Source organism: Theropithecus gelada, chromosome 2 (genome assembly GCF_003255815.1).
Source record: "Theropithecus gelada isolate Dixy chromosome 2, Tgel_1.0, whole genome shotgun sequence".
Classification (NCBI taxonomy): domain Eukaryota; kingdom Metazoa; phylum Chordata; class Mammalia; order Primates; family Cercopithecidae; genus Theropithecus; species Theropithecus gelada.
Window position 1 is genome coordinate 81,465,752 of NC_037669.1, and position 129,850 is coordinate 81,595,601.

General features: G+C 48.7%; 2 protein-coding genes across 7 annotated transcripts; both read left to right on the top strand.

Moving 5' to 3' along the window:
* The first annotated feature begins 4,365 nt into the window (after window positions 1-4,365).
* FAM3D (family with sequence similarity 3 member D) lies at window positions 4,366-38,896 on the top strand. Its single transcript, XM_025375968.1, has 10 exons — window positions 4,366-4,638; window positions 15,668-15,718; window positions 17,480-17,587; window positions 21,517-21,540; window positions 25,222-25,339; window positions 27,445-27,503; window positions 31,316-31,366; window positions 35,366-35,450; window positions 36,435-36,561; window positions 38,470-38,896. Exons 2-10 carry the CDS (start codon window positions 15,706-15,708, stop codon window positions 38,557-38,559), a joined length of 675 nt encoding a protein of 224 aa, XP_025231753.1. The 5' UTR covers window positions 4,366-4,638; window positions 15,668-15,705; the 3' UTR covers window positions 38,560-38,896.
* Window positions 38,897-45,147: 6,251 nt separating this feature from the next.
* FAM107A (family with sequence similarity 107 member A) lies at window positions 45,148-111,482 on the top strand. 6 transcript variants are annotated; one of them, XM_025376793.1, is made up of 5 exons: window positions 45,148-45,882; window positions 84,029-84,092; window positions 103,386-103,560; window positions 105,571-105,727; window positions 106,246-108,848. In XM_025376793.1, the coding sequence occupies exons 1-5, from the start codon at window positions 45,859-45,861 to the stop codon at window positions 106,351-106,353; spliced, it is 528 nt and encodes a 175-aa protein (XP_025232578.1). In that variant the 5' UTR covers window positions 45,148-45,858; the 3' UTR covers window positions 106,354-108,848. The 6 variants fall into 6 exon arrangements, 5 of the variants coding, with proteins under 5 accessions (XP_025232578.1, XP_025232579.1, XP_025232583.1 ...); XM_025376798.1 differs by lacking the exons at window positions 45,148-45,882; window positions 84,029-84,092 and adding exons at window positions 95,581-96,037; window positions 102,810-102,920; XR_003118158.1 differs by lacking the exons at window positions 45,148-45,882; window positions 84,029-84,092 and adding exons at window positions 95,587-96,037; window positions 111,446-111,482 and having other exon boundaries at window positions 106,246-106,567.
* The last annotated feature ends 18,368 nt before the right edge of the window (window positions 111,483-129,850 follow it).

Here is a 129,850-nt window from a genome sequence, read left to right on the forward strand (position 1 = left end):
TATGCCTGTACAGATTCATTGTAGTGTATTTTAATACACACACACCCAGAAACTAAGCGCCCCGGAGTTGAGGAGGGGAGGTGAAGACGGTGCTTTGTGACATGTGATCATCTGCAGTCATTAAGAAATCACACTGACAAGTTTTTAACGACCCAGGGAGATGCCCCAGCTGTAACAACAATTGAAGAGAGGAGGATACCAAGCTGGATGCATGGGAAGAGCCACACAACACAACCGGGAAAGGAAATAGCCCAAGACGCTAACAGCCAACCCCAAGGGAGACTGTACTTGCCTGATTTGTTTCTTTCACCCTTTCGTTTCCTTCCAAAGTTTTCATGATGGGACTGTATTATTTTTATAACTAAATAAGAGAAATAAGCTTTCTGTGGAGTCCTAATTAGGGAAAGGCAGTCAGGCTGGTGGGACCAGGGGAAAGCAAAAGGAGAAAGCAGATGAGCCACAAGTCTGCCTTTCTTCATGGTCCATTACACAGCCCTCCTGCACAAATAGGTCACCATCTTCCTGCGCCCAGCTATCACCAGACACCTGCAGACGAGCTCACTGCAAGCTTGGCGTCGTGGTGCTGCACACAGCCCTCTTTAGCACACAGCATCAGCACCGTCCTATAAGATCTCCAGCCAGCCTTTGTTTCTTTGCAGTCGGCTTCTCTCATGCAGGCTGCCCTCTGCCTCCTTGCAACAAACCTACCTTTCTTTACCTACAACTGTCTTGGTAAATTCTTTTACCCCCGTGCCACTGGGCCAGAGAGTTGTCAGTTCCCAGGAACACTTTTGTGTTACAATAACTTCCCTAAGTATATATACAGCGTGGCTGGCAGCAGAGGCAGTGTCCAAGTTCATTGGCAATGAAAGGGCTGTTGGCACTTCCCACCTCCTCCCTGCCGCCACAGCAACCTTTGGCACCAACACCCCAGGGAAAGGATGAATCACCAATTATTGTACTTTCAAGACCTCCTGCCAAGCCCTGTATCTAGACTTGACACTGAAACCCACTCTGTCAATGTTGCCCTCTGAGACAGAAGAGAAGGCATTCTGGTCTCTTTCACCAGGAAATTCTGATTCACAGGTGATATTACACCAATAAGAAGTAATGATGATGACAGGCGGCATTTACTCAGCATCTCCCATGGGCCAGGCCCTTCCAATGTACTCTCTTCCTTTATTCTCTTGACCACCCTGTAACACAGAGATTATCCTTCTTAATAGAAGAGAAAGTGAAGCTTGGGAAGGGGAAATTACTCACCAAGGTAACCCCACCGGTGGCAAACAGAGTTAGGACATACCAGCAGGCCTGTCTGACCCAGGACCCAAGTTCTCCACCTGTGTCATGGGTTGGGCGGTGGTGGGAGGTGGTAGGGCAGGGGGCGGTGGGGCAGGGGGTGGCATGCCCAGGAACCAGCACCAATGCCAGACCCCACTGACTGCTCCCGAGTGTACGCTGGGGAGAGTGTTCCTTGGATACCTGCTTAGGCTGCTGCTTCAGCAGGACCTTTGCCATTGGGAGGAAACAAGTGATGACTTCATGACAGCAATTAACTCCTTCAAGATCTGAAGACCTCAGGGTGGCTGCCCTGTGCCTTTCCTTCCTCCCAGGGCTGGGGTGAGAATGCCTGAGACTCAGAGAGGGGAAAGGAAGGCTCCAGGTCACACAACTTCACAGGGTGCAGTGGGGGTCACAGCTCCCGGCTCTCAGACCAGTGCCGTCTGTGTTAACTCTGATACAGAAATGAGCTCAAGCTCAATCACCCGATCCATTCATTCAGTAAGTCTTTGTTCTAACGAGCAGCACCTGCAAGGTCCCTGCCCTCTTGGGTTTTGCTTTCCAGTAGAGCAAGACAGGTGACAAGTAAACAATAGTCAGGAAATATCATTTCAGGCTGTTAAGTTTGATAAAGAAAATGAAACACAATTGCACCTGTGATTAGCAGACTCTTGGCTCCCTAATGGGATTAGGTCTACATCCTGATCCCCGGAGCATTCGAATATATAACATAACCGAGCAAAGGGGAATTAAGGTCTCAAATGGAATTAGAGTTGCCCATCAGCTGACCTTAGGATAGGGAGAGTAACCTGGATTATCCAAGTGGACCCGGTGTTGTCACCAAGTCCTTAAAAGTGGAAGATGAAAGCAGAAAAGAGTTAGAGGGAGATGTAAGGTAGGAAGAATTGTCATGGAGACCCAACATTGCTGGCTTTGAAGATGGAGGAAGGGGCCATGAGCCAAGGAATGCAGGTGGCCTCTAGACACTAGAAAAGACAAAAAACGTTTCCTCTGGAGTCTCCAGAAAGGAATGCAAGCCTGCCAGCACCCTGATTCCAACCCAATGAGACCGATATCAAGCTCCTGCCCTCCAGAGCTGTTAGATACACAGCTGTGTTGTTAAGTCACTGGTCTGTGTTCGTTTGTTACCACAGCACCTCAAAGCACCCCTCCTCAGAGAGGCCTTCCCTGACGACCCACTGAGAAAAGTTCTGGAATCACTTTCATGGGTTCTTTCACAGAATGTCTCAATTTTAAATGATTTGCTTGTGAAGGAGTTTTGAAATGACACCCCAAAATATGCCACTTTGAGACTTTGAACTGAGGTCACTTGGGGAACAGCAACTGCAGGGAGGGGCTTTCCGAGTTTTCCTTTTCTGTCTAAAGACAGATTCTCCAGAGATAACACAGTGGCCATGAATCTCCACTCAGGAAATCTTATCTGCCAGAAAGACTGGCTCGTTTCACAGGAGTCTGAAGGTCCACACCACATCCAGATAGCCTTTGTCACAGGCTGTCGTCACCAGTCCTGCTGAGGGCCACTCGTCTTCCCCAGAAACCATTTACTCTCCCCTACGGTGCTGACACCCCACCCCTCTCTCCCCTGTGAAGAGGGTATATAAGCTTCTAAATCTCACTGAGTGTAGGAATTCCTTTTCTTTCCTGGGATGCCCCCACGCATGTGATAAATGTCTGTACCTTTTCTCCTGTTATTCTCCCTGCTGTCAGTTTAATTCCTGACCAGCCAAGGAAGCTAGAAGGGTAGAGAAAGCCATTTTTACTCCCCTACACTTGTGTGCTTATTTACATTGGAAGTGAGGGTCAGGAGAGCCCCCCTGAGGAGGTGACACTGCAGGTCAGGTCTGAACGAGACCCAGGCACTAGTCATGGGCAGAGCTGTCCTAGCAAAAGAAGGGAGAACAAGAGGCGAGGAGGTGGGACAGAGGACAGGGCCAGTCCTAAAGCCAGTCAGGGTGCAGGAAAGCACTGCCTGGCCCTGGGGTACACCCTGAGTGGGGCCCACGTGCCTACCTGGGGATGGGAAGCTGGAACAGCAGAACTGGGGCCACTCCAGGCACCTCATCACACAGGGTCCGCTCCCTGGTCTTCCCTTGCACCAGCTCCCTGGGCACGCATCTTTATTTCCTGACCAGCTGCTGGACCTCATGCCCCTGAATATTCCTTCCAAGTGGACTACATAGCCTACGGAAGCATTCAGGGTCAGCAAACAAGGGAGGAAGTCGCCAGGAGCCTGTGTGCCAAGGACCGAGGCGAGAACTCCTCCTAAGAGGAAAGCATTTGGGAAAGAGACCATGATTTGTGACAAAGCCTGGGGGTGCTGGATCAGGGGAGGGGGAAGCTGAGCCCCTCTCATTGCACTTTGGGTCCTAAGCAGAGAGAAGGGAGACAAAGGCTGCATTTACCATTTCACTAAGTCTACCACTGACCAGCCCTTCTTTTCTTTCTCCCTCTTTCCCTTTATCCACACCCCACACTCTCCAGCTTTAACCTCTAATTCAGTGTGTCCCAACCCAAATCCAGAACCTTTCCCGAAACCACTTCCTCTCCCCCATCTTCCTCATTCTTGACCAAGGAGCCTCCCTTTTCCATCATCCAAGCTTAATATCTTGCAGTCGCCTTTGACCTCCTCCATCTTTCCTGTCCCAAGTTTCTTGCCTGGGTTCCCCTCTTCCCAGCCAACCCCTCCAGCACCCCCCGACTCCAGTCCAGAACCTCAGAGCAGGTGATCATCAGCTGCAGCTACTCGCTTTACCAGCCCTACACCCCCGAGACCCTGGGGAGGTTGTTAGCACAGGCTCGGGTTCTCTGTAAGGTTTTTTGGCTGTTTTCGAAGGCAGATTGTGGTATCTCGTTCCTGATTAAGTTGCTTGAATTCCCACCCAAACCTTCCTTGCCAAGGCCAGGATAGCTCTAGAGGAAGGGAACATGGCCCTTCTCCTCAGGCCCCAGGCAGGCTCTAAGCCACTCCTCAGCTGGGCAAGACTTTAGACTCATTTCCTCCCCCATGAGCACTTAGATTAAACTTCCTCCTTCCTTATGAGATTGTTTAACAGGGCAGGGAGAGTTGATAGCAAACTTCCTCGAAGGAGGGGCAGAGCCTGCGCAGGGCAGGAGCAGCCGGCCCACTGGCTGCCCACAGCACTCCGTCTCACCCTCTGTGCCCGCTGCATCTAGAGGAGGGCCGCCTGTGAGGCCACTACCCCTCCAGCAACTGGGAGGCGGGACTCTCAGAAGCTGGCCCAGGGTGGCGGTCAGCTGGGTCAGGGACCCACGGCACCTGCTGGACCACCTCGCCTTCTCCATCGAAGCAGGGAAGTGGGAGCCTCGAGCCCTCGGGTACGTCCTCCCCAGAATGGAAAGGGCTATGCCTCCAGGTACACAAGATTGAGAGAGGGGAAAATGGAGGTGGGGAGGGTGGGAAATAGGAGTGAAAGAGCCTGAGATGGAATGATGAAAGGAAAAAAAGAAGGAAACCACATAATCGAAGAGATTCCTGAGATCAGACTCAGGAAGGCAAACAGATTTCATCTGAGGCACCATGCCTGATCAATGAAATTAGACTGTGATAAGAAGGATTCTGGGGCTGGGTTCGGGCTTAGGCAAAAGCATGCTATGACTGATTAGCTATGTCTGCCCTGGGCACAAGAGGGAACTGTAGGGCATGCCAGCCGGGGATTTGGTAACCCACACTGCAGGGTTTTTTCCTTAACTACAGGGGCCCCCAACATTTATTCTTTCATTCACTCATCTATTCATTCAAAAAAACACATTCCGATGATCAACAGTGAGCCACACAAATATTTGAAAAATGAATAAAAATGAAAGGAATGTTGTTCTTTGGCCCCAAATCTCATTTTTCTCATAAGGTAATGATCTGAAAAGTCATGAGGTGCATGGACTTGAGAGATTTTCTAGCTATGTAATGTTGAGCTAGTCCCTTTCACTAAGACTCAGTTTCCTCATCTGTAAAATGGGAGAGAGAGTCTGAATATCCCCTATCAATCCCTGAAGTTCTCATTGTCTACACAACTATGATAATCATCGCTAAAGTACATAAAATAACATGTATGATGTGCTAAGTGCTCTCCATATAATAACACATTTAATCTTCCTATCACCTCTACAAGGAAAGCACCATGATTATTCCCACACTGCAGATGGGGAGCCAAGGTACTGAGAGATTTAATAACTTGCCCAGGCAATCTGGCTGCAAAGCTTGCACTCCTGCCCACTATGCCACACTGACTCTACGCTGCAGTGGATTCTAAGTCCATGGCTGGAAGTGGGCTGCCTGGGTACAAGAGTGTCCTTCTAGATGATTCATCCAGTGAGCACTAATTGGGCAGTTCCTGCATGTCAGGTAAACAAGACACAATGATTAACAGGATGAGGTATCATACATGGTTCTAATCAGAAAGGGAAAACTTGCACAGATAGTCATTTTCAAAACAGTTTTGACACATGCCATGGAGATAGCCTGGGAGTCAGGGCAGACTTCTCCCAGGAGAATGCCAGGTCCTTCAGGAGTGAAGGGTAGGAGAGGAAAAGATTGGGTCAGTGGAGAATCTCTGAGAAGGGGGAATAGGAGGAAAGAAAGAGGAGGGCAGAGTGGCTCAGGCAGGAGAGGGGTAGTAGCTGATGGTGGGAGGTGAAGTCAGTGAGGTGGTCGCGCCCAGGTCTGCACGGGCTAGGGAGGAGTTTACCATTGCTCAGCATCTGCCCAAATCTGCACATTTACCTGTCTGTCCTCGGGTTTAGGGTTGAGGGTTTAGGGGCTTCTGTATTATGGTCATCATGTGCATACCTCTTCCTGAGCTCAACTCCATCTTCACACACAGACCCTGCTGCTTCCCATAGGAATGTTGAAGCCTCCAGAACCCAGGGGCCTAACTTCCTCATTGGCATTTCCCTGGGGTGGGGGATGTTCAAAGTCATCATTTGCCAACATTTCCTGGTGCTGGGGCAGTTGCTCCTCCTTGGAGGACACCTACCTGTCTACTACTGGCAGGCCTGGTAAGACTTCAGGTGGGCAGCCCACAAGCCTGCCTGGGGAACTGGCAGCCCCCACCCAGCCTGCAGTCCCAGAGGGCAGGTACCCTGGAGAGGGGCAGACGTTTCCTACAGTTGGTGCCAATCCCTTGCTTCTGGAGGCTCAGAGGTTTGCTTCCCCAAGGAGGGGCCTGGGGAGACAAAGACATTTGTCTTTGAGGTTGTGGGGAGAGCAACCCTGCCTTTGGCATTCGAATCCCAGTTCTGCCCTTTTCCCAGCCAGGTGACCTTAGGCAAGCTGCCTATCTTATGGGCTTGTCTGAGCCTCCCTTATCTCAAAAGAATGAGGACTGTAGAAAATTCTTTGGGATTTGACAATGTGCATTTTGAAAAAGACAATGTGTGCAAAGCATCTACCATGATGCTTGCCACGTAGTAGGTGCACAATATAGGACAGTGCTGTTGTCCAAGCTGTGCACCTCCTATGCACCAGGCAGTCTGCATGGAATTGGACATTCAGAAATGATCAGGCACTATCTCAGAAAGTTCACAGCCTATCAGATAAATTAGTCACATCCATGATTGAGAGTAAAGGGAGTCAGGGACTGCACTGTACAAAAGATGTGAACAAGTTCTATGTGATCAGTACAAACAGCAGTCCCCATAATGGGCAATGCATATGGAAGGTTGATTGTGTCTATAGAATGGTGCCGAGTACTGTACATGGATTAGCTGGTTTAAATACAGTGTCTTTGCATGGGAGGTCTTATCATCCCCATTTTGCAGATGAACTACTGAGGCCTAAGGAGGTGAGGTAACCTGCCCAAGGCGGCAAGGCTATGAACGGTAGAGAGAAGCTTTATGGCCAGGCAGTCCAGCTCCAGGATCCAGGCTGTTGGCCACCACACTCTTCTCTCCTTCCCACACACACACACACATCACAGAGACAGTGATCCAGGCCTGCACAGGCCGCAGAAGGGGGACCTCACAAAGGAGGTCACATTCCACAAAGTATGGGATTCCTCTGGTGAGGAGAGGTGAGGGCAGCCCTGGTGGAGAAAGCCCCATGAGCAGAGGCATGGAGCTGGGAGCTGGGAATCACCCAGCAGGGCCAGGGAGAGGCTGGGAGCCAGGCACAAAGCCAAGACCTTGGACCTTTCTGCAGGTACAATTGGTTCTGTGTTGGAGGAATATTCTGGTGAAAATGTCAGGAGCAGTGTGGCTTCTGGTATGGAAGCCATCAGGAAGGAGGCTGTTGCTGAAGACACAGAGAAAAAGCCAAGAGTTGGCCTGATTCTTTAGGTCCCATGAGGACTGAAGTGTTCAAACCTCAGGAGGGAAGGAGTAGGGTGGGAATGTAATCCGAGTCTTTCTTGCAGATGTAACTGTAGTTTGAAATGGGAAAATCATGCATCGGGTAGGAATCTTCTAGGTGCAAGTGACAGAAACCAACTCAAACCAGCCCAACAAATGAAGGACATGTATTGACATACACAACAGGGAAGTCCAGAGATAATTCTGACTTCAAGAAGGCAGACCTGGGGGCTAAAATGACACGCCCAGCACTCTGTGTCTATGTCTGGGAGCCTTTTCTCCATGTTGTTCTATGCTCAGACAGCCTGTACTCATGTGGTGGCAAAGACATATATAACATCTCCAGTTTGGAGTCATCCCAACTTAGCCTCTCCAGCAGAAAGGCAGCTCCACTCTCCTGGAAAGTCCTTCAAAAGTGCTAGGAGGAGACGAGGCATGGTGGCCCACGCCTGTAATCCCAGCACTTCAGGAGGCTGAGGCAGGTGGATTACTTGAGGTCAAGAGTTTGAGACCAGCCTGGTCAACATGGTGAAACCTTGTCTCTACTAAAAATACAATAATTAGCTGGGCATGGGGGCAGATGCCTGTAGTCCCAGCTACTGCAGAGGCTGAGGCAGGAGAATCGCTTGAACCTGGGAGGCAGAGGTTGCAGTGAGCTGAGATTGCCACTGCACTCCAGCCTGGGAAACAGAGTGAGATTCCATTTCGAAAACAAATGAACAAAAAGTTCTAGGAAGGCTCTGGTCTTCTTGGCTTGGGCCACCTGCCCATGTCTGACCTCATCTCTGAAACCCAGAGATAGATCACACTCATCTGCTAGGCCAGGACCACAGAATCACTCCTGGAGTCAGAGAAGGGAGTAACTGCCTGAGAGGGAGGAGTTGATTCCCAAAGGAAAATTAGGGTGGTCAGCAGAAGAAGGGGAAACAGATGTCCACCCCGACTCCAACTGCCCCTACTTTATTAAACTACTGTTAGCCAAGTCACAGATGGCAGTAACACATAAGTCATTCTACCTATGTGACTCTGGACCAGCCACTTACTCTTTTTAAAGCTCTTTCCTCACTGGTAAATGCAGTTAAGAAAAAGAATCTGCCAGTAAGATTGTTGGGAGATTTAAATGAAAAGACACAGGACTTAATATTGGCAGAATACTAATAATTCTTATTAGAATTATTATTGTGATTGTTATTAAGATTATTGCTTCTTCAGTGAGATCTCCTGATCCCGTGCCTTCCCAGGCAAGACTTATCTCCTAATGGCTTCCCAAGCCACTGTTGACTTCGTTGTGGAGGCAGCCATGTTGGCTAATTAAAGAGGTCAAGACCCAGCTGTCTCAGACGGAAATGAATGAATTACCCACTGGGCGGGAGGTGAATCTCTTCATGCTTCATGCTTGACCTGCTGAAGTGATTCCGATAGGCCAGCAGCAGGCCTGCAGGGCCAGAGGGTGAACCCAGATACTCCACACAGCCCCACCTTGATCCAGTTAGTTCTCTCTGGAGATGCACACCCAGCTTTCAGCAAAGAGAAATTCTGGGGCACAAACTGGCCTCTGGGGTTAATGGACCTGAAGATGTCCAGTATCCTGAGATTTCACCCATCCCCTCAGACACTGGAGGGAAGGGAAAGGGCTGTGTGTCTGTCCAGATGGCTTCCTCTCTCTCTAGCTGCTCTGCTGGGATCTGGAGGAACCCATTTTCCATGTGGAGCACACCCTCTTCTTCAGCCTATTTCTGTCTCCTTGAGAAGGGGGATGGAGGGTTCGAGGAGCATCTCCAAGGGAGAGGGCAAGAAGGCCTGCTTGACTAACAACTGTTACTTGCAGAGCACTTCCTCTGTGCCAGGGGCTGGGTTTTGGGTGCATTCTTGCCTTTAATCTTCACTAAATTAGAGATCACGATGGCCATGTGAAAGGAAGCTGAGGCCAGGAGAGGACTGTGTCCACCCTCCCATGGCAGGACCTAGATGGGCACCAAAGCCCCCACTCTTAGCCACCATGTTATACAGACTCCCAATTCCCAGGCCACACAAGGCCTCTGCAAAGTGGAAGGGTGCAAATATGACTGGAGATGCCACTTACTGAGGGTGACCTGGGGACCAGGTACTGAGCGTGGCACCTTCAGAGGATGATCTGTCCGGTGAATGGGAGGAAAGTCTCCCTAAAACCTATCTGAGGAGAGGGGAGAGGGGAGAGGTGGCTGACCCCTGCCAAGTGAGCAGAGCTCATGGAGCCACCCCACTGAGGAGGGTACTGGCTGGTGAAAGACATGGGGGTGCAAGAACAGAATCTTAGAAACTCACTCTTATCCCATGGGAGCCTCCTTTCTCCCTCACCTTGGCTGAGCCAAAGCCAGGCAAGCCGAAGCTCAGCAAAAGGAACACCTGAAGCCCAGTCCACCTGGAGCTAAAAGAGGCCACACCTAGGGCAGAGGTGGGCAAACAACAGCCCACAGGTCAAATGCAGCCAGCCACATGTTTTTATAAATAAAGTTTTATTGGAACACAGTTACATTTATTCATTTATATATTGTCTGTGGCTACTTTCCTCCTACAAAGGCAGAACTGAGTAGTTGTAAAAGAACATATGGCCTGCCAAGCCCAAAATATTTGCTATCTGGTCCTTTACAACTTGTGCTTGAGTTGGGCAAAGTGGTTAAGAATGTGGTCTCCTGACACACATCACCTGGGTTTATTTCTGGGATCTTTTCTATCTTTAACTCTCACCAGCTATATGACTTGACCCCTGTGCCTCAGTTTCCCTTACTTCTTCATTGAGCTGTTGTAAGATTAAATTAGTTAAAATAAGTCAGAGTCTCAGGATAGTATCTGGCATGTGGCATTTGTTGTCTTATTCTGGGAAGCACCCCCCAGGAACTTGAGGAGTAAAAACCCTCAGAATCCTGCACCTTTTCGTATCTTCTTGCATTTCCTGCCATTAAGCTCTGACTGGCCCAATAATTCTACCATTGGCCACAGCTGGAGAAAACCATTAACACCAATAAATAAAATTAAAACAGGGAATAATGGGCTTATTTCCTTCCAAAATAAATGTCACTGGAACAAATTGTTCAAACCACCAGTCGTATTGTTTATGGATTTATTCGCTGTTTATCTCCCCCTCTGTATTGGTGACATGATCAATAAATGTCCATAAATATTGGGTGTTTATAAGAAGGACCATTTAGAGCATGAATGGGGGCCTCTGGTTACCTTGATTACTTCACACAGGCCTGGGCCACAATTGCGGGTGTTCAGGATGGCTTTTGGGGATGATGGGAGACTCACAGCAAGGGACAACTGGGGCTGGGCAGGGTTGCACACCCCCTGGTTCAGGGCAGGACGCATGGCAGTGCTCTGACTCACGTGCATGCATGCCTACATGTGCGCCTGTGTGTCTGTTGATATGCCAGTCACTTCCAGTCTCTGAGTGTCTCTGTTTCTTTTTCCTTCCGCTTGTCTCTCTACCTCAGTCTTGTCTCTTTCTTCTGGAGTCTGTCTCCCTCAGGCCTGTCACTATCTCTGTAGAGTTTCTATCTTCCACACTCATGCACACAGAATTCACCCCCTGCAATGAATCCTTGCTCAAGCAGCATTGCTGGTAGAGGCAAGCGGAGCAGAAAGAAGCCTGAAGAGGAAGAACTGATAGAACCTCTCTGCCGCTAGTGACCACACTCTGTCTGCAGAATTTCCCAGGATAATGAGAAAAATAGCTGGACTTGAATTTCCAGAAGAGACTAGTCAGGTTCTAGAGTCTCAGCATGTCTTCTGGGCAGACTTCTACTTCGGAGAAAAATGTTAGGAATGAGGTGAAAAAAAAAAAAGAAGTAATTTAGACGGAGGGAGCAGCTCCTAGCTTTTTACCTCCCAGTTTCCTTTCCCAAATGGTAACCCACTTCCTTCCTTCCAACAACATTTACTGCATACCTACTGTGTGCCTTGGTGCTAGCATCTGGCCGCGGATGAAGAAGGCCTTTGAGAGCCACTCCCTGGAGGGGAAGCTGGCCTGAAAATCAGGGCTGACTGTGAAGGCTGACAAGGTGCCTTCATGGAGATTCACAGAATGCCAGGGAAGGGCCAGGAGCCAGGATTTAAACAGGGAAAATAGCCACTTATTTCTCCACCAGGGTGCACTGCTCCACGCTCTCATCCTGGAGAGACGGCATCTCTTTCTCTATTCGTCATGGCTCTGGGACAGGTCATGGTTGAGATGAAAGGCCCTGTGTACAGAAGGCCACAGGCAGCAGGAAGGCTGACATCCCAGCTCCTGTAGGGCCTTTAAGAAATGTCACAGACCAGCAGGCAGAAAGATGCTGTGATGGCATTTTGGGTCTGCAGAAAGAACAAACATCCGTATAGGAATCGTGCCCTGGAGGTGCACTGGCGAGAGGCAGCAGAGTGAATGGGGCCTATCAACAGGGAAGAGACAAGTGGACCCTGCCAGGCTGGCGAACCCCTTCCAGACAGGTGGCCTCACTGCCCAACACCCCTTCCAGGACAGGTAGACAGCGTCACCTTCTTTCCACAAAGGAAAGAAATCAAAGCCTGGAGAGATGTGGGGAAAAACACAACAACTAGTAAGTGGCAAACCCAGGTCTGTCTGATCCAAAAATTCGTCCTCTTTTCCCAATATCACAGACTTTCACTGCCTGGTTCTTTTAAGACTGAGATCACATGTACTGCCCCAGCTGCTCTGCCCCTGTATGTGCATCTGCTGGCAGGACACGTCTACCACAGGAGGGATGCACCATAGAGGTTGAGGATGGGACCTCAGCAGCCCCAGACTTATTGCATCTAGCTTAGCATCTCCAGGGAGAAGACAGCCTCTCCCTCCCCAGTTTCCCATATATCAATCGCAGGGCAAAGTCTGGTTGGCCTTGCTTGGATCACATACTCACTCCTGAACCAATCACAGGGAAATTGCGAAGCTCTGATTGGCCAGACGCTTATGACAGGGCAGGCTGCCATAATGGATGTGCTCCCATCCAAGACCACAGGTAGGTGTTGAACCTTGACTCAGAGGGTCAGGGAAGGCTTCCCTGAAGTGATTTCTCCACTGAGACCTAAAAGATGAGTAGGAGTATTCCAGACAAAGAAATAGGAGAACGGTGTTCAGACAGAGGGACTCGGAAGTGCAAAGGCCTGGGGCTGCTCCAGAACTTGTCTTGCTCACAGCCATATTTCCCCATCTTCCCCGGGATGCTCAGAGAATGCTTTAGAAATGAGCCCTACAACTGACTGTGTGGCCTTAAACAAGTGACTTGCCCTTTCTGAACTTCAGCTTCCTTCTCTACCTGGTGGTTTAATCATTCTAACCTTCCAGGACGATGCAAGAATTCAATTCATTCAGTTTCCAAATATTCATCCAGCACTTCCTCAACGCCCCGCAGCCTAGGCCTGCCATTGAAAAGAGAAGCTTGGGGCTTACACGCACGGCTGACCTGCAGCCAGAAATGAGAAGGGAGCCATGGCGAAGTGCAGGACAGAGGGAGATGTCCAAGGACAGTGAGGATGGACAACGGCAGGAATGGGGTGGCTCTCAGTGATTCATGCCTTCATCAACCCCACCTTGTCCCCAGCCCTGCCCCCTCGCCTTCCACTGCCACTTGCACACATACCACCCGGAAGCCGACTTAGCCATGCTAGGCTGGCTAGGTAAGCATCCAGGCCACTAGAACTTTTCTCCTCGTTCCTTTGCTGGGCAACTTTGTAACCTGAATAACAGGTTGGGACAATCTCCAACAGGAAGAAGGAGAAAACACACTCTTTTGGGTTTGGGTGGCTACAGAGGGATTCTTGCTCCACCCCGCGTACCTGTTCCTGTACCTACGTACCTGCTCTTTCTTTCTCCCTCCCCACCCCAGCAGGCCAGTCCTGGGCCCCAGCTCCAGAGCTCTCACGGGCTGCCAGGGTGAGCAGGCTAGAAACTCAGGACACCAGGTAGCCCTGCAGGTGCTGGGTGGGCAACTCAGCCCAGAGGAAGAGCAGGCTCGGGAGCTCTCACAGCCCAACAGGGACTGGCCCCTGGCCCTCTCCACCCCACTGCCCTGAAGCCAGATTTCCTGCTCAGCATGGACAAGAAAGCAAGAGGCTAGCCCTCTGCCCAGGTGTGTGTCCCCTACCCTCTGTCTCTGTCCCTCTCTCTCTTGTCAGTCTCTGAGTGTTTCTCTCTGAATCTGTGTGCGCATATTAAAAGTACTTGTTCTGTCTCCCTCTTCTCATTCTCTCTCTCTCTCTCTCTCTCTTCCCCACTCCCCCTACTCTCCCTCTCCCCCTTCACCCCTGTCCCAGACTGGAATGTCTCTGCACACCCTCTGTGAATATTCATGTCTGTCTGTCCGTCCAACCCCATCTGTCCGACCCTGTCCCTGTCCTTCCATCCTGTCCAGCCACCGACTCTCCTGGCTTATCTAACATGGGGTTCCTCCCAAATGTCTTTTGAGTCTCATCCAGGAACCTAGGTTCTTGGACTGTAGGTCACATCCGAAGCACAGTCATGATCATAATATATTTTTTATCTGGAAAAAAAAAAGCTGGTGATCTGAATTTCAGGAAGTTAAAGTTCCACAATTTGTCTGTGGGTAGAGCCAAGTGACAGCCCGGTTTTCTAACCTGGAAGGCCCTAGAGGGGTAGGATCAGGGCGGTGGGAGGACTTTTCAATTCACAAGAGGAGGTGTCGTTTTGTAGTTGCTGTTGTTGTTATTGTTGCTTAAACATTAACAACTGGTCCAGACAGAGCACCTCTCAGTGTACATACAGGAGGGCCAAGGAGGCAAATAGACTTGCCCAAGGTTGAAGAGGGTGTTGGGGGCTGTGCCGGGCATGAGCCCAGTCTCCTGTCTCATGTCTCAGCCTTTGGCAGTTGAACTTTGGAGACCATGTCTGTTGAGATGGGTTTTTAGGATAAAGATTCTGGGGTGGGAGGGGCAGGAAGAGCTGTGGGAGAGGTCATCACAGTCAGAGAAGGTTACCTGCTGCCTTGGAGCTGGTGTGGGAAGTCTGGGACCAAAGACCTAATGTCCTCTAAGTCTCCACAGACCTCCTGGGGGTTTCAAAGCTGCAAATCACTGGTAACTGCTCAGCACCTGGAGGGTGACACAGGGGGAGGTGGAGAGAAGGATGACCCTGCTCTGCTCAGAACTGAATAAGGGAGGAAACATTGGTTTCAACCCTCCTCTGAGCTAAAAATTCTTGGCAGTGAGACCCCAGTAGGGCGGAGGAAGGGGGTGTGAGGGAGTGTTCAGCAGCTGGAAACCTGCATCCACATTCTGGCTGCCACCCTTGCAAGCTGAATAACCCTGGGCTTAGCCACGGTGAGTCTTGCTTACTCATTCCTAACATGGGGGCTGTGAGGATTAAAGAGATAATGCATAGATGGCACCTGGCACAAAGTCACCTGTAATATGTGAGTTGTGATTACTGTTTATTTTGGTACGATAAACAAAGATCGCTTGGGCTTCTGCTCCCTGATGGTTTCACTGCAGCTAGCTAGCTCAACCTCGCTGGCTGGCTGGTAGGAAGGAAGGAGGGGAAGGAGGGCCAAACAGATGGATAAAAGGATAGATGAACAGGTAGATAGAGGATAGATAGATGGATGGAAAAATGAATGGATAGAGGATGGGTAGATGGATGAATGGATGGATGAATGGATGGATGGATGGATGGATGGATGGATGGATGGATGGATGGATGGATTGATAAATCAACTGATGGATTGTCGGATGGATGGGTGAACAGATGGATGAACAAATCGATAGATGGATAAGTGAATAAATCAAATATTCCAAAAGACAGTGGCTTACCAGACTACACCTTCCTCTATTTTCTGCACTTCAAAAAAACATGGCGAATTGAATATAAAATTCCAGGGACAAGAGTGAAGGAGAGGTGGAGGCAGACAGAAAAAGAGGAAAGTTGCCCTCTTGTTCATATGGCAGGTGGTGAGGAACCCAGCTGAAAGAATTATGATCTCCCCAGGTAGAAGTCCCTGTCCCTCATCTTCAGGCCTGCTCACTTGCAGACCTGATGCCAGTTTCCAACTGGATTTTCTTCTCTCCATAGGTGGAAGCTGAACCCAAGCCACCCTTCACCTGGACAGGATGAGAGTGTCAGGTAGGCTCTGAAATTGGTTTTGGAGGCATTTTTCTGTCAGCTGTGTCCACCCATTCTGGGCTCACAGTGATTTGGCTGTATCTGTTCTCAAATAGTCAGGCCCAAACCCCAGGAGGAAAGCAATCCAGGGGAGCCTGGAGGAGTAGAAGAGATGACTTCCTGTCTCTAGGCTGAAGGGCAGGAGGAACTTCTGCACAGAGGCCCCACCTGGCTGGGATCATTAAGAGTGCCCATGTTGGAAACCCCTGGCCTGGTTGGAAATTAGAGACAAAAATATTTACCTCGAGGAGGGCTATTCTAGAATTTTTACACCATAGGGCTGGGCACAAGGGAGGCAAAGGCCTTCTAGTCCACACCTTCATACTGTAACCCCTTCTGTACAGAGAGGGAAACTGAGGCAGCAAACAGGAAATGCACCTGCCTCGTTTACATTCCAGAACAGCTGTAAGGAGTCAGGAGCACGGGGTTTTGAAGTCAGCTTACTTCTCTGGGTTTAAACCCCACTTTTGACACTTACCAGCCAAGTGACAGTGGGGAAGTGACCGCCTCTCAGTTTCCTCATAAGTAAAATGGGAATAATCAATAGTATCCAGCACACAGGGTTACTCAGAGAATGAACTGAGATAATGTATTCAAAAGTTGCTCACATGGTGCCTGGCACAAAAGTGAGTTCTGTGTGAACATGAGCTGATACCCAAGAGGAATTCTGCGTGCCTAGAGCCATGCTGTGCCATTGAAGACCACGTCCCAACAGACCTGCATCCCGCCCCACAGGACCCAGCGGGCCTCCTCCCCAGCCTGAGTAGTCAGAGACTAGTTCAAGGCTCTAGAGCTGAATTCAGGGCTGAGGAGCAGGTGAGATGCCGACAGGGAGGTCAGAGGGAGGGGTGCCACAGCTGGGCCTGCGCCTCGAGGGTCACAGCAGAATGGGTGGGTCTGATTCAGAAGGTAGCAGGGATGTGAAATGGAGCCTGCTTTCTGGTCCCTGTAAAGAAAGGGAACTGCAGGTGGCTCATCCCCATGTGTGGCGTTGTTCCCCAATCACATAGGGGAATCAGAAAGCAATCTGGCCATGAGGCAGGGATCAGGGAGCTGTGGCTTGTCTGGAGGCTGCACAGCAAGTCCAGTGTGCAGTTATTTGTGGAGGCCTTGAGGGAGAATTGATGGAAACTGTGGGGGGCAGCCCCAACCCCAAGCCACCTGGAGGCTGCCTATTTTTGACAACTACAATATCCCTGCCAACAAGCTCAGGGGCAAGGGTGTTACCATGTCTGCTCTGTGCCTGAGGGACTCCAGCTCAGAGAGGCTGAGCTCCTGCTCAGAGTCACACAGCACTGCTGGCTGCCCTGAGCACTGGCCACAGCCTTCTTTACTCCTGTTCCAGAGCTCTCCTCCCAGAGTCCTGCCCTCCCACCGCAGTTTTCAGGCCTCCCCTTAAGGGGCTATAGAAAGGTCCAGAATGCTGGCCTCATTGCTAGAGATTCTCTCTCTCTGGAGGGCTAAGTGGAGCCCAGGCAGGTACATTTTTAACTTTCTCTCCCAGGGAACCCACTTGGGTAAATGTTGCCACATGACCTGGCAGCACAATCTCACCATCTGGCCACCGGACAAATTCACACATGGTCCCATGGTCTGGTCCCCAGCGTGGATGTGGTCTGAGCCTATAGCATGGGGTCTGTGCAGTTCGGGAAGAACTCACACGTGGTCTTGCGATGTGGTCTTGGCTCTGTGGTCTCCTGGCAGCATCCCCTTGCTCGGCAGGTGTGCTTCGCCTCCTGGCCCTCATCTTTGCCATAATCACGACATGGATCTTTGTTCGAAGTTACATGAGCTTCAGCATGAAAACCATCCGTCTGCCACGCTGGCTGGGTGAGTGGGGCTCAATGCTGGGGGCAGCAACTGCAGACCATGCCTGGAGGATGAAGACATATTCTTCCCTCCATCCCTAGGTGACCCTGGAGACATGACAAGCTGTGCCACCTTTGGGACCCCAGCCATTGCAGGGAGAGGGGGCACCCCCAGGCTGCCAGGAAGGGTGGAGTCCATGGGGAACAGAGGTGCATTGCAAGGCCCTGGGCAACACATGTGCCCACATCAAGGACCACTTAGAAAAGGTGACCCCAAGAAGGAAGGAAAGAAAGGAAGAAGAACAGAGGGAGGAAGAACAGAAGGAAGGGAGGTGGGAGGAAGGGAAGAAAGAAAATCATGTATTGAGTGTCTTCACCTGCACCTACTGCTCCCTCTTCCTGTATCTCTTCATGCAGATCCCCCCACCCGCCACCCACCCTTCCACCTGGCTCCTTCTCTGCTTTCCAGTCTCAGCTAAGGTTGCACCCCTTCCTCCTAGTTTAGCTTCTCTCATGTCAGGCTTTTTCCATCAGAACACCACCATTATCTGTCATTATGGTTTTTATGTTTCGTTGTTTGTTGCCTGTCTCCACACCCTAGAATGTGAGCTTCCTGAAGACAAGGATTTTATGTTGTGTGCATTCACCTCTCTAAGTGCCTGGCACAGAGCAGATGCCTACTAAACATTTGATGAGCGAAAAAAAAAAAAAAAACAGGTGGATGGGTGGATGGATGGATAGATAAATGGATGGGTGGATGGATGGGTAGATGGCAGAATGAGTAGATGGATGGATGGGTAGATGGAGAGATGGATGGATGGATGGATGGATGGATGGATGGATGGATGGATGGATAAATGGATGGATAAGTGAAGAATGGCTGAGTGGGTGGGTGGATAGATAAATAGATGGTTGGATGGGTAGATGGAGGGATGAGTAGATGGACAGTTGAATGGGCAAATGGGGAGATGGGTGAATGAATGGGTGGGTGGAGAATGGATGAGTGGGTGGGTGCATGTGTGAATGGCTGGATGGATAGATGGAAAGATAAGCAGATGGATGGGTTGGGGGAGAAGGGATGAGTGGGTAGATGGATGGGTGGATGGGTAGATGGGTAGATGGAGGGAAGGGTGGATGGATGGACGAGTGGCTGGAGAAGGGATGAGTGAGTAGATGGATGGGTGGATGACAACATAGGTAGATGGTGGGTGGGTGGGTTGGTGGATGATGGGTGGGTGGACAGGTGAATGAATGAATGGATGGACAAGTGGAAGGATGCTGGATGCTAGCTGCTTTACATGCATAGTCTCATTTAACCTGCACAAATGTCCCACAGAGTGATCTATGGCATGGTTGTGGAATGGACTCAAGCACAATCCTTGATGTGGTTTCACGTGTGTTCTGAGAAAACAGAAGCTTGAGGAGATTTAAAAACTCACCCAAGTTCCTCTTGGAGATATTAGAACAAGAATAGGAACCCAGGTGTTCCAGATTCAAATCCTTTCTGATCAAAGGAAGAAGTGAAGGGAAGGGATTTGTATCTCTGGATTCGTCCCATTTGAAGACCAAGAACCACCTACACTGACATCTTCACAAACATCAGTGACCCAGGCCTCTCCCAGCTTCCTAAGGCAGCAAGTAAACCAGTCTTGAACATGACCCCACAGTGGAGTGTCTGTGATCCCTTACCTTGTTTGCTTCTAGTCAAGCATGTTCCACAGCCCATGCTGAGATGATTTATAAGTTTATATAGATGCTTGGTGGCCACCATGTCCCCACCACCTCCCCAGGATCGCTGTTTTTACAAACTAGACAGTGATGTGGCTGCATTAATGGCCTCAAAGGTGAGGGGCCCAGGTCAGTGTAGGAGGCTCAGGGGTGTCCTCTAGAGGAGAGAGTCCCAGCCCGAGGTGGGAAAGGGGTAGTAATTGAAAAGAGACCCAGTAATTATTTGTCTCTCAGTATCCAACTACTTGAGGTTTGACAAGTCAACACCTCCAACCAACCATCATCAAGTGACTGCTGGGTTTTGAACTCTGTGTTTGGCCCCAGAGACCCTGAATGAGGAACACATAGCCCTGCTCATGGTCTGAGTCAGAGAAACAGACTTGATTACAGCATGTAGAAAAGTGAAAGTGCATTAACATGATGCAGAGTCTCGAGAAATGTTTACAGTAGCAGGAAATGTAACCAGTGGGAAAGATGGCCAGTAAGAACCACTTGTGTTTCAGCACTGAAGGGAGTAATTTTCATTTACTTCAGAGGTTCCTAACCTGGGTGCACATACCCTCATTTTATTATTTAATGCACTGATATAGAAGCACATATATTACTATAGCACAAATTTGGTTTTTGTTTTTGCAAAATATATTACATTGATATATAATTGGTTTCCAATTTATTTTACTTTATGCATTTAATAACACAGTCTGTTGGAGTATAAAGTGATAAGTGTCTCAAGGGAAGTGAGAATAACTTTATTCTGAGGGGAGTTCACGGCTTTTCCAAACTGCCAAAGAGAATCATGGCACAGAAACCAGAATAAGAACCCCTGTGCCTGGAAAGTTAGACAGGGTTATTTCAGATGAGAGTGACCAACTCAGCTCTAACTGGTTTCAACAAAACATGTCTTGATGGTCCATTACGGGTATCTTGTGACTTCAGATGTGGCTGAATCTGGGAGTCTCCCATGAAGGTCCCAAAGCCGGTCTCTCTTCTTTCTACATCCCTGGGCTCTGCTTGTTGCTACTTGACCTCAACAGGTTAGGGCCTCATTCCATGGGCAGCTTTCTCTCTAAGGCAGGCATGATGGTTTCTCTCCTGATGCTCATCTTCTCACCTGGCTGAAAAAGCACTTTCTCTCTCTCTCTCTCTCTCTCTCTCTCTTTTCTCTCTCTCCCCCACACAGCTATATATCAACATAGGGAAGTAGGGAAGGGCTCTGTCTCCAGAGGAATGTGATACTATGATTGACCCAGCTTGGGTCTCATGCCACTCCTGGGGCCTTGGAGGCAAGGGGTAGGGACATTTCCAGATGGACAGCCCCTGAGAACCAAATGGAAAGTGTGTAAGTGTTGGGGGGTTCCCCCATAAAAGGAGAGCTTCTTCCCCTAGCATTTCTGCTTCCTCTGGAGGTCCTGTCCTCCAGACGTCACTGCTGGCATGGTGGGAGATACGATGTAGAACCAGCAAAACAACTAGGATGTGGTATAAGATGTCAGGAAGTGGCCAAGGGCCCTAGAGCGAGTGCAGACAGTATGCAGTGTGGACAGTCAGGAAAGAGACACCCCAATATGGGCCAAACACCCACAGCAGCACAACTGTACCCTTCACTGGGGCCCAGGGGCCAGGCACTGGGCTCGGCCCTCACAGAGTGATCTCACTGGGCCCCCTCCACAGCCCCTTGAGGGTGGCTGTCATCACATGTGCCATCTTCATGTGCCATCAAGGAAACTGAGGCCCAGGGAGGTTAAATGTCTCGTGCAGTCATATACTAGGAACTAGGGCACAAATTCCAGTGGGTCTCAAACAGTCCAGCTTCTTTTGAACCAAGGGAGAGTCGTGTGTGTGTCTTGTACATGTGTATATGCACACACATGCGTATGTATGTCTGCATGTGTGTGTACACATGTCTGTATGTGCACACGTGTGTCTGTATATGTGTGCATGTCTGTGTCTGTATGCATACATGAGTGTCACATATATCTGCATGCATGTGTGTGCATGTGTATGTGTGTGTGCATATGTGTACACATGTGTATCTGTGTATATGTGTGCTGTGTGTGTATGTATTTGTGTGAAGGGGTGACAGTGGCAAGGGATTTTTAGTTCATTTCAATAGTGCCAATTTAAAGCCGCTTCTTCCCACTCCCCAGCCCCTAGCCCCCAACCTCCCTCCTGCAGGAGGGTCCGAAGTGCTTTTCCTCTAACCAGATTCTGTCTTCTCTCCAGTACCACCATCCACCAAGGAGATCCGTGAGTATCTGTGCAGCTCCACACCTCCCCCAAACTCATCCACTCACCCCCTGCTCCCATTTGCCCTAGGGCAAGAAGGCCCAGGGCCCCTGCTACTAACCCTACAGGTTCCCAAGAAACCTGGGCTTCCAGATTCTTCCTGGTCCTCTCCTTCCATGACCCAATGGTGCCTTCTAAAGTCCCTAAGCCCTGTGGTAGGGGTGGCCTCCTCTCAGCCATTCAGACTGTAGGGACACAGTTCAACTCTGCCCCTTCTTCAGTTCCCCTGCTGCAGTCTGGACCACACCCTGCCACTGCCCATCTCCTGCCCCCGACAACCCCACACAGCTGGGAGCCCAAGGGCCAGGGATGAGCTCCTTAACCCTATTGCAGTGACCCCAGGCTTGGCTCAGGACTCCTGCTGCAAAGTGCCAGAGACCATGTCAGGCACTACAGGGGCCCCAGAGACAAACAGAAGGGGCGCTGATTGTCTGTTGGGGTGGAAATGTTAGACCTGCCAAGAGAAGTGGAGAAAGTGCTCTGGGTTCCAGGAGGGGCACCCCCTTCCAATGGGAGGATCAGGGAAGGCTTCTGGGAGGAGGTGTCCTCTCTGCAAAGGCCTAGAGGCAAGAACGCTCCAGTGGAGGCCTTGGCTAGAGAGTCAGGACAAGGAAGGGAGGGAGAGCTGTGATTATGGCAGTAGTAACATTGATTGAGTGCCTATTATGTGCCAGACACTGGATTCAGAACTTCACAGGCATCTCATGCAATCCTACATACAACCTTATGATGGTGCTATAATTAGCCCCTTTTGTAGATAAGGAAACTAAGACACTGAGAAGTGAAATCTCTTGGCCAAGGTCACATAGGTATAAGTGGTGAGGCAGGAGTCAAACCCCCTCCACCATCTAGTCCCAAGCCCACCCCCTCAACCCCTCTTTGCAAGAGGCAATACCTCCAGGCCCTCTCCATTTCCTTCTCAACATGTTGGTGACTCTGAAGAGGGCTGTGGCTCCTAAAATAGGATTTTACCTGACTAAGAAGGACATGGGTGCCCCAGTACACTGCAAGGTTACAGAAGACAAAGACAATATGAAGCAACACAAATCATTCACCCTACACCCTTAACCCTAGCTCCCTGAAGCCTCCTCAGTCATATTCTGAAGTGAACACAGAGTGTCACAGCATCTTGTTGCTATCAAATGCTTAGACATCACCTGCTGGGGGGATGGCAAATTCAAGCACACATGCTGCTTTCCACCCTGCCTGTTCCCATAGCAGACATCTCCAATCGATCCCAGCATTCTTTCCCTCCAAGCCCATAGGCAGACTTGAGAACTTTATCATTAAGCCTTTAACAGGAGGTCCACATTGACATTTAAGAGGAAACCTGTTTGACAACCCTGATCTAAACCAACTCCCTGATTTCACAGTTGGCAAAGATAAAGGGAGCAATTTCTGGCAAGGCACAAAGCAGATTAATGAAAGAGCAGCCTATTTCCTGAATGCACCCCTGCCCTAGTGCTCTTGGTAGCACACCAGCTCCATGCCCTGAGCAACAGCACAAGGGTTCCCAGGGGTCTCAGGGATTGAGGCAGCTGATGGGAGCGGCCTTCTATGCCAGAACCCAGACAGCAAATCTCCTGCCTCCCAGAGGTTGAGCCCCCCTTGGCCTCATCTCCCTTCATCCAGCAGCATGACCGTGAAGGCTGGATGGTCAGAAAATCAATGCTGGAAAAGCCTGCTTAAGCCAGCCTGTTGACATCAGGTTTATCAGACTTAGCTGCAATTGATTAGGATCTGGGCAAACTCCAGAAGTGGTCCCCAGGGCTGGGAATGATCTCCCTGCATAGGTGAGACTCTCTGGGTGAGGGGTGAACGTGGCTGGAGGTGGGACCCCAAGGCTGTAGGAGACCAGGAGCCATGCCCTGGCTTCCCTCCCCAGCATCGCTCCTCAGCCAATCCCAAAGGTGGAGGCTGGGCACCTTTCATAGGGATCCTGTGAAGAAGGAGGAGAAGGGGAGTTGGTCCACCCCCAGTCCGACCCTCTCGCCCCTAAGCCACAGGCTTGGATACCCACTCTCTCCTGAACAGCCCTTCACAGATGCCTCTGCCCCCTACCCACTCTCTAGGTGACAATGTCATGGTTTGAGTTCAGTCCCACCCATCAGGTGTGTGTGCTGAAACCAGGAGAGGGGAAACCCCAAACAAGCATTTCCTCTCAGATTCTCAGGGTTGCCTGCTCAGTGAAGGGAAACTAAGCCAGCAGGGTTCCCTGGTGTGGGCTGCATTTGCTCCTAGAAGGGGCACCTTTACCTACAAGCCTGGCACAAGTGGGTTGTGCCCCCTCCAGAGGGGTGCATTTTCCTGATTCACATAAAAGCTCCTTATAGACCAGGGAAAGCCCTGGAAACCACATGGTCCCTTCCAGCCTCAGGTGCAGCCTGGCCCAAATGTTGTATGTGTTATGCAATGAAGACTATCCAGTGCCTACTATGTGCCAGGCACAGGAGTTTTCAGGATGAGTCAATAAGATAATAAACATAAAGTCCTAGCCCCAGTGCCTTGCATGTAGCAAGGTCTTGGCGTCTGCAAGCTTCCTTAAGGAGCCTGCAGCTTTGCTCCAAAGCACACGCTGGCAGACCTTGGCCAGACGCCTGGCACAGGGGCTGGGGAGGGAAAGGCTGCCCAACCCCCGCTTTCCCTTAGCAGGTCAGCATTCTCCAAATCCATGTTTACCCAATCCTCCCTAATGCTGCCTTCCAAACTGTCAGCGGTGCTAAAAAGCACACATTAGGATGAATTAGAACATGCCAGGCTGCAAGGGCAGATGTCATCCCAGCTCTCAAAGAGCACATTGAGGGCTCAGCCGCTCAGCCACATCTCTAGGTACCACCAGCATCTCTCCTTAGGCATGGACCTCCCCAATTTACCCTGTGAAGGCTGCATGGAGAAGATGTAGGTCTTAGGAACAGCCAACATCACCAGAGGTGCCACTTAGTGAGTACCCAGTGGGCTCCCAACATCGTGTTGAGCTCCCAGTGGGAGAATTGGAACCCTCTGCCTGTTCTCTGTTGTATCCCAGTGTCAGGCACTTAGTAGATGCTCAGGAAATGAGTGATAAATGAATGAATGATGAGAAGAAGAATAGCCAGTGTATACTGAGCATTAAACCACACTCATGTATTCCTCACAACAACCCAGTGGGGAGGCACAACAGATATTCCATTTTGCAGATAAAGTGGGGTGCAAGGAGGTTGAGAACTTGCCCAAGGGAACCTGGCTAGAGAGAGGTGCTCCCACCCACCCCACCAGAGTCCCTGGGAGTTCTCAACAGGGGCCTCTGGGGACTCAGAAGGCTGCCGTGGCCCAAATGAGAGGTTCTCAGGAGAGTCCCTTCATCATGGTGACTCAGGTTTACTCTAGTTACGTTTACTGAGGGTGTCCTGCTAGGGCTGGAGCTGTGATGGAAAGCCCAAAAATTAATTCTGGGCTGGTCCTGTGTGCTCTGGTGGGGGCCGCGTTGGAGGCACCATGGAGCACAGAAGGGCGTATCTCCCAGACTTTGCTGTCAGCGAAGGCTCCCCCAGAAAGAGGCTCTGAGCTTCGTCCCAAGCTGCACCCTGGCCCTAGCCCCAGCCCTCCCCTCCCCAAGCACCTCCCGAGCTGCTGCCCACCAAAACTGGTCTCTTTCCTTCCCAGAGGTTGTAAAGTACAAGTGTGGCCTCACCAAGCCCTGCCCAGCCAACCACTTTGCGTTTAAAATCTGCAGCGGGGCAGCCAATGTCGTGGGCCCTTCTATGTGCTTTGAAGGCCACACGTAAGTACCTAAGGGGCAACTAGGTTTCTTTTATTTTATTTCATTCATTCATTAAAAACTGCAGAGGCTACAGGGACTGGCCTGTGAGACCAGCCCACAGCTTCCCTTTCACTCTGGGTGTGTGAGGCACAAATACAATAATTGAAATAGTTCCCACATCCGCCAGCACCTTGCCTGGTGCTTCAGAGCATCTCTCATTCATTCCCCTGACATCCTGGGAGGTGGAGCTATTACTCCTGTTGTAAAGATGAGGACAGTGAGGTGCAGACAGGGTCACCTGCTGAGTGGCAGGGCCAGGATTTGACCTCAAGTCTAACAGCCAAGTTGCTGGGCTTCCCATGAAAGGAGATGCCTGCAGAGAAGGTTCAAGATCCTGACTCAGGCATCAAAGCCCAGATATAGCAGGCACCAGGGCTTCTGCCCAAGTACAGGAGAAAGTCTGTTTACCCATCATCCAACTAAGACAGTAAAGGCCCTGGGACGGCAAGTGCATCCTGCGAAAGAACTCAGGGACGGGTGTTTAAACTAGTATTCTGAACCTAACCACAGTCTGTTTAGGCAAAACAAGGAACTGATGGGTTCAAATACCTAAAAGACCAGGGGTGGTAGGCAAGCTTCAGGACCAGCTGGATCCAGGGATTCAAACAATGTCATCAGGGCTGTCTCTCATCCCATCTTCAGCTCTACCCTCCTCTGTCTAATAGCTTTGCTTTTTTTTTTCTACTTGCAAGGGATTCCTCCATGTGGTTAAAAAGAGAGACTGCCAGCTGGTTTGACATATTAGCCCAGCTTAGCACCCTAATGGGAAAAGAGCCTTCCTGTCTAAATTATCCCTGCAAAAGTCCCAAGCCTGTGTTTCATTGACTGGCCTGGGTCACATGACCAAGCCTAGCCCAGTGCATTCGTCCGTTTTCAGGCTGCTGATAAAGGTATACCCGAGACTCAGTAATTTATACAGGAAAAAGAGTTTAATGGACTCACAGTTCAATGTGGCAGGAGAAGCCCTACAATCACGGTGGAAGGCAAAGGAGGAGCAATGACATCTTACAAGGATGGCAGCAGGCAAGAGAAAGAGCTTGTGCAGGGGAACTCCTCTCTATAAAACCATCAGATCTCGTGAGACTTACTCACTATCACAAGAACAGCATGGGAAAGACCTGCCCCCATGATTCAGTCACCTCCCACTGGGTCCCTCCCACAACACGTGGGAATTCAAGATGAGATTTGGGTGGGGACACAGCGAAACCATATCAGCCAGTAACTGTAGCTGGGGATGTAGGATGCTCTGCTTGTCCAAGCCTGGGAGAGAGAGGTCAATCCCCGGAACCACCTGGCCTGTGCGTGGAGAAAGACAGTTCTCCCACCACACATCCAGAGACAAGGGTGCGGATGCTGGGCCAGCAGGAACACATCTGGGCCACATGGGGACTCAGACACCCCAGGATGGTGGCAGCCTTCTGGGTTCTGCCTCCTCCCAGCAGCCAGGCCTCACAGCGTCCAGTCCGGGTGGGCTGGCCCCGCCTCCAACACCTCAGAGGCCCAGGCAGGGACCTCTCCTCTTCTCTGAGCAGGTTGTTCTGGTCCAACATGCCTTGAGAAACTCTTTTTTTTTTTTTTTTTTTTTTTTTTGAGACGGAGTCTGGCTCTGTCGCCTGGGCTGGAGTGCAGTGGCCGGATCTCAGCTCACTGCAAGCTCCGCCTCCCGGGTTTACGCCATTCTCCTGCCTCAGCCTCCCGAGTAGCTGGGACTACAGGCGCCCGCCACCTCGCCCGGCTAGTTTTTTTTTTGTATTTTTTAGTAGAGACGGGGTTTCACCGTGTTAGCCAGGATGGTCTCGATCTTCTGACCTCGTGATCCGCCCGTCTCGGCCTCCCAAAGTGCTAGGATTACAGGCTTGAGCCACCGCGCCCGGCCGAGAAACTCTTTAGAGAATCCAGCCTACCACTAGTTTTCAGGAGAAAACAGATGGTCCCAGTTATTCCACGTGTTTCCCAACACTTCTGCATTGCTTATGTGGGCCCTTGCGGAGTTCCCCAGCTGGGAGAGCAGAGTGTTCATTCCACGCTCAGGACCAACTGTCATATTTCTTCTTCATTGTCTTCAGGATCATGAGTCCTGTGAAAAACAACGTGGGCAGAGGCCTAAACATCGCCCTGGTGAATGGTGAGTTGCAGATCCATCCCCTAGACAGTTCCTAGCCAGCACCAGGGAGGGTAGGGGGTAGCGGCATATTCATTCAACCAACATTGGCTCAGCTCCTACCTCATAGCAGGAACGCCCGTAGAGCTCAGGAGGGGAAGTGTGGCTGGCCTTGGGGAACAGAAGTTCTCAAAGACCCACAGAGCTGTAGAACCACAGAGCTAGCCAGGCCCCTGCCACATGCTCCTATCTCAGGAGGACACACTTCTCCTATGGAACATAGGTGAAACATGACCCCATCCTCAAAGCCACTCTGCTTAAACCAACACAAATGAGGATGTGGGGACAACCAATGACAGTGCAAGATCACATGCTGAGTATACACCTTCATTCATTCATTCATTCATTCAACAAATACAGGCAGCAGCTACTGTGGGCCAGGCCCTGTACAGGACACTGGGGGTCAGCCAAGAACTAGAAAGGCCCTGGCTTCACAGCCTCCGTAGGTATCCGTGAAGCTCACAAACAATCTCAATGTCGTGAGCCTCTCTGGAGGGGCAGGAAGCACAGCTATGGGAGCTAGGATGCAGAGCAGGGGACAGACCCAGGGTGGTTCAGGGAAGGCTTCCAGCTGGAGGTGATAGCCAGCTGAGGTCTGAAGGATTGTGGGCACTGGCCAGGAGAAAATTGGGGAAGGCTCCTTCCAGGCAGGGGCAACACAGTGCAGGGAGGAGGAGGGAAAGTGAAGGAGAGAGGTTTGCCGGGCAACACGGAGAGGCAAGGCTGGGGAGAGAAGCAAGGCCAGAGGATGAGGAGCTAGCAAGCCTGCTAAGAAGTGTGATTGGAAGCCGAGAGCAGTAGGGAGCCACGGAAAGGCTTTGAGCAGGGCGGGAGGGGCCGGGCCTGCATTCCGGAAACCTCCCTCCAGCTTGGAGTTGGGGGGCTGGAGGCAGGGAGACCACAAGGGAATCCATGGCCTTGATAACCCTGCATCTCCTGCAGGACACACACTTAAACAGGAGGCCAGAGGGCCACCAAGCCTGAAGTAGGGACACGTTTCAGGAGGGAGTGGACTTACAGGGTCAGGTAAGGACCAGGTGGTCTGGCCCCAGCCAAGACCTCCTCTCTGCCTCTGTTGTTAGAAAACGAGGGCCATTCCCTGGCTGTAAGGGCCACTTCTGGGACAAAGGTCAGGGCAGGATGGGGAAAAGGTGTAAGGGATGCTCAGGGAGGAACTTGTTGAGCTTGTGGGTGGCAGGACCACATGAGCACACTTAGGAAGGAACAGGGTAAGATGGGAGCCCCGGCCTTGCCAGCTTCAAGCCCCTGCAATTTACTCCAGAGAAAGCTTTTTCTCACTCTGCCAAGAAACCCTGCTGCGTCAGGGGAGAAGTCGGGGCCTGGAGCAGTGATGGGGCTGTTCCTGGACAGACGGGAGTCAGAGGACAGCCCTGGCCAACTTCCTAGGAGCCCAGGAAGGGCCAGGGCAGGGAGAGGCAGGAGGCTGCGTGGAGCCGTTCCTCTGCAGGTTTGAGGAGGGCCCAGGCCTGTTCCACTCCAGCCTCAGTGAAGTGGCTGCAGGGATGGTGGCTCCCTCCTGTAGGAAGGGTGTGCCCAGGCTGGTCTCAGAGCACTCTTTCGTGCACGCCAGACCCCAGAAGGCTGTAGGAGCCTCAGCTTACATCAACACTCCCATCCATCTGCCCACAGTGGGGGCGGGCAGGAAATGGCGCAGGCTGCAGCTGACCTGGCTGAAACCTGCTGACTTTCTCCTAAATGGGTCCCACCTGAGAAAAGCCTTTTGCATATTCTCCAATGAGATGGCCCCAGACTAGGCCTCTTTCCCTGCCTCTCACAAAGCCGAAAGGATGAAAATAACCATCGATGGCAATAAGAACTAGCATTTACTGGGCACTCACTGTGCTTTTTCATTTAACCCCATCACTGTGCTAGGCTGGAGCTATGCTCAATATCCCCATTTCCCAGGTGAGAAACCGGGGCTCAAAGAGGTTAAGTAGGCTGGGTGCAGTGGCTCATGCCTGTAATCCCAGCACTTTGAGAGGCTGAGGTGGGTGGATCACTTGAGCTCAGAAGTTCAAGACCAGTCTGAGTAACAGTGAACCGCCCCCACCAATCCGCCCCGCCTCTACAAAAAGTTAAAAAATTAGCTGGGTGTGGTGGCACACACCTGTAGTCCCAGCTACTCAGGAGGCTGAGGTGGGAGGATTGCTTGAGCCTGGGAGGTGGAGGCTGCAGTCAGCCAAGCTCACACCACCGCACTCCAGCCCGGGCAACAGAGAGAGACCCTGTCAAAAAAAAAAAAAAAAAAAAAAAGAGGTTAAGCAACTTGTCCAAGGCCACACAGCCTATAAAACCACCTACATTTGGGCCGGGCGCGGTGGCTCAAGCCTGTAATCCCAGCACTTTGGGAGGCCGAGGCGGGCGGATCACGAGGTCAGGAGATCGAGACCATCCTGGCTAACATGGTGAAACCCCGTCTCTACTAAAAATACAAAAAAACTAGCCGGGCGTGGTGGCGGGCGCCTGTAGTCCCAGCTACTCAGAGGCTGAGGCAGGAGAATGGCCTGAACCTGGGAGGCGGAGCTTGCAGTGAGCCGAGATCGCGCCACTGCACTCCAGCCTGGGTGACACAGCACGAGACTCCATCTCAAAAAAAAAAAAAAAAAAAAACCACCTACATTTGAACCTGGATCGAGTTAACTCCAGGTCTTACTTATTCACCTGAACGACCTCCCTAGACTAGAAATGTCTCAACCATGTACACAGCACTTACTGTATACGTGCATGCTGTGTATGCCACATGTGGGGAAGCCCAACAAATCATCCTCATCTATATGACCAAGAACAACACAAGGATTGCTAAAGACCGAGTAATCTTTAACCTTCAGTGGCGCAGAGATTCCTCAGGATCTTCAAGCTATGCTGGCCTCGGCCTCCACCCCCACCACTCTCCCATTGCAGAAACATTCACGAGCGCACGCGATCACAAAAGCAGCTCCATAGGTTCATAGACTCCTTCTAAGGGCCCCAGGTAAATCATTCCATGGACGCTCCGTGGCTCCTAGAGAATCCTGGAGGGGCTGCTAAGCGAGCCTGCTCGCGCCGCCTGGACTGCGCCTCTCCCTAGACCCGGTCCCCACCCTCCTCCGTAAGCCTTGGAGCTGCCATCCCCTCTGCAACACCTCCATCTAGTGGCACAGATTGCGAACTGTAACGTTCCTCCCGAAGACCCGGTTCCCTGGAGGGTTTGGCCTTCGGACGCCTCCTCCCACAAAATCCACAAACGCAATCCGGGTTACTGGACCCTGGGAAACTGAGTACCGCTTAGCCCAACACAAATCCCTTTGCCTTCGAGAGGTGGAGGACTCCAGTTGTAGGTTTTCTATATAGGTGGAAATAATGATGACGACTATCATTTTGATTTTGATTTTGCAGCTAAAATTCATCTTGTATGACTACTATTAATATTTTAAATGTATCTCCTTTAGTTCCCACAACCCACTGTACAGATGCAAGAATTGAGGTCAAAATGCTAAGTCCTGAGTTAGACAGTGGTAGGACAGAACACAGACTCAGACTGAGTAGACTCAGTTTGATTCCAGAGACGCCCTTAGCCATTACATTCTTGAACCTCTCAGATGAGCCCAGCCATCCCTGGACACCTGCTTTAGTCCTGCATGCTCTTTATAGGACCTGATTTCATTATATTCTTGTTCTGTTTTTAGATCTTAGACTACAGATTAGCCATTTTCAGCAGAACGACAGGCAGAACGACACGCGTTACAGGGGATAATCGTTCTCCTCTTAACCTCTAGGAACCACAGGAGCTGTGCTGGGACAGAGGGCATTTGACATGTACTCTGGAGGTAGGTGCCTCTGCTGACACTGAAGTCACAGTGGGGGGTGTGGTGCAGATGGCTGAGCCTCTTCGTGTGGCAAGGGACCTGGTGGCTCGAGGTACCTGGTGCTTCTTTCCACAGGAGGCACCCAGGAAGAGGTGCGGTGGCAGGTTGAGGGTGTCCTGCTGCTTTTGAAACTCCTTCTGGCCACCTCAGTTGGGATGTCCCAGACTCAGATCCTGAGACAGGGATTCAATTGCAATGCTTTATTTAAGAAGTGAGCTCAGGAAACGTCAGTAGGGGAGTAGGGAGCAGACAGCGACAGGAAGGAAGCCTGTGAAGAATGTGTCACTGAGCCTTTAACCAAAGTTGGAACCCTGGAGCCAGTGTGGAATACATGCCCCAGAGATCTCCCAGAGAATCGAGGGGACTGAGGTACCCATGCCTCTAATTCCTTGGCATGCAATTCTGGCCTGCCCTGGGGGCAAAGTGAACTCTGGAGGCCAGAGAAGACCTTAAGGCAAAGCAATGTCAATGTTGATGTCACTGAAGTGCTATGGATGAGGCCGCGTGACCCATCGGCCACATCCACTAAAGCTCTGCTAGGTAAAGGTATTTTATTTCAAGGTTACAGGGATCTCTTGGGGACCCAAGGACAGGACAAGGCTCCTTTCTGGACCTGAGGCTCCGAGCTCTACACATCTTTCAGCAGATGCTTGTCTTCTCTCTGCACCCACGTGCTTTGCAGATTTTTCTGTGTACCTGGCTGCCCCTTATAGGAAGTCACTGCCCTCCTTGCTCTTAGCATGGCCGGGCGAGACAGGGTACTGACCTAGCTGTGCTGAAATCCCGGGCATCTAAGTCCCCACCAGCAGCCTCCTCGCCAACCAGCCACCTATGGGCAGGGGTGGAACCCTGACCCCACATTCTCAAAAGCTTTCAAAATGCAGCAGAATCAAATACCTGCACCTTGCAGGGACTGGTTTTCATCAGAGTGGGTGTCAGAGCCCAGGTGAATGCAATTTCCCTTCTGTATCCCTGAGACCCCAGGGCATCTCTGTGCTCGGCCATCCTGGGATGTACAGCACGTGTGACCATGGACCCAGGAAAGCCTGTCACAGAGCAGAAGGGGCCAAGCTGCTGCTAAACAGCTGGGATTCCCCTCTCCTGAATTCCCCTGTCTTTGTCTCAACCTCTAGAGAAAGCCCACTTTGTCTACACCCACCTACACACATGAGCCCAGGAGGGGAGAAAGTTACCACGCAGCAGAAGACAGGAAAGAGGCTGAAATTTGGGAGGTGGGGAATGCTGGGGATGTGATGTGCAGAACAACTCTTAGAGATGGGCAGCTGGGACCCTGTCCTGGGCCCAGGGCTTCGTAAGACCCCTCCCGGCCGTCCTCCATCTCCATCCCAACTCATGGGTGAGGAGTCTGCAGAGCTAGGGGTGTGCTGACCTGGAGTCCGCATCAGGGCCCACACAGGCCTCCTGGAGTCTGCATCAGGGCCCACGCAGGTCTCTTGCCAGGTGTGCCCCACCCACAGGCTTCAGACACTCCCCCAGGATGGAGGGGTGACCAGGAGCTGGCTGTTGCTTGACAGGAGGGTAGTGTGGATGGAGCTTGGATGGGCACACTAAAGTGCCCACATGCAGTGTGCAAGGTCCCTCCCGGTACAGGATAGAGCTGAGGACAGGGGCAACAGCAGATGGGGACAGGCCAGGGGCTGAGGACCAGACATCCTGCCTGGAGTCCTACTGATGTTCAGCATGGCCTGGGGCCAGGTTTATGGAAAAGGTCCAGTCTCCGGAGTCAGAGACTTCCAGAGGCATGACAGTCAGAGACTTCCAGAGGCATGACCTGAAGCAAGTGGCGCCTCTTGAGCCCCAGTTTCTTCATCTGTAACAGAGAGGCAGCTATAGTTTCCACTCCATAAAACTGATGTGAGGATTAGATGATAACCTGAAATAACTGGTGGAAGGGTGTCCAGCCTGACTGGTGGAGGGGTCCAGGCAAGCTGGTTTAGTCTTCTCCCTTCCCTCCTCTTCCCCTTCCCTCCCCTCTTCCCTCATTCCATCCAGATGACTCAGAAGCAAGGAGATCATCTGTCAGAATGAAAAGGAAAAAAAGTTTGAAGACAAAACTAAGCTTTAAAATGCCTTATTATAAACTTGAATGTAGCCATGACTGATGGGGACCCAGAAACAGAGGCATTGTGAGCAAGTAGCCCTTCCCTTCAGGAAACAAAAGGGGATGAAGGCTTTTTAAAGTGCGGTGATCATTAGCAGAAGGCATGCTTTATGTTTTCCAAATACCCACCGTCCATCCCGACAAGCACCAGACCATACATCTGCAACAACACAAATTAATGGTGCTTTAAGAGCTCCCTCCTTTTGTCATAAAAGTTCAAGGGCCATTTCTTTAGAAGAGCGACTGTGGTGGTTGACAAGAAACCTGTCACTGAGCTGGCTGGCAGCTGGCCTTAGTTGGGAGAATGGCTTCTTCCCCAAGGTCCTAGGGGTCTGCACTGGAATACTAATAATCAAGACCAGCTTTGTGGGCCTGTGACCTGGGGACAGGGCAGTCACACGAGGCCCATGCTTGGAAGAATCTCACACTTGGCTTGATGCCTGCCATCGTGGTCTTGAAATACTGAATAATTTTTTATTAAAAGGCCCTGCATTTTCATTCTGCACTGGATCCTGCAAATTATGCAGCCAATCCTGCTAATAATTTTTGGTTCCATTAGAGTATGCTTACTGTATGCCCAAAGTTATTGTCACATTTGCACTTTATAAAGATGCTATGAGCAGGGCTATTACTCATTCTCATTTGACAGATATAGTCTCTGCTTTAACCACTAGGTTGCTTGTTGCCAAACTTGAGCCCCCTCAAGTTGCACCATATCTAGAATAACATCTGCATTACTAGTATTTTCCTTTAAATTGGATCACTTTTTTTTTTAACCTAAGTAAATATATATTAAAAGGAAACTATATTACTGCCTTAAGTAGAAAGCTATTATTACTTGTTATGCAGGAAAGGTGACCATAAAAATAATCATAATGGAGGGCCCTGGGACAGTGGCTCACGCCTGTAATCCCAGCACTTTGGGAGGCTGAGACGGGCGGATCACCTGAGGTTGGGAGTTCGAGACAAGCCTGACCAACATGGAGAAACTCTAATTCTACTAAAAACACATAATTAGCCGGGCATGGTGGCGCATACCTGTAATTCCAGCTACTCGGCAGCCTGAGGCAGGAGAATCACTTGAACCCGGGAGGCAGAGGTTGTGGTGAGCAGAGAGCATGCCTTTGCACTTCAGCCTGGGCAACAAGAGCGAAACTCTGTGTCCAAATAATAATAATAATGGTAATAATCACCATGGAAACAAATCAGACTCTTCACAGTGAGCTGGATGCTGATGCCTCCCGCAGGTGCTAAGCCTAGAGCTGCTCTCTGTTAGAGAGCTTGGCAAGTTAGGAAGGCATTAAAGACACACGCAGAGACTTGCTCCCTGACACAGCGGGAAAGTTGTATTAACAGTAGACTCAAGTTGTCTCCCAGGGATCTCAGCTGTCTGAGGCCACGTGCTATACCATCTAAAGTCAGCACAGATAATCTGGGCATTGTCCGGTGTAGAATGGGGTCTGGGGTATGCAAAGGGCCCGGAGCACCTGAGAGATGATGACACTTGGTCCCCTGAGGGGTAGGCACATAAGGGCCCTTCTCCAGTGGTGCTCATCCTCAGCTGCAAATCAGAGTCACATGGGGAATTTCTAAACTCCGGTGTCCAGAAGCCACCCCACATCACCTGGATGAGTCCCCCTCACTCTGCTCACTCTGCCCTCCCCTAGGACAACGGCTACAGGGAGCTCCACCTGGGATGCTCCTCCTCCTGGCTTCTGAGCTCAGCCCAGTGTCCACTGGGCCTAGCTGGCTCCTGCATCATAGGGCAGTAGACAAGCATGAGAATGACCAGGGCTCATTTCCCCTAAATCACCTGCACCTTTTCCTTCCTCCCCCAGATGTTAATCACCTAGTGAAATTCCTTAAAGAAATTCCAGGGGGTGCACTTGTGCTGGTGGCCTCCTACGACGACCCGGGAACCAAGTAAGTAGAAAACTCTACCTGCCAGGCCACCCAGTAATGCAAGCCGAATACCTTCAAACGCTGCACACCCTTTTCTGCTGTTTTGCCAGCTCCATTTTCTGGCAACTTATCTTGAGGAAATTATCAGACAAGTATGCAAAGCGATGTTCTAGGAGGTTGATCACAGCCTTCATTACCACAGTGGAAAACTGGAAACCCTCTCCCTGTCCAATAGAACAGCTGACCGGCCACAGAAACTATGACATATGGTGACATAGGATATGATATACGCACAAATGAAGACAGACTGCATCAAAAATGATGCTGCAGAAAGTATTTAAGGCCGAGACGGGCGGATCACAAGGTCAGGAGATCGAGACCATCCTGGCTAACATGGTGAAACCCCGTCTCTACTAAAAATACAAAAAACTAGCTGGGCGAGGTGGCGGGCGCCTGTAGTCCCAGCTACTTGGGAGGCTGAGGCAGGAGAATGGCGTAAACCCGGGAGGCGGAGCTTGCAGTGAGCTGAGATCCGGCCACTGCACTCCAGCCTGGGCGACAGAGCGAGACTCCGTCTCAAAAAAAAAAAAAAAAAAGAAAGTATTTAAGGACATGGAAAATTGCCCACCCTCTAGTGTTACGTGAGCGGCAAAAAACACTCTATGGAAATATATACACTGATCACGCCAAGGGGAGGAGGGGTGAGACCATATTTCTTAGTTACTTCTTTGTGATCTTCCATATTTTCCAAATGAATGTGTATTGTGTTTGTAAACAGAGCAGTACTGTTTTAACACATCTCCAGCCCCACCTGAGGCCCTTCTAGAGAGGAAGTCTTGAAGCCCTTTGCCCTGTCCTTCCTGAGTGCAGCCGTGTTCTCTAGGCACCCCCAGGGCAGACGCTGAATGGAGAGAAGGGTGGGAACCTCGCCCCATGGGAATCCCACCATCTGATGCCCCTTTGACCCACCCCCGCATCCTGACCATCCTCTCTGGTCCTCTGCAGAATGAATGATGAAAGCAGGAAACTCTTCTCTGACTTGGGGAGTTCCTACGCAAAACAACTGGGCTTCCGGGACAGCTGGGTCTTCATAGGAACCAAAGACCTCAGGGGTAAAAGCCCCTTTGAGCAGGTGGGTTCTGGGCCACAACCCGACCCTGTGAAGGATGGACGAGGAGCTGGGCGGTGGTAGGAAGAACAGTCACCCAGTCACCTCCCGAGGGCCTTAAAATTGGGAGGATTGTGTGGGGAGAGGCCCTTGGTTGTCATTCACTCCAAAGGACAGGGTGGTCTGATTGGCCAGGAAGCCGCCTTGGCCATTTCGCAAAAGCTGGGTCATATGTAAACACGCAAGTATACAGGTAAGTACCAGAAAAGGAATAGGGAAAAGGAGAAAAGAAGGATGATGGGGAAGTGAGGCATAAAGGAAGAAAAAAGAAATGGAAATATGAAGCTGTGTGACAGGGAAGGGGAACCTGGGGAAAGGAGCAGGATGCCTGTCCCCATCCCTTCAGCCTCCCTGGCTGGGCATGGAGAATACGGGGAGGGAAGTGAGAAGGCAGGGAGGAGGCCAATGCCATCATCACACAAGAGGCGCCAGAGCGGGCAAGTGCAGGGAACCATGTGCTGAGCTCTAGGAAGGGCACCACGATTGTGATTTCTTTCTTAAGCTAGAAAATGTGGTCTTGGTCTGTATGCATGTATTTCTAAGAGGATGTATTCACGTAACTAGAAATTGCCTGTGAAGAACTCAGGAGGCCGGTGGGCAGGGGCGGGGGGTGGCGTGGTTCCCGAATGTCCTGTGGGGGTGCTGCAGCAGGGCCCTGGCAAGAGGCCTGAGGCTGCATGGGCAGGTGGTGCTGTTCTGCCCCGAAGCATGGGCTCCAGACCCAGAGGAACCGGCAAGACAGAGGAAGCATGGGAGTACAGGAAGCCCAGCACCAGCTTCACCCACCTGCAACCAGCTGGCTGGGACCTGACGCCCAAAAATGAACCAAGCACCCTGATGGGACTAAGCCAGTCTGTTCTTTGTCCCCACACTTGGGAAACTGGATTTTAGACAGGTAGCATCTAGAATCTCTTTTTTAATTCCTAAGAGTCAGCCACAATGATTCCAACAGCAGATTTTGCCATTTACATTTTTGTCTTTCATAAACTAAACCTGAGCACTTTAGACACAATCCTAAGTGATTCTATTCTTCTTACATACTTATTACAAGTATATGTATATTTTTTGAGACAGGGTCTCGCTCTGTCACTCAGGCTGTAGTGCACTGGCACAATCTCGGCTCACTGCAGCCTCGACCTCCCGGGCTCAAGCGATCCTCCCACCTCTGCCTCCTGAGTAACTGGGACCACAGGCATGTGCCACCACACCCAGCTAATTTTTTTATGTTTTCTGGAGATAGGGTTTCCCATGTTGCCCAGGCTGGTCTTGAACTCCTAGCCTCAAGTGACCCTCCTCCCTTACCCTCCCAAAGTACTGGGATGATAGGTGTGAGCCACTGCGCCCCACCCCTTATTATTAGTATTAATTAATATTATGTGGTGGTTCTGCCACTTACCAGCCAGTGACTATGGGCAGTGACCCTCTGCGCCTCAGCTTTCCCATCTGTAGAATGGGATGTAAACAGTGCACACTCCCTAGGGCCACCGTGCAGATTAAATACATAAGGCACTGCAGAACAGCACCTGGCATACAGCAAGAGCTCAAGACGAGCTAGGAGTCTTCTTTTTATTGTTGCTATCATTATTGTCATTTGAGGTATCCTAGAGGGACACAGAGAATTTGAGGGGAGGGGCTAGATCTCTCCAACAACTGGTTACCCTTCAGGGCGTGAGAGCAGTAACTGGGCTCTGATCCCATCTCTGAGACCTTGAGCAAGTTGCATCCCCTCTCTGAGCCTCAGTTTCCCCATCCGTGAAGTGGGTTAATAACATCCCACACCCCCATTTAGGTTTAGAGCACAGTGCCCATGCGGGCATGAGTTCTAAACGGCCTCACTCAATGCCTATATTTCTCTGTCTTCTCTCTCTCTAGTTCTTAAAGAACAGCCCAGACACAAACAAATATGAGGGATGGCCAGAGCTGCTGGAGATGGAGGGCTGCTTGCCCCCGAAGTCATTTTAGGGTGGCTGTGGCTCTTCCTGAGCCAGGGGCCTGAAAAAGCTCCTGCCTGACTTAGGAGTCAGAGCCCGGCAGGGACTGAGGAGGAGGAGCAGGGGGTGCCACGTGGAAGTCACTGCCGGTCCTTGCATGCTGTGTCACGCCTCCCCTCCTTGGAAACAGAACCCTCCCACAGCGCATCCTACCCGGGAGACCAGCCTCAGGGGATCCTTCTGGAACCAGCTGTCTGTGGAGAGAACAGGGTGCTTTCGTCAGGGACTGCTGGCGGCCAGTCCTGAGGAAGGAACGACTGCCCTGACTTGAGCCCAATTAAATTTTATTTTTGCTGGTTTTGAATGAACTTTCTGACCACTCCAGTGGCCACGTTTCTCCCTGGGATTGAACTGCTCCAGACTCAGCATGGGCCACGGGTCAGACAGGTCGGTGACAGCTTCAGGCTCCCCCTTAGGCAACTGTGAGGGAGCTGTGTTTCTGGGATTTCCCATGGGCCTGAGAGAATCCTTGATTCCTGCATAACGTGTGGGATGGACGGGAACAGAGGGAGCCGGGGACAGGACGCAAGGAATACTGTCATCACCCGCTGTCTGAAGGAGAGCTGGAGCAAGTCCAGAGCAGGAGAGGGTGAGGAGGGGTAGATCTGAACCCGGCTGGAAGGAGCAGCCAGGCTGTGCTGCTGGCTTCAGGGAAGGCAGCCGGGCTGTCTCTGCCCCAGGAGCAGACCCTGCAACAAGGATGCAAGGGCAGGCAGTATATTTGGGAGGTGATTGTGGGAAACACCAGTAGAGAAGTAGGGAAGTGAGATGGCGAGGGGAAGGAGGGGAAGGCAGTCAGTAAAGGGTGTGGTTTCAACCCATCTACCCCTGTGGGGACTGGAGCTAACTCCCACCCAAAGCTCTAGGAATCAGGGTAAAACACGCACCTTGGAGATACTCCACCCGGGAGTGAGGGAGCTGGGGTATTTACACACCGACTCCCATCAGTGGTTTGTTGAGGGCTTCTGGTGTTGGGGATGATATGAATTCCTAGGTGCTTCTTGTCTGCCCTGCCTAGGGAAGAATGGCCCTCTGTGGCTTCACAGCAAGCCCCCAGCCAAGAGAGGGCAATGCCAGCTGCTGGCAGGCCACAGGAGAACATTGAAATGGGAAGGCCCAAGGGATATGGTGCCAAGACCTGCCTGAGGTTTCTGAGAAGGGCCCAGTTCCCAGGCTCTAGACTAAGTCTTGAAAGGGGGTTGTGGGGGCAGAAAGCATTGCTACTCAGCCTCCCGGAGTATGTGCTGGGGACACCACCCTTCAATGAAGAAGAAGCCCTCTGCCCAAGCACAGATGCCCACCAGTGGCCTGGGACTCACAGCTCCCAAGACCTGGGGCCTGGGAGCACATCAGATGTGCCAAGATAGCCTGGGGTAGAGACAATAGTGTGTGTGAACCTTCCACCATGGGCCACAGCAGGTGGGACATGGGCTACAGTTGCAGTGATATCAAAATCAAGGTCCAGGCCAGGTGCAGTGGCTCATGCCTATAATCCCAGCACTTTGGGAGACCAAGATGGGCAGATCACCTGAGGCCAGGAGTTTAAGACCAGCCTGGCCAACATATAAAAGTTAGCCAGGCATGGTGGCACTCGCCTGTAATCCCAGCTACTTGGGAGGCTGAGGCAGGAGAATCATTTGAACCTGGGAGGTGGGGGTTGCAGTGAGCTGAGATTGCACCACTGCACTCCAGCCTGGGTGACAGAGTGAGACTCCATCTCAAAAAAAAAAAAAAAAAAAATTCAAAGAGCCCTGGGGAGAGCCATGCTCAGGGTTGGCTGAGGAAGCCAGAAGGTGCCCATCCGGACATCCTGTCAATTCCATCACTCCCTGCCCAACCCACCTCAGCTCACCCTCAGGGATGAAAGGGGGAGCATGCTGGCAGGCCTGAATAACCACTTCCAACCACACCAGTAGACTACCTGGAAAACATCTTCCCAGAAACCTGCTCTGGGAATGAAGCTGACAGGAAATTTTCATCATGACCATAAACACCTTTGAGAGCTTGGAAATTTCGCTTTACAACAAGCTAGAGTACCTTATAAAATTTTTAAAGAACGTATAAAGGCCTCTAAAGTGAGCTTATGAGCAGGGACAGGGCTAGGCAGAGGGCTCTTGGCAGTGGCCACCATTTTAAGACATGGGGTAGCTGCCTGGTTGAAGAGAAGACACATGGACTTTTCCAGAAAGTGCACCGTGCAACACTTCAAAGAAGACAGAGACTATGTCAACTGGCTCAATCAGAGAATGCAGGGAAGAGTCCCAGTTCCCCTTTCCCAGATTTTATTGCTAATGGTCAGTCTGAACTCTTCTTTGAAGAACTGCCTTTGGCTACTCATACCTTCTTTGAGCACAAGTGCAAAGAAGACAGACCAGGAAGTTCCTTAGCTAATGACAGGCAGGTGTGGGAATGTGAAAGGCCAGCTCCTAATCCTGGGGCATGATGACCACGAGGTGCGATTTACACTCCAGGATTCCCAGAGGGATCAGGCGGGAACTGGGACTTTGCCTGCAAGTGTCCCTTTGCTTACCTCCTTCCCCTTTCCCATCCTGCTCCTCCACTCCCTTACCAGTGTCCCCAGGGGCCAGTCCTTAACAAATCAATCACCTACATGATGATCCCTATCCCAAGTGGGATCCTGGGGGACCCATCCTAAGAGAGGCGGTGGGCATGGCCAGCTGGATGGGACTGAGCCCCAGCCTGGCCTGGGAGATAAGACCTCCAGGTCTGCAGGAATTATTGTCATAAAAGGGGTCAGTTCTCAAGGAGAAAGAGCTCAGAGTGGGGGAGCTGCACTTGCCACTGCCATGTGGAGCTCATGGAAGAGGCAACGTGCTGTTCCACACCAGGAAACACGAGGGAGAGATTAGGGATCATGCCCTCCTCCAGCCTCCCACTCCTTGACAAGGTGTAGGCCTCAGGGGACACATCCTCAGATGCCCAGAATAAGCCAGAAGATAAGCCCAAGTGGCCATCGTTGTACCCCCATAACCCACCAAGGAGACTGCATTCTCGAGCCAGTCACACTAGGCCCCCCTGGGCTGGGTGTCACAAAAGTGGCAAACACCCGTTAGACTCTCAACGTCATTTTCAGGACATTGTGGCCACTACAGGGACCCCCAGGTCAGCTCGAGCTGTAGAGAGTTGGATCTTTATCGCCAGAAAGAGTCACTCTCATCACTCAGCAAGCAGTTAAGACTCACCTGCTATGCATCAAGAGTCCGGTAGGCTTGCGGCTGCTGCAGTGAAGAAAACCCAGCAGTCGGTGAAGAAAATCCCACTCAGTCTAGCGCGTGATACAAATCCAGAGACGACATGGCTTGGTAAGGGGGAAGACTACAGGACCCCTGCCCCAGCCTTGGGGGATCCAGGAAGGCATCCTGGAGGAAGCAGCACCCACGCTGAGCCCTCAGGAGTGTGTAGGAGCTCGCCAGGCAAAGAAGGGAGGGAAGAGCATATCAGGCCAGGGAACAGCACAAACAAGGCCTGGAAGGGGCAGAGGGTGGGTGACAGGGCTGAGTGGGAGGTAGGAGCCCAAGGGGACTTGTGAGCTGGGCAGAGGGTTTGGACTTTGTCCCAGGGCAGGAACACACTGGGAGATTTAAGCTGGGGGCAAGGTGACCGGATCTGCATATTTTGAAAATTCCTTGCTGCTGTGAGAAGGGTAGAGGAAGGGAGGCCAGTGAGGATGTCGTGTCATCCGGGAAGAGAGGGTGGTGGCCTGGACCAGGGGCCTGTCCCGGGGATCATCAGAAAGTGAAATGGATAAGACTTGGGACGCATTTTCTCACTGGGGTCGGCAAGCCTTAAGGAATCTCTGCAAGCTAATCGTGACCTCAGAACTGGGGGCTTGGATTTGCCTCCCCGCTCCCTGCCAATGTGCCTCCCACCCACCCCAGGAGTGAGGATGGAGCTGTGAGGGGTGGGGTCATGGGGAGAGCTTTCCAGAAGCTGTAATTCTGGTCCTCACCAGTAGGTGGCAGCACAAGCTAGAAAGGGAAGGTTGGCAAGGTCTCCCCACACACCCAACGCTTGGGAAAGGCTGTTGTGCCTAATGAACTCGTTATCTGGGACTTCCCAAGGGGCAGTGAACTTATCTTCAGCCTTGCTGATAGTGTAACAACTGCAGCTCCTCACTTCTACAGAGAATTGCAGTTTTCCAGATGTTCTGCTCAGAGCTTTGCATGAATTACCTCATTTCATCCTCATAGCCCCCTCGTCCACAGGGTGGGAACCATTGTTATCCTGTTTTACACAGGAGGAAGATGAGGCTCAGAGAGGTCAAGTGATTTGTCCAAAGTCACATAGATAAGGAGTCTCAGAATAAGGGCTGGAATTCCAGTCTGTCTCCAACATTACATGAAACAGATATGTTTGCCCTAAACATACTGTTTACTCTCAGGTAAACAGTGTTTCTCCCATCCTCGTTCTCCTCCTCTCTTCCTCCCTTCCCCTTTTTCTCCTCCCCCTCTTCCCCTGCTCCTGAATGCCTCTGAAGACTTTTGAAGATTGCACAGAACCTCGGAGTTAGAATTCTCGACCTCTGCCTTCACTGTTTTGGAAGAGATGGAGAGGAAGTGGGTTCAAGGGATTTAGAGCTCCTCTTTTTAAAGCCCAAAGCCCCCCTCACACTTTGTAAGCCTTACTTCCTTCTATAAGGTTGTGGGTCCAGAAGGAGCAGATGTTTACTCTCATTTTTTAGACGGAGAAACAGAGTCTAAGGGATGTGCCCAGCACATGCATTGAGATAGGGCAAAGATGGATCTAGAACACCTGCTCGTTGGTCCTCCACCACCAGCTGTCACTTCATAAATTATCTGTTCACGTATTCCAAGTACATCCTCTGTGCCTGGGCTCTGGGGCCTCCACCCCCATTCCTCCTGCCCATGCCATGTGGCCTGAATGTTGCATTTTGGGTCATTATCCTGCCAGGGGCTGGACTTCAGAGCACAATCACAGGCTCCGTCAACCAGGATTTCACTGCAGCACTAAGCCACATTTCAGAAGGGCTCCAAGCAGATGGAAAAAATTAATAAATGCGTAAAATTCATTTTCTCTCTTCCCACCCCACCAAGAGTCAAACTGGTGGATAATTATGGGATGGCTGCCAGAGGAATTGGATCTTCAGCGCTGACTTACAGCATTTTTACTGCTCCATCTGACAGCCAATTTAGTCATTTCCCTTTACAATTTTGTGGAGTCTCTCCTTTCTGCAGGAAACCCGAAATTGTAATCAGGCCATGACTGGAACAGGGAGAAAAGGAGTGGGGAGCAGCCGAGGAAGGCAGGGGCTGAACCCCAAGGGAAGGGGCAGAAGGAAGAAGCCACATGTTTGCTTGGCTGGAGGGGTCACGGATATTGGAGGAAATACAGTAATAACAACAACAACAGTATTAAGCAGTGCCATGCAGTGAGCACTTTCGATGAGCCAGGACTGCGTTAAGCACTCGACCTACTTAGACTATTTCATTTAATCCTCCATCATGGATTCTTCTACTAATATTGCTCTAGACTTGGGGTAAACTGAGGAGCAGGACAGACCAGGCCCTGGCCTTTGTGGAACTGCCATTCCAGGCAGAGGAGACAGACAATAAACACAGAAGTCATATCATTTCAGTTGCTGATGAGTGCTACGACAAAGTAATAAACAGAGAGCCTGGGACCTGCTTTGCAGAAGGCATCGGAGAAAGCTTCTCTGAGGAGCCTGAAGGACAAAAAGGATGGAATCATGCAACGCTCAACATATGGGGAATGGAGGGAAAGTGGGGGAGGGAACATCCCACGCAGAAAGAATAGCAAGTGCAAAGGCCCTGAGACGGGGGGAGAGGTGCTGTGACCCAGAAACTGCCAGGGAGAGGGAGGAGAGGGAAACGGGGTCCTAGCAAGACCGTTGATCAGACCTTGTGGACCATGGGGGATCTCGCTCTGTTGGCAAGGCTGGATCTAGAATGCCTAATTCTTGCCATTCTGCCATTCTGTGAGTCATCTGTGTATGTGCTGCAGGCACCTACTGTGTGCCAGGCACGGTGCTAGAGGAAAGGAAAGGGTGGCAAGTTCTCCCCAACCCACCCGCCTCTTGGGAATGGGTGTTGTGCTTAGTGAACTGGTTATTCGGGACTTTCCAGTGGGCAGTGGACTTATCATTTGTGTTCTTAGAAGCGTGATAGCAGCAGTGCCTAACTTCTCTGAGGAACTGTTGTTTGCCAGATGCTCTGTGCATCCCCACAGCCCCATGCAGTGGGGGCAACTGTTACCCCACCTTTGGTGAAGTGACAGATAAGACGGAGCGACATGCTCTGATTTATGCTTTCACAAAACGATGGCTTGAGCTGTACACACACACCTTACCCCATATAGCTCTGTGCAGTGTGCTTCACACACACACCCACACACACACACACATGCACAACATCGTGCCTCCAAGGCCACACAACTCGGGGACAGAGCTACAGTTCAAGCCCAAGGTCTCTTCAGCCTTAACCTCGGCCACAAGCTGGCATCACGGAGAAGGAAGAGGCTGGCAAATGAGGAGGAGGGTGACTGCCGGGGGCACTTTGAGAACTTGGCCCCAGGCCTGAAATCCGGCCTCCAGATATTTTCTTGGCCTGAGCCCAGACCAGCCACCCTCCAGCCCTCCCAGGCAGCCTGCTGCCCAGTTGAATGAAGGAGTCCGCTCTCAGAGTTTCTGCCGTGGGAGAGCCCCGGACCTCAAGCGTCTTCAAAGGTCTATTATTAATGGGGCCGTCCAGCTGAAGCTGACATCCCCACGCAGCCCTCCCAGAGCTCTGCACCTCAGCCAGCCCATGGCCTCCACTCTCTGGCCCTGTCTGCTGAGCGGTGCCCAGCAAGACGAGAAGGCCAAGTCCTGCCCGCTGGGCCAGCCAGAGGTCACCTGCCGCGCCTGAGCTACTGGTGTGCGGTGAGAGGACTGCCCTGCGTCTTCCCTCGGCTCCCAGCTGCCTCAGTTTCCCTTCCTGAGAAAGGCGGGGTTCTGGGAGGTGAGGAGCTGCAGGGACCCACGAAGGGCATGGAAGCCGCCTGGGGACACTGGCCCGTCTGTCAGAATCAATCGCCCTAAGCCTGTCTGAGGCGCTCCAGGCTTAGGAGCAGCTGTGAAAGCCGCCTTTGTGCCTGGGAGAATGAGCCGCAAGAGGACAGGGGGCCCTGGCCCCGGGAGCCCCTTGGGTCCTGGCTCCTGAGATCAACACCATCAGGGAAGACCCCAGCCTGGCCCCTGCAGCCCACCCAGGCCTGGTGCCCACTTCGTGCCATGGGAGCAGCCCAGGGGAAGAAGGTAGGAACCCCCAAGTGTCCTGTTGGGGCCCTGGACGTGGGAAGGGAGACTAGACCTAGCAAGTGGGAGCCTCAACCCACCTACCCTGAAGCTTCATTTGGCACTGCCCACCAGCCCTCCTCCTGGAACTCACAGCCAAGACTTGCATCTAGAAAGCAGGCTGGGGCTCAGGGAAAAACCAGTGCCCTATCTCTCCATCTCTAGGACAGACTTGGGGACAGCCAAATCTCTCTGGCTCCCTGGTCTTAACCACACACATCTCTACTTCCCTGAGTAAAAGCTCCCTGGGTACCCCTTCCCCATACCTCAGGAGACTGTCAGACACAGGTGGATACAGGGGAAAGATCTTAAAATTGTTATTGTTATTATTATTATTATTATAAAGTTGACTAACCAGCTGTTACCAGTTGTAGGGCAATGGGCAAGTTATTTAAGCTTTCTGTACCTTATTTCCTCACCTGTAAAATAGGGCCACTAATAATCACTACCTTGGAAAATCATTGTGAAAATTAAGTGAGTGAAAGTGTTTAGAACACTGCCTGGCACTGTGTAGAGGCTTTGCTCCGTTATTATTAGAATTCTGTTCATGTTATTATCCCTCGCCTTCTAAGCCTGAGCTCTCAGCTAGAGGTTTGTAGACAGCACTGCCTGAGCGGTGTTTCTGGAAATGTGCACTGTGGACCCCTGCATCAGCGTTGTGGTGTGGTGAATAGGAGGGAGCTTGTGAAACAGTCACTTTCTCAGGGCCAGTCAGACCTCCTGGGTCAGCCTCTTAGGGGCAAAGAGGGGAGGGGCCTGCACTTACTCACTAGCTCTCAGGATTGTCCTACATGCTCACTGCTCTCCGCCCACAGCGACCCAGCACTGCCATCCCGGTGGCATAGCCAGGCTGCCGGGTCCCAGCTCCACCACCCACCTACTGTGGCGATGACCTGAACCCCTCTGGACCTCAGCTTCTTGTTTGTAAAAGGGGGCTGGTACCTGCTTCGTGGGAGGTTCAACAAGATGATGCCTTTGAAGTGCTTTGTGTGCTACCCCACCTCCAGAGGCTCCCCAATAAACAGGGGACTCTGATCCTCAGGCAACCAGTGATGACCTGTTCCATCAAGGTTGAGAAACTCAAGGAAGAAGTAATTTCTTAGCCAGGGTCATGCAGCTAGTGGGGGAAAGAGCAGGGTGCTGTTGTTGTTGCTGTTGTTAATTTGGAAAGAGGAGCTTTATTCCTCATAAAGAGTTGCAGCCTGCAGGGTGGCCATTCTGACAGGCTGGGAAGCATGGCCTCTGGCCAGAATCCAGAAACTGACACTTTGAGGAAGAGGCAAAGGGAATAGAAATTTATGCTGAGCAGCATGGCCAAATATACATATTCAATAAGCTGTGGGAGGAGTCATGCATATTTATGAAAGGAGAAACATCTGCATGCACAGTTGAGCTCCGTGCCTCTTATGGGCCCCAGATACAAAAAAATGTTGGCCTTAGTGTGATCAGAGGGTGGAGTTTTCAGCCCTCTGATGTCAAAGGTGAAGCAGGGGGCACAAAAACCCTCACTGTGCATCCTCTGCAGACTGGTTAGAACCGCTCCGTGATCCGTGGTCTCTTATCAAGAAAAAATGCTGGTTGGTTTTTGTGTTAAAACCACAAAAGGGAGGCGCAGTTGGTTGAAATCAGTATGGAGTCTTTTGAAAAGGCCGGTTTCTGTTTAGCTCTTAGGGAAGAAAGTCTAATGGAGGTTATCAAGGGATGGGGCACTACGGGCCGCGTGCAACCTCCCATCCCGTCATGGCCAGAAACTTGGTTTTCAAGATTTCTCTGGGGTCTCCTTGGCCAAGAGGGGGTCCGTTCAGTCACTTGCCGGGTAGGGGGGTGTTTAAAGTTTTATTTTTATTTCTTATTTTTATTGGGTAGGATTTTGACCCCGTTCTGCTTGACTCCAAACAACCCAGCCCATCCCACCCTTCCTGGTCCATAGCTCTGTCCACGGCATCTTCCTCAGCCCCACCCCAACCTCCCACAGAAGGCTGTTGGTCAGGCACCTGCTGCCCTGTGCCAGGGCCTGTGTGGAGCTGGAGCCAAGGGTGAGGAGACACAGCCCCTGCCCTTGAGGCCATCCCTGTCCATTGTGGAGACTGATAGGCAGGTAAAAAATAGTTGGGAGTGTGTGTGACAGTTGAAGCAGAGGTGACTGGGCACATGACCCCTGGGCCAGGAGTCAAACCACAACATCGTTGCTTCTATTCCTCTTAGGCAAGGTCTGGACTTCACTTTTAGGTGAAGTCACCTTTGTCCCTTGGGGAATGTCAGGGGCATAGGCTTCGCCTAGAATCCTAAACCCACACTGGCAGGGGATGGAAGGGATCACGTGGTTGGTTAAGGTCAACCAGAGCCCACCCTTGGAGTCGGCGATCTGTCTCCCAATGGCATGACTGCTACTCAATGGAAGGGAGGGTGGGTGCTGGACATTTCATTGTAATGGACCTCCAGGAGGAGAGACAGTGTTCTCTCCAGCTGCAGGGTGGGCAGAGAGAGCAGAAGAATGCTGAAAGGGTCGAGGGTGTGACAGATAGACCATGGGGCCAGGAGTCAAAACACAGACATTGTTGCTTCTGTTCTTCTTAGGCAGGGCCTGAACTTCCCTTGGACTTGGCATTTTTTAAAATCTGCCCCTATCAAGGGCACCAAGGTTCCCTGTCCTCTATCAGGGTTTTTGCAAGAAGGTATTTTAACGCACAGAAGCAATCCCTCTAACACTGTTTGGAACATTCCAGAAGTTTCAACATTTGACCCGTTGGGCATGCATTGATACTAGAGAGGTGAGTGCAACCCAGATGTCTGGACAGGAGCCACATTTTAAGCCCTTGCATTGCACAGCAAGGCCACAGGTCCTGGGGCAGCAATGGGTTCAAAAAAAGCACCCTCCATGGGCCTCAGACACCAGCCAGTTCACAGACACCAACAGAATGTGGGCATGCCGTCCTCCACCCCAATCAGCAGCGGTCAGTGCCCTCGCCCAGGATAAAGGACACAACCAAAAGCTTCCAGAGGCTGCCCCTGCACAAGTCCAGTGCCCCAGGCTGCGACCGTAATGACACCCTTAAAAGGGCTACTAAAAGGAAAATGTTCCTGAGCACAGCTCCCATGCACTGCCACTTCTGCACCAATTCGCTCATTCAATCTTCAAACAGTTCTTGGACGTGGAGAGTTTTATCCCCCAGAAATCCAGAGACATGGAGAGGTTAAGCAAGAGGCTCAGGGTCACCCAGCTGGTAAGGGTGGAGTTAACATTTGACCCAGGCCACCCTAAGAGCCTGGCCTCTCAAACAGCAAACCCCACTGCCAGCGCTTCTGAAGGTAGAAACACAACAGTGCTCACATCCCACCCGGAGCCCCTCTCGGGGTATCTCATTTAACCCCTCTGAGCCTCAGTTTCCTCAGCTGTCAAGCAGCATGATGATTTACCTTCCACAGTAGGCTTGGGTGAGGTGCCCGGCACTCAGTGGGTGCTCAGGGAATGGCACATGGTCCTGTTGCTGCTGCTCTAGAGGCGGCAGGTGGAGCTTCCGCAGGGCGGGAGGCAGCAGCAGAGGCCCCTGGAGGTTCATACATTTGGCTTTCGTTCTCTAAAACATTTCTCCAAACCCAACACCACCCAGGTTTTTTGTGGCCCTGAAAGAGTCCTGTCCTCTGACCCTGTTATTTACCAAGCCACTCATTGCTTTGCATTCGTCTTCATTACGAGAAAGTTGCCTTGACTGAAACAAAAGGGGAAAAAAATAGAAGCACTATGGCTAAATTTGATGAATGGCCTGAAAGGGCGTGTTCATTCTCATGGAGCCCAGACGGCATACATCTGGCTGGGCCCTGCTGGCTCCCTGAACAATTTTCCCCACCGATGATGGATGGGCCTGCCTGGTGCTCAGGGCTGCCCAGCCCAGCAGAGGATGCCAGCTCGTTGCACCCAGCTCAGTGACGCGTGAGGACCTCATCAGGAGGCCCTCACAGCCCATGCCATCCTATCACCCCGACTCTGCCCACTGCCTCAGACGGCTTCTCTGAGGGGAATGGGGCCTCGCACCTCACTCCTGGGTGCTATGGAGACTCCACAGCTGGGTTCCCATAGGACTTCTGGGCCCACAATGGGAGGCTCGAGGACAAGAGGAGAAATGTGTCAGGAGCTCATGGGGGTGAGGAAAAAGTATCCCCCCAGCAAAGGCAGAGCCCCCGTGCTGCCCAGCAGCCTCCTCACTGGGCCCTCGTCTCCGGGATCATTCCAGCCTCTCCACCTTTGCTCATTCCATTTGCCTGCCTGGAACTCCCTCCTGATTTCTATCCACAGCCAACACTTCTGTGCATTCCAGCCCCAGGGCTTGCCCCACCTGCTCTTCTAAGTCTCTGACTGCATGTGAATTGAATTCCAATTGCACTGACAGATGTTCCATCCCAAGGTGTGAGGGAAGATGTCAGAAAGGAAGAAGAGGAATGTCAATTGTCAAGCTCCAACCCCACCAGCAGCCACTATGCTAAATGTTTTTTTTGGGGGGGGGTTGGGGGAGGTACAGAGTCTCACCCTGTCACCCAGGTTGGAGTGCAGTGGCACAATCTCAGCTCACTGCAACCTCCACCTCCCGGATTCAAGCGATTCTCCTGCCTCAGTCTCCTGAGTAACTGAGATTACAGGTGTACATCACCATGCCCAGCTAATTTTTTTATTTTTAGGAGAGATGGGGTTTTGTCATGTTGGCCAGGCTGGTCTCGAACTCCTGACCTCAAGTGATCCACCCACCTTGGCCTCCCAAAGTGCTGGGATTACAGGCGTGAGCCCAGCCCTAAATGCTTTTTCATGCTATCTGGCCAACACGTCCACAGCCCAGCAAAGTAGAGGCTGCTATACCCACTTCATGGATGGGCACCACTCAAAGCTGCTCTGCCCTTCATGCCAATTCCAGTCATTACTTGCCTGGGCCTCAGTGCAATTCCCAAGACCTCTGCCCCACCTGACACTGAGCTAGGCATTTAATCCTCACAAATGCCCCAGGAAAGGGCTAACATTCTCACGCCCATTTCGCAGGTTAAGACACTGAGGCTCAGAGGTCACCAGTAAGAAGTGGCAGGGCTAGTGTCGCACTGAGCTGTGCCTAGCCAGGCAGCACTCTCCTGGGCAGGCCAGGCACATTGCATCCTGAGCTCAAGTTCTCCCCACCACCCTGCAACCCCCGTTATGCAGATGTTTGGAAAGCATGCAGACTCAGGGAGAAGAAAGAGGTCTGGGGTCAAGTGAAGCCTCTGGCACTCACTCTCTGGGTGATGTTTAAGCTTTGCTTTTCCTCATCTGTAAAATGGGGATTAAAATAGTACCCACTTTAGTATTATTAGTGTGAGAACTAAATGAGAAAGCTCTCGAAGTGCCTGGATGCATTCTGGCCCTTGGGTCTCAGTGTCCCCATCTGGGAATGGAGATGTTTGCATTCAATTATTCCCAGTGCCCTCCCCAACCATGGTAAAAATGAGCTTGTCACTTTGTCCATAGCAAGTCTCAGTGCAAAATGAAAATGTGGGATCCCTTGCTCAAAAATCATTAAGAATCTCAAGACAGCAATAGCAGAGCATTAAACCAAGCACAGGGCCCTTCTGAGCTCAGAGCCCTGTGCAGCTGCACAGGTCACACCCCCCGGAAAGCTGGCCCTAGTCTTTAGTGCCAGCCAAGGGGACGTCTGTGCATGGAAGGCCACATTCCTGAGAGTCAGGCGCAAGCACGCGTGCTGGGGTTGTGAGCATGGTTTCCCAAGCACTGAACTTCGTCATTTAGTTTCAGGCTCCCCTTTTACTCCATCTGTTTACCCACTAGATTTGAAAGTCGCTGAATGATTTCCTCCCCAGCCTGAGCAAACTGGTAAATACACTGTCCTCCCCTTCCCTGGGAACCATGCCGCCACCTCCTTCACTCCCACCTTCAGAATGGCCTGGGCTGAAACTCCTGAAAAACTTAGAGTTGACATTTCTCCCCTGGGGAAGCCCAGGGGCAGAAGGTGGGTATAGAGGAGCGGGGACTGGACTGGCTGCAGTCAAAAGGGGCATTTGAAGACAGGCAGGGTGACCTTTGGAGGCAGGAAAGGGCGGTTTTCCTGCTCCCCAAGACCTCCCAATGGGGCTTTTATTTCCTTCTGTCCTTGGTCTTCCCCAAACTGGGTTCGAGGTTCAAATGCCCAGGGCTGCTTCAAACAGGTGTACAGGTTGGGCACTGCACAAAGACAACCAAACCAGAGAACGGGTTAGTGGGACATCCAGCCCACCCTCTGCCAGTGGAGCCATGTGCCCAGGTGCTGGCTGGGTCTGCCCAGGAGGAGTATGCTGCTTCGTCATTCCACAGCGTCATCCCTCACAGCCCTGTAACCGCCTCTTCCGAGACTAAAACCTTCCCCATCCAGTCTTATGGCTGGAAGCCCAGCTTGGGAGGGAGGAGGAATCAAAAGAGAAAGAAAGGAAAAAAGATGTCGGCTCAGCCGAGATTTTTCCAGGAAGCTTTCCCTGAGTGGATCTCGAATATCTATACAGGGTGAGGGGCTTAGATGAGTGTGCGAGAGCGGGGCAAGCTTGTCTCAGAACCGCATGTGCATAACCAGGCCTACAGGTTTTGCTAAGCCTGTAGGATTATCGGGGGTGGCTGGGAAGGCCAGAGAGATTAGAAGGGGGTCAAGTTCCTCAGGGACCCCGTGACACCATCACTCTCCCCACTTCCCCGGACTAGGCAAACCCCATCACACTCACAGAGCTCTCTGGTCTCTCCTCCACGCTGACCGCTCTGTGATTTCATGTTTAGTTCTGTGATTTACCCATGAGGGAAGGGAGGCCGTTTGATTTTTGGCTTACCATTGTGACACAGAAGGTGCTCCATAAATTAATTAAGGTAGGGAGGGCAGGAGAGAGGGACGCTGACTTCCCAGAAGTAACTCAGCCTCCCTGGGTTGAAGGCCAATCTCATGGAAGGATCCATGCAGAACCTCAGGCTGGGGGGAGGGACATGGACTGGGTCCCTCAGTTTCCCCCACATGTCCCTCCTTCCCCTCCAATGGCTCTAAGGCTCTGATCCAAATTCCCACATTCCTCACTCTGCCTCCACCTCCCCACCACACACACATACACACATTTACACACACTTTCCACCTGCACAACTTCCTGGCCAAATGCAAAATCCCTCATGGCTTGTTCATCATTTATTCAACAAATGTTGACTGGGCACCTAGTGGGTACCAGGGACCCAGGCACTGGAGATAGATGAGTGAATGGGACTCAGGCTCACCCTTGGGGTGCACAGCCCCATGGGAGAGAAATAAGCCACCCCCAGTGCAGAGCAAGTGCTGGGTGCTGTGATGAGGGAAGCAGATAGGACCTGGGGCACTGAAGGGGGATCCACAAGGCCGAGAGGTGAAGGATGAAGAAGGGTTTATCAGGTCAGGAGGCAGGGAGAGGTTTCCAGCAGGGAATAGCATCTGCCAAGTCCTGGAGGTATGAGAGGCTGTGGCATGTCCCAGGAACTGAAAGAACTTGCTTTTTCAGCTCCTCTTCAGAAGCCTCGTAGGGGCCCCCAAATTCCAGGTTCTGGGGTTAGGGACTGCCAGAGGTGTGGTTCAGTGGCACCTTAACTTCTCCCAACTACCCTGCACTTACCCTGCCATGCCATCCTCTCCTCTCAAAAAAACAACTATGTAAAGTCTGGGTACAGTGGCTCATGCCTGTAATCCCAACAATTTGGGAGGCCAAGGTGGGAGGATCACTTGAGCCCAGGAATTCAAGACCAGCCTGGGCAACATAGTGAGAACCATCTCTACAAAAAAAGAAAAACTACTTGGGCATGGTGGTTCACCTGTAGTCCCAGCTACTCAGGAGGCTGAAGCAGGAGGACTGCTTGAGTCCAGGAGGTCGAGGCTGCAGTGAGTCGTGATAGCACCACTGCACTCCATCCTGGGTGACAGAATAAGATCTTGTCTCAAAGAAAAAAAAAAATCACAACTATGTTTCTGCCTCAGACTCTTGATCAAGGAGAGCATTTTTTTTCTGTCTTCTTTCTTTTGCTCATTATTCAAAATGAGCTCAGAGAGAAAGAAAGAGAGACATAGAGACAAAGACACAAGAGGTAAATCACAAAGAGAAAGTCTCCCAGAAACAGAATTGAAGAAACCCCAAACCTGCCCCCACTGACTTTGCCCCCTGCCCCAACGTCACCCTCCAGGTGCCCACCGGGGCCCTTCCTCACTCCCAGATGTTCTAAGACCTGAAAAGAGGAAGAGGTCACAGGGGGCCAAGATGGCCGCCTTCCCCAATCCTCAGGCCTTGGGGCCAAATCTCATTTCCAAGACAGCAGAGAGAAGGAAATTATTTTAATTCTTTTTAAATCCACTTTTATCTTAGTCCACCTCCTCCTAATCCAATCTTCCTCATTTACGAATAAGAAATAAAATACTCGCTTCAGAGGCCCTGAATGAGGGGCCCTGGGCAAGATGGCCTCTGTCTCTGGGCTCCCACTCTGGGCTCCATGTCAAAGCAGAGAAGGTAGCTGTGCTGCCCACCGGTTTAGGGGTAAAGTGAGGCGGGGGAGAAGAGAGGGCAGCAGCAGTCATTCTTCGGAGGGCCAATTCTACCCCAGGTGCAGAGCAAGGGCCTCATGTAAGCAGAATCACCAGCTTCTCTGAGCAGCCTGGCATGGGTAGTTTTCCCCATTTCACAGCCGCAAAGGGCTCAGATAAGGTTACACTGTGCAAAAGCAGGCTGGTGTTCAGATTCCCCCACATGCACCAAAAGCCAAGGCCTTGAAGAAACCTTGCACAACACAGCCAACCTGGGCCTACACCCCTGAGCCTCACTCAGTCCTTCTCATCTGCAAAATGGCACTTCCTGAAGATAAATAAGAATGCCTTCTAATAATTGAACCACCATGGAATCCTCACCACAAACCCAGCCACAAAGGTATCGAGGTCCCCATTTCACCAAAGCAGACACCTGACTCAAAGAGGTTGAGTTCACGTCTCAAGATCACAGAGCCAACAAGTGCCAGTGCTGGGACTTGAACTTGGATACTTCTGGCTCCACAGCCCACGTTCTCATCAACTTGTTTTTCATGCATCAGGATTGAAGCTGTTCATCTCAAGCCAGAATAAATCTTCACCTTGTACAAGACAGAGTTAATAGTAGGTAGTGGCTCCACTCCCCTGGGAGTAGCACTGAAGAGGGGCCTAAAGTTCAGGAGAATTTAATTTCTATCTTGAAAGGGTTTGGAGGTGGGGCAGGAGGGGCCAAATCAAAAGCCAGCTTTCTTGCAGGCAGAAACCCAAAAACGCAGCTCCCTCCCTGGGCCCCAGGGATCAGCTTTCAGAACATTGTGTCTCCCAAACTAGCTTGAACAAGGGGCTTTGTGTAAGTGAGAGATCAGATCTCAGGGCCTGGGGCAGAGAGAAAGGGGAGGAGCTGGAACTTTCTTTTTCATCTAAAATCTAAGATGACAAAGCCTGCCCCGGGGAAGCTGGAAGAGCCTGGCTTGTTCTAGGTGACAACCCACTCCTCAGGAAGCTCAGGACGGGGCCTGAGGTGTCCCATAGGGATGTCACACCCAGAACCTGCAGGAACTCAGCCAGAAACGGGGTGGTGTCTGTCCTTTTGAGGGACCATCGGGGATTTTTCTCTACCCACCTGAGCTCTGGGAATAGGTAGGGGTCATTCTGGAGTGTATGATGTGGTGCCTGCTCAGGAAGAGGCCTGCCAGTGAGACCCGCGGGCCCTGAAACGGCCATCACCTGTGAAGGTCCCATGCCGACTCTGCCATCACAAGCAGGCACTGTGAAGTGACACGGGAGTTTCCTGGGACGGCCATAACAAATGATCAGAAACTGGGTAGCCGAGGCCAGGTGCGGTGGTTCACGCCTGTAATCCCAGCACTTTGGGAGGCCAAGGCAGGCAGATGACAAGGTCAAGAGATCGAGACCATCCTGGCCAACATGGTGAAACCCTGTCTCTACTAAAAATACAAAAAATTAGCCAGGTGTGGTGGCAGGCGCCTATAGTCCCAGCTGTTTGGGAGGCTGAGGCAGAAGAATCACTTGAATCCAAGAGGTGGGGGTTGCAGTGAGCCGAGATCACGCCACTGCACTCCAGCCTGGAGACAGCAAAACTCCATCTCAGAAAAAAAGAAAGAAAGAAAGAAAGAAAGAGAGAAAGAGAGAAAGAAAAGAAAAGAAAAGAAACTGGGTAGCTGAAAACAACAGTTTATTCTCGCACAGTTCTGGAGGCTAGAAGCTGAAATCAGGGTGTTGGCGGGGCGAGCTCCTCAGAAGGCTCTCAGAGGATCTGTTCCATGCCCTTCTCTTAGCTTTTGGTGTTGCCTGCAATCCGTGGTGTTCTGCCCTTGTCATCACAGTAGTGGTGCGGGGTGTGTGTGTGTGTGTGTGTGTATGTGTGTGTGTGTGTTCTCCTCTTATAAGGACACCAGTCAGATTCGATTAGGGCCTACCCTAATGCCCTCATCTTAACTTGACTACGTCTGCTTTCCAACTCTACATTTGCAAATAAAGTCACATTCACAGGTAGGAGCTAGGACTTCAACATTCCTTTGGGGAGATACAATTCAACCCTTAACAGTCATGCCTGGACCCCCGGACCTCGGCACTTGGTGGACACTCTTCTCGGGCACCTGAAGCTCTACATTCCTCTGGCTGAGACCCATCCATCCTCTGCCAGCTGCTCTCCTGGGGCCTCAAGTCCAATGTAGCTCCTGTCCAGCTGCAGTGGGTTCACATATGACAGAGCCAGAATGAGCACGTTAATTTTGAATCTGATCCTCTCTTCTCTCCGGTAAAACTCTTCAAGAGCAGTTACAAGGAACTCCACAGGCCCTGGCTGATCGTGCTCTGGGCTCCCTACTCCATACACACTGGGCTCCACAGGTATCTCTGACAGGTCAATCTCTTCCCCACCTCAGAGCTTTTGTCTCCACTGTTCCCTCCACCTGTGCACCTTTCCCTAGGTCTCCTCATGATTGACTCCTTCTGGTTTCAGCTCTGAGACAAGTCTTTTTTTTTTTTTTTTTTTTAAACAGGGTCTGGCTCTGTCACCCAGGCTGGAGTACAGTGGTGAAACCTTGGCTCATTGCAACCTCTGCCTTCAGGGCTCAAGTGATCCTCCTACCTCAGCCTCCTGAGTAGCTGGGATTACAGGCACACACTACCATGCCCAGCTAATTTTTGTAATTTTTGTAGAGACAGTGCCTCACCATGTTGCCCAGGCTGGTCTCCAACTTCTGGGCTCAAGGAATCCACACACCTCAGCCTCCCAAAGTTCTGGTATTACAGGCGTAAGCCACTGCACCGGCCTTCTCCATCTTCCCTCCAGCTAAATTCCCCCCATCTTGGTCCCAAGTCCTGCAGTTACTTCACAGAGCTTACCATCATCTGAAATTTCCTTCTTTGATTATTTCTTTAACTGTTTCAAATCTAACTTTCCCCATCAGCATGTTGTCTCTGTAAGGGCACAAGAAAATCTTTAGATTCAAATGACAATGAAAATACTATATATTAACACTTGGAGGAAGCAGCTAAAATGGTCCTTAAGAAGAAGGTTATAGTTTTAAATGCACGTTGAAAAGAAGACTGAGACTTACTGAGCTAAATGTCAAAGTTACGAAGTTGGTAAAAGAACAACAGAAACAATCTAAAGAATGTAAAAGTCATGAAAAAACTAAAATAAGAACCAAAATTAAAGAAAAAAAAAAAAACATGATATTGAAGATGGCCAAAAGTTTGTTTCTTTAAAAAGGTACTACAGAATGATGTAGTTGGCTTTAAGAAACATCTAGAAAATATTGTTGAACAAAATTGGCTTGGGCCAGAGATGGTGGCTCACGCCTGTAACCCCAGCACTTTGGGAGGGTGAGGTGGGCAGATCACTTGAGGTCAAGAGCTCAAAACCAGCCTGGCCAACATAGTGACATACCATCTCTACTGAAAATACAAAAATTAGCCAGATGTGGTAGTGTGCGCCTGTAATCCCAGCTACTCAGGAGGCTGAGGTGGTAGAATCGCTTGAACCCGGGTGGTGGAAGTTGCAGTGAGCTGAGATCATGCCACTGCATTCCACCAGCCTGTGTAACAGAGTGAGTTAATAACAGTTAAAGAAATTGAATCATCCATGTATGGTGGCTCACGCCTGTAATCCCAGCACTTTGGGAGGCCAAGGTGGGTGGATCACTTGAGGTCAGGAGTTCAAGACCAGCCTGGCCAACAAGGCAAAACTCCATCTCTACTAAAAATACAAAAATTAGCCGGGCATGGTGGCAGGCCCCTGTAATCCCAGATACCTGGGAGGCTGAGGCAAGAGAATCGCTTGAACCCAGGAGGCAGAGGTTGCAGTGAGCCGATATCACACCACTACACTCCAGCCTGAGCGACAAGAGAAAAACTGCGTCTCAAAAAAAAAAAAAAGAAAAGAAAAGAAATTGAATCATGAGTTACTATCAGAACAGCAGTTTTATAGGTGAGTTCTATTAAACTTTAGAGGAATTCATCAGTTTGGTTTCAGGCAGAGTCTTCTAGATAATAGAAAATGAGCAATTCTCACTTCATTTTATAATAAAATAACTTATTTTGAAATTAAACAAGGACAATGAAAGAAAAGTAAATTACAGGCCAATTCACTCATGACATAGATGCAAAAAAAAAAAAAAGCCCTAAGCAGGACTCCAAAATCCCACAGCCAGGACCTGGTGGCACAGAAATTCTTTTTAGTCACATCCCACTGACACCTCCTGTCTGTGAGTCTGGCCTGGGACAGCACAGCTAATGGGCTCCACCCTGAAATGGCCACGGGCTCTCTTTCCTCTGGAGCCAGAGCCAGGCCAGAGTCAGTGGAAAGTTTCAGTGGCAGTTTTTCCAGGGATCTCCCATCCAGGCTCAGCCAGGTGAACACTGGAGAGAGACTGACTTCCCCTAGTGACTGATGCTGGTCCAGTCCAGCCCACTGGCACTTCCCAGGAACAGCAGGCTGCAGGCAGTTGTGGCACCTGCAGGAGCCAGAGCCAGAAGTCTGTCTGAGGCAGATGTAACGTATAGACCTTGGACAGGCCATAAGGGTTGGACTTCCACCTTCTGCCTCCTGCCTGTCAGTCTCCACCATCCCAGGGCAAGGACTTGGCAGCTGTGGGAAGCTGAGCACTTGGGAGGGTTGAGCCTCCCCAAGACTCACCTCTCCCAGGGAGATATGGCCCTAGGGTACACAATCCTAGAGAGGGGAATATGAGGGAAGGCTTCCTGGAGGAGATGCCATCTAAGCAGAGTCCTGAAGGAAGCAGCCCGGCAAAGAGGAGGGCAACAGTGTTCTCGGTAGAAAGATCTGCTTGTACAAAGGCCAGAGGAGAGAAGCCTTGCTGGCACTCAGGGCACTGAGAACAACTTGGTCAGGCCAGAACAGCAGGCAGGGGCTAGGCAGGGCAGGAAGAGGGGTGAGTGCTGTAAGAGAGGACACAGGGGCCAGAGGTTGGTGGAGTCTGGGAAACCAGACCAAGGACCTTGGCATGGGAGGGCTGAGGTCAGCTCGCTGGAGTCAGCTCTAGCACAGCATGAGAAGCCTGGGCAGTGAAGTCAGACAACCCGCAGTTTGACTCCTGCTCCCCATCTCACTAGCTCTGTAACCTTGGCCACCTCCTCGATCTCTCAGCCTCAGTTTCCTCACCTATAAAATAGATCAGTAATAGAATCTACTGAGCACAGTCCTTGACACATAGTGTGAGCTCAACAAATGGCTGCTATTTTTGTCGGTGTTATCTGACAAAACAGGCAGTTGGCTCCCTTGGGCTGGATTTCAGGGCAGAGTCACAGCTGGCAATATGGAGCTGCCGACCATCAGCAGTACAGGTCCTGCCAGAGAGGAGGTAACTGAAGCCCCAGTGGAGGAGGTAATGGGGAGGACAGTGGTAGAAACTGTTCCCTGAGCGCCGTCAATTCCTGCAGCGTAGGAGTGGAGAGTCAACTAGAGTTGCTTCCCAGGAGGGAAGAGACCCACATGGCTGCTGGTACAATAAAAATAAACGTGACTCCAACCTGTGCATAAAGATAACTGATAACAGGCAGGTGGGGGATGATAGGTGATTGGATTTTTTTCCTGTTTATTTTCTGATACTTCCCACAATACTTTATTTTTACTATTTTAAGAGGTGAACTTAGCTCTGCCATTTTTCAAACTTTTCTCTTTTCTTTATTTCTCAAATAATACATAATTATTGTAGAAAAATCAGCAAGTATACCACTGTGACACTGTGGCGTGAGTCTGTGCAAATTTTCACCCCTCCACCTGGTTACATGGGTCCTTTTTTTTTTTTACAGGGTCTCTCTCTGTCTCTCTGTCACCCAGGCTGGAGTGCAGTGGTGTGACCACAGCTCACTTCAGCCTCGACCTCCCTGGCTCAAGTGAGCCTCCCATCTCAGCCTCCCAAGTAGCTGGCACTATAGGTATGTGCCACAAGGCTCAGCTAATTTTTGTATTTTTTGTAGAGATGAGTTATCACAATGTTGCCTAGGCTCATCTCTAACTCCTGGGCTCAAGTGATCTGCCCGCCTCAACCTCCCAAAGTGCCAGGATTAGAGGTGTGAGCCACTGCACCCAGCCCAAGACATTTTTCATGGGTGCATAGCATTCCACTGATACCAACATGCCACAGTTTTTTAGACCAATCCCTGATTTTTGGATATTTAGGTTGTTTTCATTCCTTCACATCTTAGTAGATATATGTTGGTGCACATCCTTTATTCTTTCTTTGGCATAGATTTTGCATTTAGGTTCATGGGTGAGTTTCTATGAAGTTGGATGCAAAATGCTATGTGTATGCGAGGACATGTAGACTTTCCAAAGAGACAGAGAACATGGCCTTGTCAGATCCTTAAGGAAGTTGGTTTCCCAGAGTTAAGAACCTGCTGCTACGAAGGAAGAAAAAAAAAAAAACACGCAATCTGCAGTCTGTGACTCATCTCCTCCCTGTCTTCATTCTCACAGAGCAGTTTGGCAACAAACAATTTCATTTCAAAAAATAATTTACCATTTAGTTAGTAATTACTATGTGCAGAGCTCTATCCAAATACTTTACGTGCACCATCCTACAATAACCCCATGAAGTCGGTACTATTGTTTTCCCCATTTTACGGAGGAGAAACAGCTCAGAGAAGTCAGGTGCCTTGTGAAGGCTACACAGTAGGTCAATGGGGAACTCAGGAATCAGATCCAAGCAGCTGTCTCAGAGCTCTCTGAGCCTCCCACTTTCGCAGGCATCACTGCCCAGCGCAGTGGGTGGGGTTCCCAGAACCCAGGAAGCAATCCCTGAAGCAGCATTTCCCCAGCTGCTCTCAACCAAGTTGTCAAGGCTCTCTGGGCTGAGTTTCCATCAGGGACCTGCCCATAAACAGATGCTGCAGAACATCAACTGTACCTGCCTGATTGGAGGAGCCATCCAGGTTGGGCAAACATCACACTGGCTGGGCTCATCCTGCTGAAGCCACACCTGTGACACCCCCACCTGCTCATAATGACACCCTCTCTGGGAATACAGGGCCAGTTGTCAAGATTCTGCTGATCTTAGACTGGGAGTAGGGAGTGAAGGGGATGGAGCTGATGTTGGGGGCCCCTGGGCAGGGCCTCCTTGCACATTGGGGCTTGTATTAGTTCATTCTCATGCTGCTATGAAGAAATACCCAAGACTGGGAAATTTATAAAGAAAAGAGGTTTAATTGACTCACGGTTCCATATGGCTGGGGAGGCCTCAGAAAACTTACAGTCATGGCAGAAGGCGAAGGGAAGGAAAGGCACTTTCTTCACAGGGTGACAGGAAGAAGTGCTGAGCAAAGGGAGAAAAGTCCCTAATAAAACCCTCAGATCTCGTGAGAACTCACTCACTATCATGAGAACAGCATGGGGTAACCGCCCGCATGATCCAATCACCTCCCACCAGGTCCCTTCCCACGTGGATTACGGGAACTACAATTCAAGATGAGATTCGGTCGGGGACACAGCCAAATCACATCAGGGCTTATGTCTGCAGCAGCCCAGCCCAGAGGCAGCATTATCTGGCATGAAGCAGCCAACTCCAAATGCCGGAAGAGCGGCCAGAGTTTCCTTGAGGTTAACCAGCCGCTGCTTCGCCCATCCACTCAGGTGGAAAAGGGTGGCCCCTGGAAATTTGAGAATTCCTCTGGGAATATCAGTGATAAGGCTTTTAACAGATGGATTTATTGAGCACTTACTATACACCACCTATGCAAGCAGCTTCAGTTATCTCATTTACCTTCTCATCAACACTTTTGTTATCCCCATTTCTCGGATGCAAAACTTAGGCATGGGGAAGTTAAGGGGGTGAAAGAGCTAGGAAGTGTCAGGGTAGAGATCTATGCCAAGGCAGAGTCCACAGCCTTCTGTCTCTATCCCTCAGCAAATTCAGGGTACTAAGGATAAAGTTCCAAATTTGGACTCTACCACTGACAGCGAGCTTCCCAGGGGCAGGGACTTCGTCATCCCACAGGCTGAGCCTCATGGATGGGCGTAAGTGGTCCTGCATGAGACAAATCTGGGATGCCACTTGCCAGCTATGTGACCTTGGGAGAGTTACTTACCATCTCTGAGCTTCAGTTTCCTCATCTATGAAAGGCAGCTAGTAACTCCTATTTAGTCTGGTGGTTGTACGCAGGTAATGAGATGACTCAGCGTGATGCCTGGCCTGTGGTGCCATATCTGGTAGACAGAAGTGGTTGTCATTGGTGCTGTTGTCATTTCTATCCTGCACGTGATTCAGCTGCTGTCTCCTCAGGTCCATTAAAAATCAGCCTCTAGAAGGGAATGGCCTCACACGGCCTATCTGCAACTAGTAATGATCACGATGTGCTGGCCATCTTGTCAGTAATGTGCACTTCCTGCACACTGTATGCCAAGTGCCATTCTAAGCACTTTACATATTAACCAGCCAAGAAATAACCCCAGGAGAGAACAGCTGCCTCCTGCCCCAACCCTCTAGGGAGGAGACGGGTCAAGAAGCCATTCCTAGGCCAACCCATGTGTACAAGACCTGCTGTAGGAAGAGGTCACAGATGGTCTCACTGGGGGCTTCTGGGCCCCAACTTTGGTCCCATATCCATGTCGGGAACCCAAAAAATGACTTTCCCTCTTCCACAACCCCCTAGGTGGCTCTAAGGGCTCAGTGAAGTCATTGCCAGAGGGCTTGAAAAACAGAAAGAGGCTGTGGGAGATGTTGGGGGAAACCTTCCTCCATGCCACCCCAGGGCCTAGGGCAGTGCTCACAGTGTTTACTGACTGACTAATATTTGTTGACTGTAAGTGATGGTTCTGTTTTTAGAGCACAGCAGCTCAAGCACTAAGCTGTACCAGCCATTTTTTCATATATGTATAAGAAGAAGACTAGAAAAATAAATACTAATTATCTTAATTGAGGAAGGGGCAATGGGGTGAGGAGGGGAGATATCATGGTCACTTTTGTATTTTTTTCCACTTTCTACATTGCCTGCAATGAGCAAGTATTAATTTTATGGTCAGGAGAAAACAAACGTTTCTGTAAGTTTGTGACTTACCTCATTTTACAGAAAAAGAAATGAAAGCCCAGACACGTTATGCCATTTGCCCAAGACCTCGCAGCCAGAAGAGAGCGGTTGGGATGGACCTATGCCTGCCAATTCTTCACCTGCATCTGCTGGGAACCGCATCCCTCAGCACTGGGGCCATTTCCAGCTCCTGAGTCATGGGGCCTCATTGTCCCTTTTCCCATGACCAGGCCCTGAAAATGCTCCCACCCCAAACCTGCCAGCTCCCCCAACTCCTGAGAGAGTCCCCTCTGAGAGCCACGGGTCCCTGCAGATCTCAGGAAGGTGACCAGGGGAAAGGGATGCATGCAAAGCCCCATTCCAGCTCGCCGACTCACTGCTTATTCATTAATAAAAGAATGCCCAGGCTATTTTGGGCACCTGTAATTTTCTACTTGAATAACCAGGAAAGTGGCTGCCTGCCCGCTTCTCTGCCCTGCTCATGGCGCCAGAACAGGGGAAATGCGATCTCGCCTGGCGTAATGGGATCTGGGCCAGGTCTCACTGCTGATTTCCTTGCCTTTGCCTCATTCCAGAAAGCCCAGGTGTCCCCCACGCCACCTCCAAGGGGGTCTGGGGAGGGAGAATCCAGGCCAGGTTTGGATGTTGTGGACTAGGTGGTTCCTTCCAGTTCCAGAAGGCAAATCCGAGCTCTGCCACTTGCCAGCCTTGGGACTTTGGGCAAGTGACTTAGCGTCTCTGAGCCCCAGCTTCTCCATCTGTAAAACAGGGATAACTATGCCACCTTGCAGGTTTGGTCCAGGGGAGTTGCCTGGCTCTTAGGATAACTGTTGCTGTTGCTGTTATTGTTATTCTACAGATAAGGAAGGAGTTGTTCTGGGAAAAGATCTAGCCTAGGAGATTGCTGACTAGCTATGGGACCTTAGACAAGTCTATTTCCTTCTTGTTTTAAGCAAAATTGTTCTTTATGCTTATCAAGGTAATTCATGATCATTATTGAAAATTTAGAAAAATGAATGAAGAAAATTAAAAATCAGGGTAACTCTTAACTGCTATTTATTGAGCACCTACTCTGTGCCAGGTCCCATGTTAGGTGCTTTCTATTTATTATCTCTAATTCTCCCAAGTCTGCACCCATTTGTAGATGAGAAAACTGGAGCTCAGTGTGACTCATGCAAGGTCACACAACTGGTAAGTGGAGCAGAAATCAAACCCAAGTCTTTCATTCTTCAAAGTCTGTTGGTTTGGTTTTCTATTGCTGCATAACAAGTGACCACAAAATCAGTGACTGAAAACCACACATATGTATCACAGTTTCCCTTGGCAGGAGTCTGGGCACTGATTGCCCAGGTCCTCTTCTCAGACTCTCACAGGCTGCAGTCAAGGCATGAGTTGAGGCTCAACTGAGGAAGAGTTCACTTCCATGCTCATTCAGGTTGTTGGCAGAATTTATTTCCTTGCAGTTGTAAAACAGAAGACCCCAGAGGTTTGCTGCTTGCTTGTTGGAGGCTGCCCTCAGGTCCTTAGAGGCCACCCAGTTTCTTGAGGCAGTCCACAGCTTCTTGCCATAGGGGCACCTTACCTAGCTGCTAACTTCACTGAGCCAGTAAGGAGAATCTCTTGTTAGTGCATGCTAGCAGGACAGAGTCACATGTACATGCACACATATACACACATACATGCACATATACAAATCCATCTAGCATGATCATGGGAGTGACACACCCTCACCTTTGCCATATTCTATTGTTAAATTAGCTCCCACCCACCCTGCACTCTGGAGAGGTAGAGGACCACACCAAAGTGTCAGCACAGGGGGTAAGAGTTATGGAGGCCCCCTAGGGGTCTGTCTCCCATACCCACACTCTTCCCACCACAGCCAGTTCCCCTTTACCCACCAACATCCTCAGCCTCACCCTCCAGGAGAAAACTCCACTTTCGGTTGACAACTGCAAAGTTAGCTCCTTGTTACAAACATCGTAGCATAAACTGGACCAAGGAAAGGGAGCCTCATGGAACAGTGGCTCAAGACATTTGACCCCCAACCCTTGGTACCATGCTGTGTAAAAACCAGAGAGGGAATAGAAATGGACAGGACATAGTGCCCAATCTCAGAAAACTTACCAGGAGTCTGGAAAGGTGCCACAGTCAAGTGCTCTTTTGGTTGCAGGAGCCCTGGGTTAAGGGGGAAGAAAAGACAATTTTTTGGCTCTTATACGTGAAAGTCTAGGAGTAATGACATCAAGCAAGTCTGGATCCTGGGTCTTAAATGAAGTCTTCAGGACCTAGTCCCTCTCCCATGGCTCCACTTTTCTCTGGTTGACCTCATTTCTGGGCCAGCCCCGCTTCATGGAAACTCCCAGCAGTTGCAAGATTATCTCATTCTTAAACTAGAAGAGTGTGAAGGCCGGAGGGAGAAATAGGTATTGGGGGTGGGGGTTGGTTTGTTGACAAGAAGTCACGAGAAAGTAAATTGAGAGTAGACTGAAATGTAGAAGGGCTGGAATTCAGATAGAAAAGTTTAGCCTGTACTTTGTGGTCCAACGTTTTCCAGTGTGTTCCACAAGACTTTAATACGTGTTAGTTGAGCCAAGAGTTTCAAGTCCAACAGACTGGATTAAGCCCACTTAAAGAGGTTTCTGTCCTGCAGGGCCTCTTGTGTTCACACGTCCAGATGTGATTCTCCAAAAGGAGAGCTACAGACTATAGCATTCCCTAAGGTGCAGCTCTCAATTCTACACTTTGTGAAGTGCCACTGTGGGTCATAGGGAGCCATTGAAGGCAGCGGAGCAAGAGAGTGACAGCAGAAGTGTTCTGGGAAGAACACAATGGACTCTCTGTAAGAGATGACTGCATAGGCCAGGCACAGTGGCTCACACCTGTAATCCCAGCACTTTGGGAGGCCAAGGCGGGTGGATCACTTGAGGTCAGGAGTTCAAGACCAACCTGGCCAACATGGTGAAACCCCATCTCTACTAAAAATACAAAAATTAGCCAGGCATGATAGTATGCACCTGTAATCCCAGCTACTTGGGATACTGAGGCAGGAAAATCACTTAAGCCTGGGAGACAGAGGTTGCAGTGAGCCGAGATCATACCACTATACTCCAGGCTGGGTGACAGAGCAAGACTCCATCTCAAAAAAAAAGAGATGACTGCATAATCGTCCATGCAAAGAGCGATGACCTCCCAGACCAGAGGGTCAGTGGCAGAAACAGGAATGAAGGTATACAGTGGAGATGGGATGTAGGAAAATACATAGATTAACTCAGAAAATGCTGCTGCCTTGGTGACAGTGACAGTGAAATTTAGTTTTGATTTTAGCTTTTCTAGTGAAAGCGGGGGCAACACAAAGAGAAAGCACGGACTGTGAAGTTCAGCAAACCTGATTCTTGGGTCTACTACTGTGCCTTTTGGGCAAGTCACTGTACCCCTCTGAAGGTTGGCTCAGTGAAGGCTTAAGCATTTTCTCTCAGGGTCCTGGTAAGCATTCCAAGATTATGGAGAGAGGGTAAGGATGCCTCACTACGAGTTGGACTTCCACTTCCAGCCATGATAGAGGACCTGGTACCAGACTAGCACTACTACTAAAAACAACTTGACACTTGACAAAATAAGAGACAACTGTTCTCAGGCAGTGGACAATAGGTACCGTGATCTCTGAAGGAAGGGAAACTTACAAGGTGAGCCCCTCATCACCTGAACTCTCATCCTGCAACAATTTCCCAACTATGACGCAGGACAACGGAGCCCAAACAGAACATGACAGTCCATCTGAGTTCAGGAGACAGAGATCAGGTTTGGAGCAACTAAAGCAAAAGGAATCTGCAAGACAGGGCACTGGAGAGGAGGGAGCTGCATAGAGAGGGAGCCCCAAAATCTGTGTGGGGGCCCCCCGTGACCCACAGCTTCTTGCCCAAGGACTGGGATTTGCTGGCACAGGGTCACACTATCTGAGACTTACCAGAAAGCAGCTGTTATAGGGTTGAGAGTGAACTGAGATACTATAGGTCGGCTGGGGCTGGGAGACGTTGGAGAGACCTTCATCCCAGACATCAAGCTGAGACACCAGAAGGCTGTGCCTTAGGTGCGAGGACTATACTGTGGTGTAAGGGATACTCCAGACCTGCATAACAAAGCCAAAAACCAAATCCTTCAAGACCCTCAGGAGAGAAAGTTTGGAGGTGAGTCCTACCAAGTTAGAGGGACTTGGGAAAGAGCTTGGACTTTGCGGGAGTGCAAAAACAAGCCCATGGAACTTCAAAGGGATCACTTAATAGTTGTATTTCCTGCTAAAACAAAACTTAACACTCTTCGGAAAAAGATAACAAAATCCAGAGTCTCCACAACACATCAAACACACACACGACACAGTATACAATCAAAATTGTTTAGACATGCAAAGAAACAGGAAAATGTGACCTTTAGTCAAGAAAAAAGCAGCCAATAGAAACTAACTCCAAGATGGTCTGGAAGTCAGAGTTAGTGGCTGAAGACCCTGAAGCACCTAGTTCAGTGTTTGGCACATAGTAGATGCCCAACAAATGCCAGCTGCTCATCTCCGTTTGAGCAAAGTAATAATTTATTCCCCAAAATCTTTGAAACACAAGGATTAATAAAGGAAAATGCATTCAGTCCACACATCCTGAGGTCCCGCTGATTGACCTTATGAGGCCCAGGGAATGGGGGAGGCTGTCACGTGCAATAATGAGAGAAATAAGTTATGACCCTGCCACTAACTCACTGTGTGAGTCCCTCAATGCTCTGTGCCTCAGTTTCTCCATTTATATAATGGAGGGTACGGGCAGATCATCTCAAAGTCTCAAAGGGCCCTTTCTTTCCAGGATTCGGAGTCTGTCTGGCATAGGAACTGTTATCAGCCCAGGACACACTCTGAGCTGGGTCCTGGAAGAACCGGTTGGAGAAGGAATTGGATCTGCCTTTAATGCTTTGGAGGGAGCACGAGTTGGGATGTCACTCTCCCAAGTATAATAATGCTGAATTGTGGGCAAAGCCTGAGCTCATTTTCCAAAGGAACCTTTCTTGAGAAATGTCTCCTAGCAACCAGCTCCGCCAAGAGTACAACCTTCAGGGACCTTTGCAGAAACACAAACACAAAGGCTCTTTGTGGCTCCCTCCTTCAAAAGCCCAGGTGGAAACTGCTCATCAGCTGACATGCTAGTGTGAAGCTCAGAGAGCAGGTGAAGGGACATCTGGTGGGGCAGGGGCTATTGGGAGGGCTTCCACCCACAGCCTCAACCTCTTTCCTTTTGGCGAAAATAGAAGTAGTCCAGATTCAAGGCTCTGAGCATGGGCTTCCAACAGGAGCTCAAAACCCAGTTACTAGTTGGGGAGCCTTAAGGAAGTTACTTAACCTCTGTCAGCCCCATCTGTAAAATGGGGACACTAATATGCAGGAGGTTAGTGCTCCACCTAGATCCCTTTTATTGATCCAGCACACCCACGCGTCAGTTACTGTGAGTGCTGACTGCTCACAGCTGCACCCTTCTCAGACAATCACCCATGGATGATGGGAAGCACCTCACCCACAGATACTTTGGGGGTTGAGCCCATCTTGCAGATTACCCTCTTCCCATTATCCTATAGCCAATGACCAACAGATATGGAGGTATAAAAGCCCAGCCCCCTTGCCTATGGGGGATGATGCTGCAGTGCCATCCACTCTCCAGACTTCCCAGGGCATCCCACTGAGGCTAGACTTCAGCTGAGCCCACATCTTGACTTAACTTCTGCTCCATCCTGCTTTCCTCCCTTACACCTTTAAAGGTTTCCCATGAGAGCTGTCCCTCAAGAAGTCACTTGCACCAAGTTACCATTTCAAGCTTTCCTTCTAGAAAATCTAAAGACACAATAGTACCTGCCTCTTGGGCCACGGTGAGCATCCATCGATAGAATGCACATGAAGTACCCAGCCATGTGCCTGGCACATCGTAGGTGCTCGATACATAAACGTCATTGTCCTCCTCATTATTCTCATCATAACTAAAGACAAGCCTGAGATCATAGCGGGCTTCTAATGTGCACAAGAGCTGGGGACAGTCTTGGTATGGGGAAATAATTGCATTTACACTGCTTAATACAGTTGAGGCAGAGTTATCCACTTCCTTTATTTCCTAAATCAATATAACAAAGCTTTTCTCAATTATAAAAATAACACAGGCTCAGTGAAAAAAAACGAAACTCAAGAAATGCAGAGAACTATGAAAATGGATGTATATATTAATTAAAGAATAAAAGTCCCCACCATTGTTTATAATCACTGAGGACATTTTGGTCATATTCTTCCAAACATTATTCACTTAAATTCACATAACATACCTATGTATGCACACACATATATATACACATATCTACACCCACAAACATGTATATATTAGGTTGGTGCAAAAGTCATTGTAGTTTTGCCATTACTTTAATTGACATAATTGATATAAGTAATACTACATAGAGATAAATATAGATATGTAAGACTCAATACATAAGGTAACACTACATATGTAACAAAATATGTAACCAATCCTGTAACCTGTTTTTTTTTTTCACTTGATTTTTATAAATAAATAGTGGATGTCTTCCATATTAGTAAACCTAGGTCTACAACATCCTTCTTAGCCACAGATTGTTACCTTGTATAGAAATAGTACAATTTAATCAATCCCCTATCGCTGGACATTTACCATATTGCCAATCTTTTTATTATCTTGAACAATGCTTGTTAATGCACATTCTTGACCATATATCTTTGTGAAATATGTTCAATTATTTTCTTAAAACAAATACCTAGAAATGGAACAGCACAGATACCTGCCTGGTTTGTAGGGCTTTCGACGCACGTTTCCCCGCAGGACGCCTGTACTATCAACACTCCCTCCAGGAGTACACCAGAGTGTCTGCTTCCTCACACCCTCTCCAACACTGGGTATCATTATATTTTCATTTTTGCCAATCTGATAGGTGAAAAATAATACCTCATTGTTTCTTGAGTGTGCATTTTCTTTGATTTCTGGAGAGGCAGAGCGTCTTTCTTACGTTTGTGGACCGTTTAGATTTCACCTGCTGAGAACTGCCCTTGTCCGGTCACTGGCAAAGCCTGCTGGGTGTCTTCTCTCTTCCCCCTTCCCTGCCCTGAGCCACAGACTCAGCAGCTTCCTGGTGTGTTATTTCATAAGCTCTCAAAGCTCTGCCTCATACAGGATAGGCCTCCCAGGAAGGCAGAATTTTCTCCCTCTGCTCCAGCCTGCCTGAGATGGGATTAGTGGGGATCCAGTTCCTTGACCTCCAGGAGCCCCCTTGCCAAGTCCCCTCTCCGGGCCCCATCCACATTTACACCACAAAGACTTTAAAAACCAGATCTGCTTAAATAAAAGATCAGTTTTTGCCAAAATTTCCAACCCACCCAGCAAATACATTCCAGGGGTGATTATTAGCATGAACTGAAGAACCTTTTCAGAAGAACTTGCCAGAATATTCCTTTAAAATCCAGTACTCTTAAGAGGTTTAACATGAGATTGTACATATACCAAGATTCAGCACAGTGGAAAATATCCCAGTCACTGACCCAGAAATCCTAATGGTAAGAATTTACCCTCTGGGTGGGTACACTTACCCATGTACAGAAAGATACACATGGGGTATTCATCGAAACCTTCCTCATAACAGCAAAATATATGGCAACCACTTAAATATCCATCAGTTAGGACCTCTAAAATAAGTTTTCAATGACCTCTGCTATGAAACATTGTGCAAACAGTAGATAATGTGGTGAGTCTGAATGTGCAAGTGTGTAAACATGTCCTCGATGTGCCGTAAAGTGACAAAGCAAGGTGTAACCGCTGGTACATTTAGTGTGATCCCATCTGCACTTTCTAAAGTATAGATTGGAATCGTTCTGGATGTTTATAGAAGAACAGACAATTCCTGGAGAGATGCATAAGAAATTACTTACATCGGTTTTTTCTGGGAGGAGGATGTGGGCTTGAAGTATTTGGAGATTTGGGGGTTGTGCTTTACACCCATCTGCATTGTTTAATAACTGTGAATAACAATTTAAATGGCTTTATTATTATATAATGAAAAAGCTTATTTAAAAGTTTAAAAGTGAGCCTATGATCAATAACAGAATTGTGGTAATAGCGATGTGATTATTAAATAGCCTATTGAGTACCAATTATGTGCCAGGCACTGTGTATTCTCTCATTCAATATTAAAACAAGCTCTATTTTGATACTTATTTTTATACACGAGGAACCTGAGTCTTAGGTTAAGAGGCTTGGTAAGGCTGCATCTGATTACAAAATGCTGGCTCTTTCCACAGGGCATGGTTCTGGTGCCCGAAGGGAGACCTGTGAGGGCTCTGTCGGGTCCTGTGGGGGTCCTTCAGTGAGTCCCTTGTGGCGGGCTGGAGGCTTCCTACCTGGTGGCAGCTCTGTTCTCTTTGCGTGCTCCCTGTGGCGTTTCTCCCCCTGCCCTGTCTCCTTAGAGCTGCACCGTCCAAAGCAGTCCACTTAATTAATTATGATTAAATAAGACTAAAATTTCAGCTGCTCAGTTGCACTAGCCACATCTCAAGTGCTAAGTAGTCGCATGTGGCTAGTGCTTACCATGTTATCAGAAAGACAGCGAATGTATCCATCCTCGCAGAACATTCTATTGAATTCACTGTCCCAGCTTTGGAGCCAGGCCGACCTGGACTCAAACCTGCTCCATCACTGGAGGAGCTGAGCAAAAGTCACTCAACTCTTCTGAGCCTCACTGTTCTCATCTGTAAAATGGGATGACGATATAGCTACTGCACTGGGCTGTTGCAGGGGTTTAGGATCATGCCTGCTGCATGGGTTCCCCAAAGCCTGTCACACAAGCAGCTGTCACTTAAAAGACAGAGAGGAGGGTAGGACTCTTCAGTCGGTTATTTTATGGCCTTGGGCAGGTCTGCTCTGAGGCCTCACCTCCTTGTCTGTAAAATGGGGTAAATGGTACCTACCCTGAAAGGTTGCTGTGAGGATTCAAGAGCATCTATATAGTAGATGCTCAGAAACAGTCAAGTCCCTTTTCCCCTTTCCAAAAAAAGGGTTTCCCTGGCAGGCACAGCACTCTCACAAGACCCAGAAGAAGGAATCCAGAAGGCCAAATATCAAAAGAAGGCTCAATCTCCAAAATGAAATAATCATGGGATGTTGTCCTATCACCCATTAAATTGCAGGAATGGGGGGAAATTGTACTTTTTACCAAAGAATAACACGCATATTAAATAGTGCACCTTGGCTGGGCATGGTGGCTCACGTCTGTAATCCCAGAACTTTGGGAGGCTGAGACAGGAGGATCACTTGAGCTCAGGAGTTTGAGGCCAGCCTGACCAACATGGTGAAATCCCATCTCTATTAAAAATACAAAAAGTTAGCCAGGTACAGGAGAATCACTTGAATCTGGGAGGCAAATGTTGCAGTGAGCCGAGATCACACTACAGTATTCCAGCCTAGGCGACAGAGCGGGACTCCATCTCAAAAAAAAAAAGAAAAAAGTGCACTTGTTTTAAGTACACTACTTCACACATTTTTAGAAACTGAAAATACCTGTGTAACCAGATCAAGAATCAGAACATCAACAGCACCCTGGAAGCCCCTCCTGCCCCTTCCCATCCGCTATTGCCCTCCACGGGGGCAACCGCTATCCCGACTTCTAACACTAGAGGTTAGTTTTAGTTTTTAGTAGACAAACCTAGATTCCTCACATCCAGGCTTGCTGAAGGTGTGGACAGTCCCATAATCTCAGGCACGGAAGGCAGGTTTGGAAAATGGTACAGCCATTTTGGAAAATAATTTGGCAGCATCTACTAAAACTTAAGATACATGTACTTCTTGGTCTAGCATTTCCACTTCCCAGTGTCTGCCCTAGAGAAACGTTCACCCATGTGGACAGAAAGGCAACAAGTACAAGGGTGTCTGGAGCAGAATTATTTGTAATAGTGAAAAATTGAGACTGGGTATGGTGGCTCATTCCTATAATCCCAGCACTTTGGGAGGCCGAGGCAGGCAGATCATTTGAGGTCAGGAGTTTGAGACCAGCCTGGCCAACATGGTGAAACCCCATCTCTACTAAAAACACAAAAATTAGCCGGGCATGGTGGTGTGTGCCTGTAATCCCAGCTACTCTGGAGGCTGAGGGAGGAGAATCACTTGAACCTGGGAGGCGGAGGTCACAGTGAGCTGAGATCCCAGCACTGCACTCCAGCCGGGGTGACAAGAGCAAAACTCTGTCTCAAAAAAAAAAAAAGAAAAGAAAAAGAAAAGAAAAATTGGAAGCAACCTAAATGTCCAACTAAAGCAGAATGGTTTAAAAAAACAACTATAGGGCGTCACACTGCGGTTTACACTGTAGTAGATCAGAAGAGTGAGGTGGATCTACATGTACCGATGTAGAAATATCTCCAAGACATGGCCGGGCGCGGTGGCTCATGCTTGTAATCCCAGCACTTTGGGAGGCCGAGGCAGGTGGATCACCTGAGGTCGGGAGTTCAAGACCAGCCTGACCAACATGGAGAAACCCCGTCTCTACTAAAAATACAAAATTAGCCGGGGTGGTGGCACATGCCTATAATCCCAGCTACTCGGGAGGCTGAGGCAGGAGAATCACTTGAACCCGGGAGGCGGAGTTTGCGGTGAGCCGAGATCGTACCATTGCACTCCAGCCTGGGCAAGAAGAGTGAAACTCTGTCTCAAAAAAAAAAAAAAAAGAAATGTCTCCAAGACATACCACAGAGTTTAAAAAGGAAGCTGCAGAAAAATGACCAAACTCACACATGCAGCATCAAAAACAGTGATGACTCAGGGAAGAGATTAGGGCATGGCTGAGACAGTAAGGAAAAATGTTACTTTTTAAAATCTGTATGCAACTGAGAGGTTCCAAATGTTTACAGTAGCAGTGGATTTATGTATTACTTGTGTGAATTATTTTGCAAGCGTTTAAGGGAAATGAAACAACCACCCACCAAGTCCAAGGTGTGGAGAAAAGACTGCCCCTCTGCCTGCTGGCGGGGGGTGGGTGGCTCCCACCCAGGGCCTCAGCTTGAGTTCCAGGAGAGCAGTTTTCTGGGCCTCTGACACCTAAGGGGCTGAATGAATGGAGGCGTGAGAAGGCCCTGGAGACCAGAATTGTGGAGGCCTCCTTTGATGGAAAGCAGTGCCCTCATTACTGCACCTCGGCTGAGAACCCAACACCCATGTGATGTAAGTGGACCCCTGCAAAGGAACAAGTCCCAGGGCTGGGCGCCTGCTCCAAACAGAGCCCAGCACTTTAAAGGAAGGATTGCCGGGTCTGATTCTCTCCATCCCTGGGGATGGAAAAGAGAGGTGGCAGGCGTCACCTCACAATAGGGTGGCTTTGTGAGAGTGAAGCCCTGAGGTGGAGGCTCGGGGTGAGTGTTGTGACATCCAGTGGCTGTGTGCTCCAGAGAATGGAGGTTGTAGAGGAGGGCAGCAGCCAGCGCTCTGCACTACAAATATTCAACCTTTAAGAAGAAGCCAGGTGGGGAGGCTGGCCCAGCTGACTCCAGGGAGAAGGGTTCCTTAACCTCGCTGAGCCTCAGTTTCCTCCTCTGTAAAATGAGTGCAGGCTCTTGCCATCTTACACACACACAAAAGCTCCTGAGTCAGACTGCCTCAAGTCTACTTACAAAGCTGCCACTTGCCAGCTGTGTATCTTTTTTATTTTTTAATTTCCATCCAACTGTGTATCTTAACCTGCCGAAGGCCTCAGCTTCCTTCACAAGAACTTCACTCTTCCCTAATCTCAGAGGACTTTCATGTGGTTTAAATGAGACCATATCGGTAAAGTCATGTTACAGTGCCCAGCAGTAGAATGGGCTCGATAGCTGTTTGCTACAATTATTAAGTTGATAATCTATTAATTTTTATTTACAAAGCACCCATGTGCCAAGAACTGTGCTAGGCATTGCAGACACATCCCTGAATAAGTTGCAATTTCTATTCTCATAGTGTTTACAGTCTAATGGAGGTGTAAGTAAAGATACCTAGAGACATACCTCCAACTGATTCACTCCAGATTTCAAGGACAAATACCCTAAGGTCCAAGCCTCATCTCTTCCAAATTCAGAATTCAGGCCCATGTGTATTTATCAACGATGCAATTTTGCTAACACCTTCCTCCTCCCTGCCAATCCAAAGCATTGTGTATGGGAGTGACCTCAATGTGTCCCCAAAAATCTATGTTGTAAACATGTCAGAAGTATAATACGAAGTGACATGATCATTGTTGGCAGTATCCACTATAGCTAAACATTCACCTACCTATGACCCCCCAAGTCCACTGCTGGATATCTGCCCAAGAGAAATGAGTAATCATTTTGACCCAAAAATTCATGGAAAGGTGTTCATAGCAGCTTTATGAGTGATAGCCAAAAACTGGAAACCATCCAAATGTTCGTTCTCAGGAGAATGTATCAGCAAACTGTGACATAGCCACCAAATGGAATACTTAAGTCAGAAATCAAGAGGAATGAACTACTGACACAGGCGGCCACACTGATGAATCTCAAACACACGGCTGAGTAAAAGAAGCCAGGCCAAAACTAGCACATTTTATTATTCCATTTATGTGAAGTTCTAGAGTAAGAGAAACGAATCTGTAGTGACAGAGGCCAGAATGGCTCCTACTCTGGGAGAAAGTAGGTATTGACTGGGGTGCAGTCAGTCTTGAAATATATTTTGTCATATATATCAAGATATAAAGCAAGCCAATCTTGTTTTATATCTTGATCTTGGAGGTGGTTATGTGCGTGAACACATATATACAACCTCATTGAGCTGCACAAGTAAGGTTAGTGGACTTTATGCTACACCTCAATTTTTATTTATTTATTTATTTTTTTTGAGACGGTATCTTGCTCCATCACCCAGGCTGGAGTGCAGTGGCACGATCTGGGCTCACTGCAACCTCCACCTCCCAGGTTCAAGTGATTCTCCTGCCTCAGCCTCCCGAGTAGCTGGGATCACAGGCACCCACCACCAGGTCTGGCTAATTTTTTGTATTTTTAGTACAAACAGGGTTTCTTCATGTTGACCAGGCTGGTCTCAAACTCCTGAGCTCACACCATCTGCCTGCCTCAGCCTCCCAAAGTCCTGGGATTACAGGCGTGAGCCACCGCACCCAGCCTACACCTCAATTTTTAAATGTTTAAAAACAAATAAAGCAAGGTCCCTTAAATGCTCCTTGGTGCATGGGGAAGACTATGGCAGATGTGGATTGGGCCCATGGTTGGTCTTCTTGATACTTTCACATTGAGGCTTCAGCCTCTAGGAGAAGCAATGGGACAAACTGGGGAAGAGGAGGATGTGGGGATAGGATCATTGAGGCTGCCAGTGACCAATGCCAAGAGGTTTTTCTCAACAATCAGGACATGAAAAAGAGGCAGGCAGGGGCCACAGGAAGGACAGGAGAAATGCAGATGTCTTTGCCTCAGGGAAGATTGAGTTGTGCCCAGTTGTCTTGAGATGTATTGTGCATTACACAACAGTATTTCCTCTGGAATTTGTGTCTGCTAACTTTCACTAACCAAAATTATAACTAAGCCAGCATGTCCCGATTTGAAAATGGTGTGAACACATGACAGTTGGCCATATTTTTCAGCATAGTCCTTGGAAAATACTATCAGTTATCAGTAATGCATCAGCAATGATCTAGGTGGAGTTTCTCTCGCTCACCAAATGCCAACCATTGAAGGGAGAGAGGCCTCTGCCTTGGACGCTGAGGTTCCACTGGATACAGGTTGGCGTTATTTTCCAACAAGTCTTGAATGGAAGGGGGTTGGCAGGTGTGCAAGCAACATTTTGTGTGTGTGTGTGCGTGCCCACAACAAGGCTGTTTATTTCACTTGGGTGCAAGTGGGCTGAATCCAAAAAGAGAGTCAGCAAAGAGTGGTGGGATTATCATTAGTTCTTACGGGTTTGGGATAGGCGGTGGAGTTAGGAGCAATTTTTTGCGGGCAAGGGGTGGATCTTACAAAGTACATTCTCAAGGGTGGGGAGAACATTACAAAGTACCTTCTTAAGGGCCAGGGAATACACATTATCACAAGGGCGGGGAGGGTGTATTGTCACAAATACAACTAACAGTTGATCAATTAAGGTGGGGCAGGAACAAATCACAATGGTGGAATGTCATCAATTAAGGCAGGACCTGGATATTTTCGCTTATTTTGTGGATCTTCAGTTGCTTCAGGTCATCTGGATGTATACGTTCAGGTCACAGGGCATATGATGGCTTAGCGTGGGCTCAGAGGCCTGACATTCCTATCTTCTTATATTAATAAGAAAAACAAAACAAAATCGTGGTAAAGTGTTGGGGTGGAGAAAATTTTGGGGGGTGGTATGGAGAGATGATGGGCGATGTTTCTCGGGCTGCTTTGAGCAGCATGGGAACCTACAGTGGGAGAGATTAAACTGAAGAAAGATTTTGGGGTAAGGGTTGATATTGTGGGGTTGTTAGAAGGAGCATCTGTCATATAGAATGATTGGTGATGGCCTGGATGAGGTTTTGTATGAATTGAGAAACTAAATAGAAGACACAAGATCCGAATAAAGGAAGGAAGAAAACAGGTATTAAAGGACTAAGAATTGGGAAGACCCAGAACATCCAATTAGAGAGTGTCCAAGGGGGTTAAGTGTAATTATTTGTTTGGTTGGCAAGTTTTTGGGCTCTATCCTTGAGTTTTTTATGTTGTCATACCCGGTCAGATTGATTTAGGTAAAAACAAAACTCTTCATTTAAAAATATACAGAGTCCTCTTTTTTCAGCAGTAAGTAAGTCAAGACCTATTCCTGTCTTCTTATGTTAATAATAAGAAAAACAAAACAGTAGTGAAATGTTGGTGTCATGAGGGGAACAGGAAGCTGTTTTGTCCTATTTGCAAATTGATTTTGGGAGGTAAGGAAAACTAGTGTACATGTGCCTGTCCAGTTAACAGGTAGACACATGTAGGTGGAGGAGCCACAGAGGAAGAAGAGACCTTGTGTAAGGCAAAACTGGAAATGTAAAGTGAAAAGATGAGAAGGAGCACCAAAAGAGGTGTCTTGCACCCAGACTCCTAGGGATCCAGCGAGGGCAGCAGCCGTTAGAGGTTGTAGAGGGGATTGATGGGGCAACTGGGTTGGGGGGGTTCAATTTTCATGGTGTATGAGAAAGCGCACAGTGCCTACAAGCAACCTTTCATTGTTATTCATGGGGTTGGGGATAAGTAAACAAGAAGAGGGGCTGGGAGGAGAGTCCAAAGAACAAGGGGAAGGTAGCCAAGGATAGAGTGAAATGCAGGGCAAATGTCTTCCTAAGCAATAGTAACTGGTAATATTTTTAAGTTTGTCAGTATGGATAGAGGGCTTATCTGTAATACAGAGCTGAAAAGCCCTAATGGTTTTGGTAATGTGTGTAATGGTTTTGGTAATGAAAAGTGAAGGAGCATAGAGAAGGTAAAAGGTTACCCAGGGTAATTCCGGTGGATCTTTGCTGAGAGATGCACAAAGGAACGGCAACGGGGATAGTAGTTTGTGTTGTGAAGAGTCCAAATATGGGGGTCGGAGGGGTGGAATTGACATAAGGAGAAAGGTTGCCGTAAGTAGACGCAGAGAAATGTGGCAGCTTGTTGGTGCGAAATGTCTGGGGAGTTCTCACCAAATCTAGGAAGTCTAGAAAGTAAAGAAGTTCCTCAGGTAGGTAAAGATGAGGGCTATTAAAGGAGGTTCGCAGGTGCAGGGAGAGGGAGAGGTAGTCCGGTCGGCCTGTAGAGCGGGGACGGCTGTGTAAGAGCAGGAAGAAAGGGAAATGCAAAGCCAGCAATTGTTCGCTAAGGAGAGATTAGAAATGGCAGGGAGGGAGTCAGTGAGATTGATAGTATGTTGGAGGTAATTAGGGAGGGGTAGAGAGTAACTGGAGAATGGGGGCAAGGATAAGAGTGAGTAGAAAAGTTAAAAAAAAAAAAAAAGACTTCATCAGTATAGAAGAATTGGAGTGTACCTTGCCACTGACGATCTTTTATCCACCTCAAGAGAGAGTTAAGGGTGGCTGTTTGAGGTAAAACCAGGATATATCCGTTATGATGGTTTGGAGGAAAAGTGTAAACTGGCAGTGTAAACAAGGGCAGGGCATTTACGAGTAGTTGAGAATGGTGAATAGGAGTATGACTAGACAGAAGATAGTAGGGATGACAAGTTTTTGGGATGCAGTCCAAGTAGCGGAGGTGACTGCATAAAGGCCTGTTGCAAAAAGTAGTGTAAGAATGAATAGACCTAATAGAATGAAGGGATATATTAGGCTCATAAAGGTTATTACTGCTCTTCAGAAATGCGAGTGAGTTTAAGGGAAGTAGGAAAGAGTACCTGTGACTTCCAAGAGGAAGAGGAGAGATCAGGCTGGCTGTCCAATGGACACAGCTTTATTCTAGAATGGTGAACCCAATGGGGAGGGTCCAGCAGGCGGATGGCAGTTGGGATACTATAGATGACTAAGTAGGGTCCGGTCCATCGAGGTTGTAGAGTTTGAGGGGTCAGATTCTTAACAAGAACTGATCATCCAGCTTGGGTGTCTTCATATGGCTGGGAATCTGGAGTAGGCAATAGAAGATTAGCATCTTGGCGAATTTCCTGTCTAGCCTGCTGGAGGACTGGAAGATAGTCGCCTGGAGGCTGGTATCTGGGACGAGGTTGGGGCCAAGCAAGAAAGTGCGTCCATATAAATGTTCAAATGGACTGTACCCTGTAGCATCTTGAGGACAGGCTCTAATTCTGAGAAAGGCAAGAAGTAAAAGTACTGTCTAGTCCTTTTTAAGTTGGAGGCTGAGATTGGTGAGGTATGTCCTTAAAAGACCATTAGTCCGTTCTACCCTTCCTGAAGATTGAGGACGGTAAGGGGTACGAAGATTCCACTGAATACCAAGAGCCTGAGAAACTGCTTGGGTGATTTGACTAATAAAGGCCGGTCTGTTATCAGACTGTATAGAGGTGGGAAGGCCAAACCAAGGAATTATGTCTGACAGAAGGGAAGAAATGACCGAGGTGGCCTTCTCAGACCCAGTGGGAAAGTCCTCTACCGATCCAGTGAAAGTGTCTACCCAGACCAAGAGGTATTTTAGTTTCCTGATCAGGGCATGTGAGTAAAGTCAATTTGCCAGTTCCGGGCAGGGGCAAATCCCTGAGGCAAGTGACACTTCTTTGAACTCCAGTTCTGGGAACTGCTTCTTCTGAAATTCTGGCTTTGTGTGGAGAGAGATGAGATCCCCTCTGGACTCTCTAGACTGGGTCCTTTTTCTTTTTCTATGTCCTGAAATTTTCTTCCACAGATGAGGTTACTTCTTCCCTTAATCCTTTCATTAAAAAACACAAAAGAGGCCAGGCGCGGTGGCTCACACCTGTAATCTCAGCACTTTGGGAGGCCAAGACGGGCGGATCACAAGGTCAAGAGATCAAGGCCATCCTGGCTAACATGGTGAAACCCCGTCTCTACTAAAAATACAAAAAATTAGCCAGATGTGGTGGTGGGCGCCTATAGTCCCAGCTACTTGGGAGGCTGAGGCAGGAGAATCACTTGAACCTGGGAGGTGGAGATTGCAGTGAGTCGAGATCGCACCACTGTATTCCAGCCTGGGTGATGAGCGAGACTCCGTCTCAAAAAAAAAAAAAAAAAAGCACAAAAGATACTTCAAACCACAAACACTCTCCCTCTCCCTCTTCCATCCCCTCCTTGGTGGTGAAATTCAAAATTGGAACCCCCAGGGGAAACAACAGGACCCCAGGCAATTCTGTTCCCCCTGATCATCCCTGAGCAGGCCACAGCTGAGGCCTCTCCTGGTTCTGGCCCTGGCTCACTCTCTGGGAAATTACCCACTTTATCATACAGCGCAGAGGCCTTTATGTGGCTGCATTCCCTCATTCACTGATTCATTCATTCCCTCAGTAAATCTTTGTTGAGTGTCCACTCCAAGCACAGCTCCAGGCTGGGCCCTGGGGAGACAGCTGTGAATAGGACCCAATTCCTTTTCAAGGCAAGTCCAGTGTGGTGAAGGAAGCAGGGCTGAAAGAGTCATAATTCAGTGGGAAGTATTAACATAGGGGAAGTCTGGGTGCTACGGAAGCACATGGTTGAGGGGGACCTCCCTGAGGAAGCAGCATTTCTGCCAAGACCTAAAGGATGAGAAGGAGTGAGCCAGGCAGAATGGGGGAGCTTCCCAGGTGAAGAGAATAGTTCCTGCAGAAGCTGGCAGGTGAGAGAAGCCATGGCTTTCAGGCAACCCAGAGAGTTCTCAGTGGTTGGAGTATGAGGCATGGGGGAAGTTGGCCCCTGTCTCCTCACTGATCTTCTCTCATGTAACTGCCCCTGTGTTCCCTCCACTTCAGCCACCCTGACCTCCTTGCTGCTCCTGAATATGCCAGGCACAGCCCAGCTCGGAACCTTTGCAGTAACTGCTGACTCTGCCCCAGGATGTCCACTTGGCTAACTCCCAGCTTCTTTCAAGTCTGTGTCCATGTTTCATCTTCCCACTGAGACCCATCTGAGCATCTACTTATGACCACAGGTGGTCCCCACTTGCCACCAGCCACCCTCTTTCCCTCCTCTCCACTTCCTTTTTTCCCAAGTCTCTCTGGTCTCCTTCCACACTGTCTACCTTACTTATTCATCGTGATTATTATCTCTCTCCCACGCTAGAATGTGAATGTGAACGCCACAAGGACAGGGACCTTTGTTGTATTCACTGAGGCATCCAGGCCCTTGCACAGTGGAAGGAACAAACAGATGGAATTTGAGAGGCTGGCAGGGAAGCGCCAGGCTGCAGAAGCCTTGTAGGCCTGGGGAAGGCATGTGGGTTTGAGTCCCCAGTGCAAAGGGAAGACATGACACAGAAGGGTTCCAAGGAAGGCAGAATCAGGATCTGAGTTATGCTTTAATAGCTCACACTTGAGTCTTTGTGGAGAACGACTTGAAGGAGAGTGATACGGTTTGGCTCTGTGTCCCCATCCAAATCTCATCTCAAATTGTAATCCCCACATGTCGAGGGAGGGACCTAGTGGGAGGTGTTTAGGTCATGGGGCAGATTCCCCCATGCTGTTCTCATGACAGTGAGTGAGTTCTCACAAGAGCTGATGGCTTTAAAGTGTGGCACTTCCTTGCACATGCTCTCTCTCTGTCTCTCCTGCTGCCATGTAAAATGTTCCTTACTTCCCCTTCACTTTTCACCATAATTGTAAGTTTCCTGGAGCCTCTCCAGCCATTTGGAACTGTGAGCCAGTTAAACCTCTTTGTTTATAAATTACCCAGTCTCAGGCAGTATCTTTATAGCAGTGTGAAAACTGACTAATACAGAAAACAATTTACTGCTGGTATTCAGTTGTACCCAGGCTAGGGTGGTGGCATGGAGGCCTGGGAGAAGTGGATGGACTCCAGAAATTCACTAGAAGGTGGACTCACCAGGTCTGGGAGATCAGACGACTATGAGGTTGCAGGAAGACAGGGCAAGGAAGTCTCCCAGGCTCCTGGTCTGAGCAACAGAGTCAGAGTAGAGCCATGTGCTGAGATGGGGCAGACAGGGGAGGCACAGGTTGGAGGCTTGGGTGTCAAGAGTTCTGTTTGGGCCATGATGAGTTTCAGGTGTTTATTAGACTTTCAAGTGAAGATGTCAAGTAGCTGATTGGACAAGGTCAAAGCTCAGAAGCATGGTCTAGATTGAAAATATATAATACATTAGGGGAATATTGGCTTAGAGTTCTCTTTAAAGCCCTGAGAGTGTAGAGAGACAAGAGAAGATGTCCAAGAACTGGGCCTAAGGACCAAGTCCTGGAGCCTTCTGACTTGATCCCTGAAGAATGAGGACTTTGCCAGGAAGGTAGGAAGAAGGCAGTCCAGGCCGAAGGAACGGCATGGGCATGAGCTTGACCTAAAAGAACATGGGCCTCAGGGCTCTTAGAAACTGTGCAAGTCATCCAAAACAAGGAAAGTCTGAGAAACTGTCACAGCCAAAGCAGCCAGAGGGGACATGATGACTGAATGTCATGTAGTATTCTGGAGGGATTCTGGAACAGAAAAGAGACATTAGGTAAAAACTCGGGAAATCTGAATAAAGTATAAACTAAGTATAAACTTAGTTAATAATAATGCATCAATATGGTCTATTAATTGTAACAAATGCACCATACAACTCACATGTACAGCTGCATACATGTAAGGTGTTAATAACAGGGAAACTGGGTGTGGGGTATAAGATAACTGTCTGTACTATCTTCTTAACTTTTCCCTAAATCTAAAACTATTTTAAAAAATAATAAAGTTTATTTTTTAAAAAAGAGCATGTGTCTCTTAAATACACACGTGGGCACACACACATACACACACATACATCCATTCCAAAGACTATGATAATTTCTTTCTCTGGAGAGGACTTTGACCCTGACCAGTGCCTTGAGTCGTCAAAAGACTCAAATACATTGTGAATATCCCATCACCCCTCCCTCTGCCAAAGAACCAAGGGTCCTCACCTCCACCTACTTTCTTTCTGTTTACAGAAAACATACTCTCCTCAGGCCAGATTTCATAGTGAAAATGAGAAGCAAAGACGAAATGGCTCAGGTAAGTCAGACCCACCTAGAATTCCTAGGTGCGGCCAGAGTCCATCCCTTCAGCATGCTCCACAAAAGCACATCCCATAGCCACAATTTCCCTGAGTCCCACTTTGCTCCACAGCTGTTTTGGTTTCCCCCTTGCAGCAAAAGTTCTGGCACCATCTGAGTTCAAATTCTGGCTCCACTACCAACTCATTATGTGATCTTGAGCACGTCACTTGAGCCTTATTTCCTTAACTGTAAAAGGGACATAACCATTGCTTGAGGCCAGGCGTAGTGACTCATGCCTGTAATCCCAGCACTTTGGGAGGCCAGGGCAGGTGGATCACCTGAGGTCAGGAGTTCGAGACCAGCCTGGCCAACATGGGGAAACCCCGTCTCTACTAAAAGTACAAAATTAGCTGGATGTGGTGGCATGCACCTGTAATCCCAGCTACTCAGGAGGCTGAGGCAGGAGAATAGCTTGAACCCAGGAGGTGGAGGTTGTGGTGAGCCATCGAAAGAAAGAAAGAAAGAAAGAAAGAAAGAAAGAAAGAAAGAAAGAAAGAAGAAAGAAAGAACCATAGCTTGATCAAAGAGCTATCAAGTGGATTAAATGAGGTGAACTGTAAATTGGATAAAATTTCATCCTCTGAAGAAAGGATATAAGGTAGTGAACGCCAAATATCTGGAATCATGCCTGGCACTCCTGAAGGCGGGTTGTTGATGACAGACACAATCAATCTGACCAACCAGTGAGGCCCCCGAAGATCAAGTGTCACCTTGGGCCCCTGACTGGTGTCTGAGGTGTGGCAGATGGGCCTTCAGGACACTGGATGGTGTCTGGGGAGCAGAGAGGTACAGGACCCCTGAGTCAGAGCAGAAGCTGGGTCTGGGCAGTGGCCATGGGCCAACCAAAGAGAGCTTGGCCAACAGTTGGCCTTGAAGGTACCAAGACTGGTAACAGGCAGCCGAGACCCCAACAGCCAGCTCAAGATTCCCTGACCCTTTCAGACACAGTCTTGAACAGAGGCCATCCAGTACCCTGGACAGCTCCAGGAGTCGCTAGATTTCAGGGGCATAAATTTTGTGGGCAGAGAACTGGATTGGGTCTTGGTTGTGCACACACGGGCAAGCCACCTCACCTCCCTGAGTCTCAAAGACCTCACCTGTAAACTGGAGGGAATCCCACCCTTCAGGGCTGTTGTGACGAGTGAATGAGATAACAGAAAGGAAAAGGAGCAGGTGGCCAAGGTCTGTAGTCGGACCACCCGCATTCAGGTATCCCAGTCCCACACTGTGTGACTTCAGAGAAGTTGCATCACCCCTCTGAGTCTCTGTTTTCTCTCATTTGCAATGTTAATAGACCCTGCTTCATAGGATTATGAAGATTAAATGAAACAGAACATGAAGCACACAATTAACATGAATTTTTATTTTAGAAGAAACTCAGCACCAGACACAGAATAGATCCTCAAAATTGCCAGCTTCTTGTATCTCCTGAAGCCCCTGGTGAGCTTGGCACCTCCCACCTTTAGACCTGATTGGCCCACTCATCTCTGATTGTTACAGACACTCCACAAAGCCAGAGAAAGCAATCTGGTGGAATTCCGTAGACCTCCGCCCTCAGCCTTCGCACCCAGCGAAGACCCTGCCTCTCAGTGTCACCCACCCCATGATATTTGGGACATGTTTTAAAGTACCAGTATATACTGTATAGTGTTTGTTCTGCACCAGCCTCTGTTCTGGACTACACACACACACACACACACACTCTAAGCTGATTAACCTCACAACCATGTGAGGAAAGTACTCTGGTTATCCCCATTTTACAGATGAGGAAACTGAGTTTCTGCAAGGCTAGGTAACTAAATCGTGGGGTCACACAGCTATTAAATGGTGGTGGTGAGACCTAATCCCAGGTATGGTGCTTCAGAACCCCATGCTGGTAGCATCAACGAGGCCGGCGGCCAAAGAAAGGAGAAGAGTAGGCGGGAGACGGATCCTGAAGTCAGGACACTGTGTTCTCGCCTCGGCCCTGGAACCTCGGGGCTAGGAGTCCTCACTGCAGACGTTCACCTGCGCCCTACCTGCTACCTGGGCGCGGACACCTGCCCTGGCCCCTGCCCCCCTCTTTCCCCCGGCGGCATCTCCTCACCCGCCGCCGTAACCTGACCCTCGGCGGGGTTTGGGCTTTGGGCCTTGGAGCCGCGTCACCGTCGCGGAGGCGCTCGGGCTCCGGACTACGCTCTTGCTGTGCGCTCCCGGGACCCGCAGTGCTGGCTCTGCAGTAGGAGGCGCGCGGGCATGGCGCAGAGGTTGGGCGAGTGGGCCCGGGGGCCCTCCGATGCCACCGGACTCTACCGGGCTGTGCTGCTCAGGTCGGGTAAGTGGGAGCAATGCCACCCTCGCCGCGGGAAGAGCGCGAGGAGGGCTCGGCGGTGCACGGCGCTCAGTCCCTGGTCAGCCCGCCGCTGGGCGCCTCTACTTCGTTGCTCTGCTTCTTTCCTAACCTTACGTCATTCTTTTTGCTTGCTTGTTTGTGACAGGGTCTCATTCTTTCTCCCAGGCTGGAGTGCAGTGGCGCAATCGTAGCTCACTGCAGCTTCCAACTCCTGGGCTCAAGCGATCCTCCCGCCTCAGCCTCCTGAGTAGCTGGGACCACAGGTGCGCACCACTACACCCGGCTAATTTTTTAAATTTTTTGTAGAGACGGGGTCTCTCTAGTGCTGTCCAGGCTGGTCTCTAACTCCTGGGCTCAAACGATCCTCACGTCATTCTTTTTAATTACTTTTCTTTTTTTTTTTTCTTCCTTCCTCCTTTCCGCTTTTCTTTCCTTCCTTTGTTCCTTCCCTCTTCCTGTATTCATCCTTTTGGGGATCTATGACATACATTGTTTTCTTCCTATGTGTGAGAACACGCGCACACAGTTTCTTGACTACAGAAGTCCTGTGCGATTCCACCTCCTGGCTGATCTCTTAAACAGAGACTCACACAAGTGCGCGAAGGCGGCTGTAGGCGCGGCAGGTTTGGGCCAGGAGAGAGGAAAATGGGCACGACCGAGTAGCAGGCAATGGGGCATAAAGAAGCAGGAGCCTGGCAGCAAGGTTGAAGGAGGTCTGCTGTCCAGTGAGGCATGACATAGGAGGGGAGGAGAAGGGAAAGAGAGCTACGAGAGCAACTGCCTTTCTATATGTGTGCATGCAACGATTTGGAAGGAAACACAGGGTGGTTTTATTTCTTAAGGTTGGGGATTGGATGACAGATGCTTTTTCTCTTCCATCTTTTTGTTTGCTTGTTTGCAGTAAACACGTGTTGCTTTTCTACTCAGGAAAAGGAGGCCTTTTTATTTAGAAAAATGAAGTTAATGTAATGTATGACCAGTGTCCAAATAATTCGGAGAATACAGGGATGTAGGGGGAAAAAAGAGAAAGCAAAGCCCCAGTAAGCATTTGTGGTATTTCCTTCCGGAGTATCCTTGGAGAGAGACGTTTGGAGGAGGTGAAATGCTATCTCGTGCTGGGATCCTGCACCGTGCGGGTCCGTGATTACAAAGCGTCAATGGACTTGGACTCACGGGCCAGCTACGCTCTGCCTTGGGCAAGGAGCTGGCGCTACCCGTGGGCCTGCCCGCCGACCCCTGTGGAGCCAAAAGCGCGAGGCAAACCAGCTGCCGCGTCTGCAGCGGCGGTGCCTGTCCCCGCGCCCTGCGCGTCCAAGTCTGGAACTGCTCGCCCCTCTCGCTTAGGCCCCGCCTCGGGGAGATCCCGCCACCCAGTTACTGGAACCACAGTTATCCAAGTCCCAAAGCAAGAACTGGTCCAAACTTCAGGATTGGCGGCGCCTTCCTAAAGGAGGGTCTCAAATCTGGCTGAGGCGGGGCAGGCAGAGAGGGAGAAGCTTTATCGTCAGACGAATCTGATTTCAAATCCCTGCTCCGGCGATTTCCCCACAAAGCATTTTCCCCACAAAGCACGCCACCCTAAGTGTCCCCACCCAGTTCTCGATCGTTTCACAAAGCTGCGGAGGGGGTCTCCCTAATCTGAAGGCCTTGTGTTCCCCCTCACCTCTTAGCTATCAACCCACGCAGAATAGCAAACACGTAGGAGTGGTTCCAAGGGCTGCAGCCTGCCGGGTAAGGAGCAGGAAGGGAGGGGTGCCTGGGAAAAGGGACGGAGGCTGCACTGGCGAGCACTTAGTATCCGCTGCGCAGGCTGCCCTGGCTCCTTCCCTCCACCACTCTACAAATGTTACCCGTTGACGGTGTCCAGGTTCTTGGCGTCTTGAACAAAGAATTGGACAAAAAGCACAAAGCAAGGAAAGAATAAACAAAAGCAAAGATGTATTGAAAATGAAAGTACACTCCACAGGGCGGGAGGGGGGCCGAGCGTGGGGCCTCAAGAGCCCCGTTACAGAATTTTCTGGGGTTTAAATACTCTCTAGAGGTTTCCATTGGTTACTTAGTGCACGTCCTATGTAGACGAAGAGGACGAAGTGAAGTTATATAATCATTTACTGAGTGCACTCCCTATGTAAATGGAGAGGATATTTCCTGTCATAGCCAAAGTGTTTCCATTTGATTTCATTCTGTTCTGAGAAGTCACCGTGAAGCGGCCTTATGTCCCCTGCCTCCAGACCCTATTCTCCTGTCTCACAAAGACACTGCCAATTGTCATCTCCATTTAAGAGATAAGGAGACCGAGGTTCAGAGAGCTTAAGTACCTTGCCCGTGGTCCGCTAAGGAACATTTTCTACCCCACAAAGAGGTAGAAAACACATTCAAACTATTGTCCATCCATGCCAAAGTCTGCACACCTTCTGATCATAGTCACAATAATGACTCATAATTGTTAGTCACTCACAGTCACCCCATCTCTGCTGTACATCTGCCATCTCATCAACTCCCTTCATTCATATATTCATCCAGCTAATATTTATTGGCCTCTGTTTCCAACGTGAAGGGATGTATTTATAAATAAAACAGATCTGCCCCTCCTCTCAGGGAGCAGAGTAATGGTAACCGCTATTGGAAACATGAGGAAACCAAGGCTCAGATGGTAACATGACTTGTCTAAGGTCATACAACTCATCGGGAGTGAAGCTGAGATTCAAACCAGGGCGGTGTGCCTCTGGACCCGCTCTCTGGCGGCTCCACACAGGGAGCAGTAGGAAGTGAGAATGGGAGTAAGGAGCCAATTTGGCCATGTGGTGAAGGGGTGGGCTTCCTTTCCTTGAGGAGCTCCCAAGGAGGACATTACAGATTCAGACCCAAAATAGAGGCTGTTTTCATTAACGGTAGCCTCAAGTCATACAGCAGATAATATAACACTGGGTGACTCATGCCTTGAGGCTGGGAGTTCAAGACCAGCCTGGGCAAAATTGTGAGAGTTCGTCTCTATAAACATTTTTAAAAATTAGCCCAGCATGGTGGTGCATGCCTGTGGTCGTAGCTACTCAGGAGGCTAAGGTGGGAGGATCACTTGAGCCCAGAGAGTTGAGGCTGCCATGAGCTGTGTTTGCTCCACTGCACTCCAGCCTGGGCAACAGATCAAAACCCTGTCTCAAAAAAAAAAAAAAAGAAAAAGAAAAATGTTTATCCCAAGGTATTTCAAAATAATTTCGTTTATTTTCTTTTTTTTTCTGAGGCAGAGTTTTGCTCTTGTTGCCCAGGTTGGAGTGCAATGGCATGATCTCGGCTCACTGCAACCTCTGCCTCCTGGGTTCAAGCAACTCTCCTGCCTCAGTCTCCTGAGTAGCTGAGATTACAGGCGCCTGCCACCATGCCCAGCTAATTTTGTATTTTTAGTAGAGACAGGGTTTCACCATGTTGGTCAGGCTGGTCTTGAACTCCTGACTTGAGGTGATCTGCCCACCTCAGCCTCCCAAAGTGCTGGGATTACAGGCAAGAGCCACCGTGCCCAGCTAAAATAATGTCTTAATATTAGAGTAAGACATGCTCACCATAGATACTTCAAGAAATTGAGACTAAAGAGGAGGAGGCCTAACACATAATCCCAGTAACCACAGGCGGCCACAGGTAACATTTGGAAATGTCTCCTTCCAATCCTTGCTATGTATAGTGTGTGTGTGTTTTACACTGTAGAGATTGTTCTGACTCTAGTCTTTAATTCCACTTTTTTCAGTTGGATGAAAATCTTGAATGCTCAGCCAGGCACAGTGGCTCACGCCTGTAATCCCAACGTTTTGGGAGGCCAAGGCAGGTGGATCACTTGAAGTCAGGTGTTTGAGACCAGCCTGGCCAACATAGTGAAACCCTGTCTCTACCAAAAATACAAAAATTAGCTAGGCGTGATGGCAGGTGCCTGTAATGCCAGTTACTCGGGAGGCTGAGATGGGAGAATCGCTTGAACCCGGGAGGCAGAGGTTGCAGTGAGCCGAGATTGCACCACTGCCCTCCAGCCTGGCAACAGAGCAAGACTCTGTCTCAAAAAAACAAAAAACAACAACAACAAAAAAAGAACGTGAATGCTCTTAAGTGAGTTATCAAAATAATAGTTGCCACTTATAGAGCCCTAACTCTGACTCTGTGGCAGCCACAGTGTGAAGGGCTCTCCAGAACATAACTCCTTGGTTCCTCAAAAACATGTCTGCCCTATTTTGGGGAGGAGGAAACAGAGAGTTGAAGGTCACCTAGTTGTCCAGCAATGCACTGGGGTCTGGGTTGGCACCAGAGTCCATGCTCTTAATCACAGGGTTAGAAGGGTCACCTCTGTGGAATAATTCCTGTTTGGCCATGCCTGGAAGGCAGTACAGTCCAGTAGTTCAAGTCCACCTGAGGGGCGTTACCTGCATCCTACCTGGAGCTCAGGTCACGTTCCTGGAAGGGAGGAAATCATCTCTCTGCACTATGGACAAAAAGGCACTTCCCCAGGTGCCTGTGCGCATCAGCAGCTATACTTCTCCTCTGCAGCCAAAGGGGCAGACGCAGCCTCCACCCCTGCCTCTGCCAGGTAGGGCTGCCAGATAAAATATAGGGCACTCAGTTCCATCTGAATCTCAGAGAAACAACAAATCATGTTTTAGTGTAAGCATGTTCCAGCTATTTCATGGAATATACTAAAAAGTTATTTGGTGCTCATTAGAAATTCAAATTTAACTTGGATGTGTGGCATTTTTATTTGGTACATCTAGCAACTATGCTGCCAGGAATCATGAAGTTTGCTTGGTTTGACAGCTGTGGTCTGCCCAGGTTCTCCTGCGCATGCGCGCGCGCGCACACACACACACACACACACACACACACACAGAAACAGACACACACGCACACATGCTCCCTCTCACATCCTCTCACCATCCATAGATTCACTCACTATGCTTCTTGTCTGATTACACGGGAATTAAAATGTACTGGGGATGGAGGTACCCCAGGGTCCTTCTGCAGCTAAGAGACCAAATTAACCATGTCTAATTGCAGCTGGGTGGAGAGCCAGCTTTCAGAAACAAGACTCTAAGTTCATCCCCACCCCCTCACACTTTCCTGCTTTCACGCTTGAAATCCCTCGACTGGGTAAATTCTTCCCGGTTCAAACTTGTTGTAAAAGCGACTCTCATTGCTTTTATAATCTCTCCACGGATCCCATGACAGGTTCTTTCTGCAAGTACAGCTTCTTCTCCCCCCACCCCGAGTCCTTTCAGCAGAGCATGTTTGAGAGGCAGGGGGCACGGTTTAATCCTAGGGCTGTTTTGTGGGTGGCTGCTCAGAAACCCCATTGAGGCCTTGAAAAGGGGCCTTGGAGATTTAGACTGAATACAGGGTTGAGGAGGAAGTTTTAAGTTGCCATGGAAACTTCTTGTTTGATGTTTGTGGGCCCAGATAAGCTCTTCCAGGCGCCCATGGGCTTGGAGAAAGGGGCCGAAATGAAAGAAAAGCTGTTTGGGGAGGTTATTTTCTGCATACTGCAGCCCAGCCCATTATAGATGCAGGAAAATTCTCTACCTCCCTGTCAGGACTGCCTCCTCTGGTCTTCCCTGTCCCCCTTCCTTTGGGTTCCTCTGGTTCCCAAGAAATCAGAGTTAAAAGGGATGGGAGGGAAGACAGGGAAGGGTGTGCCCAGCCCCTGGGCTTCCCCTTCATGCCCCAGCACACCAGGGGGCTGAGCAAGTATGCAGATCCCCAGGCCCCTGGCTTCCCTGAGTCCTTCCTTTTGGAAGAATAGGAAGACCTCCAGGGAAAACCACACAGAAGGATGCAGGAGACAGCGGCTGGGGCTTGAATTACGCAATTACCTGGAGTAAACGCCTCAAAGGCTTGTTTGTTCAGAGGGCCTCTGTTTTCCCATATTCAGATGGACATAACTGAGCCAGATGTGATTCCTAACTAACTACAGTTGTTTGGGAAAGGTTGCTCTTTCTTGCATTTTTAATTCTTAGAGTCTTTTTCTGATAACAAAAGTAATATAAGCTTGAGGCTTTTTTTTTTTTAACGCCACAAACATTACAGAAATGTAGTGACAAAGGAGAAGGGCCTGTAATTTTACGACGTAGAACAATGCTCCTCAAACTCTTTAATATAAATGAACCCCCAGAGGGGTATGTTAAAAATCTAGATTTCATGGTGGCTTCATGCCTGTGATCCTAGCACTTTGGGAAGCTGAAGCAGGAGGAACACTTGAGGCCAAGAGTTCAAGACCAGCCTGGGCAACATAGTGAGATCTCATTTCTACGAAAAATAAAAAATTAGCCGGGTGTGGTGGCATGTGTCTGTAGTCTCAGCTACTTGGGAGACTGAGGTGGGAGGCTCGCTTGATCCCAGGAGGTCAAGGCTGCAGTGAGCCATTATGGCACCATTGCACTCACCCTGGGTAACAGAGTAACACTCTGTCTCAAAAAAAAAAAAAAAAAAAAAAAATCCAGATTCCTAGGTTCCTCCCTCAGAGGTTCTGAGGATTTAGGCAAGAGCATTTTTAGCACTCATTTCAAATGACATCTAGTAATAATATTTGAGATATATTGATCTAGAGTTGACCTCTGCTAACAGATTAGTGTGTTTGCCTCCACACTGGTTCTTTATGTATATACCAACTTTTTTTTATCTTGAAAAGAAAAGAGATCCTACTATATATGATTTTTTTTTGAATATGTAGAAGACATCTTTTTCAGGTCAATACATAGACAGGTTTATTGGCTGCATCTCATCTCGGGGTGTAGCATAGCCTCTTACTTATGGAATGTGGCCTGGGAAAGGGTGGTTGTTGGCCGCTGATCTCACGTACAGTTGCACCTGCACATGGACACACAGCAAGATGGTGCTGTAACAAGCTCAGCACTGTCAAGGTTTTTGGTGTCTTCAGGTTAACAATAGTTTTCGAGCCCCTCAGTCCTGGGACAGGAAGATAGTAGGCCCCTGCCCTGGGGCTAGCAGTCTGATGGTTTTGTGTACAAGTTGGGCTGTGAAAAGAGTTTTTGTGGGAGAAGCACAGTGACTCCCAACTGCCCAGGGAAAATGATGCCCAACATCCAAGGACTACTGCCCAGTTCTCCTTGGCTGTCAGGTGCGTGTTCCTCTGGAGTGTACCGGGTGACAGGCTTCTGTCTTCTCCAGGGATGAGCAGGAGCTGTCAGAAGTTCCCCGGCTCCAGGATCCTTCTTACTCTCCAGCTGTTAGAAGCCACTGGGATTGGTTCATCTGAGCCACCAAAGACCCTAGGAAATACTCAAAATACTTCTTTGCAGAGCAGGACAATGTGTGCAAGGAACCAGGGTCAGCAAAGAGTGGTTTGAACAAGAATCTAGCTGTCCTCTTCTACCATGAGAGTTTGCGGAAGTTAAGGCAGAGCAGGGTGGGAGGCTGAGGGGGCTACCATTCAAAGTGCCTCAAGAAATGCAGAACTGGGGAAGAAAAAACAAAAAGGACCACACATTGTTTCCAGAAAGTTGTTTTTACCCAAGAATTTGAGACCCTCTAAGTTTAAGTGGTTCGAGAATGGTCATTGTGGCCAAGACTCCCTGGACGTGCCTGCTCTGTCCCTCCCACTCCACCCGTCTCTCACCTCCCTCGCTCCCAAGATGGCACCCAGCCTGCCTTTACATCATACCAGGATCCACCCAGCCTGGGCCTTTCCACTGGCTCTTCCCACCTGACAAAGACTCTCCCGTGTATACAGACTTCACACAACTGACTCCTTGTGATTCAGCTACCCTAAAACACCACCCCCTTTCACCTCACCCAGCCTTGCGTTCATCACGGCATTCCTCACTGCCTGACGTCATCCTGAGTGTCTCCTTCTTTACTGGGTATCCCCCTTGCAGGTAGGTTCCCTGATGGCAGGGATATTCATTCACATGGTACCCCCAGCACTTAGAACAGTGCCAGGAACACAGTAGGAACTAAATAAATGTTTGTTAAATGCACAAATAATATAGGCCTAAGAAGACACAAGGTTGCATTGTTAATGCCTCCATTCGCCTGTGATGCATGTCCTAGGCCTCATCGCCTTCCAGCCAACCAAGACTCCATGAGAAAGTAAAGTTGGGGTGGAGGCCCAGTCAACTAGTAGACCCCAGCTTCCTCAATGGGGGACTAGGATGACACTATACAATAGAAAACACTTCTAGCTTTTCGAATGAAAGTTGATTCTGAAATTAGGAGAATGCCTCCATTATCCATAAGCACTCAAGGCTGGCCTTAAGGATCTACATACATTTTTTACTTTTCTTGGTTTTTTTGTTTGTTTGTTTGTTTTTTGGGTTTTTTTGAGACAGTCTTGCTCCATCACCCAGGTTGGAGGGCAGTGGCCCAATCTTGGCTCACTGCAAACTCCGCCTCCCAAGTTCAAGCGATTGTCCTGCCTCAGCCTCCCGGGTAGCTGGGATTACAGGTGTGTGCCACCACGCCTGGCTAATTTTTGTATTTTTAGCAGAGACAGGGTTTTACCATGTTGGCTAGGCTGGTCTCAAACTTCTGACCTCAAGTGATCTGCCTGCCTCGGCCTCCCAAAGTGCTGGAATTACAAGTGTAAGCCACCATTCCTGGCCTACTTTTATATTTTACATTCACACGTTCATTCTTTGAGCCACTACTTATGGAACACATATTCTGCCAGGCAAAATGCACCATGCTGGGCTCTGGCCTCAGTTCACATAGAGTCCAGGTCTCTGTTGGAGAAAAGTCCCATATGCTGAGCTTTGACTGTGTGCTTCACTAATGTCATCTCATCCATGTCATCTCCCAACCACCCTGGTATGCTCCACGTTTGACAAACACAGAAACCAAGACACAGAGACACTGAGTGGCTGCTGAAGGGGCTGGTGCTGGAGCCAGGGCCAACATTCGAGCCTGCTGAGACCCAGACACGGTGCTTCCCCTCTCCTACACTCTCCTGTTGGCTCCTCTGTGAAGTGCCGATGACGTTCGGGGTATCAGGAAAATGTTGTGTACGGAGTTTCTGACCCATTCGTGGATAATCAAGAACTGACCCAATGCTGAGCAGTTTCCCCTCCCTTTACACCCCACCCCTTTCCCCCCAGAGCCATTTTCTCCTGAAGAATCCACACCACTGCCGCAGGAAGCTTGGCTTCCCCTCCCATGGGGAAGTGCTGGAATCCACTCTTGCCTGACCCTCCCATAAAAAACAAGGGAAATTCCTTTACGTGAGCTGCCTTGCTCAGAACAAAGCTTGGCGTGTTTCTTATTCCTCATCAATCTGACAAAATGGGTATTTATTTGTGCCTCTCAAGCGTGTGGCTTGGACATGATGTTCCGCATCGTGGAAGTGGCCGTGTACCAAGTGAAATATCTGTTACTATAGTAACAGTTCCTTTTTATTGATACCAGAATAAACAGGAATGCAAAGGCTGTCTCACTTGTTGGCACATTTCAGCAGCCTCCCGTTCCCAGGGGTTTAAGAACCGCCCTCTAGAGGCAGCCCTCCTTGCTAGTCTGGGACTTCCCAGTGGAGTGAGGAACCCAGCAACACGCTCCTGACTTCCCTTCCCAAGGACTCGACCTGAGAAGTAAGACCATCTCTGTTCTGTTTCCCCTGCTGTGGAGCGCGGTGCTGTTCGGGAGGAGGTGGAAGGGAAGGAGGGCAGACCCTGTGCACTGAAGTGGGCTGTCAGTGGACCTGAGTGCTTTGAGTTTAGGTACCTGGGCTATGTCCCAGCATCTGTAAAATGATACGGGAGATGCCTCCCGGCACCCTGGGTTTCGGAAAAGGGTAGGAGATAAAGAAGTGAGCCCCTAGGCATAGCCCTGCATTCTTGTTGATCTTTTCCTGCTGCATCCTCAGGTGAATCTGAATTCATGCATGATATAGCCTCACCTAAGTCAACTATCACACAGTATGGGGGTTTAATTCTCGGCACAACCGACAGAACACAGGTTTCAGCGTCAGAACTTGGGCTCAGATTCGAGCTCTTTCTTTCACCGGCTGTGTGATTTGGAGAAATCAGATGACTTCCCTGAACTTCAGTTTCCTTGACTGTAAAAAGAGGATAATGACAGTACCCACCTTCTCAGTCTGTCGTAAGAATTTCATATTTCATGGGATACGACTGCTAGGTGCTTAGCACAGTGCATGGCACATAGTGCATGCAGGTTAACGTGTGAAGGGCCTGCCTTTCTGGTGAATTTGGCTTTAGGACTTTGCAATACAAGGCAAGTCTGAGATTGGGCCAGAAATCAAGAGCTGTAGGATTGGGTGTGTCACTTTTTGAAACTGCTACCAAACTCAAGTCACTTCGAGCTTCAAGGCAGCCCCCACACCTGCATCTCTGGGTGACTTAGATCCTAAGCGGCCCTCTTAGTTCTGTTGGTGGTAAGTACCTGCTGGAATTTTCCCTGCAGAGGCATCTACCAGGTAAAGTGGCTGGCATCATGCCACTAATGAGCCAGCAGGGATTCCAGGTCTGCTGATGCTTGTTCCAGATCAACTGCACAATGCTGTCCACTAACCTTGCTAAGGACCCTCCATGTCTAGCCCTGGACTCTGCTATTTAATTGATTCAAAATCCTAAATGCCCACCCAACATTCTCCCAAGGTAGGAAATTACAACGGACCCAAGGCAAAACGTTCAGGAAGTCAGCCTTGAGTCATTGCATCCAAATGGACAAGCAGCTCTGCTGGGGGCTTCCGAGCATCGACCAGAGGCTGCTGAGAGATCTGGAGGTGGCTTCCAGATACACTGTTCTTTGGCTGCTGGCCAGTGAAATACAATTAGGCACTTTCCCCATGGAGAGGAAAAAAGCCAGAAGGGTCAGGAAATCCAGTGACCATGCTTGTCACTTTTACTGAATGCCTCTTTTTCGTTTGCCAGTCGTTATTTTGAAAGCCTCTCTTCTCCTCTGCCTGCCATCCCATTAAATGCTGAACCAAGAGGGTCCTGAATGTGTTCTGAACTCAGCAGCTTGAACAGTAATAAGGAAGTGGGGGCAGAGGAGGGAAGGCCAACAGCTGGTCCTCTCCTAAACGAGACCAGCCTGAGGCCAGACAGGCCTGTGGATTCTAGCTTAAGCCCAAAGCTGCTGGGGCCAGGCTGGGTCTCCCCAGGGAGAGTCTGTATTTCACATAGGCTATTAGTCCTCAAGTTAGCAGGCCTCCATGTTCTCACCTATAAAATGGGCTCACACAGCCTCTTCATTGGGGTTTCTTGACTATCTAGAGAGAGAAAAGGGACATAACCCTGCTTTGTCAACTAAAAGACATTTTGCGCCTTGAAGACAGTGGAGAGATAGAAAGAGCACTGAATTTGGCGTCCAAGGTCCTGGCTTCGCTGCTTACTCTCTGTGTATCTTGAGACAAGTAGCTTGGCCTCTCTGAGCCTTAGTTTTCTCATCTATAAAACGGGGTGCCACTGGCTGCCTCCGAGGGTGATTTAGAGATCCAGATCAAATTCGAGAGGTGACCACAGGATTTCTTCAGGACAGAAGTACCATGGTTTGTCTTCGGTGAGCGTCACTCTGCCAGGCGCTGGGCTAAACACATTGTGCCATTGTATCACTTCATCCTCCAAACTGCTCCGCGAATAGGCTATTATCCTTGCTGTATAGAGGCTCAGAGAGGTTAAGCTACAGCTGGGAAGGGTTGCCACCATGAATCAAACCCAGTCTGTCTCCACTAAAACATCTGCTTTAACCATTGCTTTACTGGCTCATGTGTCATTTGTTACAACTGATGCCATCAAAGACAGAAATAGGACTACCGGAACAGTGGAGAGGCAAGTGGAAGGGTCACTGAGGTCTTAGACAGAATGGGGTATGGCTATTGTCAAGATGAACTGGGCCCTGAGACTCTATCAGTGCAGCTCTCCTTCTGTCTCTCCTTACTCTTTCCTGTGGGTGGGGGCACCAGTGTTTGGTTTCAAATCTGCCACCCTGCATTAGCCATGCATGCCCCAGTGGCCCTGTGCCCTCTCCCTGGGAGCAGCAGAGATCTCCACTGAGCCTTGCCTGGTGTGGGGCCAACGTCCTGTGGAGCCTCTGGCGAGGAGCTCTGGGACCTCTTGAGTCACCAACAAAACCAGGGAGGAATCAAGCAAGGGGCTCCCAATCTTTCCTCGGACCTCTTATTATCCCCACCCATGAAAAACAACATCAGTCCCATAGTCTGCATATTGAGAATTATTTGCCCGTCCTATAGTCATGCAAGACACTTAGTAGCTGTCGCCTACTGGTGGCCCCCACCTCATGCCCAGCTCTTTAGCTCATCCAATCTTCACAGCATCACAATTCTACAGAGGAGCATCCCAGAGGTTAGAGAACATCCCAAGGTCACACAGCTGCTAAGAACTGTGACCTTAATCAGATTTGCTCACAATAACCAGGCCCACTACAGTCAGCTGAGATCCTTCAGGGCCGAAGCAAATAAGTTTGTGTTTTGGGTTAACTCCATGGTTTGCAAAGTTGGCTGACTCTAGGAACCACCTAGGAAGCTTTTAAAAATCCCCAAGGTCAAGCCACCCCCAAAGCCAATTAAATCAGAATCCCTGTGGTGGGACTCCGGCATTGGAATTTTTGAAACTTCCTGTGGTGAGGCCAATATGTAGCCAAGGTTAAGATCCACTGATTTAACCAGTGCAGTTTCTGAGGATGAGAAGTCTCCATCTAGGACTAGGAATGGGATTTATTAATAGTGATTGTTAATAGCAGCTAACAGGGTGGTCACACTGCCATTCCAGGGGCACCATTCACAGTTTAATCTATAGGAGTTGAGGACTTGCTGTTGTGAGGTACACAACCGGCCTGTTGTATGTGGCAGCCCTGGTAGCCAGCGCCAAGTGCTCAACTCTATACTAGGCATTTGCCAAGCACCTTGCAAGTATCACCTCGTTTACGATACCACAACTTCATGGAGAAGGATTCTACCATAATGCTCATTTTGCAGATGAGGAAACACCAAATCAAAAGCAGCTGTCCCATCTCAACTCTGCTGTTCAGTGGGAAACAGCCATAGACAATAAGTGGGCGTGGTGTGTCCCAGGGCTGTGGGATTTGGTCCAAAGGCTGTAGTTTCCAGGCTCCAGCTCCAGAGGGTAGGAAGGCACAGACAGAGCTGACATTCAAATCCAGGTCTGAATGACTTCAGCCTCCTTATCCTTCTGCTTCCTCCTGCATTTCTTTAACAGCCATGAAGAATCCAGACAAGCCACTTACCTTTCTCCTTCATGATTGGCCTGCTCCTCCCTCTCCCTGCTAGCTCTTCTCCTGGCTGTTCACCCTTTTCTTTCCAGAGAGGACCTGTCTAATGCCCACTTCCCCTCTTAGCCCCTCCATGGCCACTCCCCAGATGGACCCCAGAGTCTTGGATCTCTCGGGACGCTCAGCAGCCTTGGGAACCACCCCAGTCCTCTGCCTCAGGAGGCCCAGCTGACCACCCAAGACAGCCTGGATTTTCTTGGCCTGGCACCTGTGCTTCATTGAGTAGTCTCTTTTATAACAGGACCTGTGTGAGGTTCTTCTGCCCAGAGACCCCGGTTAAATAAATTAAAAGGTAGGAAGGCTGGTTCAACTTTCTAAGTCCTGGGGGTCCCCAGAAGCCCTCCTCATCCCACCCCTCGTAGATGTATACATGGATCTCACAGGGGTTGTTTGCTGTGGTTCAGCTCCCTGAGAGGCAAAGGCAATGGTTTTTCCCCTGCAGCCCTGAGCTAAGGCACCAGCCACATCCTTCAGGGTTCCTGCCTCACCCACCACACCAGCCTGGCCTCAGGGAAACACCTTCATCTGGAGGAAATCATTGAGCCAGGGCTGACCACAGATTGAACCTGGGGTGCAGCACTGGCTTTGTAATTGACAGGGCCCAGTGCAAAATAAAAAAGGAGGGCCACTTGTTCAAAATGCATTTGACATTTCAGACAGCAACAACAGAAGATCAAACCAAACAGGGCCCCTCTTCCAAAGCAACCCTGTGCGACTGAGTCCGACTGCCCCTGGGGCAGCCAACCCACTGGCTGGCCAGCGACTTATGTATGGGGCGAAGGTCTCAGCCAGGCCAATCACAGATTTTTTTCCCCTGGAATTTAATGGGAGAAAGAGACAGAGACCACCCACTGGAAGTGAAGGAAACCAAAGTCATAAAACATCCCAAGGCCTCTGACAGTTTCCCCACACAGCAGCGAGAATGACCTTTTTAAAACTGAATCAGGCGCGCCTTTCCCTGACTTGAACCCACCCGTCCACCCTCACTCCAGACGCTCTCCCAGTCAGTCAGCTCACAGCACTCCCAGCACACTATGTCTTTTTGTTCCCTGAACAGACCCAGCTTGTTCAAGGTACATGAGTCACACATGCTGTTCCCCAGGCCCCAAATGGCCTCCTTCCTCATTCTCAACTGTCAGATCTTAACGTTGCCTCCTCAGAGAGGCCCTCGCCATACCTGGCTGACAGTGGGTCCCTCCTTAGTCTGTATGGGAGCCTGGAGCCATCTGTGGTCTTTCGTTTTCATTGGCTTGCGTATGTGCTGACTGCTGGCCTCCCTAGCAGAGTGTGGGTTCTGTGAGTGCCGGGACCTCACTTGCTTAGTTCTCTTCTGTGTGTCCAGTGTCTACCGCAGTGCCAGGAAAATCACAGGAACACGAACATTTGTGGAATGCATGACTATTTTTATCATTATGCACTTTCTCAGTGGTCATTGCCATTGCGCAGGAGCTCTTGATTTTGTGTACTTATTTTGTATCTGGCCACATTGTTGAACTCTCTCAGTTCCAAATGCGTTTCTGTTCATCCATGTGAGAATTCTGGTTATATGGCTTTATCTATGCAAATATTAAGGCTGCCATCTCCTTTCCTAAAGTTATCCAACTTATTCTATTTCCAACCTTATCACTTTGGCAACATACGGTGAGTTTTTTTAAGGATGGTGCAGCTGATGAAAAGCAAGCAGCTCTGGAAGATTTGTGGGGCACAGAGGGACTAAGAACAGGTGAATAGCCAGGGAGCCAAAGTAGTTATTAAAGTGTGGCATAAGCTGAACAGGAAGAGAGCTGAGGTCACGGGAAGGAAAGAGCGTAGCTGAGAATTACTCAGTCAAAGGATGGGTGACACTTGACAATAGGAATAGTCAGCAAAAGAGAGAAGATCTCAAAGCTCCAATCTGAATCCAGGTGTTCTAATGCATTGGCACCCAGAGAGCTTGATCCCACAGACAAGAAAATATCCACACTAAAAACAGAAAGGGGAGCTGATACGGCCAACTTTGTATTTTGTCAAATGCCCATTTTAAAGTAACTCTAAATACTATTATGATCACCTTTTAAGGACCAAAAAATTAGGAAGGATGTAACCTGAAAGCAAACAGCCTTACAAAAAAGATGAGGGAAAAAAAGGGAAGTTAATAAGAATTCTCATTTTAGAAATGGTTCTGAGAATATGAATTCGAGAAAAAAATTAACATGTCTATGCTCTGACATTTCACCTGGCTACATCCAAAATACCTTATAATAATTAACACTTTTTCCAGATTACACAGCACCTTTACATATGTGGTCTTACTTGCTCCTCCTAACAGCAGTCTGTGATGGATCATCATAGAAATGCCAAACACGGGTCTGGTGGCCACCATTGCAAAGTAGAGTCTCCGGTTTGATGCATAGATTCCCGATATGTCACCTTGCAATGTGCACCCTGTCAAACCTCCTCCTCTGTATTTTCTGACCCCAACAAGCTGTTTGCCACTTCCAGGTTTTCACACATCCCTGTTCATCCATGAAACTGTATTCGGGCAGAGAATGGTTCTCATCCCCTTCCCAGTGTGGGGGAGGAAATGAAAGTCTGTCCACAGGCAACATGGTGGCCCTCAAGCGGGGGCTGAAGCCTGGTATTTGAGGTGGGGACACACTCCCTCAGTTGCCACATGAAAACCACATGCCACAGGGCACTGGTTCCCCAAGACCAAAGAAAACTTCAAAAGTTGTTTTGGCAATTACCAACAAATGTGCAGACACTGCTAACTGTCAGAGCCTGGCAAATAATAGGAGCTCAACCTCTGCAAAGCTAGACTCATGAAGAGAGCAGAGCTAAAGTCTAAATTTTCATTGAAATTCCTATAAGCAGCTAATGGCCAGGCAGTGTCTATACCTTTGAGGCGTTTTTAAGTCAGTCTCTCTCTCTCTCTCTCTCTCTCTCTCTCTGTTGTACTTGCTTTTGGGCATTTCAAGGATAAGGAGCCAGTTTGTAGAAGAGGGAGCCCTTGTGTCTAATTTTTAAGTAAATTGACAGATTTCAAACTGCTGTGGTAGAAGTAGGGCCATTGAGTAGCCAAACATTTGACAACTATCCCTTTGCTATTAGGGACACAGCAGTCTCTGAATTTCATACTCTCCTCTTTGATGTGAAGACAATGAAAAGCTGAACAGTTCCACAACAGAATTTGGAACCGTGAATAGAGTTAGATAATAAAGGGTAATACTTTCTTTTTATCACTGCATTTATCCAAATTGTTTTTAACAAGTACATATTACTCTTTTTAAATATATTTTCATTTTCTGTTACGAGCTCATTGAAAAACAGAAACTCAAACATAATTCCTTTTATAGTGGGAGAAAACCGTTGTTTGCAAAGTCAAGCCAAAAAGTATGCATGTGTCAACCCATATTTTGTGACCCATTATCACTTTACTTCTACACTCCAGAGACGTCGCAAACATCATCTCCAATTCTCACAGCCCTGTGCATGCATTCCATTATGATTTCCACTTTATAAGGGAAGAAACTAAGGCTCAGAAAGTCAGGTAGCTTGCCCAGGTATGCGCAGTAGCAGGTGGCCAAGGTCTATCTGACATGAAAACCTTGCCCTTCAACTGTGCCCCATGGGGCAGGGTGAGATTATTGGCTCAGCTCTGAGCTACTCCCCTGCCCATCTCCACAGCCGCCATGTACTCGGAGATCCAGAGGGAGCGGGCGGACATCGGGGGCCTGATGGCCCGGCCAGAATACAGAGAGTGGAATCCGGAGCTCATCAAGCCCAAGAAGCTGCTGAACCCCGTGAAGGCCTCTCGGAGTCACCAGGAGCTCCACCGGGAGCTGCTCATGAACCACAGAAGGTAGGGATGAAGCCCTGCTGCCTGGGCCCATCAAGCTCCTGGGCCTGTGGGGGATGGGGAAGGTACCCCTGGAGGAAAGCAGAGCTGGCTACCATCCTGGGGCTGCTGGAGACTGAGGAAGGTTGAGGGTGCCCCTCATGATCACCAGCAAAATCTGTAAAGACCCCATCCCCAGTGGGCCCCTGGGAACCAGATGAACCCAAAAAACCCTGTTCTCTTGCCCAGCCACCCGCTTCATGCCCACACTCCAGATACACTTACTGAGTGCCTACTATGTGCTGGGCACTGAGCCCAGACCTGGGGATACAAGAATGAATGGCACCCAGTTCCCGTCCTCACAGACAGAGACGGGTGCATAGCCAGGCAGTAGGATGGGTGCATTGATGAGGGTGTAAATAGGCCTGAGACCCCAGAGGAGGAACCCGAGAGGGGTCTAAAGTGACTTCACAGGAGCGCTGCTGCCTCAGCTATGACCTGAAGGGGGACTGGAGTCAGCCAGGCCTGGAGGTGGGTGTTGGATGGCAGAGGGAACCTCATATGCGAATGAACAGGAAACAGGAGTCACTCACTGTGCCTGGGGCATCAATTGTGTGGTGCAGGCCAGGGCAGAAGGATGGACTAAGGAAGGGTCTACAGCAGGGGCACAGGGTGTGATGGGCCCGTCTGGTGAGGTGGGGGGATGGAGGAGCTCACAATACCAAAGGGGGCAGGAGTGTTGCAGAGGCCCAGGATGGTGGCTGGCTCTTTCGTGGCAGGCCGTGGTGTGCAATGACAGAGATGAGCCAGAGTGGCATCTGGGAGGAGGCAGGGGTGGGATGGGGCAATTGATGGGATGTGAATTGGAGAAGGGGAAGGCTGAGCGTCCTCTGGGAGGACTGGGAAATACTCCTGCTCACCAGTAATAGCATCAGCCCAGCGTTGCTTTCAGAGCTCCCTCTGCTGGCTGATTCTGGTATTAGAGCCGATTGTGATTTCTGTTCTTGTTTTCAGCTATGTGACTAATATCCTAGCAGTTATCATTTTGTACACTGAGTCGCTTTTGTTTTTGTTTTCAATTAGTATTATAATATGAGCATTTTTCTCTGAGTGGCTTTTAGATTCATCCCTTTAATATCAAAAAACATCACGACAATCAAAAACAAAAGCTTAAAGACAAATCAGAGAAAGTATTTGTAATATAAACAAATTTTATTTTTAAAACTCACGTATACAGAAAAAAATTAATATATTCAGATCTCTTAAAATCCACAAGGAAAAGATGAATAAAAAGTAATACAGCCAGACGTGGTGGCTCACACCTGTAATCCCAAAACTTTGGGAGGGCGAGGCAGGAGGATCACTTGATCCCAGGAGTTCAAGGCTGCAGTGAGCTATGATTGCACCACTGCACTCCAGTCTAGGCAACAGAGAAAGTCCTTGTCTGTAAAAATAATAGTGATAATACAGTTAATTCACAAAAGAAGAAATGCAAATGGCTGGTAAACATATCAAATGTTGTTCCATGTGACTAATAAAGAAACAAATGAAAAACAGATACTTCTTGCCTACCAGATTCTCAAATATAAAAAGGTTGGCTGGTGATGGTGGGGAGAAATAGATGCTCTTGTACACTGTTCACAGGAGGATACACTGGATAACCTTTCTCAGGCACAAATAGATATATGTACCCCAAATCTTTTCAAAGAGCCTGACCCGGCAATTCTACCTTTAGAAAAGTATCCTAAGAAAATAACCAGAAATAACGTAAAACTTGGTCTCTGCAGTCAGACAGGCCTGGGTTCAAATCCTCATCTGGCCCATCTGTAGCTGTGACCTGGACTGGTATCTTCAGCCCTAGCAGCCTCAGTTTCTGTCTCGGTAAAATGGGACAGTAATGGGTCCACCTCCAAGGCTACAGGGAGGATTGCACAAGATAATATTGGGGGTTGGTGTCACCGCAGGAAGCAGCCCTGAGGCTGGGGGAAGCGGGAAGGTGATGGTCTCCTGACAGCTCCCCCTTCCCCACCCCAGGGGCCTTGGTGTGGACAGCAAGCCAGAGCTGCAGCGTGTCCTGGAGCATCGCCGGCGGAACCAGCTCATCAAGAAGAAGAAGGAGGAGCTGGAAGCCAAGCGGCTGCAGTGCCCCTTTGAGCAGGAGCTGTTGAGACGGCAGCAGAGGCTGAACCAGGTGGGTGATGGGCACCCAGCCAGGATCACGCATCCTCCAGGGCTGTCCTCCAGGGAAGAGCTCTGCTGTGACCACAGCCAGTAAGAGGGAAGAGGATCAGCAGACAGAGCACTGGACTAAGAGTCCACGCCTGGCCTGAGTCCTCCCTCTGCCATTCACTTTGCTAGGTCCTTAGGGTGAGTGGTTTCCTGTCTCTGAACCTCAGCTTCCTCACTGGCCCAGTGTACTGCACGCTGGTTCTGATTTCATTCTTACAACTGTCTTGCGTACCAGGTGGCATTCCCATTTTAGAGATGGGGAACCTGAGGCCCAGAGCGGGTGAGTGATTTGAACCAGGCTTCACAAGGAGAACTCAGTCTCATGCTCTGTGCCCCAGCTACCAGGCTAGTAGCAAAACTCATCCTCAGGTTGGTTCTGTTTCCCCACTGAGTGGGCCCTTGGTCCAAACTCCGTAGGTTTTCAGAGTAGCAATCCCCCTAGCTCCATCCACTTCACCCCTCTGCTTCTCCCTCCTTCAGCTGGAAAAACCACCGGAGAAGGAAGAGGATCACGCCCCGGAGTTTATTAAAGTCAGGGAAAACCTGCGGAGAATTGCCACACTGACCAGCGAAGAGAGAGCGCTGTAGGACCAGCTGCCAGGCTCAGGCCACCACCCACCCTGGCCTGGACACCCTCCTCCAGCCCTTCTGCACCTGGCAGCCCTGGGCCCCAGGCCTTGGGACGTCTGTGATGTTCCCACCTGCTTCTGTAGAAATGTGTCACCCCAGAGGGCCTGGCTCTCCCTGGGAGGCTGGGGCCCCTAAGCTCCTAGGCTTTTCCTTCCAAGCACCCAGACCTTCTGCTCCACGAGGGAAAACTTGCATCCCTCCCTGCAGGGGGTTCAGAGCCCAGCACAGGGGGTTTCTCTGGCAGAACTGAGGAGGAAGAGGCAGCCCTCTGGCTTGACAAGCCTTCTGTTCTGCCCGGGCCTTCCCACCAGGAATCTCCAAGGCTCCCCAGGGCCCCGCTTCTCCACGCACCCAGCTCCTAGGTCTCAGAGAACTCCCCCACCTGTGATTTTACCTGCAGCCAGCAGAGCTTAGCTTCAAGGACACCCGCCTCCAAAGCACTGAGGGGAGGACGGGCAGGGCAGACCACAGGTGGCCTTGTTGCTGCCATCCTGACCAGGTGGGAGGACACTAACAAAGACAGCTGTTTTGGGTCTTCTCCCCTCACCCATGCTTTCATCATCCCCTCCGCACAGTGCCCACCGCCACCCCACCCCCGCCCCATCCAGGCCTTCTAACCACACCTAGCCAGGGCTGCCACATTCCTGCGCCCAGAAGTCTGCAGCAGTGCCTCACAAACTTGATTGTGCATACAAATCACTGGGGATCTTGTTAAAATACAGCTTCTAACTCAGTAGATCTGGGGTGGGGGCTGAGATCCTGCATTTCTAACAAGCTCCCAGGTGAGGCGGAGGCTGCTGGTGTGAGGACCATGCTGTGAGCAGCAGGGCATGAGTGCCCAGGGCTGGTATGTATTAGAAATATCACGCCTGAAGCCATCGCTGGCCCCCACCTCCCGTGGACTGATGCCCCAGGGATTCCCACCCCACCTCTGCAACCCCAGGTTTTCTTCATTATCCACCTCACCCCAGACTCCCACCCCCAGGAATTCTCCATGAAGACTTTGGCCTAGCAAATTGTGTTGGTTCTGTGAGTGTTGTTTTAATCAGAGATGTATGTGATTGCCAATCTGCATTTCTTACCAGTGTGACCACACTGTTATGATGCAAATCTAGCCAAAAAGAAAAGAATTTTTTTTTTTTTTACTTTTTCCTACAGTCTTATGGAAAGCAAATATACAATGATTTCCAATAGGCTTCTGGAATAGAAACAGTGGTTTGAAGACCCCACTGTCGCCTTTATGGACTGGCCCCTTTGAGTCTGAATCCCCCGCCTCTGTCACCTGAGACCCAACCCCTAACTGGGCCAACTCCAATGAATTCACCCATTTTTCTTCTTCAGAAGGCGTTTCCTATGTGAGACCCACTTATTTTAACCTTTTGCTCCTATCCCATTTTTAAAGAATTAGAGAATAAACCAGGCCTGTTCTTTTCCCCTGAAATCCCTGCCTCTGTCTCCTAAACCCATCATCTAAGGTGACAGAGCAGTGCTGGAATAGCATCTCCTTTCACTTCCCCCAAAGCTGCCTCAAATCGCTGCCCCTGGCATGCTCTCTGATTCCTGGAAGCAAACGTGGGGCTGCCGGAGGAAAGGGATTGTCCCGGTCTTACTCGTAACTGGGTGGTTTGAGGGTGACTAAAGTCGTGCTTTTCCTGTGTGTGGCCAGCACAGGGCTGTACATGCAGATATTCCGCCTGTGTGCATATAAAGTCAAGCTCAAAGAGGCTCCTGAATGTGACTGGCGTGCTGAGAATGTGGTTATGCTGTTTAATGTATGTCAGGTGAGGGTTACGCTGAAGATGCACAATCCCTAAAATAAAGATCACCACATCCCCAAAGAAGCAGCCCTCGGGTCCATGTGTTGTTCAGACATGTGAAGAGAAGCAAGACAGAGGGTCTCAGATAGATGAGGGGTCCCCAAGGGAATGCCTGGGGCTTTACCCAGTGGTTCCCAGAGGTGCTCCATGGAGGCAACAAGTCTTTCCGTGAAGCCTCAGAAGTAGAAGGGACCTCAAGCACCACGCCCTCCAGGGCAGCCATGCAGAAGACCTTGGTTCACTCTTCAGGGGTCGTCCCAACTCCATATCTCCAGCCACTCCAACTGTGGAGGCTGTAAACCCAGATTCTCACTGTTCCAGTCTCCTTTGCAGCATAGGATGGCTATGTGATTTGGTGTGGCCAATGAAATTGAAGAGGAAGTCTACAGGGGCTTCTGGGAAAGCTTATGCTTTTCTGATAAAAGACACAGGCATGGCTAACATCTCCCTGGCCTCCTTCTTTCTGCTTTGATTGAGGGTGTGATGCCTGGAGCCACAGCAGCCACCTTGCTACCATGAGGAAAAGGCCAAGAGAATCACAGAGTCATTGACCCTATCATTATTTCACCAAGCCAATGCCAGCCACCATCCTTCTCCATAATTATTGTAAATAAAATAAATCCCTCTTTATTTAAACCGTTGTTGGTCAGTCTCTGTTACTTGCAACCAAAATCATCCCTAACTGACAGAGAAAGCCAGTCCCTGCCTGTCCAAAATTACCTGCAGGCTGTGCTAAAAATCCAGATTCAACTTTCCCATCAGAAGCCTGTTGGATCAGGATCCCCAGCTGCAATGCCTGGGATCTGTTTTTCTGTACCTTCCCCATATAGCCCACCTAGCATGAGTCTGAAAACTGGTACTTGGGCATCACTAACGCACACATCATTCACCAAATATTTATTAAGTGCCTGCTCTGTGCCAGGAAGCATGCCATGGGCTGGGGCACAGTGGAGAACAAAGGCTCAGTGCCTCCCCCTCATCTGATGACGGCAGTGGCCTCCTCCCAACTGGTCTCTCCTACTGGCCTTGTCTCTACACCCTGTTCTCAACAGAGGAGCCAAAATGATTTTCTTCCAGTCTAAGGCAGAACTTGTGACTCTGCACAGAGCCCTCCCTGGGCTCCCAGTGGAGTCTCTCCTGCATTCCAGGTGGTCCTATAAGTCCAGCTCCCTCTTAGCCTCCGACCTCCTTCCTGCACTCTCCCACTCGCTCACACAGCCCCAGTTGTGCTGGCCTCCTACCCTCTCCAGGCATGCCTCATCTCCATGCCTTTCCACCTGCTCTTCCCCAGCCAGGAGTATCCTTCCCTCCAAGACCCACGGCCCACTCCTTCACTTTCTTCATGTCTTTCATCATGCTTCTTCTAAATGAGGTCCCCTTTAGCCACCCCATCTAAAATCTCAACTTCGACAGTCTTCCTCTGCCTGCCTTGCCTTCTTTATCCTCTTTACCATTTATCACCATTGAACATATTTTATATTTTACTGATTTGTCTCGTGTGTCCCTCCTAATGATAATGTCAGCTCCATGAGGGCAGAGATTCTTGTCTGTCTTGTTTACTCTGAATCCCTAGTGCACAGGGCCTAGAGAAGGGTGCTCAGGAAGTGTTTGTTGAATGAATGAATGAGAAACCCCTTCTCCCTCTGCAATACCCCTAGCCTTCTACCAGGTCCAGCCCATAGCAACCAGAGAAGGCGCCACCTGCCTCCTTCCTCCACGGTCTCCACTCTACCCACAGATGTCCATTTGGCGGGAAGCCCTCGTCTGCCCTCTTGGGCATTCATCAATACACCTGGGCCTCACTGGCATCGTACCGGCAGGACCTGCATCAGAGCCGCGTGGCTCCTGCACACCACAGGAGTGTCTAGAGAGTCAGATCATCCCTGAGGGCTGATAATGAGGCCATCACCCAAGCCTGGAGACCATGGAGAAGCAAAAGGCTGCTGCAGCAGCTCTGACTTCAGACCTCTCCTTAAACAGGGAGCCAAGACAGCAACCCTTGTTCCTGTGGGGGCCACACTCTCTCACACGCACCAGACCACGGGTCCTGGTTTGGGTTTGCAGAATGCAAACCTGTCAATGGCAAACCAGCACTAAACACAAAATCTGGGAGAGAGGGCTGACCTTAGGACGTGAAGGGACCCTCCATCCCTGGTCCTGCAGTGTGTGTGTCACTGGAGTCCTCAGACCGCAGGAGCTGTGGCAGGGCAGCCTCGCCACACTTGAGACTATACTGACTCCAAACCATGTGAGGGTGGGACCCTGTCTGATTCTGCTCACCTTTATCCAGGGCCCTGAAAATAGTTAGGTGCCCCAGAAAGTTGGGAATGGATGTCAGTAATGATCACTGCATTCACAGGGGGCCAGCAATGTCAGCACCCTTGACAATAAGGTGTCTTCCTCCCCACTCTGCAGATGAAGACACCTGGACTCAGGTAAGTGAAGGCCCTTGCCAGAAGACATAAGGCAATGCCCTGGGAGAGATGCGATTCTCACCCAGAGCGACCTGTCTGCAGAGCCTGCTTTCTCTTTTTTTTTTTTTTTTTGAGACGGAGTCTCGCTCTGTCGCCCAGGCTGGAGTGCGGTGGCGCGATCTTGGCTCACTGCAAGCTCCGCCTCCCTGGTTCACGCCATTCTCCTGCCTCAGCCTCCTGAGTAGCTGGGACTACAGGCGCCTGCCACCATGCCCGGCTAGAGTCTGCATTCTCTCCACTACAGCCAGGCCTTGTTCCTGGAAAGTGCTCCTGGGAGGCCCCTGTACCAGCCTGACCATGCGCCACGGGATTCAGGGACCTACTTTATCTGCCATTTGTCTGTCTGAACTTGAAATATTTAACCTCCGCGCTATAAAAACAGACTCAGCCGAGCACAGTGGCTCACGCCTGTAATCCCAGCACTTTGGGAGGCTGGGGCAGGCAGATCACCTGAGGTCAGGAGAGACCATCCTGGCCAACATGGTGAAACCCCGTCTGTACTAAAAATACAAAAATTATCTGGGTGTGGTGGCACACGCCTGTCGTCCCAGCTGCTTGGTGGCTGAGGCAGGACAATCGCTTAAGCCCGGGAGGTGGAGGTTGCAGAGATCATGCCACTGCACTCCACACTGTGTGACAGAGACTCCTTCCGGAAAAAAAAAAAAAAAAAAAAGGTCAGGATCTACCATTGTGAAGGGATTCCTTGCATTCCTTGCATTCCTATCGCTGAGCAGTAACCTAAACACTTTGATTTTTCAGTGCCTCCAAAGACCCACTAAACCAACAACCACCTCACTCCTGCTAGTTTCTTGCCTTACAGTGCCCCCGCCTGCTGGACTTCAGAAGAACAGAACTAACCGCCTTAATCTCCTCCTGTCTGGATGTCCTAGTCAGCTCAGGCTGCCATAACTGAATCCCATAGACTGAGTGGCTTAAACAACAGAAATCTATTTTCTTTTTTCCTTTTTTTTTTTTTTTTTTTTTTGGCTGTCTTGCTCTTTCACCCAGGCTGGAGTAGTGGCACAATCTCGGCTCACTGCAACCTCCACCTCCCAGGTTCAAGCAATTCTCCTGCCTCAGCCTCCCAAGTAGCTGGAATTACAGGTGCCCGCCACCATGCCCAGATAATTTTTGTATTTTTGGTAGAGACGGGGTTTCACCATGTTGCCCAGGCTGGTGTCCAACCTAAAATGCTCACCCCCCTGCAAAGCCAACCTCAGGCATGCCCCGTAGAGGGAGACAGCTGCAGGGGCACAGGCCCTCTGCTGGGGCACAGGCAGACTGGCATATCCAGGGACGCTGAAAGCACTCTCCCCAACACAAACACTGGCCAGCCCTCTGCCTCTGAGTCAGTCACTTGTGTTAGTCTTAATCATTAAACCCATTAAACCACAGCCTGCGGCAACTGTAAATTATGAGTGCTGGTTCAGGGTTCTTGATTTTTTTTTTTTTTTTTTTTTTAGACAAGTTCTCACTCTGCTGCCCAGGCTGGAGAGCAGTGGAATGATCATGGCTCACTGTAACCTCCAACTCCTAGGCTCAACCAATCCTCCTGCCTCAGCCTCCCAAGTAGCTGGAACTACAGGTGCACACCACCACACCCAGCTAACATTTTTTCTTTTTTCTTTTTTTTTTTTTAGAGACAGGAGTCTCATGATGTCGCCCAGGCTGGTCTTGAACTCCTGGGCTCAAGCGATCCTCCCACCTCAGCCTCCCAAAGTGCTGGGATTACAGGCGTGAGCTACCATGCCAGCCCAGTGTTCCTGATTAAAGGGTGGTCACAGAGTAAATGAAGGGCTTTGTAATGGGGAGATGGGAAAGAGAAAATTATTCCAGAACTCCAATTTGTTTTGGTTTTTCTTTTGTTTTGTTTTGTTGCAACAGAGTCTCACTCTGTTGCCCAGGCTGGAATGCAGCTGCAACCTCCACCTCCCAAGTTCGAGCGATTCTCGTGCCTCAGCCTGACGAGTAGCTGGGATTACGGGCATGTGCCACCATGCCCAGCTAATTTTTGTATTTTCAGTAGAGACGGGGTTTTGCCATGTTGGCCAGCTGGTCTTGAACTCCTGATCTTAAGTGATCTGCCCACCTGGGCCTCCCAAAGTGCTGGGATTACAGGCACAAGTCACTGCTCCTCGTCCAGAACTCAGGTTTGAAGAGAATTAGCATGACTGAGTATAACAAAGAAGCCCTGAGCCTCCCAGAAGGCAAGGCAGAAAAGGAAATCCAATCTTTGTCTATAAACATGGAGTCATAGAAAGCAGAACAATTCAGTGATTTTCAAATTTTGCTTCATGGGGGACGTGGGGGGTGACACCAAGCCATTTATAATCTCCTTGCCCTCATCACCACTTTTCTCAACTTTAATTAGAGCAGCTCAACGTTTGTTTCCATGTATTTCCATTTAAACACAGATCCCATGGCCAAAAAAAGACAAAAACCAGGCTGGGCACGGTGGTTCATGCCTGTAATCCCAACACTTTGGGAGGTCGAGGCACGCAGATCACAAGATCAGGAGAGCAAGACCATCCTGGCCAACATGGTGAAACCCCGTCTCTACTAAAATACAAAAAATTAGCCAGGCGTAGTGGCACGCACCCGCAGTCCCAGCTACTCAGGAGGCTGAGGCAGGGGAATCGCTTGAACCCGGAATGCAGAGCTTGCTGTAAGCCAAGATCGTGCCACTACACCCCAGCCTGGCAACAGAGCTAGACTCCGTCTCAAAAAAAAAGACAAAAGCCAGAAAAATTCCAAAACCTAGCTTCAAATCCTGTCTCCACCACCCACTAGCAATAATTTTAGGAAAAACTGTGCTTCGGTTTCCTAAACTGTAAAATAGGTGTCAAAGTACTTACTCCACAGGGTTTTCTGAATTAAATGAGAGTTTGTTTGTAAAGCAATGAGTACTAGGCCTGGAATATAGTAAGAACTCAACCTATAGTAACTGTCAAAGGATATGTCCCCCAAAGTATCCTCTTTGACATCAAATTAGAGTTGAAGGCAATTAAGAAGCAGCAAACACAGGAAAACTCCCTCTGCCCTCCCCCTTATCTGCCTAAAGGCAGGATAAAAATTCATCTTTACTGGAGACAACTCTAGACTCTTATCAGCTCAGAGATGGCACCAGAGGAATCTGCAAGGAAACCTCACTCCAGCGGTTTCCTCCCATATATTTACCTTCCCAAGCTTCCAGCCCTTGGAAGCCCAAAACTGCTTACCTTTGTCCTGTCATTTCTCCACAGATTCATTGTTCTTTGTTGAAGATGTTATATAAGCCAGAGTTCTAAGCCACTGCTTTGAATTACTTTTCACTGAAGTTGCTGCCATGTGATATGCATGGCACGCGTCACTAAACTGTTTTTCTCCTCAATCTGTCTTTTGTTACAGGGGTCCGTCCCAGCTAAGAACTCATGATGATTGAGGAAAAATTCTTTTCCTTGCTGTAGCAAAAATTATTTTGCTACACTGTTATTAGCAATCATGCAGGCTTGCCAGAAAAGAAAAACTTCTTTTTAACATAAAACGCCAAGAGGAATCAGAGCTCAAATCTGCCCGAGAAAGGACATTAATTACATAATGTTCTGTTTCCAAAACAGCATTTTTACAGGAAAGGCAGGAACATTCTTCCTGTGAGTCTATATTGCTAAAATCCCAGGTGAACTGCTCAGCTCTGGTCCTGCTGGGGTAGTGGGATGGGGAGACAAGAGCTAATTCTGTGGCCCAGACCTGGATTCAAGCCCCAGCTCTGCCACTTATTTGTCACAAGCCTGGGCAACTTGCTGAACCTCATTTTCCATTTTAAACATCTGTGACAAGGGTAATGAGAGCTGCGCTCATTGAACATCTAGTGCCTGTGCCAGGAACTGTGCTCAGCACTTTATATGAATTCTCTCATTTAATCCCCCAAGACTGTCATTACCCCCATTTTATCTGAACTCACATCTGCCTGGCTTTGTTATCCTGGCAGCACTCGCTGGTGGAGGCTGCAGGAGGATGTTTTGCAAAGCACCCACATTCAAGCTTTCCCATCTGTCACCAGAAATATTCTGCAAGCATGCTGAGGCCAAACAGCCTTCCCCCTTCCTCCTTCCCTGCCAGCAGGCGGCTCCGCCTTTACCAATCTGGCAGAGTAGGTCCCTGGGACAAGAATCCCAGCCCCATCTCACTCATGGCTTTTAGAAAAGACAGTGGCTGGCCAGGCACGGTGGCTCTCGCCTATAATCCCAGCACTTTGGGAGGCCAAGGCAGGTGGATCGCCTGAGGTCAGGAGACTGAGACCATCCTGGCTAACACGGTGAAACCCTGTCTCTACTAAAAATATAAAAACTTAGGCCGGGCGCGGTGGCTCACGCCTGTAATCCCAGCACTTTGGGAGGCCGAGGCGGACGGATCACAAGGTCAGGAGATCGAGACCACGGTGAAACCCCGTCTCTACTAAAAATACAAAAAATTAGCCGGGCGCGGTTGTGGGCGCCTGTAGTCCCAGCTACTCGGGAGGCTGAGGCAGGAGAATGGCGTGAACCCAGGAGGCGGAGCTTGCAGTGAGCCGAGATCGCGCCACTGCACTCCAGCCTGGGCGACAGAGCGAGACTCCGTCTCAAAAAAAAAAAAAAAAAAAAAAAAAAAACTTAGCCAGGCGTGGCGGCAGGCGCCTGTAATCCCAGGTACTCGGGAGGCTGAGGCAGGAGAATTGCTTGAACCCAGGAGGCAGAGGTTGCAGTGAGCAGAGATCACGCCACTGCACTCCAGCCTGGGCGACAGAACGAGACTCTGTCTCAAAAATAAATAAATAAATAAATAAATAAAGTACTTGGCAAGCACCAAGCACAGGGCCAGAACTCAGAAAAAAGCTCATTATCATCCTCTTCCTGTCCCTGGTAGTTCCACTCCCTCACGTCTCTTGCTGATCAGACCCTTCCAGGTCCTATGTCCACTCACTTACTCTTCTCAGTCCCTAAACTTGTCTGACATCCATCCTTCCCTGATGCTGGCCCACCTCAAGATCCCCTGCCCTTCTCCCAGCCCTTATCTTTTTGGGAGAGGTATCACCTCACACCTTCTGACACCAACTCCTAGTGCCCCCATATTATCTAATCTTTTCACTGCTATTTTAAAACAACTCCTGGGAATTTCTCTTCTGCTTGAATCTGCTAATCCCAAACCCCAAAAAGCCAAGGGCATGGGTGTGGCATGGCTTCCCCTATCTGGTTGTCCTCCCCAGAGAAGACTCTGCCTCTAAGCCCCCTTGTCCTTAGGCAGAGTCCTGTGACTCGTTCTGGTCAATGAAATAGGAGCAGGAGTGTGATGAGGGTCACTTCTGGGCTGAGGCAGTGAGAAGCCCTGGGGATCCTCAGGTCTCCCTCTTCCCCTTGGTGGCAAGCGCGAAGGCTGAGCATTAAGATGGAGGAGCATAAAGTCAAGCAGGCTGGCTCATTAACTCAACACGCAGAGGACAGCTGTCCTGACGCTTATCATGCCAGCGGTGGACTTGGCATGAGGGAGGAATAAACTTGTGTTTAGCCACTCAGATTTGGGAGTGCTGTATTACCTCAGCACAGTCTAGCTCATTCTGCCTAATGAAGTAACACAAGCTAAAGTTCCAAAAGCCTATGGAATTTCTATATCGGAGTACACAGCTAGAAAAAAAAAGGATAACATGGATATGATGTTTTAACAAGTAAATAGATGGAATAAATGCTAATTTAACTCAAAATATGTGATTTATTCTAAGAAAATTAATAAAACACGAATAGGAATAAAAGACACTATAGGGAAAGAATGAAAGACAAATGTGCTTTTCTGGGTTCGGAAGATGAATCGACATTGTCAAGTCTGTCTGTTAATCTAGGGAGATTTTAATCTTTATTAGATTTTAAGGCCGGGCACGGTAACTCACACCTGTAATCCCAGAACTTTGGGAGGCCAAGGTGGGTGGATCACCTGAGGTCAGGAGTTAGAGGCCAGCCTGGCCAACATGGTGAAACCCCGTCTCTACTAAACATACAAAAAATTAGCTGGGTGTGGTGGCAGACACCTGTAATCCCAGCTACTTGGGAGGCTAAGGCAGGAGAATCACTTGAACCTGAGAGGCGGAGGTTGCAGTGAGCCAAGATCACACCACTGCACTCCAGCCTGGGCAACGAGTGAAACTCCATCTCAAAAAAAAAAAAAAAGATTTTAAGACCACAGGAGATACCCATAGACTTTGACAGTGAAATTGTATTAGTCAAGACTCTTTCAGTGGCAAATGAGAGAAATGTTATTCAAACTGATTTTTTTAATAAAAGGAATTTTATAGACATAAAATTAAGCCTCAGGTATGGCTGGATCCTGGGTCTCATGTCTCATTCTCTCTCTCTCTCTCTCTCTCTCTCTCTATCTATCTCTATCTCTCGCAGTGTTCTTATATACAGAGTGAGATGATTCCTGGTAGCCCCTAACCCATCCTCCAACTGAGCAAGCACAACAGAAAGAGTCTGTCTCAACTAGGAGCAATTTGGGGGTGGGTGGTCAGAGAGGAAGGTCTATGATTGGCCCAGTTTGGATCACTGAAAACCAAAAAAAAATAAAAATCCAACACAAATGTCATCAACACCATCCCAGAACTCAAATCAGAGGCTAAGACAATCCCTGGTACCACAGAAAAGTGAAAAACTCTGAGGACAGAGTAAGAGAAACAAACTTCTTTGTCCATGACATTTTCTCCCTGACTCACAGTTTCTACACTGGAAAATGTAACATTGAAGCAGACAGCCAGCTTCCCCACCACCTTGGGTTCCCTTGGAGAAAAACCATTCCTGCTTCAACCAGCATCCCAAGTGCCTATAAGAAGAAAAACCCCGGCCGGGCGCGGTGGCTCAAGCTTGTAATCCCAGCACTTTGGGAGGCCGAGACGGGCGGATCACGAGGTCGGGAGATCGAGACCATCCTGGCTAACACGGTGAAACCCCGTCTCTACTAAAAAATACAAAAAACTAGTCGGGCGAGGTGGCGGGCTCCTGTAGTCCCAGCTACTCCCAAGGCTGAGGCAGGAGAATGGCGTAAACCCGGGAGGCGGAGCTTGCAGTGAGCTGAGATCCGGCCACAGCACTCCAGCCTGGGCGACAGAGCCAGACTCCGTCTCAAAAAAAAAAAAAGAAGAAGAAAAACCCCTAAGGGAAGCTAGTAACAAAAAGGGGAGGTGGGACTAAAAACTCCAGTCCATGAAACTCTGCTCTTTATCTCAGCCAAAGGAGACAGCGAATCAGAGTGGCTGTTAAGCAGCACCAGGCTGTAGGAGGTACACACCATGGGTCTTCTGGGCATGAACCCCTAGCCAGCCTTCCCCCACAGCTGAGGTATTGCTTTTGAGAACCCCCCCATTTAGGATGGGTAGTGTTCTGAACATTTGTAATAGTCAAGACAAACCTTAGCTTAAGGCACCATCTACTAAAAAAAAAAAAAAAAAAAAAGGCAGTAATCTAGGATTATGGGGACTCGTGGTAACTGCAAAGAACGTTTAAACAAACAAACCCTAGAAAGGCCAAAATAAGCCAGACAGAGAAGACTAGAATAAATGAGAAGACAGGAATAAATGACTACTCCTTCAATGTGAAGCCATAGATATATATCTACAAGAAACAACAGGAAAAAAGGAAACATAATCTTCCCAAATGGACAAAGCAAGAAGCCAATGACAGACCCTAACAAGACAACAAGGTGTGCATTCTTTGATCAAAAATTCAAAATACTGATTCTAAGGAGACTGAACAAACTCCAAGATCACATAGAAGAGCAATTAAGAAATTTGTCAGAGAAATTTAACAAAGGGACTTATTTATTTATTTATTTAAGCGTTAGAGTTTGTTTTATTCAGAGTCTTACTGAGGATTACAACCTGGGAGAGTCTTTCCGAGAGTTTCAGCTAAAAATTTTGTATTCTGCTAAACTGAGCTTTTTAAATGAAGGAAAAATAAAATATTTTCCAGACAAGCAAACCCTAAGGAAATTCGCCACCACTTGACCAGCCCTACAAGAAATGCTCAAAGGAGTTCTCAACATAGAAATGAAAAGGCAATACTCTCCATCATAAAAGCACACAAAAGTATAAAACTCACGGATCCTATAAAACAATTACATAATTGAGAATACAAAGCAACTAGATAACAGTTAACATTATCACAGAAACAAATCCTCACATATCAATATTAGCCTTGCACATAATGATCTAAATGCTCCACTTAAAAAATATAGACTGGCAGAATGTATTTTAAAAAAAAAAACACACAAGATCTAACCATATGCTGCTTAAAAGAAGCCCACTTAACAAGTAAAGACATTCACAGACTCAAAATAAAGGGGTGGAAAGAGATACTCCACACAAACAGAAGCCAAAGGCAAGCAATGTGGCTATACTTATATCAAGTAAAACAGACTTTAGATCACCAAAAGTAAAAAAAGGTAAAGAAAGTTATTATATATTAAAGAATATATAATATATATAATATAAAATATTTATTATATAATAAAGAAATCAATTCAACAAGAAGATGTAACAATCCTAAATATATATGCACCCAACACTGGAGTACCTAGATTCATAAAACAAATACTATGACCTAGAAAATAAGATAGGCAGCAACACAGTAATAGCAGGGAACTTCAACACCCCATTGACAGCACATAGACAGATCACTGAGGCAGAAAACCAATAAAGAAACTCTGCATTTAAACTAGCCTCTAGACCAAATGGACCTAATAGACATTTATAGAACATTCTACCCCAAAATTGCAGAATATACTTTTTTCTCATTGGCACATGGAAGATTCTCCAAAAGAGATCATAAGTTTGGCCATAAAGCAAGTCTCAAATACAAAAAATAAAAATAAAAATCATATCAAGTATATTCTTGGACCACAATGGAATAAAAATAGAACTCAATACCAAGGAACTCTCAAAACTATACAAATACATAGAAATCAAAAAGTTCACTCCTGAATGATTTGGGGGTAAATAATGAAATTAAGACAGTAATTTAAATTTTTGTTTGTTTGTTTGTTTGTTTTTTTGAGATGGATTTTTGCTCCTGTTGCCCAGGCTAGAGTGCAATGGCGCAATCTTGGCTCACTGCAACCTCTGCCTCAGGGGTTCGAGCGAGTGTCATGCCTCAGCCTCCCTAGTAGCTGGGATTTCAGGTGCCTGCCACCACGCCCAGCTAATTTTTTATGTTTAGTAGAGACAGGGTTTCACCATGTTGGCCAAGCTGGTCTCCAACTCCTGACCTCAGGTGATCCACCCACCTTGGCCTCCCAAAGTTCTGGGATTACAGGCGTGAGCCACCGCGCCCGGCCTAAAAATGTTTTAATGAATGAAAATAGAGGCCATGTGCAGTGACTCACACCTGTAATACCAGCATTCTGGGAGACTGACATGGGCAGATTGCTTGAGCCCAGGAGTGAGACTGGCCTGGGCAACATAGCAAAACTCCATCTCTATTAAAAATACAAAAAATTAGCCAGGCATGGTGGCACATACCTGTAGTCTCGGCTATTGAAGAGGCTGAAGGGGGAGAATTACCTGAGCCCAGGAGGTTGAAGCTGCAGTGAGCCAAGATCGCACAACTAGCACTCCAGCCTAGGAAACCAGAGTGAGACCCTGCTGAGAGGGAAAGAGAGAGACAGAGACAGAGACAGAGAGACAGAGATAAAATAGAGATGCAGCATACCAAAGCCTTTGAGATACAACAAAAGCAGTACTAAGAGGAAAATATAAAGCATTAAATACCTGCCTCAAAAAGATAGATCTCAAATTAACAACCTAACATCTCACCTCTAACAACTAGAAAAGCAAGAACAAACCAAACCCAAAAGTAGCAGAAGAAAACAAATAAAGATTAGAGCAGTACTAAGTAATATTGAGACTAAAAAACAATACAAAGGATTGATGAAACAAAAAACTGGTTCTTTGAAAAGATAAACAAAATTGATAGGCCACTAGCTAGATTAACCAAGGGAAAAAAAAGAATATTCAAATAGACACAATCCGAAATGACAAACGTGGTGTCACAACTGATATCACAGGAATACAAAAGTTCATCAGAGACTACTATGAGCATCTCTACGTGCACAAACTAGAAAACCTAGAAGTGGGTAAATTTCTGGAAACATGCAACTCCTAAACTGAACCAGGAAGAATTAGAAATCTTGAACTGACCAATAATGAGTAGTGAAGTTAAGTCAATAATTTTAAAAATCTCCAAACAAAAACAAAAACCCAGGACTAGATGGCTTCACAGCCAAATTTTACCAATGTACAAAGAACTGCTACCAATCCTACTGAAACTATTCTAAAAAATCAAGGCGGAGGGAATCCTCCCGAACTCATTATATGATGCTAATATTACCCTGATACCAAAGCCAGGTAAGGACAGACCATAAAAAGAAAACTACAGGCCAATATCCCTGATTAACATAGATGCAGAAATCCTTGCCAAAATACTAGCAAACTGAATCCAAGAGCACATCAAAAAGATAATACACCAAAATCAAGTGAGTTTTATTCTAAGGATGCGAAGATGGTTCAACATACACAAATACATAAACGTTATTCACCACATAAAGAGAATTTAAAACTGTGTGATCATCCCAGTAGATGCAGAAAAAGCGTTCCATAAAAGCCAGCATCTCTTTAAGATAGGGGGAAAAAAAACCTCAACAAACTAGATATCAAAAGAACATACTTCAAAATAATAAAAGCCATATACAACAAATCCATAACCAACCTCATACTGAATGGGAAAAAGTTGAAATCATTCCCGCTAAGAACTGGAACAAGGCAAAGATGCCTACTTGCACCACTCCTACCCAACATAGTACTGGAAGTCCTAGCCAGAGCAATCAGGCAAGAGAAAGAAATAAGAGGCATCCAAACTTGGAAATAGGAAGTCAGATTATCTCTGTTCACTGACATGATGTTATCCCTAGAAAACCCTAAAGACTCTTCCAAAAGACTCCTAGATGTCATAAAGTTTCAGGATACAAAACAATGTACAAAAATCACTAGTGTTTCAGGATACAAAACAATGTACAAAAATCACTAGCGTTTCAGGATACAAAACAATGTACAAAAATCACTAGCATTTCTATATACATCAATAATAGTCAAGCTGAGAACCAAATTAAGAATTCAATCCCATTTACAATAGCTACAAAAAAAATATCAGCAGGGCACAGTGGCTTACGCCTGTAATCCCAGCACTTTGGGAGGCTGAGGCGGGCGGATCATGAGGTCAGGAGATTGAGACCATCCTGGCTAACACGGTGAAACCCCATCTCTACTAAAAATACAAAAAAATTAGCCGGATACAGTGGCGGGCACCTGTAGTCCCAGCTACTTGGGAGGCTGAGGCAGGAGAATGGCATGAACCTGGGAGGCGGAGCTTGCAGTGAGCTAAGATGGCGCCACTGCACTTCAGCCTGGGTGACAGAGTGAGACTCCGTCTCAAAAAAAAAAATATATATATATATATACACACACACACACACACACACACACACACATATACACACACACACACACATATATATATGGCAAGGAAATAAAATCAACCAAGGAAACAAAAGATCTCTACAAAGAGAACTACAAAATATTGATAAAAGGAATTGTAGATGACACAAATGGAAAAACAGCCCATACTCATGGAATGGAAGAATCAATATCATTAAAATGACCATATTGCCCAAAGCAATCTACAGATTCATACTATTCCTATCAAGTTATCAATGTCATTTTTCATAGAATTTTTTAAAATCTTAAATTTTATATGGAACCAGAAAAAGAGCCTGAAAGCTAAGGCAATCCTAAACAAACAGACAGAGCTGGAGGCATCACATTACCTGACTTCAAATTATACTGCAAGGCTACAGTAATCAAAACAGCATGGTATTGGTATAAAAACAGACACATGGGTCAATAAAATAGACAAGACACCCCAGAAATAAGACCACATACCTACAAACAACTGATCTTCAGCAAAGTCAACAAAAACATACAGTAGAGAAAGAACACCCTAGTTAATAAATGGTGCTGGGAAAATTGGATAGCCATATGCAGAAGAATGAAGCTCAGCCCATATCTCTTACAATATACAAAAATTAACTTAAGATGCATTAAAGATTTAAATGTAAGACCTGAAACTATAAAAATCCTAGAAGAAAATTTGAGAAAAACTCTTCTGGACATAGTCCTAGGCAAAGAATTTATGACTAAGTCCTCAAAAACAAACTCAACAAAAACAAAAATAGACAAATGGGACTTAATTAAACTAAAAAGCTCCGCACAATAAAAGAAATAACAACAGACTAAACAGACAACCTACAGAATGGGAAAAAATATTTGTAAGTGATGCATCCAACAAAGGGAAAATAGCCAGAATCTACAAGGAACTCAAGCAACTCAACAAGAAAAAAACAAATAACCCCATTAAAAAGTGGGCAAAGGACATGAACAGACATTTTTCAAAAGAAGACACGTAAGTGGCCAAGAAACATGAAAAAAATGCTCAACATCACTAATCATCAGAGTAAGACAAATTAAAGCCACAACGAGACACCATCTTACACCAGTCAGAATGGCTATTATTTAAAAGTCAAAAATCAACAGATGTTGGCAAGGATGCAGAGAAAAGGGAACACTTGCACACTATTAGTCAGACTGTAAATTAGTACAAGCTCTACAGAAAACAGTATGGAGATTTCTCAAAGAACTAACAATAAAACTACCATTCAATCCAGCAATCCCACTACTAGGTATCTAACCAAAGGAAAATAAGTCATTATACCAAAAACATACCTGCACTTTTATGTTTATTGCAGCATTATTCTCAATAGCTAAGTTATAGAATCAAACTAAGCATCCATTTACAGATTATGAAATAAAGAAAATATGATATATTTGTATATTTATCACAAAAATATATATTGTTTAGTTATCACAAAAACATATATATTTAAACACATACATGTTTTTGCTGAGTTTTTGAGGACTTAATCATAAATTCTTTGCATGTATATTTACTATATGTATATATAAAAAACAGAACACTACTTATCCATAAAAGAGAATGAAATGTTGCTGGCACAGTGGCTCACACCTGTAATCTCGGCACTTTGGGAGGCCGAGGCAGGTGGATCATCTGAGGTCAGGAGTTTGAGACTAATCTGGCCAACATGGTGAAACTCTGTCTCTACTAACAATATAAAAATTAGCCGGGCATGGTGGCAGGCGCCTGTAACCCCAGCTACTTGGGAGGCTGAGGCAGGAGAATCGCTTGAACCTGGGAGGCAGAGGTTTCAGTGAGCCGAGATTCTGCCACTGCAATCCAGCCTGGGCAACAAGAATAAAACTCCGTCCCAAATAAATAAATAATGAATATAAAAAGACATAGAGAGGCTAAATGGATTAAGAAAACAAGACCCAACTACTATATACTGCTTACAAGAAACTCACTTCACCATTAAAGACACATGTAGACTGAAAGTGAAGGAATGGAAAAATATATGCCACACAAAGGGAAAACAAAAAAAGAGCAGGAGTCACTATACTTATAGCAGATAAAATGGATTTCAAATCAAAGAATGTAAAAAGAGACAAAGACGGTCACTAGAGGGCCGGGTGTAGTGGCTCACACTCCTATCCCAGCACTTGGGGAGTCTGAGGTGGGCAAATCACTTGAGACCAGGAGTTCGAGACCAGCCTGGCCAACATAGCAAAACCCCATCTTTACTAAAAACACAAAAATTAGCTGGGCATGGTAGCAGGTGCCTGTAATCCCAGCTACTCAGGAGGCTGAGGCAGGAGAATCACTTGAGCCTGGGAGGTGGAGGTTTCAGCAAGTGGAGATCGCACCGCTGCACTCCAACCTAGGTAGCAGAGTGAGACCCTCTGCCACACACACACGCACACAAAGATACACACAGACTGAGAGTAAAGGGGTGGAAAAAGACAGTCTTTGCTAATGGCAAGCAAAAGAGTGCAGGAAAAGTCATACTTGTATCCAGTAAAATAGACTTTAAGTCAAAAACTATAAAAAGAGACAAAGAAGGTCATTATAAAATGATAGAGAAGTCAATTCATCAAGAAGATATAACGATCATATATGCACCCAACATCAGAATACACACACACACACACACACACACACACACACACACACACAGGCTTAGGAGTCCAGCTGCATGACTCCTAAACCATAATTTCTAATCTTGTAGCTAATTTGTTAGTCCTGCAAAGGCAGTCTAGTCCTCATGCAAGAAGGGGGTTTATTTTGGGAAAGGGCTGTTACCGTCTTTGTTCAAAGTTAAACTCTAAATTCAGTTCCTCCCAAAGTCAGTTTGACCTGTGTCCGGGAATGAACAAGAACAGTTTGGAGGTTAGAAGCAAGATGGAGTCAGTTAGGTCAGATTTATTTCATCATCATAATTTTCTCAGTTATAATTTTTGCAAAGGTGGTTTCAACAATATAATATGATATGTACCACATGGTGACTGTGATAAACAGCAATGTGTTATATACTTGAAAATTGCTGAAAGAGTAGATTTTAAGTGCTCTTACCACAAAAAATAAGTATGTGAGGTAATGAACATGTTAATTAGCTTGATTTAGCCATTCCACAGTGCATATACATATTTCTAAACACCTGATTGTCCATGATAAATATATACTATCTTAATTTTTCAATTATAAATAAATAAGTTAAATTTTTTAAAGTATAAAAATAAGAAGAATACAAAATAGCATGTTAATACTACCTATGAGGAATCCAATTTCTGACTACCAGTGAAACAGAATATCATGTGGCAAGTGGATGCATCTTAATAGACAAAAAAACTTTGTGTGCATGGGGTGTGGTAAACCAAATATTTAAAAAAAACACCAAGAACTTAATTTCAATCCAATCACAAGAAAACAGCAGACAAATTCAAATGGAAAGACATTTACAAGACACCTGACCAGTACTCTTCAAAGTATCATGGTCAGAAAAGACAAAGACTGAGGAACTATATACTATTTCATGTAGACAGGACAACTAAATGCAGTGTGAGATCCTGAATTCAATCCTAAACTAGAAAAAGAACATTAGTGGGAAAACTAGCAAAACTCAATATGCAGAAAAATGGTAACTCAGCAATATTTCAAACCCTGCATAGTTCAAAGAAAGGACTGGCACTTGACAGCTCCTGGGAGTTAACCTCTATGCCCCTGGAATATCCTGCCTGAAAACAGTATCTTTGTATACTTGGGGCCTTGGGCCATGCCAGGCAGTTTATACTAATAATGTGATTCCGAGTGGGTCCTTGGGCCACACTCTATCAGTTTCACATCTGGAGTTGATGGAGACGGAGTAGCTAAGGTCAGCCACACCAGTGTTATGCCCAGACCGTTTGTTCCCCAAAGAAGACCACCAGAGTCCAGAGTCAAAGCCAAGCGGCAAGGATCTTTACTACAAGTTCGAACTTGGTCCCTCCATTCCACAGCATACAGGAGGGCCTCGAACAATGCGAGTGCTTGCTTTTTATAGCCCGATGTAAACAGGATATGTAAAGTTACAGGGAACAAGGTAATTCTCTCGGTTACAGCATTACAATTGGTTAACATTATACATTTAGCATTCCTTATCGGAGATCTCCCAGGTGATGTTTTTCTGAAGTTTGAAAGAAATATGGAGGAATGTGTTTGTGCTGGACTCAGGAAGTTGGGAGATATATGGGGGATGTGCCTCATTCCTTTCACCAGCATCCCACGGCTCTGTGATGACTGCAATAACTCTGGACACCAAGATGTTGCCAGATGGTGCCATGCAGTTCCCAGTTTCTTGGTGTCCCAAACAAAAAGCTGGATGGGGCCGGGTGCCATGGCTCACTGTCAGGAGAACCCACTCCTGATGGTTTTGTGAGTTCTTTTCTATTTCCTGAGTGTCTCGGCTGGTTTAAGAAATAAAGCGAAAGAGCACAAGAGAGAAATTTAAAGCTGAGTGTCCGGGGGAAACATCACATGTCGGCAGGGTCCGTGATGTTCCCCGAGTCGAAAAACCAGCGAGTTTTTGTTAGCGATTTTCAAAAGGGGAGGGAGTGCACGAACAGGGTGTGGGTCACAGAGATCACATACTTCACAAGATAATAAAATATCACAAAGCAAATGGAGGCAGGACGAGATCACAGGACCGAGATCACAGGACCACCGGATGGGGCGAAATTAAAATTGCTAATGAAGTCTCGGGCACGCATTGTCATTGATAACATCTTATCAGGAAACAGGGTGTGACAGCAGACAACCTGTCTGACCAAAATTTATTGGGCAGGAATTTTCCTCGTCCTAATAAGCCTGGGAGCACTACAGGAGACTGGGCTTATTTCATCCCTTCGGCTTTGACTATAAAAGAAGGCACACCTGGGCCGGGCGCGGTGGCTCAAGCCTGTAATCCCAGCACTTTGGGAGGCCGAGACGGGCGGATCACGAGGTCAGGAGATCGAGACCATCCTGGCTAACACGGTGAAACCCCGTCTCTATTAAGAAATACAAAAAACTAGCCGGGCGAGGTGGCGGGCGCCTGTAGTCCCAGCTACTCGGGAGGCTGAGGCCGGAGAATGGCGTGAACCCGGGAGGCGGAGCTTGCAGTGAGCTGAGATCCGGCCACTGCAGTCCAGCCTGGGTGACAGAGCGAGACTCCGTCTCAAAAAAAAAAAAAAAAAAAAAAAAAAAAAAAAAAAAAAGAAGGCACACCTTGAGGGGGCCGTTCATAGGCCTACCCTCAGGGTGCATTCTCTTTCTCAGGGATGTTCCTTGCTGAGAAAAAGAATTCAGCAATATTTCTCCTATTTGCTTTTGAAAGAGGAGAAATATAGCTCTGTTCCATCTGGCTCACCGGTGACCAGTTCAAAGTTACCTCCCTTGTTCCCTGAACATCGCTGTTATCCTGTTCTTTTTTTAAGATGCCCAGATTTCATATTGTTCAAACACACATGCTCTACAAACAATTTGTGCAGTTGACACAATCATCACAGGGTCCTGAGGCAACATTCATCCTCCTTAGTTTACGAAGAAGATGATGGGATTAAGAGATTAAAGTAAAGACAGGCATAGGAAATCACAAGGGTATTGATTGGGGAAGTGATAAGTGTCCATGAAATCTTCACAATTTATGTTCAGAGATTGCAGTAAATACAGGCATAAGAAATTATAAAAGTATTAATTTGGGGAACTAATAAATGTCCATGAAATCTTCACAATTTATGTTCTTCTGCTGCGGCTTCAGCCAGTCCCTCTGTTCGAGGTCCCTGACTTCCCGCAACAGCTCATGCCTATAGTCCCAGCACTTCAGGAGCCCGAGGCAGGCAGATCATTTGAAGTCAGGAGTTCGAGACCAGCCTGACCAACATGGTGAAACCCCGTCTCTACTAAAAATACAAAAATTAGCCGGGCATGGTGGCACATGCCTGTAATCCCAGCTACTCAGGAGGCTGAGGCAGGAGAATCACTTGAACCCGGGAGGCAAAGGTTGCAGTGAGCCAGGATTGCACCACTGCACTCCAGCCTGGGCAACAGAACAAGGCTCTGTCTCAAAAACAAACAAACAAACCAAAAAGCTGGATGTGACACACACAAGTAGCAAAGCCAGCAGCAATTGTTTATTTTTTTTTTTTTTTTTTTTTTTTTTTTTTTTGAGACGGAGTCTCGCGCTGTGTCACCCAGGCTGGAGTGCAGTGGCGCGATCTCGGCTCACTGCAAGCTCCGCCTCCCAGGTTCAGGCCATTCTCCTGCCTCAGCCTCCAAGTAGCTGGGACTACAGGCGCCCGCCACCACGCCCGGCTAGTTTTTTGTATTTTTAGTAGAGACGGGGTTTCACCATGTTAGCCAGGATGGTCTCGATCTCCTGACCTCGTGATCCGCCCGCCTCGGCCTCCCAAAGTGCTGGGATTACAGGCTTGAGCCACCGCGCCCGGCCAGCAATTGTTTATTAAGCACAGCATTATACTCTCCAAGAGGGCAGAGTGGGCTGACCTCTGCGAGATGAGATCAGCATCAGTTTGCTGTGCTTGTGGTCTTCTTATGTGTTTTTTCCCTTTCTTTTCCCAAGGCTGCCTAATCTCTAGCTAGTGTCTGCCTTTTGATTGATAGGTGTGTTGCTTACTTTGGCCCTTGTGCACTTCCACGTCGACTCCATTCCATGACCTCAAGTACATGCATGATATGCAGTCCATATGCATGAGCTTTAATGAGCTGATTATCATACGGGGTCACGTTAAAGATACTTTTTCTCTCTAATGCGCATGCCCATCTCTGAGGAGCTGCCCTTTGCTGGCTTGGTCAGGATCTTGCCAGCCATGGGGTCTCTTTACTCAGTTTTTTATCTTACTTTTGTTTTGGCTGCTTAACTTCTGCTTCTTATCTTGCTTCTTGCTCACTCACCCCTTCACCTTGCTTCTGCTTTCGATCATTCCGCCCTTTATCCAACCTCCAATTCCTTCTGCTGTTCTCCTACCTCAAAAGTGTGCTTCCCTGGTTGTCAATACTCCGTGCATATTGTAAACATCGTTTTCGGAAGAATTAAATGCTGTCCCTACAACACCACTGGGAGAGGACACCTAGAAGCTCAGTCCATTCTCTCCTAGACTTCCCACTATGTACCTTTTTCTTCTACTGATGTTAATCTGTAACCTTTTGCTATAGTAAACTGTAACCATGAGTATTACAGTTTCTTCCTGTTTGTTCTAGAGGCAAAGTCTCACTGTCACCCAGGCTAGAGTATAGTGGTTCCATCATAGCTCACTGCAGCCTCGAACTCCTGGGCCCAAACAATCCCTCCACTGCATCCTCCCAAGGAGCTAGCACTACAGGCACACATCACCACACTGGGCTAATTTTTACATCTTTTTTGGTACAGACAGGGTCTTGCTATGTTGTCTAGGTTGGTCTCAAACTCCTGGCCTCAAGTGATCCTCACACCTCAGCCTCCCAAAGCATTGGAATTATAGGCATGAGCCACTGCGCCTGGCTCAGTATAACAGTTTCTAAGTTCTGTGAGTCTTCCTAGCAAATCACCGGACCTGAGATTGATCCTAGAGAACCTCTGACGCACTCAAATAAGTTCTGAAGATTAGCTAACAATATTGCAGCAGTGTTAATG

Bases quoted from the DNA above. Each gene is read 5' to 3' on its own strand.
- FAM3D (XM_025375968.1), top strand. The intron at 31,367-35,365 runs GTAGGTGCCTCT...TTCCTCCCCCAG, and splicing joins ATTTGACATGTACTCTGGAG to ATGTTAATCACCTAGTGAAA. The intron at 36,562-38,469 runs GTGGGTTCTGGG...CTCTCTCTCTAG, and splicing joins GTAAAAGCCCCTTTGAGCAG to TTCTTAAAGAACAGCCCAGA.
- FAM107A (XM_025376793.1), top strand. From the start codon at position 45,859: ATGGGAGCAGCCCAGGGGAAGAAG. The intron at 103,561-105,570 runs GTAGGGATGAAG...TCCCCACCCCAG, and splicing joins CTGCTCATGAACCACAGAAG to GGGCCTTGGTGTGGACAGCA. The intron at 105,728-106,245 runs GTGGGTGATGGG...TCCCTCCTTCAG, and splicing joins GGCAGCAGAGGCTGAACCAG to CTGGAAAAACCACCGGAGAA.